Source organism: Paramisgurnus dabryanus, chromosome 2, assembly GCF_030506205.2.
Source record: "Paramisgurnus dabryanus chromosome 2, PD_genome_1.1, whole genome shotgun sequence".
NCBI lineage: Eukaryota > Metazoa > Chordata > Actinopteri > Cypriniformes > Cobitidae > Paramisgurnus > Paramisgurnus dabryanus.
Genome location: NC_133338.1, coordinates 55,734,914 through 55,879,092, shown reverse-complemented (window position 1 = coordinate 55,879,092; position 144,179 = coordinate 55,734,914). Strand labels below are relative to the sequence as shown.

The following is a 144,179-nucleotide window of genomic DNA, read 5'->3' as shown; positions in this document are numbered from 1 at the left end:
ATACCCATTTTTGCTTGTCCAAACAAAAAATTAAGCAAAACATAGACCTGCTTTTTGTTTCTGCTATACTTTGGACCGTAGATGAATAACCTGGGTGAAAAAACTTCTCCCAAGACTGTACACCATTCTTCTAGTTGAGAAATTAGAGGCACAAGCCTCCCACATTGAAGAAATAAATGAAAAACATTTTCGGTCATCCCACAAAAAGGGCATCCCTCTTGTACCTGGGGATCGAGATGTGCTCTGTATCTGTTTGTAGCTATTAACCCATGCACAACTCTCCACTGAAGGTCTCCAGACCTTTTTCCAATGGGAGGCTTGTACAAGGCCCTCCAGCTACCCTTCAGGGAAGAGCCTGATCCAAATAGTTCTTGCCATTTTGACTCTTTGACTCCTCCTAAAGAATGAATGTGTGACACTTTTACACATGTGACGTACAGTGCTTTCTTCTCAGTATTACTGAAAAGGTCCAGTTCAGGAGTCTTGAAGGTCAACAAAGAGCCCTCCTTTTCTTCAAATATGCCCACAGCCGGAGTCATTCTTAGTTCAGGAAAAGTTAAATCCATATCTTCATTAGTTGTTTCCACACTGCATTTAAACACTGTTGGTAGGCTCCCAAAAATTTAATTTAACAGTCTTTGTGCCTGACGAGTTGATCTTATTCCAATCTTGGAGGCTAGCATTTCAGGAGACATCCATCCATCTGAAGTTATTAAATGTCCAATCTTTGTAACTCCTGCAGCCTTTAGAAGATTCCTCATCGATGGTGATTTTAAAATCTCTGAGTCCACAATAGGATTGTGCATTAGGGGTTCCTCCCTTGACCAGAGACCTCCTTCATCTGTTATGTCTCTTGAGATATTAAAAGTCCTCCACGCTTTAAACACTGAGTGATAAAAAGATGTTAGTCCAGTGAAATCAACATTTTGAAGGTCCAGAAGAAACAAGTGTTTATCCAGCCCCATCTCTCCAGCTCTTTTGAGGAGTGCACAAGCTACTCCAGACCAGCTTACATCCTCCCCATAGAGAAAACGTTTTACTGTCTGCGGTCTAAAAGTCTTAATTCGACTTTTTATGTCCACTAGCCCTTGTCCACCTTCTTGTTTGGGCAGAAACAAAGTTGATGCTTTTATCCAGTGGTTACCGGACCAAAAAAAGTCAATTAAGCATTTCTGGATTTTTCCAACCAAATCTTCAGGAGGTTCCAGAATGTTCATTTTGTGCCATAATGTTGAGGCTACAAGGTTGTTGCAGACCAGGACTCTTCCCCTGTAAGATAACTGGGGTAGCAACCAATGCCAACAAGACAACCGAGAACACATCTTCTCCACCAGACCCTCCCAATTCTGTTTCTTGTAATCCTCTCTTCCTAAAAACACCCCCAAATATTTGAAACCAGATTTTCCCCATTTTAAATTACCTGGGAGTAACGGAGTGCTATGGTTTAAACCACACCACAATGCATCACTTTTTGCCCAGTTTACTTTTGCAGATGAGGCTTTACCATAATTTAATAAAATATCTTTTAAAACCTGAACATCTTTACCATTCCTTAAAACAACAGTGATGTCATCAGCGTAAGCTGAAACTTTTACAAAATCATTAAAAATAGCACCTTGTACCTGCAAACCCATTAACCTCTCTCTTAGTTTACATAGAAGAGGTTCCCTTTCAGTCGGTCACTACGACGTCACGTCGTGACCGACGAATTGGGAACTCACTTAGAGAGACCAATCTGCTTCGAATACTACTAAAACGGCAATGAACTTGGCATTAAGATATTTGCATAATGCTGGCGCCGCCCCGCCAGGTGCGTATATAAGCAGCAGGTGCAAATAGGGAAATTAGCTTTTTATCGCTTCGAAAGCCAGCAGTATCTGCTACTGAGAAGCTACTTTACTCTGTTGGGATTTGATTGCTGAAGTTGGTTGGACTAGCAGTACCACAGCGGACGCTTCGCTTATTCCACGGCTCTAAATCTGTTTTTTGTTTCGTGTTTAGTGTGTGCGTTGCCTTCCCTGTGCGCATCATCAACTGAGCATCTGAGTGAATTTCCCTAAAAGAGTGATACGAGAGAGCTTTGTGCCTTGTTAAAGGCAGCCACTCTCTCGTATATCCGGACATCAGCGTCCTTTTCAGGATGGCTTTTCGTCCGTGCGATCTTGGGTGCGGCAAATACATGGGTCCGAAGGACGGTCACGAGCGTTGTCTTTCGTGTTTGGGCATTGAGCACGCAGAGGCAGCGTTCGCTGGGGGTAAGTGTTCTCACTGCGAGAACATGTCCCTTGTGGATTTGCGGAGACGGTTGTCTTTCCTCCGGGAAAAGCGCAACCCTCGTCATGCGAGTGCTGAACGCCGCCACGGTGCGGCTGTGAAGCTCTCAAAGGACGACCTCCGCATCACTGTGCTGAGCCGGTCGGGGGATTCGTCCTCATGCTCTCAGCCTCCTCATCCACAGCCGGTTGATGTGCCTATGGAGACTTCAGCGTTGTGTTCTACGATGTCTCTAGAATCCATTGTGCCTCCCTCCGGGTCCACCGACGCCGCAGCATCCGAGGGTGGGCCTCCCCCCAGACGTGGACCCCGACGCCCTTCCTCCCTCTGGTCGGGTTGGGACGCCGGAGTTCGATCCAGAGATGGTGGCCGTGCTCGCTCGAGCGGCGGAGACCGTAGGGCTAGAGTGGGTTCCCCCCCTCAGCCCGAGCCGTCCCGCCTGGATGATTGGTTCTTTGGAGCTGCCCGGGTGTCACAACCCTCTCCACCGGTGCCTATCTTCCCCAAGGTGCACGAGGAGCTGACTAGAACCTGGAAGTCGCCGTTTTCTACTAGATTACGGCCGTTTCAGCCCTCCCCCCTCACCTCCCTCACCAGCGGAGCCGCTAAGGGTTATACGGGGATCCCTCCTGTGGAGCGCGCGGTCGCGATGCAGCTGTGTCCGGCTAACCCTCCCCTCTCGTGCCTGCAGACAGTCCTCCGGTTTAACGGGCGCTGCCCACCAGGCATGTGGAGAGGCGGCTTCAGCCCTGCACGCAATGGCGTTGCTGCAGGTTCACCAAGCGAAGGCCTTGAGGGATCTGCACGAGGGAGGACACGACTCGCCTGGCCTTTCGGAGCTCCGGGCTGCCACTGATCTGGCTCTTCGCGCTACGAAGGTGACAGCGCAGGCGATTGGTCGTGCCATGTCCACGATGGTGGTCCAGGAACGCCACTTATGGCTATGTCTGGCGGACATGTCGGACGCGGACAAGAACAAGTTCTTAGACGCTCCAGTGTCCCAGGCTGGCCTCTTCGGTGAGTCGGTGGAGTCTTTTGCCCAGCAGTTCTCCGCCGCCCAGAAGCAGACGGAGGCGATCGCTCAGATCATGCCCCGGCGCAAGCGACCTGCATCTCGCCCTCCAGCGCCGGCAGGCCCGTCTGCTCCTCGCCGAGGGCGCCCTGCGGCGGCTGCCTCCACCCCCCCCACTAGAACATCTTCCAGGCCACGGAGGGGGAACAGCCGTCGGCAGCCCGCCCCGCCCGCCCCACCCGCTTCCCGTGGTAAACGGAAATCGAAGCGGCCCTGAGACGGGCGACCTGGATTCGGATGGGATCACTCTACGGGAGACGGTGATGGCATCGCTCCCTCCACCGGTAGAGGGCCGGGTGGAGAATCTTTGGTTTCGTTTTCTTTCTGTTCCGCCGGCTTCTCAGCCGGCACCCACAAAACCACAAAAAGAGTGCATTCCTATTCCTTCTCCAGGTCTTCAGAGGATCGAGAGAGATGTGAGCGGGCATTCACATGCTCTTCCTCCCTCTCCTCTATCGCCAGCGGGTGTCCTGAGGGTCCCAGCTCTCCGCTGAGGAGACGGGACCACCAGCACCCTCATCGGAGTCTGTGCTCTCCGCTGAGGAGACCAGACGACCGTCACCTTTAGCGGGCTCAGGTCAGTGTCACACACACACATACTGTAGATACTTATGCTGTCTCAGCAGACGTACCGGCAGTACCACCTGTCCCGCTCCGCCGCCCCACCGCGGGTACCCCGGTAGTGCCGTTAATTCCCCTCGTACGGTCCCTGGGGGCTTGGCTTCAGCTTCCCAGCCCTTCTCGTTGGGTTTTACGCACTATCCGCCTCGGTTACAAAATACAATTCATCCGGCACACACCCAAATTCTCGGGCATTCGTTTCACCACGGTGAAAGCGTCCGATGCACATGTACTGCGTGCAGAGGTCGAAGTCCTGCTGGCGAAGGACGCGATCGAGCCGATCCCTCCAACCGAGATGAGGTCGGGTTTCTACAGCCCGTACTTTATAGTACCCAAAAAAGGCGGTGGGTTGCGACCGATCTTGGATTTGCGCATTCTGAACAAATCTCTGCAGAGGAGGTCTTTCAGGATGATAACACCGAAGCAAATATTCAATTCAATTCGCCCCCAAGATTGGTTTGCGGCAATATACCTGAAAGACGCGTACGTTCATGTGTCCATTCTCCCTCGTCACAGACCGTTTCTCCGGTTTGCATTCGAGGGACGGGCATACCAGTACAAAGTTTTACCGTTCGGGCTGTCTCTCTCCCCGTGTATTCACGAAAGTAGTGGAGGCGGCGTTAAAACCCCTCAGAGAGAGCGGTGTTCGCATTTTGGCTCACCTCGACGATTGGCTTATAATAGCGCATTCTCGGCGGACGCTTTGCGAACACAGAGATTTAACGCTTCGGCATCTCGCCCGTTTGGGTCTTCGGGTCAACTGGGAGAAGAGCAAACTCTGTCCCACGCAGAGGATCTCTTTTCTCGGGATGGAACTGGACTCGATCGATTTATCGGCGCGTTTGACAGAAGAGCGCGTCCAGTCAATTCTGACTTGCCTCGGTTCATTTCGAGGGAAGAATGCGGTCCCGCTGAAACAATTTCAGAAGCTCCTGGGGCATATGGCAGCAGCAGCGGCTGTGACACCACTCGGGCTGCTCCATATGAGACCGCTTCAGCGTTGGCTTCACGATCGAGTCCCGAGGAGAGCGTGGCGCGCCGGCATCCATCGTGTAGCTATTACACCTGCGTGTCGCCTAACATTCCCCCCGTGGTCGGACCCCGCGTTTCTCAGGTCCGGTGTGTCCATGAGACAGATCGCTCGGCATGCTGTTGTACACACAGATGCGTCCGACACGGGCTGGGGTGCCACGTACGACGAGCTTACAGCTTCAGGGGTGTGGACAGCACCCCAGTTGCACTGGCATATCAATTGCCGAGAGTTGTGGGCAGTATATATGGGACTTGTACGCTTCGCTACGGAGCTGCGAGGGAAGGATGTACTAGTACGCACCAACAACACTGCGACCGTTGCATATATCAACCGTCAAGGCGGTTTGCGGTCCCGTCACCTGTCGCATCTCGCTCGTCATCTCCTCCTTTGGAGTCAGAAGCATCTGAGGTCCCTTCGTGCCATTCACATTCCGGGCTCGCTCAATACAGCAGCGGACGCGCTTTCTCGAGCTGCGCGCCCCGGCGAATGGCGACTCCACCCCCAGACGGTCCAGCTAATTTGGAAGAAGTTCGGTCGTGCGCAGATAGACCTGTTTGCGTCGCCGGACGATACCCACTGTCGCCTATTTTATTCACTAACCGAGGGCAGCCTCGACGTGGATGCATTGGCACACAGCTGGCCTCGGGGGATGTGCAAATACGCATTCCCCCCAGTGAGCTTAATTGCACAGACACTGTGCAAAGTCAGGCAGGACGAGGAGAGCCTTTTACTGATCGCCCCATATTGGACGAGCAGGAATTGGTTTCCAGAACTAATGCTCCTCGCGACAGCCCCTCCCTGGCGGATTCCCCTGAGGAAGGACCTTCTTTCTCAAGGAGGGGGCACATTATGGCACCCGCGCCCCGACCTGTGGGATCTCCATGTGTGGTCGTTGAGCGCGCGCAAGGTTTAGGTGATTTACCACAAGCGGTATCTAACACAATCGACGCGGCACGAGCTCCGTCCACGAGACGGGCTTACGCGTTTAAATGGAACCTTTTCTTCACCTGGTGCTCTTCGCAACGCGAGGACCCCAGAGAATACCCTATTAACATCGTGCTTTTATATCTTCAACATAGGTTAGACGGTAGGCTGTCAACCTCCACCATTAAAGTTGATATCGCCGCTATTTCTGCTCATCACTCACTTATCAACGGCAGATCAGTTGGCCAGCATGATTTGGTTGTTAGATTTCTAAGAGGCGCTCGCAGGCTAAACCCCTCGCGCCCCCCCTCTATTCCTCCCTGGGACCTGTCCATGGTGCTGAAAGCCCTTCAGGGACCTCCGTTCGAGCCTTTGCAGTCTGCGAGTCTGAAGCTTTTATCAATGAAAGCTCTGACCCTGCTAGCATTGGCCTCCGTGAAGAGAGTAGGGGATTTACATGCATTCTCTGTTGACGATTCGTGCCTCCAGTTTGGTCCTGCTGCCTCGAGCGTAACATTGAGGCCCAGACCAGGCTACGTGCCCAAAGTTCCCACCACTCCTTTCAGAGATCAGGTGGTGAGCTTGCAAGCGCTGCCCCCGGAGGAGGCAGACCCAACCATGGCTTTGTTGTGCCCCGTACGCGCACTGCGATTCTACGTGGACCGCACGCAAAGCCTCAGGACCTCAGACCAGCTCTTTGTTTGTTATGGTGGCCAGCAGAAAGGGAAGGCTGTCACCAAGCAGAGGATGTCTCATTGGATAGTTGATACTATCGCCCTGGCTTATAATCTTCAGGGTATTCCTTGCCCCTTTAATTTGAGAGCGCACTCCACACGGAGTGTTGCCTCATCTTGGGCTCTCGCTCGTGGTTCCTCGCTAACAGACATCTGCAGAGCTGCTGGTTGGGCGACACCTAATACGTTCATTAGATTCTACAGTGTTCGTATCGAGCCTGTATCCTCTCGTGTTCTTTCCTCACCAGGGGGAGCACGGAGAGCAGTCTCGCAGGTCGGCTTGCAGCCTCCAACTGATGCTTCATAACTGTGTCAGTATGGAAGGCCTTCAGAACAAAAATGCGTAATGGTTTGAATTGTTCTTCCTCCGCTGTCTTGGCAGCCTTTGTTGCGGAGCATTGGCTGTCAGCCTTTCACTAGCTGTATCCTCACGAACCTACGTGTCTGGCTCGGCCTCCACATTGTGTCCCACCGGGTTCCTTTGTGAGTATTTTCCGTGAGGTTAATCCTACTAGCCCACGTTTCCCTCAGCAGAGCACTGCTTTGCTTACACAGCCACGGCTGTCTTTATTCCTCAACTACGGTTGACTTTCGCCCACCATTAGCCCTTAAGAGGGGCGGTGGCTTCCGCAGCGTTCCTATCCCGCTCAGGTAGGGCGCTTCCCAGTCGCTGGCACTTCTGTGGGGTTAAAGGAACATCTAGTGCCCGGCCTTCTGCCTTAAAACCTATCTCCTCCTCCTTAAGTGGAACCGGAGGGCTTTACGCAGACACTGGAAGAGGTCAGCCCCTAGTGGCGTTTTGGTAGGGATTCCAAATTCGTCGGTCACGACCTGACGTCGTAGTGACCGACTGAAAGGGAACGTCTCGGTTACGGATGTAACCCTCGTTCCCTGAAGGAGGGAACGGAGACGTCACGTCCCGTCACCACAGGTGCTACCACCTGCTGTTACGGCCGGTCACACTTTCCGGCTTTCTCAGCGAAAAAGAAGCTAATTTCCCTATTTGCACCTGCTGCTTATACGCACCTGGCGGGGCGGCGCCAGCATTATGCAAATATCTCAATGCCAAGTTCATTGGCGTTTTAATAGTATTCGAAGCAGATTGGTCTCTCTAAGCGAGTTCCCAATTCGTCGGTCACAACGTGACGTCTCCGTTCCCTCCTTCAGGGAACGAGGGTTACATCCGTAACCGAGACGTTCTATTGCTAAGCTATACAGCTGACCAGAAAGTGGGCATCCTTGTCTGATGCCCCTCTGTACCTTAACAGGGACACTTAAACCTCCTGCTATCTTCACCATACATGTTGCATTGTTATACAACAGCTTTATCATGTTTCCAAATTTCTCACCAAACCCAAAAGCTTCCAAAACTTTAAAAAGATATTGATGATCAACACGATCTTAGGCTTTCTCCTGATCGATTGACAATAGCCCTACATCAATATTATTACACATGGCATAATCAATAACATCACGTTCTAAATGCAAGTTGTCAGCAATACATCTGTCTTTTATACAGTAAGATTGATCTTTGTGTATAATTTTAAACAATATTTTGTTCAATCTGTTTGCAAGGCACTTTGATAAAAGTTTATATTTAGTGCAGAGAATTGCCAAAGGTCTCCAGTTCTTTAACAAGGTAAGATCTCCTTTTTTTGGGAGCAATGTTAAGACAGCCCGTTAAGCAGCTCTTAGGTAGAAGACCAGTACGATTACATTCATCGAGCACCTCAAATAGATCAGTCCCAAATGTTGTCCAGAAATGCTTATAAAATTCACCAGAAAGTCCATCTATGCCTGGGGTATGACCCGACGAAAGACCTGTTAAGGCATTGCTTAATTCCGCAAAAGTTAATCCAGATTCCAATGCATTTTTATCTTCATCATTCAAACAAGAAAGACCTTGTAGGAGATCATTTTGTATCGCAATGTCTATATCCTCAGGCGAGTATAGATGTGAATAGAAATTCACTGCTAACCTACGCATTTCCACAGGATCAGAAGTACATTGTCCATTGTCATTCTTCAGATTATACATTTGATTAACTTTTACACTCTTGTGCTCCAGATTGAAAAAAAAGGAAGTGGGACTGTCCATATCATTTATAGATAAAAATCTATTTCTCACAAGCGCTCCTTTGACCTTTTCATTTAAAATAGAGCTCAATTTCGATTTCTTCTCAAACCACTCATTTACATTGGAAGAGGGATCTCCTATCATGTTTTTTTCAATGGTAAGGATTTCTCTTTCAAGCCATTCTAGAGACTGTTTCCAATAAAAATTGGACTGAGATGTATACTGCTGACAAAACTCTCTTATGTGAGCTTTACCAACTTCCCACCAAAGAATAACATTATCAAATCTTGTTTTTTCTGTTTTCCAAGTCTCCCAAAAATGTTTAAAAGATTCACAAAAAAACTTGTCTTGTAACAATTTGACATTAAAATGCCAGTAAACACTTCTGTTTTTCTTAGAATTCAAAGTACAGTCAACAGTGATTAATTTATGATCAGTAAAAGAAATGGGCACAATAGCAGTATGAATGACTCTACTTTTCATACTACTTGATAAGTACACTCTATCCAGTCGTGCTGCTGAAATCCTCCCATCACTGACCTTTACCCATGTATATTGTTGAACAGAGGGATTATTTTCTCTCCATATATCAGTAAGATTAGAGGTTTTCATAACATTATCAAGTACTATAGATGACTGAAAATGGGGTTCTTCTCCATTTCTATCAAGCAATGCATTGAGTGTACAGTTCCAGTCCCCAGCTAATATAGTAAAACCATTACCTTGCTGTTGTCTTAAAAACCCTTTCAATTTATTAAAAAAAAATATTCTCTCAGCTCCTATATTAGGTGCATATACACTCACAAACGTAAAAACAAGACCATTTAAATCAACCTTAACTGCCAAACATCTTCCTGGTTCAATTTCACTTTTTCTTAAACTTTGGCTTTTATAGAGGGAGAAAAAAGAATAGCAGTTCCTGCACTCAGGTTGGTACCATGTGTGAAAGCACATTCATTACCCCACCACAACCTCCAGTCAACCTCATTATTTGCATCACTATGAGTTTCTTGTAAGAAAATTACATCTAATTTCTTTAACTTTATGAATTCTATCACTGTATCAGCTTTCCTCTTATCCCTCATCCCATTAACATTTAGGGATCCCAAACGTAAAATATCCATAAGAAGGAAAGAGATTAGGAAAAGAACAGTCAGAAAGAGATGTGTATTAGCCATAGTGATTAGCAGTATTTTCCTCTTTTTGGTTTCACTTTCCCTGTCTTAAACTTTTTTCGAATATCTGTTATATGCTTTTTTAACCTAAAACGTTTCTGTTGTGATAGCTCATCATTACTGCAACTTTTCCTTGCCCACATAACAGAAGAGATAAACGTATCCAGATCTGGGAAAAATTCACTCACTTCTGTGCTTCTGCCTTTTGTCTCATCCAGAAAAGCATTAATTTGTTCTACAGTATACAAATCTTCTGTCTCTACTTTTGACATTTCTGACCTTTCAGACCAATGTCCATCATCTTTCATACTATCATCAGTGTACTGAGATAATCCATCCATTTCATCCACAGAGCATTGCTCAGCTATTTGTATAACAGTCTGAGATACAGTTTCATTTTCTTCCTCAACATCATCATTTTCATTAACAATCGCAGAACTGCATCCAGCCTGCTCACTACTCTCAACATCCACACCAGCATCGCTTTCACTCACCTCATTGTGCCCGTAGACCTCCTCTAACGGCCTTTTGTTCGGTTTCTTAGGTACTTGTTTATCCAGTGGTGGTGCTGTATTATCCCCGGTATCACTCGTATCATTTTGTTGAGCTGATTCACTTTCAGTAGCATCGACGGGCAACTGCTGCTCAGCATCCGCTTTTTTATTAGGACAGAAGAAGCGTTTATGGCCTATGTTTCCACATTCAAAACACTTTAGGTTGTCAGTACTTGCATAAAGCATATATGATCCATCTCCATGCCTCACACGGAACGAAATCTCTAATGTGCGCTCCGCTGAAGTCAAAAACATTAACACTTGTCTTCTAAACGACAAAACATGTTTGAGATCAGTGTTTTTACATCCCAAAGGAATATTTCTGACGGGACTTGCGATTTTACCGTATCGGGTTAATTCTTTAACAATCGCGTCGTCAGAGACAAAAGGCGGTACATTGGAAATAGTAACTTTAGTTGCCGGAGCCGCTAAAGGAGTAACGGGCACAAACATTTCCTTAATCCATAGTCCATTCTCAGTCACCTGATTAACTAACTGCTCTGTTTTTAAAAACACAACGACTGCTTTGTTCATTCGCGATGCTGAGAGAATTTTGTCAAAACCTACAAGTTCTCCCACCACCTCGAGAACATCCTCCACGCTCACGCCAAGTTCAGGTACACACCTGCATCCATTACGCAACGACAGAAGCGAGGCTCCCTGTCTAACTTCAGAGGCCATACCGACCCGCGACAAAAGCCGCGAGCGGCTATAAATACTCAATAATTTTAAAACAATTTAGTAAAGATCCAAAAGAGGGGAAAAAGTAAAGGAAACACTTTCAAAAAGTCCAAATGTTCACGCTCACTCTAACCAACACGCTCCACTCGCCCCACTACTACACACGCACACGCACATGCGCAGAGAGAGAGAGAGAGAGAGAGAGAGAGAGAGAGAGAGAGAGAGAGAGAGAGAGAGAGAGAGAGAGAGAGGATTTACAAACCTTTATTTAAAACATCATATAATCAACAATTCACATCATATGAAGAGAGGGAAAAAAATTTATAAAAATTAAAATTAAATTAAATTTCCAACAACAGATTTCCATCAGAAACAACACACAAAACATCATTAACACACCACAAATCATGAAAAACCATCTCATTATTTACAAGACAATAGTATGCAAATTCTATTTTGAGTCTACCTGCTACCAACTTCGTAAACATCACTTCAACATTGATACTATTCAACTGTAACCCTTGATTTTTCCTGGTTTTCCATATTGCCAATTTTGCAGTTCCTATTAAATAATTTAACAGACACATCTTCCTTCTTTCTGAAAACTTGTATTTCACACCCCCTATAAAAACTTGTTCTGAGAATTCCTCCCCAAAAGCTTGAAACAATCTGCTAAGAACATCAAGTAGACCTTCCAATCTTTTACATTTTAAAAACAAATGTTCTAAATTTTCCACTTCACCACAAAACCTACATCCCACCCCTACTGCTGGATTCAGGTGCGCCACATGTTTGTCTGTAGCTATAGCACCATATGAATGATTCTCCATTGAAGATCTGCAGTTCTTTTCTCCACTGGAGGTTTATACAAAGTTCTCCATCTGTCTCTTACAAGAAATTCGGGCTTCAATAGATCTGGCCACCTTGAGTTCTTTTGTCCTCTGAGTGAAACTTGATGCAAAACTTTAACTGCAGTATTATAAATGGCTTTTTTTGATGTTATTTCAAACAAATCCAGCTGTGGAGTTTTAAAAGTCAAAAGGGAACCTTCTAATTCCTCCTCTTGTCTTTCACCGACTGCAGCAGCAACTCTTATTTGTGGAAAATCCAACTCATTGTTTATTTCTGATGAAAAGTCTTGTCCGATATTTTTTCTACAACAACTTGGTAATGCCTGCACAATTTCTTCCACCAGCTTTTCCGTTAGACGCGAGGATTTTAATCCTGTTACCTCTTTCAAAGTTTCAACAGATTTCCATTGTCCATTATTTAAAAGTTGCCCTAGCTTCACAATGCCATGTCTTTGTAAACATGCACGCACGCTTACAGATGACAAAAGTCTTGTCTGAATCATTGGGTTGAAAAACAGGCTTTCTTCTCGTATCCAACTCCCAGATTCACCAAGCTCTCGTTCCACTTTAAAAACAGTTCTCCAATAGTACAAAATTGACCGGTAAAAAGGTGTAATCTCAGACAAATTCACTTTATTCAGTTCCATTAAAAACAAATGTCTATCCAATTTAAGACCACCAGCTTTTTGTAGGATCATTCTTGCAGTCTCAGCCCAAGTTAAGTTCTTATTGTACAGGAATCGCTGTGCTGCTTGTATTCTAAAAGCACAGATCCTACTCCGTACATCGACCAGACCTTGACCTCCCTCGGAAACAGGAAGATAGAGTGCAGCGGCTCTAATCCAGTGTTCCCTTTCAGTCGGTCACTACGACGTCACGTCGTGACCGACGAATTGGGAACTCGCTTAGAGAGACCAATCTGCTTCGTTTACTACAAAAACGCCAATGAACTTGGCATTGAGATATTTGCATAATGCTGGCGCCGCCCCGCCAGGTGCCTTTATAAGCAGCAGGTGCAAATAGGGAAATTAGCTTTTTCGCTTCGAAAGCCGGCTTTATCTGCTACTGAGAAGCTACTCTCTGCTCTTCTGGGAACGGTTGCTGAAGTTGATTGACAAGCAGTACTAACACAGCGGACGCTCGCAGTATTCCACGGCTCTGCATCTTTTTTGTTTTGAGTTTAGTGTGTGCGTTGCCTTCCCTGTGCGCATCATCAGCTGAGCACCCAAAGAGTGATTTCCCTAAAAGAGTGATACGTGAGAGCTCTGTGTCTTTTTAAAGGCAGCCACTCTCTCGTATATGCGGAGATCAGCGTCCTTTACAGGATAGCTTTTCGCCCGTGCGATCTTGGATGCGAGAAGTATAAGGGTTCCAGTGACGGTCACGAGCGCTGTCTTCGTGCTCAGGCATCGAGCACTCCGGGGCTGCGTTCGTGGAGAGTTTCTGTTCTCTCTGTGAGAGCATAACCCTCTTGGATTGCGGAGACGACTGTCGTTTCTACGGGAACGCTGTCCGCGCCTTTGCAGTGCTGACGCCGCCATGGTGCGGCTGTCAAGCGCTCGCAGGGCGCCCTTCGCGTCACTACGCTGAGTAGGATGGAGGATGCGTCCTCCGCCTACCGGCCTTCTCATCCTCAGCCGGTTGAGGCTCCGGTGGAGACTGCAGAGTCGTGTTCTACGATGTCTGCCGAATCCATTGGACCTCCTTCTGGTCCCGTCACTTCTGCAGCATCAGAGGGGTGTCCATTTTTCCTCCGAGGCAGAGTCGTTCCGGAGATGGCGGCCGTGCCCGCGAGCGGCGGAGACGGTAGAGTTGGAAAGGTTAACCCCTTTCCGCCCGAACCGTCCCGCCCACATGATTGGTACTTCGGAGCTGCTCGGGCCTCTCGGTCCTCTCCTCCTGTGCCTATCTTTCCCGCGGCACGAAGAGCTGACGTGATTTGCGGCCGTCCGGCCGTTCAGCTTCACCCCTCACCTCCCTCACCAACGGAGCCGCTAAGGGCGGGGACCCCTTCAGTGGAGCGGGATGCGTTCCTGGAGGGACCACCCAACCCTTTCCTCCCGTGTTTGTAGACAGTCGTCCGGTTACGGACGCTGCCCATCAGGCATGCCGGAGAGGCGGCTTCGGCCCTGCACGCAATAACGTTGCTGCAGGCTCACCAAGGATTTACGAGGGAGCCCGCGACCTTCTGTCGTGCGATGTCCACCACAGTGGTTCAAGATCGCCACCTTTGGCTGTGTCTGGCTGACATGACGGACGCAGACGAGAACAACTTGAATGCTCCTGTCTCACAGACCGGCCTCTTCGGCGAGCCAGGGGAGTCGGACAGCTCCGCTGCGCAGACTGAGGCGATCTCCTAGGTCATGCCCCGGCGGAAGAGAGCTGCCCTTGGTCCACCACGCCGGCTCCTCAGTCTGCCTCTCGCCGTCGGCGTCCTGCGGCGACCACCTCCGTTCCCCTCCTCGGACCCCATCTCGGCAGCGCAGGGGAACCGGTCGTCAGCAGCTCGCCCCGCCCGCTTAGCCGCTTCCCGTGAAATTCGGGAGTTTAAGTGGCCAGTGAAGGGCGACCCGGATTGGCAGAGGATCACTCTTCAGGAGATGGAGCTCCTTCCCCCGATAGAGGGTCGGGTGGAAAATCCTTGGTTTGCATATGTTCCACCGGCTGTTCGGCCGGTACCCACTTAACCACACATAAGAGTGCATTCCTCTTCCCTCTCTAGGTCTCCGGAGGATCGAGAGAGCCGTGAGCGGGTACACACCAGCTCCCCTACCTCTCCTCTATCGCCAACGGGTGACCTGAGGAGTCCGAGCTCTCCGCTGAGGAGACCGGACCACCAGCACCCTCATCGGAGTCTGCGCCCTCCGTAGAGGAGACCAGACGACCGTTACCCTCAGCGGGCTCAGGTCAGTGTCACACACACATACTGTAGATGTTTATGCTGTCACAGCAGACGCACCAGCAGTCCCACCTGTCTCGCTTCGCTGCCCCCCCGCGGGTACTTCGGTAGTGTCGTTATTTCTCCTCGTACGGTGCCTGGGTGCTTGGCTTCAGTTCCCAGCCCGTTTCGTTGGGTTTTACGCACGATCCGCCTCGGTTACGAATCCGGCACTCCCCAAAATTCGGGCTTTCGTTTCACTGTGGTGAAAGCGTCCGATGCACATGTACTGCGTGCAAAAGTCGATATCCTGTTGGCGAAGGATGTTCGAGCCGGTCCCTCTTACCGAGATGATGATGATGGGGTTTTTCCAGCCTTTATCTCATAGTACCCAAAATACGCGGCGGGTTACGATCGATTTGATTTACGCACCGGCTCTACGAAGGTGTTCTTTTTGGATGATAACGCCGAGGCTCGTATTTCAATATTCAGATCGGTTTGCAGCCTTAGACCTGTAAGACGTGTACTTTATGTGTCCATCTCCCCTCGCTTTAGACCGTTTTTTCGCTCTGCGTCGTGGGGTGGGCATATTAATACTAAGTGCACCATTCGAGCTGTCTCTCTCTCTCCGTGTCTCCATAGTCACGGCATTAAAATGTCAGAGAGAGAGCGTTGTTCGCATTCTGCTTTTAGCTACGTCGACTTATAATAGCCCGTTCTTGGCAGACGTGCGCGAACACAGAGAGTTAATGCTTCGGCATCTCGCTCGTTTAAGTCTTCAGGTCGGCTGGGAAAGAGCAACTTTGCCCTGTGCAGAGGATCCTTTTTCTCAGTATGGAAATAAGACTCGATCGACTAATTGGCGTGTTTTACAAGAGCGCGCAACCAGTCAGTTCTGACTTGCCTCGCTTTAATTCGAGGGAAGTACGCGGTCCCTCTGAAACAATTTCAGAAGCTCCTGGACATATGACAGCATGCTGCGGCTGTGACGCCGCCCTAGCTGCTTCATATGAGACCGCTTCAGCGTTGGCTTACGATCGAGTCTCGAGGAGAGCGTGGCACACCGACATACACCGTGTAAACATTGCACCTGCGTGTCATTTCAATTTTTCCCCGTGGTAGACCCGGCATTTCCGATAGAAGATATGCCCCTGAGGGGTCTCCTGGCATTCTGTATATTGCAATGCCCTCAGCACGGGATGATCAGCCACGTATGACGGGCTTGCAGTCTCAGGGGTGTGCATAGCACCCCAACTGCCGCGAGCGGTGCGCTGTATATCTGGGACTTGTACGCTCCGCTATGGAGATGCGAGGGAAGGATGTATTAGCCGACACCAATAATATTGCGACTGTTGCGTTATTTACCGTTAAGGCGGTTTTGCGCTCTCGTCACCTGTCGCATCTCGCTCGTCATCTCCTCCTTTGGAGTCAGAAGCATCTGAGGTCCCTTCGTGCCATTTACATCCCGGGTACGCTCAATACAGCGGCAGACGCGCTTCCCGAGCTGCGCCCCCGGCGAATGGCGACTCCACCCCCAGACGGTCCAGCTAATTTGGAAGAAGTTCGGTTGTGCGTACATAGATCTGTTTGCGTCGCCGGACGATACCCACTGTCGCCTATTTTATTCACTAACCGAGGGCAGCCTCGGCGTGGATGCGTTGGCACACAGCTGGCCGCGGGGGGTGCGTTAATACGCATTCCTTCCAGTGAGCTTTATTGCGCAGACTCTGTGCAAAGTCAGGCAGGACGAGGAGAGCCTTTTATTAGTCGCCCCGTACTGGACTCCAGGAATTGGGTTTCAGAGTTAATGCTCCTCGCGACAGCCCCTCCCTGACGATTTTCCCTGAGGAAAGACCTTCTTTCTCAAGGAAGGGGCACATTATGGCACCCGCGCCCCGACCTGTGGGATTTCCATGTATGGTCGTTGAGCGCGCGCAAGGTTTAGGTGATTTATCGCAAGCGGTATCTAACACCGTCGACGCGGTTCGAGCACCGTCCACAAGACGGGCTTACGCGCTTAAAGAAACCTTTCTCGTCACCCGGTGCTCTTCGCAACGCGAGGACCCCAGAGAATGCCCATTAACATTGTGCTTTTATATCTTTAACATAGGTTAGATGGTAGGCTGTCCCTCCGCCATTAAAGTTGATATCGCCGCTATTTCTGCTCATCACTCTCTTATCAACGGCAGATCAGTTGGCCAGCATGATTTAATTATTACATTTAAGAGGCGCTCGCAGGCTAAACCCCTCGCGCCCTCCCTCTTTCCTCCTGAGACCTGTCCATGGTGCTGAAGCCTTCAGGTCTCCCTTTTGAGCCTTTGCAGTCTACGAGTCTGAGGTTTTTATCAATGAAAACTCTGACCCTGATAGCATTGGCCTCCATGAAGAAGAGTAGGGGATTTACATGCATTCTCTGTTGACGATTCGTGCTTTAGTTTGGTCCTGCTGTCTCACTGAGACCCAGACCAGGCTACGTGCCCAAAGTTCCCACCACTCCCTTCAGAGATAAGGTGGTGAGCTTGCAAGCGCTGCCCCCGGAGGACGCAGACCCAACCATGGCTTTGTTGTGCCCCGTACGCGCACTGCGACTCTACGTGGTTCGCACGCAAAGCCTCAGGACCTCAGACCAGCTCTTTGTTTGTTATGGTGGCCAGCAGAAAGGGAAAGCTGTCACTAAGCAGAGGATGTCTCATTGGATAGTTGATACTATCACCCTGGCTTATAATCTTCAGGGTATTCCTTGCCCCTTTAATTTGAGAGTGCACTCCACACGGAGCGTTGCCTCATCTTGGGCTTTAGCTCGTGGTTCCTCGCTAACAGACATCTGTAGAGCTGCTGGTTGGGCGACACCTAATACGTTCACTAGATTTTACAGTGTTCGTATCGAGCCTGTATCCTCTCGTGTTCTTTCCTCCACCAGGGGGAGCACGGAGAGCAGTCTCGCAGGTCGGCTTGCAGCCTCCAACTGATGCTTCATAACTGTGTCAGTATGGAAGGCCTTCAGAACAAAAATGCGTAATGGTTTGAATTGTTCTTCCTCCGCTGCCTTGGCAGCCTTTGTTGCGGAGCATTGGCTGTCAGCCTTTCACTAGCTGTATCCTCGCGAACCTACGTGTCTGGCTCGGGCTCCACATTGTGTCCCACCGGGTTCCTTTGTGAGTATTTTTCCGTGGGGTTAATCCTACCAGCCCACGTTTCCCTTAGCAGAGCACTGCTTTGCTTACACAGCCACGGCTGTCTTTATTCCTCAACTACGGTTGACTTCGCCCACCATTAGCCCTTAAGACGGGTGGTGGCTTCCGCAGCGTTCCTATCCCGCTCAGGTAGGGCGCTTCCCAGTCGCTGGCACTTCTGTGGGGTTAAAGGAACATCTAGTGCCCGGCCTTCTGCCCTAAAACCTACCTCCTCCTCCTTAAGTGGAACCGGAGGGCTTTTACGCAGTCACTGGAAGAGGTCAGCCCCTAGTGGCGTTTTGATAGGGATTCCCAATTCGTCGGTCACGACGTGACGTCGTAGTGACCGACTGAAAGGGAACGTCTCGGTTACGGATGTAACCCTCGTTCCCTGAAGGAGGGAACGGAGACGTCACGTCCCGTCGCCACAGGTGCTGCCACCTGCTGTTACGACCGGTCACACTTTCTCCCGGCTTTCTCAGCGAAAAGAAGCTAATTTCCCTATTTGCACCTGCTGCTTATAAAGGCACCTGGCGGGGCGGCGCCAGCATTATGCAAATATCTCAATGCCAAGTTCATTGGCGTTTTTGTAGTAAACGAAGCAGATTGGTCTCTCTAAGCGAGTTCCCAATTCGTCGGTCACGACGTGACGTCTCCGTTCCCTCCTTCAGGGAACGAGGGTTACATCCGTAACCGAGACGTTCTCCATTACAAAAAAAACTCCACAAATGTTCTCTGTATTTTGCATATCAAATCTTCAGGTGGTTCCATTACAATGAGTCTATGCCATAACGTTGAGGCAGCCAGATTATTCACCACAAGAACTCTTCCTCTGTAAGACATCAATGGCAATAGCGGTTTCCATTTAAACAATCGGGCAGACACCTTCTCCAGCATTCCCTCCCAATTTTTATTCTGAAATTGTTTACTTCCAAAAAAAACCCTAGCATTTTCATCCCATCTCTTTCCCACAGCAATCCACCTGGTAATTTTGGAGGGTTTTGCCCACTTTTCCACTGCCCAATGATAAGTCCCTCACTTTTTTCCCAATTTAACTTTGCAGATGATGCCTTTTCATAATTCCTCATTGTTTCAGTTAAAATATTAACATCATTTTGATTTGAAATAAAAACATTGACATCATCAGCATAAGCCGATATCGAGATTCCAGGCATGCCATTAATTCCATTAAGGTCCCTTCGAAGTCTGCACAACAGTGGCTCAATGACAAGGCTATATAATTGTCCAGACAGTGGACAGCCTTGCCTAATCCCTTTTAACATTGGTATTGGGGCACTCAACCCTCCACCAGCTTTCACAATCACAAAGACTTCAGAATATAACAACTTAATATATGATATAAAATTCTTCCCAAACCCAAAATTTTTTAAAACCTCAAAAAGATATGTATGATTAACCCTATCAAACGCTTTCTCTTGGTCTAAAGAAAGCACACCCAAGTCAACATTATTAAATTGATTTAAATCAATGACATCTCTTAACAAAAAAAGATTGTCCATAATTGACCTATTAGGAATACAGTATGTTTGATCCTTGTGAACTAATACTTCTAAAATATGTTTCATTCTGTTTGCTAAACATTTTGACAGTATTTTATAGTCTATACACAACAAAGAAACAGGTCTCCAGTTCTTTAGAAGGCACAAATCCCCTTTTTTAGGGAGCAAAGAAAGAACTGCTCTTCGACAACTTACAGGAAGTAGCTTATTCCTTATACTTTCCAATAAAACTTCATACACATCATTTCCTAGTATATTCCAAAATGTCTGATAAAACTCTGCTGGTAACCCATCAATTCCTGGGGAGCGACCGTTTGATAACTGTCTCATCGCATCAGTAACTTCCTTAAAAGTAATTAATCCATCCAAAGACTCTTTCTGTCCATTTGTCAGCTTTGGTAGATCACTCAGCAAATCAGAAACACATTCAAGATCACAAGTCTCAGCATCATATAAATTTGTATAAAAATTAACTGACAGTTTCCTTATTTCTACTGGATCAGAAGTTATGACCCCATCAGGTCGCCGGAGGTGATACATTAGCTTTTGTTGAACACTTTTTTTTTCAAGATTAAAAAAATATGCGGAGGGAGCATCCATATCTTTAATAGAACAAATTCTTGCTCTTATTAATGCTCCTTTCACCTGTTCTTGTAATAATAAACCAAGTTCTCTTTTTTTTCAAATGTTCATTTCGTATATTTCCAACATCATTGTTCATCACAAGAATATTCTCCAAAACATTTATCTCCCTTTGAAGTTTTTGTATCACTGCTTTTACCATAGAAGTGGAATGTGAACTATGATTTTGACAAAATATTCTAATGTTTGCTTTGCCAACCTCCCACCACATGAGCACATTTTCAAAAGAACCCTTTTTTAACTTCCAGTCATTCCAAAAAGATTTAAAATTCTCACAAAATAAAACATCTTGTAATAATTTAGTATTAAAATGCCAAAAATAATTTGGTTTTGAAATTCTTTTCATGTTCAAAGCAAATAAGATCAAGTGATGATCTGAAAAACCGACAGGTAAAATAGAAACAGATGTAATTTTATTGTTCCGTTCTTTACGTATATAAAATCTGTCTAATCTAGCTCCACTAACCCTATTATTAGATACTTTGAGCCATGTATACTGTTTAATTCCTGTGTTTCTTCTTCTCCAAATATCTGTTAACTCAAACTCTTTCAAAATTTTTGACAATACAACACTTGATTCATGGTGAGGTTCTTCTCCATTTCTATCAAAAATAAAATCAATCGTACAATTTCAGTCACCCCCAATGATGGTGCAGACATTATCATCAATTTTCTGGATAGCACTCCTTAACTTAAAAAAGTTACTCACACGCTCATATCCATTATTGGGTGCATATACACTAATCAGAACAAACACAGATCCTTCATATTCTATGTTTAACATCAATATTCTTCCCTTTACAATTTCTTCAATAGCCAAAATATTAACATTCATTTCTTTAGAAAATAAAATAGCAATACCAGCACTTGTATTTGTCCCATGACTTAAAAAGCTTTTTCCTTCCCACCATCTACTAAATTCAAATTCATTATCTGAACTAGTGTGCGTTTCCTGTAAGAAAGCTACATTTATTTTTTGTATACCAAATAACTCTGATATCATTGCTAATTTATTACCATCTCTGCCCCCATTTATATTTAAAGAGCCCACCCTTAACAGCTCCATAGGAGAAAGGGGATAGAAAGAGGACAGAAAAAGAACAAAAAAAGCAAAGAAAAATATTCACCCTGTGTAATTTAAACATTTGATTATTTTTGAGAAGCATTCATTTTATCCTTTCTTAACTTTGTTAGCATCTTCTTCAACCTGAATCTTTTTAGTTTACTTAAAGCATCATAACTAACATTTCTCTGCAATACTTTCACTGTATGAATGAATTTATTTTCATCAGGGAAAAAATCACTGACTTCCATTGTTCTACCAAAGGTCACATCTAGGAAATTGTTTATGTCCTGCAATGTATACATGTCATCTACACTTCCACACTGTGATCCAAAATCAGATATATCAGAGAAAGCATCATCATCTCGCATCTCCAGATCAGCATCAGTACACGTTTCACCAGAATTAGACTTTTCAGTATTTTCACTAGAAGCCCCTTCAACACTAACCGTAGCTATATCATCATTCGTTACACTATCTTCACCCGTTTCAGAAACCTTATGATTCCTACCAGAATCAACCAATTCATGAACGTTCTCAACCTGACTTTCAGTCAGTCCATTACTCTCTATATTTTCCTGAGAACCAGTTTGAGCCTGCACATCCTCAGAAACTAATGTACTACTCTCTCCAATAGCAGAAGTACTAGGTCTCACTTCTACATCACTAGCCTGAGCCTTGTGCGGACATGCGTGCCTTTTATGCCCGATATCTCCGCACTCAAAACATTTCATACTACCAGTGTTCGCGTGAATAAAATACGCTTTTCCTTCGTGCATAACTCTGAAAGAAATGTCCAACTCTGGTTCGTTTAAGAACATAAACACCTGGCGCCTAAAAGACATAACATGCTTTAAGGCCCCGTGTTTACACCCTAGTGGGAATCTCACTTGCCATCTTTCCATATTGCATCAAAACTTTCTCAATTTCATCATTTCGAATGAACGGCGGTACATTAGATATTGTGACTCTAGTCGTCGGAGTAACAAGCGGTGAGATAATAAGAAAATCGCCACTTACCACAATTCCTTCGCTTATTAACTGATAAACTGTATCTTCCTTCTCAAAAAACACCACCACCGCTTTATTCATCCTGGACGCTGTAGTGATATTCTCATACCCAATTTTTTCTCCTATCGCCAGCAACACATCTTCAACAGTGATGCCCTGAGCCGGAACACACCTGATTCCATGGCGGAGCGACACCTGTGGCGCCATCCCCGCGGGGATAGACGCCATCCCGATGCCGCCTCAAACACTAAAAAACGCTCCCCAAAAAAATCAAATGCTAAATAAAAAGAACACACAAACAATCATAAACTTAGAAAACGGAAAAAAAGAGAATATAGAAAAATATAAACGGGAAAAACCCCTGAAATCAAACGTCCTCTCCTCGTGAGCACCCTCACACGCACCCCAAAACTCCCAGCATGCACCGAGAGAGAGAGAGAGAGAGAGAGAGAGAGAGAGAGAGAGAGAGAGAGAGAGAGAGAGAGAGAGAATATAAAATTGACCAAATATGGGCTCTGTGTGTGTTTCCACAAAACTAATGAAAGATGTATTCAAGAGGTATGAAAGAGGTATAATATGGTATACCACAGAGATCAGTTCTAGGCCCTATCATCTTCTCGTTATACATGCTACCTCTAGGAGACGTTATTAGAAAACATAATATCAGCTGTCATTGTTACAGTATGCTGACAATGCCCAGCTTTAAATTTCCTCTAAACCTGTTGAAACCAACCTGTTTTCTAGGCAAGTGGTTTTGAAAGTGGGGTATGGGGATTTATTATATTATATCATGAATATCATAATATAATATAAATTATGTGTATATATATATATATATATATATATATATATATATATATATATATAAAATACCACTCAGAAAAAAGGTTCAAAAGCTGTTGCTGGGACGGTGTCGTTTTATAGGTCTTTAAACTATTTATGTATTCATTCTGAACCATTATTTATAACTGTGAGGTACTTATATGCACTCGTTAAGTAAAGTTGTACTTTTGTTGGGTTTTTTTGGAACCACAAAGCCACAAAAGATCAATCTATGTACCTGTTGAAGGTGTGACATCTGTTGAATTTCCCTTTCGGCAAATGTAACCTAACTTCTTACTGCAGGCCAAACTTTCCCACTTGGATGCTTTACCAGCGTTTAATGCAGCACAGTTAAGGCCCGGCTCCAAAGAGGGATGACCTACAGGAATATAAAGATGACATTCAAACAATAAAAACTTTTACATTTAAACCATTCAGCTGTTTTTCAACTGGATCATGGGTAAAGTTCACTCTGTTTTCTTACAGCAAAATCTCAGTGTTTACAGTATATGGGTCCACACTACAGAGTGATAAAAAGTAACACTGAAGCAGTCTGCGATCTGTGAATTTATACTCATTATCCACTTTTCTTTTTGAAATCTTAAATAGCATTTTTACATCTGGCTGCTATAACTTTGTGTGTTTAAAGCATATTTGATATGGTGAAGAAGAGACCACGTTGCCATCCTATAATGGTGGTTGATACGTCATGTCAAACATGATCATTTACATTTTCTGCAAAGCCACTTACAAATGAGGTAAACAATAGAAGCAAGTAGAGCAACACTAAAAAGCAATACATAAGTGATCATCATCTAGAAAGTGTTTGCTCATTCATTATAAGTATCTTTTTGTCTCAGTAATGTGATACTAGCATGAGATTCAACACTCTCACAGCATTCTAAAGATTTAAAATTAACCATAGTATAATTTAAAGCAACACTATGTAGTTTCCATGTAAAAATTACTTACAGCTCCCCCATGTGGTTGAAAAGCGCAACAGTGCCTGGTATCAGACACTCTTCTGCAGGCAGGGGGAGGGGCGGGGCTGTGTGCTCTACCCTCCACCGCCACTTTCAGAGTGTGCTTGTAGCAGCTAGGAGGCTGCTCAGGTTGCAGCAACAGTACAATTTGTCAAGTTAAAAGTTGTTCTATCACTAAAATAATTTTAGAGACATTATTTAAAGGTAAAAAAACTACATAGTGTTGCTATAAAATCACAAACATCAAGACAAAGAGTATGAATAACAACAATTGTGACAAAGAAAATATAAAAAATCTATAAGATTTTTTCATGTCCCGGTGCATTCTGGGAGTTCTGGATGAGATTTGTAATTATTTGATACCCAGCATCAAGGCCGCCTTAATGCACGGGCTTACCTGGGCTGAAGCCCAGGGGCCTTCCAAGTTCAGGGGCCTCCCAAGTTCAGGGGCCTCCCAAGTTCACGTTCATATTGTTTTGTAACTTGTCAGGTTATCTGTCAATCACTCTAACTGCACATTACATGGCTGCTAATTGGTCCGTGGTAACTTACCGTGAAATAAAATATCAGACGTAACAGATTTTTCTATTCCGCGTAATGTAATTAAGTGCGCGTTGTCAACTTGGCATTCCTGCATGTTAGACTGAGTGTGACAGAGAAACGGGAAATAATCCACCAACAAATTAAAGAGTAATTTCAGAAATTTCATAATAAGCACTGAGGTGCAGGTCTCTCTCTCTTTCGCGCGCACTCGCTCTCTCTGTGCTCGTACAGCTGAGTCTCTGGCATGCAGAAGTCTCTGTGCGCAAGATACTGTGCCGCCAAATAAAGAAAGGAGTTCCCGAACATATTAATACTTATGTATGCATAAATACTAAATACAATGCATACTATATATATCTTCAATAGCCTACAAAATAAATAACTGATTAAAAAACAAGATTCTGTCTATAAAGACTTATCTTTTGTTAACATTAATGCATTTTCACTTATATTTTTAAAACTGTGGTGAGTATTTAGTTAGTGTGCAATTTTCTGCAAATTTGCATATTCCAAAAACTATATAAACATAAAGCTTATAAACATATATACTATCACACATTTTGGTTTTATTTTCACCACAAGTTGCTGTGTGTGGTTGTTAAATAAAGTGTCTTGTGTTTATGCTCAAGTGGGCTCAGTGATATGTTAATAATGATATTATGGTGTTTTCTGGGTCAAAGAGGGAAAACTCACTGTTGTATGTATTGAAATAAACTAATGCATTTTGTGATGTAGATTACCTAGATATTACACTTTTTTTTTTTAAATGAGACTATAAATTGAGGGTATGGGGGGCCTCCAAAACCTCTCAGCCCCAGGGCCTCACATTAGGTTAAGGCGGCCCTGCCCAGCATGCATTGCAGCATGAAGCTTTTCATTTTATTGTCACTATGTTGAGATCCATACTCTGATTCTTAATGTGTGTGTGTCTAAATTAGACAACAGTTAATTTTTAATGGTCAGTGTTTCAAAATCTTTCAGAATGACAAACTGATATGAGAATGCCAGATCTCATACTTCAGTATCACATTATTGAGAAAAAACACTAAAATAATAAATCAGTTTTTTAGATGATGATGTTTAAACATCATATTCTAACCACCACCATAGAATTGCACTACTATCTCTTTTTTGCCACAACAAACATGTTTTAAACGTGCAAAGTTATAGCAGCCAGAACAAAATGAACACGCTAAAAATCAAGAGTACACTTAAAACAAACACTGATCACCATAACGGTGACTTTGGTTTCAAACAGAGATGACGAAAGAGACGATAAAGTCACAGATTGCTTTATAACACTCTGTAGTGTTGACCTATATAAACACCGAGCATTGTTAATTTAACACTGAGAATTTTGCTGATCATTAATGTTTGTTACCTGGAGCCCAGTTGAGGTATCTGAATGGGTTTCCATTACTCCATTGCCATCCACTCTCAAAGTCAACACTGTTGAGTCCGATCCATAAAGCTGAACCCAAGAGATCTGTCAAGCCTGAAATATAAAGTTCATGAAATGCTGCTTTGTTTAGTGGATGAAATTATTTTAGTTTAGGATAATAGTGGGATCTGTGTACCTGATATATAAGACTGTTCATGTAGTTCTGATATACTGAGAAGATCTGCATCTTGTTGTTGGCAGCTGGCTCGAGCTTGATGCCAGGTCAGTGCTGATTGTGTGTTTCTCTGATATAATACACCAGTTACTGGATCACTGTCCCATCCTGAGACGCCTTGAGTCAAACAATAATTCAAATTACTTCACTCTTTCCCCGCCATTGACGAGTTAACTTGTAAAATAAGAGAAAATGCTTCCCTGCCAATGACGAGTATTTCTGGCTTTCCACAATACCGCTATAATCCCAACTATAATACTCTAACCCAACTTATAAAACCAAGAAGTATCGCCCTAGGGCAAACAGCTGTATGTCTGAGAAAGTTTTGAGGATCGCTCTGCATCTGATCTCTATCAAAAGTCCATCACAAAATTGGAATTATCTTAATTTGTTTTTTTTGAAGAAACCTGCCAATATTTGAGAAGTGATAAAAAGAGAACTAATGAAGGTAGGATGAAACTTTTTTTTGTTTGAAAGCAGAAGTCTGCTCTTTCATTTGAAATATTGTATGTTTATATATTTTAAGAAGAACATTTTCTGGAATAAAACTTTTGTGAAAAAAGTTGGAAAAAAAAGTTAAAAGCTTTATGTGCTTTTGCATGCATTTTATCATTATATTTGCTGTATTTTATTTATGGTCTTACGTTTGTCTGGACAGAGGCCCCATTTCTTGTCCGTATCATAATCTGTCTCAGTTGAACACCACAGTTTGCCGTCTGATCTTCCGTCCATGGTGCACTCAGCGTACCACTTGTCATTAAACTTAAAGGGAAACTGACATGGCTTTCCAAATGAATTCCCATCCAGAGTATAAATCTCTACAGGACACAAAATTTGAGGAAAGTGAGAGAAATATCAATGTAGTGAACGAGTGAATCTCCACTGATGGGTTGTAACTCAACACTGGATCAGAAGTTTTTTTTTCTGATGTGGGCAGCAGGGCAATAAACGATGCTAAATATATAATGCAACTATGTATTAACTATAACCTAAAAGTCAAGTAAAAAATAGCACTTTTTACAATGTTTCATTACTTTTTTTTAACCTCAGGGAAAATGTGAAATATATAATTATTGCAAATCTTGCTGTCCTCATTAATTGATTATAATCTAATAAAATGGTAAACTTTTAATGATGAAGTACAAACTTTATCTGGTTCTGTCAGTCAATTGAGAGCTGACGAATTAGTCCTGCACTATCCTGTAATCCTGGTTTTCTCAGGATCTTGGATGGTCATGCTCCACTAAGATCTAGGACTGTTACCTTTGAAAACTTTACTCTGTGATTTACCAATAAACTTTGTGAGCTAAAACGCAAGGGTCGTCACTTGGAGCATCTGTGTTTTAAAACTGGGCTCACAGAACATAAAGACTTGTATGCTGAACACATACAGACTTATAAACTAACTCTTTGTGTAGCAAGAACAGATCACTATGCAAGATCAACCAGCTCTAGTGATTGGAATACAAAAAACTATTTACTGTGATACATGACATCTTAAGACCACCTGATATTTTCCCCTCACATCTATGCTCAATCAATCTCTGAACAAATGCAATTTAGTGTTTTTCGAAGGCTCTCTCGGTAGAGAGTACAGTGACTTGGATCCATGCCTTAGTCACCTCTCGACTAATCTATTGTAATTCATTATTATAAGGGTTTACCTGCGAAGCTTACTTACAATATATAGCTGGTTCAGAACTCAGCTGTATGTATTATACATTACCCCTGTATTAAAAAACTTACATAGGCTCCCAGTTAAATACCATATTGAGTTTAAACTACTTGTCTGACTTTAACACAACATCTTTGAGGTTGCGAGCTGTCAGCCATGCAGCTCCTCCCCTGTGGAATTTGTTACCACTGGATGTGCACCATAGTAAAAATCTTACTATTTTTAAATCCCGCCTTAAGACCTACTTTTCAGGCATGCTTTTATGTGAATGCAATACTGTATTATTTTATTTATGACCTGTATTAATGCATTAATGATTGTAATTGTTGTACTCTTTATTTTATTGTACAGTGTCCTTGAGTGTCTAAAAGGGCACCTATAAATAAAATACATAATAATAACAAATGTTTTTGCATTTACTCAGTTCTTAGTTGCTATCCAAATTTTGTATTTATTACTTAAGATTGTAGATGTACCTTGATATCCATGAGAACACAGATTGTCTGTAGTCCCATAAATCTGCCAGCGACTCCAAGATCCATGTCCCTCAAACAGCATCACACTTGTCTTATCTTGATTATCATAGTAGAGATGTAACGGTTGTCCCTTTAAGCCAAACAAGGTCTCATTTTTGCATTCCCAGGTCTGTAGAGGACTGAGCTCTTTACAGGGCAGAAGGATCACTTTCTCAGAGTCTTTAATGCTTTGAGCTCCCAAACAGAGTTTAAGAGAGACGCTGATAATTCTTGAAGAAGAAACCCATCGGAAACGCTGAGCGTCAGAAGATACATCACACGGTGCCGTCTGTATAACACTGGCATTAATGACATTCACACATCTGTTGTGATCCTCATTGTAGATGAGAAAAGAGCTGTCGTCTAAAGAAAATGTCAAAGAGATTTAATATTACACCAACTACAAAGTTTTTTTTAACTCATTCACTAAACCTGTAGTGCCACTGGCATGCAGAACTCATAAAGCATCTATATTATTTATATCTACTGTATTAAGTTGAGAATGATGCTCAACCTTTAACATCACATCTAGATAGACAGATACATAGACGGATTTTTGTCATTTTTTAATGTTGCTGTAATGAAAAGTGAAATAAATATCTAAGTGTCTATTACATAAAACTAATATCTTACATAAAATAAATGTTGAAAATAAACCAATGTACCTGTTTGACTGGACGGCTGTACTGCAGCATACAAACAAATAAAAACAAACAGTTGAAGACAAAACATCTTCATATCTGAACTTGTGATCCACACATGAAGAAATCCAGCGTGTGTTTGAGGAGTGAGACACTTATATACACTCCTGTTAAAGTTTCTATACAGTCATGTGTTTGAAGGGTTCTGGCTTACAAGTGTCCAAAGTTTCTTCCTTATCTTAGGGACTTATTCCTTTTTCCTTACATGCATCTAAATGCCTTTAGTGGTTTCTCCAAACATGAGATTTAAGTCGATGATTCAGTGGCACAGCCTCTTTTACGCAGTTATTTCAGTAAATTACTAAAATTACTTTGCAATTAAATTAAAAAATGTGCTGTTCACATATGCAACAACATAATTTTTTTACCACTAAGATATCATTCACACTCACTGTAAAGAATATGCAGCATGTTTGTCAAATCAACATTTATTTTTATGTTACCTTAACTTAACAAATTAACAAGTCAATTTTTCAATTTCAAATCGTTTTTTTAAGTTATGTCAAATTTTTACAAGCCAAAACTTAAAATAGCAAGTTGAATTGACTTGCACAACCAAGTTTTTTTACAGTGCATCACGTTTTAGTACAAGTAAGTACAGTAGAAAGAACGGCCAGGTAGGTGCAGGCCTGTCGCAAGGAGGGGTTTTAGGGGGCAGCATCCCCCCTCAATTGTATGGTGATTGGGTGATCTTATTATTTAAGACAAAATATCTGCAAGGTGAATTTGGTTACTTACTTATGCAAGTAGTACAAGCTCTATTTAGCAGTATTTTGTTCAGAGGAACAATACTACTAAACCCTACAATGGTAACTTTATAAAACACATCTTTAGAATATAAATCAGAAAATATATGGCATTATTACACTTAAATATAATAATAAAATAAACTAATAATACTTTAATAAATGATTAATAAAAATATCCTCAAAAAAGCCAAAAAATCATTTAACTCATTCCCCACCAGACTTTTTTTACAAAAAGTATATGTATTTTTACAAGGTTTACAAAATGCCTTCCAGGAATATTCTCTTCTATAAATACATAAAAATACAATATATCAAATGAAAAAACAGGTCAAACGACCCAAGAAAATAAGTCTAGTTTTTAGACCAAAAATATTAAATAAGTGATTTTGTGCATAAAACAAGCAAAACAATCTGCCAATGGGGCAAGCAAAAAAATCTTGAACATTTTTCTTAAAGACTAAATAAAAATAAAACAAATCAAGAAAAATGTGCTTACCCCATTGGCAGATTTTTTTTTTGCTTGTTTTATGCACAAAATCACTTGAATTTGATATTTTTTGTCTAAAAACCAGACTTATTTTCTTGGGTCATTTTGCTCATCAAGGAAAAGCATCTTAATTTAAGAATTAGTACAAATACTTTTACTGAAAACATGACAAAAATACTAAGATTTTTTTTATTATAAATTATAAATATTATAAATATTATAAATTAATATAAATTGTCAACTTAACCTTTCTTCTACATCAAAAAAAATCTTTATTGCCATTTCTCTTTAGTATATGATATCATTTAGTAATTACATTTATTAATTTGGCAGACATTTTTATTAAAAGCAACTTAAGCGAGCATTTAACATTTTAACCAAAGAGCCAAAAGCAAGCAGAGAAACAAAGCTAAGTTTACAAATGGAAATAGAAATGAAGCAATGTGTTTACAGAAACGTCTATGTCAGGGTTTTTCAAACCTGTCCTGGAAGACCACTAGTACTGCACACTTTGCATGTTTCCCTTTTGTGACACACCTCATTCAGTTACCTTACACACCCAGTTCAGTGCTACGTCCGAAACCGCCTAATTCCATACTATATGGTACTCGAAAAGCAGTAGGCGAGGCGAGTAGTATGTCCGCACTGGAATGACATGACGACGACATATGTCACGTGACGTAGCAACATGGCGGATGTAGTACGTCCGAATCTCATTCATACTACCAGGATTCATACTATACAATACCTACTGTTTTAACGGCAAGGTACTTCATCTCATTCACTACCTTCTGTACAGTATGCGGTTTCGGACGCAGCCCAGGTCTTGCACTCTCTACTAATGAGCTGAAGATTTAAACCACGTGTGTCTAATGAGGGGGAAATGCAAATTGTGCATTACTAGTGGTCCTCCAGGACAGGTTTGAAAACCCCTGGTCTATGTAATATACTCAATGTTGTGATTTTGAAAAGTCAGCAAATTTCTTCGAGGAACTTTTTGGTAATACCAACAGCATAATTCTGCACGTGAACAGTTTTGGTTCTTGATTTCTAAAACAAAAAGGAACAGAAACCGATATTTCAAAATCATGTGTTTTTCAGCAATTAATATTGTATTTACTCTAGTTTACTCTTACAATCGCACAAATGCATTTGTGCTTGTTGTACTGTACCTTGATCATTTTTATTTAGCACTGTACAACATGAATGAGAAACAGAGATGTTTTAAAATTACAACTGTTTGATTTTTAAAACAGTCTGTCTGTCCTTGAAATATCACTCTGGAGTGGGATTTGATCTGTTTCCCTGCAGTTAGGATATTTTTATACAAAGTCAAGTATACAATGCATATAAAAAGTCTACACACTCCAGTTCAAATTGCAGGTTTTTGTGATTTAAAAAATGAAACCAAGATGAATCATGCTGGAACCTAACAATAGAAATCATTGTACAATAAAAGTACAATAACCTGATTGCATAATTGTGCACAGCCTTTTATAATTCGGATTGTGGAAGTGTTTAGAATCAACCAATCACATTCAGACTTAAGTTAAGATGTATTTTCTTAATGAGCTAAATGACCTAGGAAAATAAGTTTAGTTTTTATACAAAAAATATAAACTCTAAGTAAATTCGTGCTTAAAGCAAGCAAAAAAATCTGCCAGTGGAATAAGAAAAAGTTTCTTAAAATAAGTTTACTTTTTCCATAAACACTTAATTCAAGAATTTTTTTCTTATTCCATTGGCAGATTTTTTTTTTGCTTGTTTTAAGCACAAATTTGGTTACATTTTATATATTTTTTCTGTCTAAAAACTAGACTTATTTTCTTAGGTCATTTTGCTCATCAAGAAAATAAATCTTAATTTTAGAATTTTTTGATATTTTTTGCTGAAAACAAAACAAAAATACTAAGCAAGAAAGTCATTTTTTGCAGTGTAGTAAACTGTTTTAATAGTACACAGTGGGTGTACTAACCGTTTAGTAGACCATAAAATGGTGAAAAGATTTTGCATGGGTGAACAGGATGTGATCCTGGATCAACACCATTGTAGGTACTGGATCAACATTTTCATTAACCAATCAGATTACAGGATTAGGATTAGGGTGTATGTTAGATTTAGGTTTAGTACTGGGTTAAGGGCTTGTACAAAATTCTTCTCAAACTATTATTTCACACTAATTTGAGGGTTAAAAATGGTTAGGGTTTGAGTTATGGGTAAGTTGTGGTATCTTTGATTTAAATGTTGATCCAGGACCAACAAAAAATTTTGATCCAGAATCACATCTTACTTGGTGACATCTGTAACAAGACAAAAATACTAAGAATTTTTTTTCTTGAAAATCATTTTTTTTGCAGTGAGTGTACACTCACTGTTGATTACATTGTTACACACCTACATTGTTACTGTAAACATCGGTTGTCACAAATGAACCAATTGTACAAGGTCTACAAAGTATCACATGGCGAATTTGTAAAATGAATGTGATGTTGCCGATTGCTGAAACAAAATAAATGGAACTTCATGCTATTGGCAAGAGCATATCATTTTTTCCTGTGTCTGGATGTTGTGTAACCCACGACATTCTGACTGCAGTCACGCCATCTGTTCAGATGGCGTGACTGCAGTGACATACTGCATACTAATCAGTTTTGTGATAACCTAACTATTAGTGACAGTAGTTGGTGTTAAACTGTTAAGGCGTATATATGCAGTAATTATTTTAGTGTGATTTACAAGTTTTTGTTAAATATATTGTTAGGCCCTTAAAGCAGACATATCATGCTTTTAAATCTGTCCTTTTTACATATAAATCATCTATTTGTGGTCTATATAAAGCGAAACTGCAATGCTTGGATCTGAATTCCTCATTATTATAGCCCCACAGGCCCCCTTTCTGATGTGCATCTGGGAGCAACTCGTTTTGGTGCTGTCTTTTTAAATGCACGTCATACCCTGCCCCCTCTCCAGGTTGCAGAGGTGACACTCGGTTAAACCCCACCCCGTTCGGCCATTTTTGTAGTTTTATAGCAGAGAACAAAATGCATTTAAGAGCTAAGAAAGTGGATTTAGCATGATATGTCTCCTTTAATAAAACCCCATGACAATAACAAATTGCAAAAATCACTTAAACAAAGTGTCCAGTGGTCGACCCAGAGTCATGTACATGTTCCCTAAACTTTACAGAACTGATGACCGCATTTCCCCAGCGGAAAGAGGCGATTTACAGCTTTTTTTGACACAGACATCGACTGTACAACATCTGCAACTTCCTGATGGTTGAATGCCAATTGCATCTTCTGGCTGATGCTTATCAAGCATTGGATTTGTATCTGCACTTGAGAAATGAAATCAGATCCACTCTCTAATTCCATCTACATGAAACACACCAATGTTCGCCAGTCAGCGTGTAAATGATAAATGATGCCTACTGATGCTGTTAATTCATCTGTTATGTGTATTATGAAACTTGGTAATTTAGAAGGTTTTATTTTTTCCCTTACATCAATCATAAAAAGGGAAATATGGACACAAGCACAGCATAGAAATAAAGTATATGACATGAATGAACAATTGTAATTTTTATTTAACAGTATTGGACATTTTGAGTATGTTTCCCATGTGAGGCTTCAATAAAAACAGCCATTGGTATTTGCCATTTAAATGTGAAAAAAGTGAATGTGTGAAATGCAATATTCTGCAGTATTGTACAGTAATAAAAGCTTCCCTGAAAAGGCATAACATAAATATATTACAGAACAAGCATTGATGCTTAATAACAAATAAGTAAAAGCTTAACATTTTTTACTTCCGTTTAGGGATGCATAACGATGAATCCCTATTAATTTATAGCAGAACAAAAGTTTTTGTTTATATCATATATATGTGTGTGTGAACTGTGTATAATAATTATGTTTATATAAATATGCACACATGCATGTATAATTGTAAGAAACAATATATGTATATATTAAGAATTTATATATAAATTATACATAAAAATAAAAATGTATATACACACAAGGCCGCGTTATCCTAATGGGCAACATGGGCTGCAGCCCAGGGCCCCGAACACTAGGGGGCCTCCGAGACAATTTTTATTTTGAGTTTTTAAAAACATTTTGATTGACGTAATTCTGCGTAAGTGCTACCTAGAGCAGATGCCCCCAACCACTGGGTCGCAAGAATGTTCTGAAAAAAAAAGTATAATAGCTACGTAATAGCTTATGGGATATTTTGTCCTTAAGAGCCTCCGCGCCAGGCCGCAATTCTTATGGCATCTCTCCTCATCATCTCCTATTTCACTTAAACTTGGGGCTCGAACCCGACCTAAGGTCGAGGCTCGAGCTGCCTTCAAAAACAGCAAGCCAAGTTAGTTTACTGTTAATTAGTATGACTAAATTTACAATGCAGCTGTGCTTATTTAACAGCAGGACCTTCAGCGCACCAGGAAAAATTATAAATGGAGTACTAGATTAAAACCTTGGATACTGTACATAATATATGCAGACAGCATCCAAGACATAATCTATTAAAGACTTCTCCCTGTATTAATTTCGTGTAAGAAGGCTGTGTCTTTATTTCTTGTTTGTGTATGGATCGACTTTTTTCTTAGTTTAACTGTTGGATGGATACATGAATAGACATCTTCTGTGGTAAGTCCTTACATTAAAAAAATGTATATGCAAAAGCGAAGTTGTAAGATAAGGCAACATGCATGTTTATTCTGTTTCATGTTTATTTCGTTTCGTTTTGTATAGCCCTTTTTATTTTTTTATTTCTGCACCCCAGGGCCGTGCAGAGACAATTGGAGGGGCAGGTGCTCAAAGAATAAAAAGGGCACTTTGCTCGCTGATACGCAAGCACACAACTGAAACAAATAATAAAGTAATACAGAATAGAAAGATGATTTTAAGTCTAACGTTTTTCTTTATTTTCCTTGCAAATAGAGTGAGACAGAAAAATCTATATAGACTGAGTTTTATACAGTATCTATATATTTATGCATTTGGCAGCCACTTTTATCCAAAACGACTTACAGTGCATTTCATTTTGTGTTTGTGTGTGTCAACAGTATGCAGTTTTAAAATTATATGATATTATTGCATTGTGACATTAAGATATTATTACGTTTACAGGCTTGTGTTTTTGTTGTCATATTTAAAATATAATTCTATTCTAATCCTGTTCGAAATTTGTATACAAAGAGAGTAGCCTACATATTTTAGTTTTGAATCGTGTTTGTGTTGTGTTTTTGCACACTTTGATGCCTTGATGATGACAGGGCAATAAAATAATGACATTCATCTCTCCTTTCATTCATTTTATGAAGCCTCTAGTACTTTCTTTATTTTCAGGTAAACTAAAACTGGTTGCAAAGCTGGAGAGTTTTTGACTGAGTTAATAATTTAGCACGAGTATGGCTATATTACCCAACATCAGCTCACATTGTCTTTTATCAAAGTCGAGTCCAGGAATCGTAAATTCAATATGATACAAAAATTAAACGAGTTTTTTTACCGTATTAATCGGATCTTGCTCTTCCAACAACCTCCGCGTGACAGGTGGATGACATTAGAACAGCTCGAGAGCAATTTGAAATCAAACTCCTCCGTATGATTTCCCAAATATTTCTCGCGGTACTTTGATGTCATGTGCGTTTCGGTTCTTGCATTGCTGCGTGAAGTTGAGCACACCTAAAAACTCGAGACAGCTACCTGTATGAACTCCCGGCAGAGAACGTCCATGCCTTTGCTTAATCCATTGTTTTTATATGGGAAGAATGTTTTATTTTCAGCGTGAGAAATGCAAGGTGTGGCGAGTAAACTGGCTGAAATGCATGTGTCTCCCGCCGAATGCGTGAGACTTGAGAGCCCTGTTTGCATCTAAAGTTCTAGAGATGTTAATACACACAGACAGCAATAAACAAAAGCTGTGCATGCTCTCCTCACGTTGTTCTTGTAAAATAATAACAATATAACAAGCATCGCTTCGGTTCAATGCCGGCTCGAGGGGAATCCTCCATCTACTGCGCACGGTGTCGTGCACGTGTGGGCATTGTTGACGCTGTGAGCTAGCTAGTGATCGTTCCTAAAGAGATTGTCCAATGAAAGGTCAATACGTCATCATGTGACTAATTTTATTTGCGTCTAAATTATTTTTTATTAATTTTACTAATAGTTAGATTGGGCAGGCCTTCACAAAAGGGCATTTAATTACAAAAAAAATGCCTTGACAAAAAGGGCACTTTGATCATCCAGGGGTAAAGGGGCAGGTGCTTGGGCACCCACCGCCCCCCCCTCTGCACGTGCCTGCTGCACCCGTTGCAACTGCGAGCAGCAGAGCAACCTGCCTTCGCTTTTTAAAAATAGTATGTGTTGATAATAAACGTTTAAACTAACATTGTGATATGCTGAAAATATTTATTTTAAATAGTTGTTATTATAGGCAAGTGAAGTGTTGATTTGAGAGGCTCAATTCATCATACATGTCGTCAACTTGCTGTCGGCCGCTAACCACTTGTTTATCATAAAAACTTTAACAAACAAAAACTGCTCTAAAATGTAAATAAAAAATAAATATAACTATTTTGCCATTTAAAACAAAACTTAACTGCTTTAATTGCTGCAAGAGTACAGCTGTACAAGCTGTGTAAGCAGTTATTTTTTCCTATTTCTGCGGATTTCTTTTGCAAAATCTATGCGGAATTTTGCAGAATTATTTAAAACGTTTTAAAACGATCCGAGAGAATGTGCGCTGTGAATATTACAAAAATAAAATATTTTATAACTATATTATACATTTTATTAAAGGATTACCCTGAATTAAACTAGACCAACATGAACCAACAGATAATGGATAATGTGCTTTCACGACCATAGAGTTTTATATAATACACATATATTACTGTCTACAGTGTAACAGTAAAAAGAAAAGGCTTCTCATAATGAATGTAGCGTATATAGCAAGATAATTTCATCAGTTTAACAACACAATGTATATATATATTTATCTTGTAAACGGATTTGAAATAATAAATAATTGTCGCGTCACGTAGCAAGAGAGACGATAGAGATCTCATTAACTTCTCCGCAGTAAGTTTTATTTCAAATTCAAGTTTTACATATTAAATAGACTATTAAAAAGTTTGTGCTTCTCTCATAAAAACCTCACTGCAGACAGCACAGACTTCTACTCACAATACATACGCGATGCAGTAACTATATCTGCGGACACAGATTCCTAATGGGGAGAATTCAAAAGTTCGGACTCGGGCTGAGAATTCTGGGCTCTACTACTTTTGCATCAACTTGATTTTAATAATTTAATTGAGGAATTATATTTAAAGAAGAACAGACAGAAGCACTTTTAGTTGTGAGTTGCATTTAATAAATGTTATTTTCTGGGCTGTTTCTGATTGTAAAATTATTACTTGATAATATTGTTTAATTTATTTAAATAATTTCAGCCTACTTTTGCGTCAACTTGATTTTAATAATTTAAATGAGGAATTATATTTAAAGAAGAACAGACAGAAGCACTTTTAGTTGTGAGTTGCATTTAATAAATGTTATTTTCTGGGCTGTTTCTGATTGTAAAATTATTACTTGATAATATTGTTTAATTTATTTAAATAATTTCAGCCTACCTTTGCATGATTTAATTGAAGAATTCCCTTTAAAGAAGAGCAGAAAGAAGCACTTTTTGTTGTAAGTTTTATTAAATAAATGTTATTTTCTGGGCTATTTCTGATTGTAAAATTATTTGATAATATTGTTTAATTTATTTAAATAATTTTAGCCATTTTATGTTGTACATACGCTGTAAAAAACACTGGATTTACTAAAAAATATAGACACTAAAAAAAGGGATGCAAAAACGATGCACTAAGTTTTACTAAAAAAATGTACGCAATGGGGCACTTAGTAAATCCAGCCTTTATTTTTTTCAGTGTATATTGGGGGGGGGGGGGCAAACCAGCGTTAGCCCAGGGCCTCACAAAGGCTTAACCCGGCACTGTATACACATGTAAACATTTCTTAAATATATACATGCATGTGTGTGCATTTATCTATACAAAGTCATTATACATAGTTCACACACACATATATGATGTAAACAAAAACTTTTATTCTGATATAGATGAATCACTAACCGTTAGGCATCCCTTTTTCCATTACAAAAACACAACAGGACAGCAGACCTCTCTGTATACCATTACTGTCCAAACGTTTTCTTTAACAGCAACAGCATGTAGTCTATTTAACTGCTACATGCAAATCTGCAAAAACTCATGTGTCAATACAATACATAGAAGCATTGATGCTTATTAACAAATAAGTAAAAGTGTGACATTTCTTACATCAATTACAACAGCCCAACAACAAACATTGATTGGCAACAGCTATCTCATGTTTTAACTCCTTTTTAAGATTCACTTATAAGATTAACATTTATGTGTGAATGAGAAATGATTGATTGTTATTAGAAGAAAGTGAAAAGTAACTTCATCTACACAATATCCATTCATCCATCCATCACCAGACAATACACAGTCAAATTCTGTTTGAAATTCGGGGTATGTGATGTAGGTGCATGGTAATTCAAGTACTGCTCAGGCCCGGCTGCAGGATGAAATGACTAAGGGGGCATGTGAAATTGTTGAGGGGGCTTAACTTTATACCATCAATGATACACTGAGATCTCACTTTGAAAAGACATTTTAAATGCAGCGCTCCATAAAACACTCCATATGCAACTGCACAGCACAGGTAACCAACTCACTAATGATGATAGATCATGAGATATTATTTGATAGACTAGTAAGTGTGTATTAAGGATGTTTAAAATCTCTAACCTGTGGTCAGGACATGAATGGATTAAATCTGCAGATTTGCAAAGGTTTATTTATCTCCACATATAAATAAAAATTAGCAGGGTGACTGTGCAGTATACCACATTATATAGCCTATGTCCTATGTGATTTCCATATTATAAACGAGAGTATTCAACGGCAATAAACGTCTGCAATAAATATCCTAACTACATTATTTCTCAAAACTTTGAAAGAACTTAAAAAAAAAATGTGAAAAAAATTTTGAAAAACAATTTTCAAAGGAACTGTATTATTACAGTTACTCAAAGATGCACAAATTATTCCATATATTAATTCCTGTCTCTGGCCTCGCTCTGTTATGTAATATCTGCCTGACGAACCCATTCTCACCATATGCGCATCTCCGTCTCTCAAACAGGTATCATTATAACCTTTATAATAGACTAAACTGTATAGTTGCTTCCACTCTGTTTTTCTGATATGAATAACACACGTCGGCAAATAATTTTATTTGAAAATTATTTTTATTTATTATTTGCTAAATATTATCTTATTTGAATAGATTTTTATTGCTGCTTCCACAGACATCAGGGTGTATTTTACAAACTATAGGCTATTGTTTTACCAGTGCTTATATGTATTTAAATGTCTGAAATCTAAAATAAACATTATGAGGTTGAACACTGCATAGTGTTGATATATGACAGTGCTGAGCTCGTCCTTCTAGCTCAGCGTCAACCAACGCGAAAGACGTTTGAATCTGGCAGTAATGTCACGTCACTGAACATTCTAAATCCCATAAGGGGATAAGGATAAATTATTATTTAACTTAAACAGATGAAAATTTTATTTGTAACCATGAATATATAAATAAAACAGAGGGGGCAATGCCCCCTTTTGGCCCCTCATGGCGCCGGGCCTGGTACTGCTCCACAAGTATGTGCAACAGGCCTGTGACTTAAACCACACAAATTATTGAGGGATTAGGACATCCGCGACATGCACACTTACGCACAATTTTAAAAAATATAGCAATACCAAACACAAACAATGTAGAACAGCTTGAATACAGCATGTGTCTCCATCAGACAGTAAACGAAGCTCGGGCGCACCAGATAACACGTCAGCAGGTCTACGTCATCAGCGTCACTGCAGTCTCGGGAACGCGGGATTCAAAACAGACTGGAAGAGAAGACAATGCTGAAAAAAATTCAAAACATTTTAACTGACCCACTGATGCCACATAGACCAGGGACGTGCACAGGGGGGTTGCTCAGGTTGCCCGGGCAACTGCCCATATGCCCTTCTCGACTCAAGTTGCCCTTCCGAGGTGGAAGAAATTTTACTTTTACTTCGTTTACATTGTGCAGCGTTCCTTCGTTACTGTATTTTAATTAATTACGAAATTTATATTTTATTTTTAAATTGCTGTCTCGTGTTTCTGAGGCATTTGCGAATTAATGACTCGTTTGAGTCGATTCCTTACAAAGTGTTGCAAATAAATGAGTCTTTTGAATCGATTCTTTACAAAGCAAATGGGCCAAACGTTTTGAATTGGTTCGCGAATCAGTTTGAATGAATTGTTCAGATCGCTGCAAACACGGAATCGTCTGATGCTGTTTTACTCGTAGCCTATGTAGAAACACGCCGAATATAAACAGTTTTGGGTGACGTGGATATGAATTTACCAATCTTTTAACTAAAAGCAAAACTTCACACATGTACCCGCCATTACATACGCGTGACCTGTTCGTCGCGCAGCCTCCAGAAGTCCAGAAGCATTGTAGCACAGATTGAAGAAAATCCATCGATGATTGACGTCTGATTCGATGTATACTGTACTGATGTAAGTGATTCTCACAAAACACACGTGACATGAAAACGTAAGAAAACATGAGTTTTGTCTAAAATCATTTTTATGTAAGTGTAAACTGTCAATGTCCTCAGACCATCTTAGGAGATTCTAACTTTATACATAATGAATGCAAAACTCTTTGTCAGTTTACTTGTCTGATATTTCAGCTATAAGCTACATCATCATTGAGACTAGAGTTAATTTGTTAATTTGAAATGCTTGTCTATTCTGTGTTTGTATTCTTTTTTCTGTACTGTGTATGTTGCAGTTTTACACATAATGTATAAGTGCCCTTCATAAGTATTCTTCTGTTTGCTGTGGAGTCAAGAAATGTCTAAACATTCAAATATAAACATTATACAAAAGTACAGAATCTGTCACATTATTTTTGTTTAATGGGCACTGAGCTGTGTCCTGATTGTTTACACATGAAAAGCATAAAATGTGTAGGATCAGTTTGATTCACTTATGTGCATTTGTGTACAACACACATAAGTCAGCATTTAATGCTGTTGTTCTTTGTTGTTAAAGCATGTATGTGTTGAAACATAAACAAAGATTAATAAAATGTGACATTCTAAACTTCTGACATACTGATATTTATCTTACCAATATCTGGTCTCCACAGCAAAAAGAAAAATGTTGTCTTTACTGTTCTGATACTTATGGAGGGCACTGTATTGTGGGTGGGTGTGCGCGTGCATGTATGTATCTAGATTTATTTTTTCATGAGTAACTAGTAACTCGCAACTTGAGTATTATTTTCATTGCATACTTTTTACTTCTACTTGAGTAATTATTTCTTTACTCACTTGTACTTTTACCTAAGTAAAGTTATTGGCTACTCTTTCCACCTCTGTTAAAATCTTCATAAATCCAGGCTGAGTTTGCCATGTTAGCCTAAATAATCAGACAGATAGCAGCTAACTATCATAGCTTGCAGACAAGCAGCCTAGGCTACTATTTTTTTGGTAGGCATTAGGCAAACATGTTTGGTGATTTTAATATAGACCCGGTTATTCTCAGTCCTTCATATAGGCCGTAAGTTTTTTTTTCGGGGGTAGGGGGGGGTTGGGGGTGCCCTTTTTTTAGGACAGAGCAACTGCCCCTAAAAATTCCTGTGCACGTCCCTGACATAGACTACTTGATGATGTTTTTATTACCTTTCTGGACATGGACAGTATACCGTACATACATTTTCAAAGCTCTCAGACTAAATCTAAAACATCTTAAACTGTGTTTCTGAAGATGAACGGAGGTCTTACGAGTTTGAAACCAAATGAGGGTGAGTCATTAATTACATTATTTTCATTTTTGGATGAACTATCACTTTAACGACTATGTGAAATTGTTAAAAATATTTTATAACTTCCATTTGTAGCGAAAGCCAGGGAGCCGCTAAAGAGCCGTAATACGGCTATAATTAGACAAATATGAACTCATAATTGATGAGATAACTCATCAATGGCGGCGAGAGAGTAAAGTAAGTGATAATGGCTGTCAGCGCTTATTATACGGCTATTTTTGGTAAGCAGCATTTGTTGAAAACTGCACAACATATCTCAGATTGGGTCAGTAAAAATGTAGGCTTATATCTACTGGAGCTTACGCTTTCATGACTTGCCTGGACTGAGTCAGCAGGTGCTGCATCTGAATCAGAAGATTCTCTTTTGTAGTTTCAGTCCTTTTGGTTTTCTTCTGCAAAAATCAGCAGATCAGCAAATAATGGGATTGTACAACCATTGCACACTCTTTCTAACCTCATTGTGGGTTGACATTTACAGTAGTGGATAAATGGATGAGTGGATGTTCAGACAGCTTTGCATACACTGCCTACACTGAAAAAAATGATTATGGCCCCAATTAAATTGAGCATAATTCAATTTAGCTAGTTTTAACTATTTAATTTAAGTTTTTGATTTTAATTAATATATATTAATAGGTTTTAAGCGAATTGCATGTCTTTTAAATCCAAGTCATGTCATTTAATTAAATTCAGTTTTAAAAAAATAGGTTGGTTCTTTGCGCATGCGCGCAAATGCAATTTTTTCCCTGGCGCTACAAGAAGTTTCCAGTCAGGTTTACGGTCGATCTGAAGTTGGGATATTTCAGCCTTGGAGTTTTGCTCAGTCTGTCTATTTTCACAGTAAGTAATATTTCATGTAATACAGCACCTTTTATAACATTGAATATTTTTATAAACTTAAAATACGCCGTTTATAAGAGAGCTCCTCCAGGCCGAGTGCCGGAGGCAATCACAGGCGTTACAATATAATGTAAACAAATACCACACGACTCCGAGAGAGATATCGCTTTTATACAACAGTTCGACGGCACAAGTTTGAAAAACGAAAACTAGAAAACAACAACGGAGTTATTTTAAAAGCCTCTTTCTTTGGGAACTACTTTCTTCCACCACGGATTTGAGGGCGGCCAGTATGACAGGTAACACTCGGCTGCTTTGAATCTCATAATAACTCGATGGACAGAATAGCTGTTTCTTAATATTACCGTTTCTTGGTCATAAGGTGTAGTTTAAAGATTAGTTCAGTCGAGAATATATATGTATAATATTCAAATATGCAGTCGATTAGTAAAGATAGCGCCTGTTTGAACGTTTGCCTTGGAAGCTTCGGTACGTGAGAACTAGAGAGCGGATGTCAGTGTTCACTCGCCCCGCTGACCACCGCCCTATATGGGTTACATCTCTGACAGGGATTCCCTAGCTCTGATGTTGGCCCTGTCGGTTTTTAATGGTCTGAAATTAAATAAAATCAGCAGTATTTGGTGTCATAAAACTATAACTTGTTTCACGAGTTCACACTTACAGATAATTCTGAACAGGGTTATTAATATGCGTATTTGGCGTGCTGTCCGAGGAGAGGGCTCCGAGCTCGTTAATGGCCTGAGCCCGGAGCGCCTCCTGGTGGGGAGAGGGTTCCGGGCTCGGCCTTAGGCCCGAACCCAGAATAATCCCCCCTGTTCTGGTTAGTAAGGTGACTAGGCAAATCGTGCGGAGAAGGGGAGGTGGAGGGATGCTGAAACTATCAAGGAATGAGGGTGAGTTGATTTTCAGTCTATATAGGTTTCTGTTGATGCCGATCAGGTGAAGACCTGATTGCTGATTGTCGACAGCTGGTCATAGTTACAAGGTAATTAGGTTGATTATTTGAACGTGCTCCTCCTGAACTTTGTTAATAAAACATCATTTTATGAGTTCACACTTACAAATAATTCTGAACAGGGTTATTAATATGCGTATTTGGCGTGCTGTCCGAGGAGAGGGCTCCGAGCTCGTTAATGGCCTGAGCCCTGAGCGCCTCCTGGCGGGGAGAGGGTTCCGGGCTCGGCCTTAGGCCCGAACCCAGAATAATCCCCCAAAATATCGCAATACTGGCATCAGACAGCAGCCGGGAACAGTGTAGGTGCCCCCCAAAAAGCGGAATGTGAAATGGGGGTAAACGGGGCTCCTGCGGGAGCAGGGGGAACATCGCTGCTGCGGCAGTGGCGAATTTGTGAAATTTGGGGCTCCTGCAGGAGCAGTACAGACATCACTGCTGCAGGAGTTGAGAAATTGTGAAAATTAGAGCTCCTGCGGGAGCAGAGGAAACATCACTGCTGCGGCAGTGGAGAATTTGTGAAAGGTAGGGCTCCTGCGGGAGCAGTACAGACATCACTGCTGCGGCAGTGGAGAGTTTGTGAAAGGTAGGGCTCCTGCGGGAGCAGTACAGACATCACTGCTGCGGCAGTGGAGGTTAGTGAAAGTGGTGCTCCTGCGGAGCAGAGGAAACAACATTGCTGCGGCAGTGGAGAATTTGTGAAAGGTAGGGCTCCTGCGGGAGCAGTACAGACATCACTGCTGCGGCAGTGGAGAGTTTGTGAAAGGTAGGGCTCCTGCGGGAGCAGTACAGACATCACTGCTGTGGCAGTGGAGGTTAGTGAAAGCGGTGCTCCTGCGGAGCAGAGGAAACAACATTGCTGCGGCGGTGGAGAGACAGGCATCTGCAGGAGGCATGGGAAACATCACTGCTGCGGCAGTGGAAAAGGGCTCCTGCGGGAGCAGAGGGAAACATCACTGCGATGGCAGTGGAGGTTAGTGAAAGCAGGGCTCCTGCGGGAGCAGAGGAAACAACACCGCTGCGGTGTTGGAAAAAAGGCCTCCTGCGGGAGCAGAGGAAACGTCACTGCTGCGGCAGAGGGGAGTAGGGCTTCTGCGGAAGCAGGGGAAACATCACTGCTATTGCAGTGGGGATTAGTAAAAGCAGGGCTCTTGCGTGAGCAGAGAAAATGACACCGCTGCAGCAATGGAAAACAGATCTCCTGCGGGAGATGGTAAAAACACCACTACTGCGGCAGTGGATTTTAGTAAAGAGCTGGCTCCTGCGGGAGCAGAGGGAAAATCAAAGCTGTGGCACTGGAGAGAGTCTTATAGTTTGTCTTGTCCTGGAGCGGGTGGGATCCGCTGATGAAGGTTTGTTGGGTTTTTCTGATGTGGGAACAGTTTGATGTGAGAGCAGAGGAAAACATCACTGCTGTGGCGGTGGAGAAATTGTGGAAGGGAGGTCCTGCGGGAGCAGAGGGAAACCACTTCCATAGTAGTGGAGGTTAGTAGAGTGCAGGGAAAAAAGGGGGGGGGCTCCTGCGGGAGCAGAGGAAACATCACTGCTGCGGCAGTAGATAAAGTCTGATAGTTTATGTGGTCTTGGAGCTGGTGGGATCCACTGATGAAGGTTCGTTGAGCTTCTCTGATGTTGGAGCGATTCAATCGAATGTAGGTTTCGGAGAAGAGGTCTGCTGGGAAGCCAGATAGGAGTAGGATAGATTAAAGGTGTTTTGGAACCGGAAGCATGTAACCAGGCGATTTGAGTCATCTGTGAAGAGTTGGTTTGATGTGGATCAAGCCTGGGAGTCGCTGGAATGTAGATATGCTAGGAGAGTCTGGTATGGTTGAGTTGGTGTTTGGAAGTTGAAGATGTAAATGGAATGGCCTTTTCTCATTTGGTCCGTCTTGCTTTGTTTGATGGAATAAGAAATGGTATCGTTGTCCAGAAGTGATAGATCTGAAACTGTTGGGTGATTATTTGGATTGAAGTTGCAAGTGATGGCCAGAATGAACATTGCGTAGAGTATGAGGGTAGTGTTAGTGGAGTGGAAATCTCGACAAAGGGTGGAGATACATACGGTGAGTATTTCTAAGGTTACTGGGTGTCTTGCCATAGGACGGGTGGGTTCTTTGGATTCCTAACGAGCGTGGATGTCTGGGTGCTAGCTATTACTGGAGAGGGTGAGCCAAAAAAGAAGTTTGTGGAAAATTTTGGATTCCACTTAGGTATCCTTTAATGGAGCTGGCTTTGAGGTTCTTGTGGTGATTGAGGTAGGATATGAATGAGATGGTGAGTAGGGACAAAATCGGGAAAAACAGGTTGTAAGAAGAGTAGAAGGTCTTGAAGCTCTTTCAAGGGGTTGGGTAGGTTTGTAGGATTCTGGGGGATACAGCTTGGAGGATGGTATCTAAAGAGGCATTTGAGGTGGGGGTTTCAAGAGAAGATGCTCTGGTTCCAATTTCTTTGGCTAATTCAGAATTTCAATTTTACTTTAATTGTGACATGCTGATACATGCTTTGGCCTATTCCAATTTTATTTCTAAGAACTATGATTGATGGCAATAGGCTACAAACAAAATCCGCTTCTTTAATAGAACATTATTTATCAATAAATAATTTATTTAATATTGCACTTTCATCCATGTTGAATTAAATGACATGATATTTTATTTGAAAAGATCTCAAATAAAGTGCTCTTAAGTTTAGTCAGGCTCATTGACGTTATTTATCAGCCGCATTAAATGTCCAAATATCAGTTGGACGGCTGTGGTTAGAAGTATAGTTCCTAGTTAGTATAACATGTAGACTTGGGTAGATCATGCTTTTAAACAAATAAGAAAGCAGATTGCAGTGATTTCTATAACCGTAATCTAAATATAAACAAAGTCTGTTTCATGTCTTTTAGGTTGTAAACAGAATTCAATCGATCTGAACAGATTAATTTGTCTTGACATCATTTACTTTATTGTTGAGCCAACATAGTTCAGCGACGGATGTGCGACAAGGTTGCTATGTTTTAGGGAAATAGTCATGACAAGCAAGCTGGCCTCTCCAACTATGCACGGTATGGTGGTTTAGCAGCGCGTTATGCCATTGCTCGGGAAAAGCACCCCTGAGCAGGGTACGTACACGAGCCAGCGGAACAACATCATTGTGTCACCTGCAGATGCGGGGCAGGAATCAATATGGGCTCAGGTTGTGTTCCTTATGTAAAACGATCGTGTTTCCCAGTATGGAATTAAATTAATGTAGCTGTTGGATAACAGGAGCTGCTTCCACTGCCAGTGTGCATGTGGCTTTGAAGTTATTTATTGCGCAACTGGCAACATGATGTAAGTTACAAATTAATGTGTGCTGTGTATGTATGTCATACCGGTTTGATTTACAATTATGAGAAAACAAGGGGGAAAAGGTAGGGGCATCTGGGCATGCGCTGCTAGTGGAGGCAGCCTCGTGCTCGAGCCCGATGGTGGAGCCGCAGGCCACAGACAGGGGAAAGGGTTAGAAATTAGACGGAAAGGTTTGTGAAAGCAGGGCTATAACGCCGCTGGCGAAAACATGCTTGAGCAGGATGGGAAACCTGTATCGCTGGGATGTGTTGCATCGTGCAGTGCATGGCAGGCTGCTTTGCGGCGATCTTCGGAGCGAAAAAAATGATTAAGGCTTGGCGGCAGAATCTTGATCACAACCTGGACAGGCTGAAGGCATGCAGTTGCGGTCTGACGAAACTGCTCTTGTGAGGATGGAAAACCTTTTGGTGAGTAGAGATGTAGCTTTGTGATCTTTCCTTGTTTAGTTTGTGGCTCTGCGGTGGGGTGTGGATTTTGTAGATGGAAGAGTTGGTTGGAGAGAGATGTGAAGATTGTGGAACTTCTTAGAGAAGATGTTGGCGTTGGTTGATGTTTGTCTTAAGTTTAAGCAATGTTCAATTCATGCTGAAACTATCAAGGAATGAGGGTGAGTTGATTTTCAGTCTATACCCTGCTGAAAAAAACAGCATAACAGCAAGACCAGCATATGTTGTGTTTTGGTGCTGGTTTGCTAGTGAACACCAGCTAAACCAGCATCAGCACCAGCATTAGCACCAGCTAAACCAGCACCAAACCAGCATTAGCACCAGCTAAACCAGCACCAAACCAGCATTAGCACCAGCATCCCATGCTGTTCATATCAGCAAGACCAGCATATGTTGTGTTTTGGTGCTGGTATGCTGGTGACCATCCTGACGTCATCAAGAAATGACATTTTATTTGTAACCATGAATATATAAATAAAACAGAGGGGGCAATGCCCCCTTTTGGCCCCTCATGGCGCCGGGCCTGGTACTGCTCCACAAGTATGTGCAACAGGCCTGTGACTTAAACCACACAAATTATTGAGGGATTAGGACATCCGCGACATGCACACTTACGCACAATTTTAAAAAATATAGCAATACCAAACACAAACAATGTAGAACAGCTTGAATACAGCATGTGTCTCCATCAGACAGTAAACGAAGCTCGGGCGCACCAGATAACACGTCAGCAGGTCTACGTCATCAGCGTCACTGCAGTCTCGGGAACGCGGGATTCAAAACAGACTGGAAGAGAAGACAATGCTGAAAAAAATTCAAAACATTTTAACTGACCCACTGATGCCACATAGACCAGGGACGTGCACAGGGGGGTTGCTCAGGTTGCCCGGGCAACTGCCCATATGCCCTTCTCGACTCAAGTTGCCCTTCCGAGGTGGAAGAAATTTTACTTTTACTTCGTTTACATTGTGCAGCGTTCCTTCGTTACTGTATTTTAATTAATTACGAAATTTATATTTTATTTTTAAATTGCTGTCTCGTGTTTCTGAGGCATTTGCGAATTAATGACTCGTTTGAGTCGATTCCTTACAAAGTGTTGCAAATAAATGAGTCTTTTGAATCGATTCTTTACAAAGCAAATGGGCCAAACGTTTTGAATTGGTTCGCGAATCAGTTTGAATGAATTGTTCAGATCGCTGCAAACACGGAATCGTCTGATGCTGTTTTACTCGTAGCCTATGTAGAAACACGCCGAATATAAACAGTTTTGGGTGACGTGGATATGAATTTACCAATCTTTTAACTAAAAGCAAAACTTCACACATGTACCCGCCATTACATACGCGTGACCTGTTCGTCGCGCAGCCTCCAGAAGTCCAGAAGCATTGTAGCACAGATTGAAGAAAATCCATCGATGATTGACGTCTGATTCGCTGTATACTGTACTGATGTAAGTGATTCTCACAAAACACACGTGACATGAAAACGTAAGAAAACATGAGTTTTGTCTAAAATCATTTTTATGTAAGTGTAAACTGTCAATGTCCTCAGACCATCTTAGGAGATTCTAACTTTATACATAATGAATGCAAAACTCTTTGTCAGTTTACTTGTCTGATATTTCAGCTATAAGCTACATCATCATTGAGACTAGAGTTAATTTGTTAATTTGAAATGCTTGTCTATTCTGTGTTTGTATTCTTTTTTCTGTACTGTGTATGTTGCAGTTTTACACATAATGTATAAGTGCCCTTCATAAGTATTCTTCTGTTTGCTGTGGAGTCAAGAAATGTCTAAACATTCAAATATAAACATTATACAAAAGTACAGAATCTGTCACATTATTTTTGTTTAATGGGCACTGAGCTGTGTCCTGATTGTTTACACATGAAAAGCATAAAATGTGTAGGATCAGTTTGATTCACTTATGTGCATTTGTGTACAACACACATAAGTCAGCATTTAATGCTGTTGTTCTTTGTTGTTAAAGCATGTATGTGTTGAAACATAAACAAAGATTAATAAAATGTGACATTCTAAACTTCTGACATACTGATATTTATCTTACCAATATCTGGTCTCCACAGCAAAAAGAAAAATGTTGTCTTTACTGTTCTGATACTTATGGAGGGCACTGTATTGTGGGTGGGTGTGCGCGTGCATGTATGTATCTAGATTTATTTTTTCATGAGTAACTAGTAACTCGCAACTTGAGTATTATTTTCATTGCATACTTTTTACTTCTACTTGAGTAATTATTTCTTTACTCACTTGTACTTTTACTTAAGTAAAGTTATTGGCTACTCTTTCCACCTCTGTTAAAATCTTCATAAATCCAGGCTGAGTTTGCCATGTTAGCCTAAATAATCAGACAGATAGCAGCTAACTATCATAGCTTGCAGACAAGCAGCCTAGGCTACTATTTTTTTGGTAGGCATTAGGCAAACATGTTTGGTGATTTTAATATAGACCCTGTTATTCTCAGTCCTTCATATAGGCCGTAAGTTTTTTTTTCGGGGGTAGGGGGGGGTTGGGGGTGCCCTTTTTTTAGGACAGAGCAACTGCCCCTAAAAATTCCTGTGCACGTCCCTGACATAGACTACTTGATGATGTTTTTATTACCTTTCTGGACATGGACAGTATACCGTACATACATTTTCAAAGCTCTCAGACTAAATCTAAAACATCTTAAACTGTGTTTCTGAAGATGAACGGAGGTCTTACGAGTTTGAAACCAAATGAGGGTGAGTCATTAATTACATTATTTTCATTTTTGGATGAACTATCACTTTAACGACTATGTGAAATTGTTAAAAATATTTTATAACTTCCATTTGTAGCGAAAGCCAGGGAGCCGCTAAAGAGCCGTAATACGGCTATAATTAGACAAATATGAACTCATAATTGATGAGATAACTCATCAATGGCGGCGAGAGAGTAAAGTAAGTGATAATGGCTGTCAGCGCTTATTATACGGCTATTTTTGGTAAGCAGCATTTGTTGAAAACTGCACAACATATCTCAGATTGGGTCAGTAAAAATGTAGGCTTATATCTACTGGAGCTTACGCTTTCATGACTTGCCTGGACTGAGTCAGCAGGTGCTGCATCTGAATCAGAAGATTCTCTTTTGTAGTTTCAGTCCTTTTGGTTTTCTTCTGCAAAAATCAGCAGATCAGCAAATAATGGGATTGTACAACCATTGCACACTCTTTCTAACCTCATTGTGGGTTGACATTTACAGTAGTGGATAAATGGATGAGTGGATGTTCAGACAGCTTTGCATACACTGCCTACACTGAAAAAAATGATTATGGCCCCAATTAAATTGAGCATAATTCAATTTAGCTAGTTTTAACTATTTAATTTAAGTTTTTGATTTTAATTAATATATATTAATAGGTTTTAAGCGAATTGCATGTCTTTTAAATCCAAGTCATGTCATTTAATTAAATTCAGTTTTAAAAAATAGGTTGGTTCTTTGCGCATGCGCGCAAATGCAATTTTTTCCCTGGTGCTACAAGAAGTTTCCAGTCAGGTTTACGGTCGATCTGAAGTTGGGATATTTCAGCCTTGGAGTTTTGCTCAGTCTGTCTATTTTCACAGTAAGTAATATTTCATGTAATACAGCACCTTTTATAACATTGAATATTTTTATAAACTTAAAATACGCCGTTTATAAGAGAGCTCCTCCAGGCCGAGTGCCGGAGGCAATCACAGGCGTTACAATATAATGTAAACAAATACCACACGACTCCGAGAGAGATATCGCTTTTATACAACAGTTCGACGGCACAAGTTTGAAAAACGAAAACTAGAAAACAACAACGGAGTTATTTTAAAAGCCTCTTTCTTTGGGAACTACTTTCTTCCACCACGGATTTGAGGGCGGCCAGTATGACAGGTAACACTCGGCTGCTTTGAATCTCATAATAACTCGATGGACAGAATAGCTGTTTCTTAATATTACCGTTTCTTGGTCATAAGGTGTAGTTTAAAGATTAGTTCAGTCGAGAATATATATGTATAATATTCAAATATGCAGTCGATTAGTAAAGATAGCGCCTGTTTGAACGTTTGCCTTGGAAGCTTCGGTACGTGAGAACTAGAGAGCGGATGTCAGTGTTCACTCGCCCCGCTGACCACCGCCCTATATGGGTTACATCTCTGACAGGGATTCCCTAGCTCTGATGTTGGCCCTGTCGGTTTTTAATGGTCTGAAATTAAATAAAATCAGCAGTATTTGGTGTCATAAAACTATAACTTGTTTCACGAGTTCACACTTACAGATAATTCTGAACAGGGTTATTAATATGCGTATTTGGCGTGCTGTCCGAGGAGAGGGCTCCGAGCTCGTTAATGGCCTGAGCCCGGAGCGCCTCCTGGTGGGGAGAGGGTTCCGGGCTCGGCCTTAGGCCCGAACCCAGAATAATCCCCCCTGTTCTGGTTAGTAAGGTGACTAGGCAAATCGTGCGGAGAAGGGGAGGTGGAGGGATGCTGAAACTATCAAGGAATGAGGGTGAGTTGATTTTCAGTCTATATAGGTTTCTGTTGATGCCGATCAGGTGAAGACCTGATTGCTGATTGTCGACAGCTGGTCATAGTTACAAGGTAATTAGGTTGATTATTTGAACGTGCTCCTCCTGAACTTTGTTAATAAAACATCATTTTATGAGTTCACACTTACAAATAATTCTGAACAGGGTTATTAATATGCGTATTTGGCGTGCTGTCCGAGGAGAGGGCTCCGAGCTCGTTAATGGCCTGAGCCCTGAGCGCCTCCTGGCGGGGAGAGGGTTCCGGGCTCGGCCTTAGGCCCGAACCCAGAATAATCCCCCAAAATATCGCAATACTGGCATCAGACAGCAGCCGGGAACAGTGTAGGTGCCCCCCAAAAAGCGGAATGTGAAATGGGGGTAAACGGGGCTCCTGCGGGAGCAGGGGGAACATCGCTGCTGCGGCAGTGGCGAATTTGTGAAATTTGGGGCTCCTGCAGGAGCAGTACAGACATCACTGCTGCAGGAGTTGAGAAATTGTGAAAATAAGAGCTCCTGCGGGAGCAGAGGAAACATCACTGCTGCGGCAGTGGAGAATTTGTGAAAGGTAGGGCTCCTGCGGGAGCAGTACAGACATCACTGCTGCGGCAGTGGAGAGTTTGTGAAAGGTAGGGCTCCTGCGGGAGCAGTACAGACATCACTGCTGCGGCAGTGGAGAAATTGTGAAATGTAGGGCTCCTGCAGGAGCAGAGGAGACAGTACTGTGATGGCAGTAGAGATTAGTGGAAAGCAGGGCTCTTGCAAGAGCAGAGGAAATGGCACCGCTGTGAAAATAGGGTTCCTGCGAGGGCAGGGGAAACATCACTGCTGCGGCAGTGGAGGAAAATTGTGGAAAGCAGAGCTCCTGCGGGAGCAGAGGAAACATCACTGCTGTGGCAGTGGAGGTTAGTGAAAGCGGTGCTCCTGCGGAGCAGAGGAAACAACATTGCTGCGGCGGTGGAGAGACAGGCATCTGCAGGAGGCATGGGAAACATCACTGCTGCGGCAGTGGAAAAGGGCTCCTGCGGGAGCAGAGGGAAACATCACTGCGATGGCAGTGGAGGTTAGTGAAAGCAGGGCTCCTGCGGGAGCAGAGGAAACAACACCGCTGCGGTGTTGGAAAAAAGGCCTCCTGCGGGAGCAGAGGAAACGTCACTGCTGCGGCAGAGGGGAGTAGGGCTTCTGCGGAAGCAGGGGAAACATCACTGCTATTGCAGTGGGGATTAGTAAAAGCAGGGCTCTTGCGTGAGCAGAGAAAATGACACCGCTGCAGCAATGGAAAACAGATCTCCTGCGGGAGATGGTAAAAACACCACTACTGCGGCAGTGGATTTTAGTAAAGAGCTGGCTCCTGCGGGAGCAGAGGGAAAATCAAAGCTGTGGCACTGGAGAGAGTCTTATAGTTTGTCTTGTCCTGGAGCGGGTGGGATCCGCTGATGAAGGTTTGTTGGGTTTTTCTGATGTGGGAACAGTTTGATGTGAGAGAAATTGTGGAAGGGAGGTCCTGCGGGAGCAGAGGGAAACCACTTCCATAGTAGTGGAGGTTAGTAGAGTGCAGGGAAAAAAGGGGGGGGGCTCCTGCGGGAGCAGAGGAAACATCACTGCTGCGGCAGTAGATAAAGTCTGATAGTTTATGTGGTCTTGGAGCTGGTGGGATCCACTGATGAAGGTTCGTTGAGCTTCTCTGATGTTGGAGCGATTCAATCGAATGTAGGTTTCGGAGAAGAGGTCTGCTGGGAAGCCAGATAGGAGTAGGATAGATTAAAGGTGTTTTGGAACCGGAAGCATGTAACCAGGCGATTTGAGTCATCTGTGAAGAGTTGGTTTGATGTGGATCAAGCCTGGGAGTCGCTGGAATGTAGATATGCTAGGAGAGTCTGGTATGGTTGAGTTGGTGTTTGGAAGTTGAAGATGTAAATGGAATGGCCTTTTCTCATTTGGTCCGTCTTGCTTTGTTTGATGGAATAAGAAATGGTATCGTTGTCCAGAAGTGATAGATCTGAAACTGTTGGGTGATTATTTGGATTGAAGTTGCAAGTGATGGCCAGAATGAACATTGCGTAGAGTATGAGGGTAGTGTTAGTGGAGTGGAAATCTCGACAAAGGGTGGAGATACATACGGTGAGTATTTCTAAGGTTACTGGGTGTCTTGCCATAGGACGGGTGGGTTCTTTGGATTCCTAACGAGCGTGGATGTCTGGGTGCTAGCTATTACTGGAGAGGGTGAGCCAAAAAAGAAGTTTGTGGAAAATTTTGGATTCCACTTAGGTATCCTTTAATGGAGCTGGCTTTGAGGTTCTTGTGGTGATTGAGGTAGGATATGAATGAGATGGTGAGTAGGGACAAAATCGGGAAAAACAGGTTGTAAGAAGAGTAGAAGGTCTTGAAGCTCTTTCAAGGGGTTGGGTAGGTTTGTAGGATTCTGGGGGATACAGCTTGGAGGATGGTATCTAAAGAGGCATTTGAGGTGGGGGTTTCAAGAGAAGATGCTCTGGTTCCAATTTCTTTGGCTAATTCAGAATTTCAATTTTACTTTAATTGTGACATGCTGATACATGCTTTGGCCTATTCCAATTTTATTTCTAAGAACTATGATTGATGGCAATAGGCTACAAACAAAATCCGCTTCTTTAATAGAACATTATTTATCAATAAATAATTTATTTAATATTGCACTTTCATCCATGTTGAATTAAATGACATGATATTTTATTTGAAAAGATCTCAAATAAAGTGCTCTTAAGTTTAGTCAGGCTCATTGACGTTATTTATCAGCCGCATTAAATGTCCAAATATCAGTTGGACGGCTGTGGTTAGAAGTATAGTTCCTAGTTAGTATAACATGTAGACTTGGGTAGATCATGCTTTTAAACAAATAAGAAAGCAGATTGCAGTGATTTCTATAACCGTAATCTAAATATAAACAAAGTCTGTTTCATGTCTTTTAGGTTGTAAACAGAATTCAATCGATCTGAACAGATTAATTTGTCTTGACATCATTTACTTTATTGTTGAGCCAACATAGTTCAGCGACGGATGTGCGACAAGGTTGCTATGTTTTAGGGAAATAGTCATGACAAGCAAGCTGGCCTCTCCAACTATGCACGGTATGGTGGTTTAGCAGCGCGTTATGCCATTGCTCGGGAAAAGCACCCCTGAGCAGGGTACGTACACGAGCCAGCGGAACAACATCATTGTGTCACCTGCAGATGCGGGGCAGGAATCAATATGGGCTCAGGTTGTGTTCCTTATGTAAAACGATCGTGTTTCCCAGTATGGAATTAAATTAATGTAGCTGTTGGATAACAGGAGCTGCTTCCACTGCCAGTGTGCATGTGGCTTTGAAGTTATTTATTGCGCAACTGGCAACATGATGTAAGTTACAAATTAATGTGTGCTGTGTATGTATGTCATACCGGTTTGATTTACAATTATGAGAAAACAAGGGGGAAAAGGTAGGGGCATCTGGGCATGCGCTGCTAGCGGAGGCAGCCTCGTGCTCGAGCCCGATGGTGGAGCCGCAGGCCACAGACAGGGGAAAGGGTTAGAAATTAGACGGAAAGGTTTGTGAAAGCAGGGCTATAACGCCGCTGGCGAAAACATGCTTGAGCAGGATGGGAAACCTGTATCGCTGGGATGTGTTGCATCGTGCAGTGCATGGCAGGCTGCTTTGCGGCGATCTTCGGAGCGAAAAAAATGATTAAGGCTTGGCGGCAGAATCTTGATCACAACCTGGACAGGCTGAAGGCATGCTGTTGCGGTCTGACGAAACTGCTCTTGTGAGGATGGAAAACCTTTTGGTGAGTAGAGATGTAGCTTTGTGATCTTTCCTTGTTTAGTTTGTGGCTCTGCGGTGGGGTGTGGATTTTGTAGATGGAAGAGTTGGTTGGAGAGAGATGTGAAGATTGTGGAACTTCTTAGAGAAGATGTTGGCGTTGGTTGATGTTTGTCTTAAGTTTAAGCAATGTTCAATTCATGCTGAAACTATCAAGGAATGAGGGTGAGTTGATTTTCAGTCTATACCCTGCTGAAAAAAACAGCATAACAGCAAGACCAGCATATGTTGTGTTTTGGTGCTGGTTTGCTAGTGAACACCAGCTAAACCAGCATCAGCACCAGCATTAGCACCAGCTAAACCAGCACCAAACCAGCATTAGCACCAGCTAAACCAGCACCAAACCAGCATTAGCACCAGCATCCCATGCTGTTCATATCAGCAAGACCAGCATATGTTGTGTTTTGGTGCTGGTATGCTGGTGACCATCCTGACGTCATCAAGAAATGACATTGCTACGCATTTATTTTCTAATAACATTCTAAAAAACATTCAAATAAAGTCGTTTGTGTCAACACATTAAAACATGCAAATAAAAAGTTGTTTTTGTGAAGGCATGGCTGATTTATTGCCTTTCATTCACAAGTTAGTAATGTTTGTGGTCACAGTTTCAATCGCGGATCGTAAATGCCAGATACAACTGACCAGTTTTGACTAGTCTACAACTTGAATAAGATTCCTAAAAGACACTGATGCACAATTGCGGATGTGTAAGTATAAAGAATAAATAAACTTGTCTTTTAAACTCATTGGTCTTCCTTAAACAACTACAATATGATTTGCATGCACAATAAATCGTACTAAAACTAAAGCTTTTTAATAAAACAAGTATATCAAGAAACTAATAAAACAAGAAACTTCACATATCAGGCTCGTTCAAATCCTCTGTGATTCACACGCAGTGTCAGCAACTCATCCGTCAGAACCGGCTCAAAAGAACGATTCGTTCAAGAACCTAACATCACTAGTCACTATTGCTTTCCCATTTAATCTTAACGCGATACGAGCACTAGCTTATTATTAGACTTTGTTCTTGTCAGTAGCCTACTATAAAAAAAATTAGTGTCAGAGAGATGTTTTTTGCATGCTGCTTATAAAAATATCAGTGGCGATATCTCATAACGTGTTTTAATATTCACGTCACGATAAATTCGTTATCAAAAGCTGCAATGCTTACCTGTGGTTCCACTGTGTTTTCGCTTTCCCGGAGTTGCTTATACAAACACACACACATATATACAGTGTTGTATAAAGTACTAGAAAGCAATACTTGAGTAAAAGTGCAAGTATTGTATTAGAAACAGACTTGAAAGTTGTCTTTTAAAATATTACTCAAGTAAAAGTCTTAAAGTATCTGATACTGTACTTAAGTATCAAAAATAATTTTCTGATATTTAATGTACTTAAGTATTTGAAGTAAAAGTAAAAAGTTTTTTTTTTAAAGCAAGCGGTTAGAACTTTGATTGTGAACTTTATTGTGGCTTTCTTATAGTGAAGCATATTCAGGGTTCCCATTATCTTCTTAATCTCAATCATCAAATAAAAATCTGTTTTTTCCAGGACTTTTCAGGCACAATTCTCTTAAGTTCAAAGAGCAAACAGCATATTTTTAGAGCTGACATCAAATAAAAAGCAGAAATTTCACTTTTGTATGAACTTCAGGTAAAAATGAAAAATAAATAATAACTTATTTCTTTCAAAACATGAGCATATTTTTGAAAAAAGTGGAGTATCCCTTTAAGTTAGCTGCTCTACTAAGAAAAAATGCCAACTCGTTGTGTGGCAATGAAAGCACTGTGACTTTGATCAACAATGCAAGCGTACATTCACAATGTATAACATTAGCACAACATTTTCATATAACCACTGAGTTTTGAGTTAATTAACATAAAAGGAAATCTCACGTTTGACAAAACGTATGATGCTTTTGAAGACGTGAATACAGTCCTTAACACTTTCTTTCTAACCTGCCACTGATTAACATAGCAGTTTTTAAAAAAATATTTCTCAATCTAACATTAGCCTACCGGAGAGAATATTCGGCCGGCAGTTATGCTATAACATTACCATAAACAGTTAAGCGTGTTTCAGTTGAGAGTTTTCTCTGAATTAAATAAATCCATGGGAAAATCAGCGGTGTAACGTTAACGTTGACGTTTATTAAACATGTGCGCCTGGCCATCACATTAGACAGATAATTATCTGATACGGCTTATGATAACTAATGTTGAATCACATTGACATTGTGGCTTTACTTAATAACTATTATTTTAACGTACCTTGATGTGATTCTTCAGGTTGGACGGAGATTTTTTAAATGACAAATTGTAAGTGATTTTCGGTAGGCATAAGAGGCAATTTATTCGGTAATCGGGAATCTTTAATTCCAATGTACAAAAACATTTCTTACAAATACGGCCACGGGTGTATAACGTTAGCTTTCTCACCCTGTTCATCGTCGGGGTGGTCGATTACGATAACGGGAGGTCCTCCAGTAGTTGCTTTCATTGCAGTTACAGTTGTGCTTCCTTATCCTTTGGCAACACTACGCTAAAATAGAGTGTGCGTGAAATAGAGTGTGCGGAGCGTGAGTAATGCAATCTAGAAGCACTGATTCGCCAAAACCTCCCTTATTGAGGTCGCACACATTTCTTCTGATTTTATTTTGTAGTAACGAGTAACAAATATGCTTAGTGGAAATGTATCAGAGTAAAAGTATACATTTTATCTAGAATGTAGTGGAGTAAAAGTGAAAGTTGACATAAATTTAAATAGCGAAGTAAAGTACAGATACGTGAAATTTCTACTTAAGTACAGTAACAAAGTATTTTTACATCGTTACATTACAACACTGCATATATATACACACACAGTCCCCTTCATAAATATTGGGATATGTTATTATATATGTAAAAATGTATTTCAGGTCCAAATGTAATGGGACAGTTAGCTTAAAAGCTGTTTTATGGACATGAATTGTGTACATGATGTGGGTTCACAGCCACAGCGTCCAAATGCCAAACTTTAACTTCAGACCACAACATGCTTCATTTATGAGGAAATTATTTAACAAATACAAAATTCATACATGTACAGTCACTGACAAAAGTCTTGTCATCCCTTTAGATATTTTTGGTTTTTAAGAGAAAATTCTGATATTTAGCACTTTGAGTCTCGAGACAGAACCTATTGTCAAAATGTTAGTGTCCACCGCTCTAGTTCATCCAAAACAAATCAGAAAAGAGACTCAAAGTGCTAAACACCAGAATTTTCCTTTAAGCAAAATACACACACTTTTGGAGTTTGGTTGAGTCAGTAGGTGCTGCATCTGAATCAGAAGATTTCTCTAGAGGATCCTCTTTTGTAGTTTCAGTCATCTTGCGATAACGTCGCCTGGCCTTCTTCTGCAAAAATCAGCAGATCAGCAAATAATGGGATTGTTCAACCATGGCACACTCTTTCTAACCTCAATGTGGGTTGACATTTACAATAGGGGATAAATGTATGAGTGGATGTCCAGACAGCTATGCATACACTGCCTACATGTATAGTCACTGACAAAAGTCTTGTCATCCCTTTAGATATTTTGATTTTTAGAATAAAATTCTGATGTTTAGCACTTTGAGTCTCAAGACAGGACTTTCTGTCAAAATTCTGGTGTCCACCACTCTAGTTCATCCAAAACAAACCAGAAAAGGGACTCAAAGTGCTAAACACCAGAATTTTCCTTTAAGCAAAATACACACACTTTTGGAGTTTTGTTGAGAAAGTGTGGTACATTTTCATGAAGATATTATGTGTGGCCAGGTAGCAGCTTATGCTTTCGTGAGTTGCCTGGACTGAGTCAGTAGTTGCTGCATCTGAATCAGAAGATTCCTTTAGAGGATCCTCTTTTGTAGTTTCAGTCCTCCTGGTTTTCTTCTGCAAAAATCAGCAGATCAGCAAATAATGGGACTGTACAACTATGGCACACTCTTTCTAACCTCATTGTGGGTTGACATTTACAGTAGTGGATAAATGGATGGGTGGATGTCCAGACAGCTTTGCATACACTGCCAACATTTACAGTCACTGAAAAAAAGTCTTTACATTTACCTGACGCTTTTATCCAAAGCGACTTACAATTGCTATATATGTCAGAGGTTGCACGCCTCTGGCGCAACTAGGGGTTAAGTGTCTTGCTCAGTGACACAACACTCAATCTACTTATCTAAACTGTAAAATAGGTGTTCCTCAGGGATCTATTCTGGGCCCCCTTCTGTTTAGGCTTTATATAAAGGACCTGCCCACTGTTTGTCAATCTGTACATTTACAAATGTATGCAGATGACACAGTCCTCTACATACATGCTAAAAATAAACAATAAGCTGCACACCAATTGAGTGAGGATATGATCAAGGTATCTGTTTGGCTAACTAATTCATGCTTACATCTGAACATAAGTAAAACAGAATGTATGTATTTTACAAAACAAATTACTATGACTTCTGACCCTGAGGTAATTGTTTATCAAGAGATGGTTAGAGTGGTATCTGACTTTAAATATCTGGGAATCATCCTAGATTCACAACTCTCATTTAAAAAGCATGTAAAAAAGTTTGCGAATGTTGTTCAATTTAATCTGGCAAATTTTAAGTAAATAAGACTACATTTACCAATGAAGGCCCCAAAGCTTTTCTTGCAGGCTATGATTATTTCACATTTTTCTTACTGTTTAACTAGTTGGTCGCAAGCAAAAAAAACAACATTGCAACCATAGGAGTCACTTTATAAACAGGCATTAACTCTTTCCCCGCCATTGACGATATATCTCGTCAATTAAGAGAAAACGCTTCCCCGCCAATGACGAGATTTTCCGTCTTTCCGCAATACCGCTATTATCCACCAGGTGGCGCCCTTCCACAACTTTTTAAAACCGGAAGTATTGCTCTATGGCAAGCTGCTGCATGTCCGTGTCTGTTTTAAAGATCGCTCTGAATGGGATCTCTATGAAAAGTCCGTCATAAAAATGGAATTATATCTGCTTTTTGCTCAAAATATGGTGTTTTTGCAAAAACCTACCCATATTCAAAAGCTGATTGCAAAAGAACCACTAAAGGTAGGATGAAACGTTTTTTTTGTTTGAAAGCAGAGGGTCTGTTCTTTCATTTGGTATATTGTATGTTTATATATTTAAAGAAGAACATTTTCTGGAAGGCATTAAACTTTGGTGAAAATGATGAAAAACGCTGGCGCTGGCTGGCAACTTTTTTTAAAAACGCTGGCGGTGAAAGAGTTAAAGACACTGGACCGTAAGGGTAATAGCTATCATCATTGTCACATAATCAAAAAGTACAACATGTTTAGCTTTGAAAACTTCAGACACTCTGCTGATGCCTGTCTTGTTTTTAGGGTACTCCGTGAGCTTGCTCCACCACAACTGTGCCAGTTTATAAAACAGAAAGGTAAGGTTAATAGAATAACTAGAGAAACCACCAGAGGGGACTGCATAGTTCAATATAGACAAAGTAGGATTGGAAATACAGCCTTTTGTGTCAGAGGCACAATTTTTTGGAATAGTCTGCCAAATGAATTAAGGGAGTGTAATAGTCTCTCCACTTTTAAAAATCAACTTAAATTTTGAATTACGGACAATTATAAGTGTAACCATATACCAAATATTTAAGTCCATGAATATTTTTTATTTTATTTTTTTCCTTTTCCTTTCTTGTGTTTCTTTTCTTTCTTTATACCTTATTTACTTTGTACTGTTATTAAGTGGAGGGTAAGATGAGGTGAACAATATAATGTTTGTTTGATTGGTCTGCTGGATTTGTTATATTACTATTGTATTTATTAAATTCATACTGTATTATTATAGATTATTGCTTGTTACGATCTGGCTAGGGACAAGCTTTGCGCTTTTGCTTTTTCGCTTTTATCTTTTGATTCAACTACCAGCAGTTCAGCACAGTGCTCAAACTAAACAATTGGGCACTCACACTAAAACTACAAATTCCTGAAACTATATTTATAGGAATATTCAACAACTTGCTGCTCAAACTGCCACAGACTTTTACAAAAGATTGCAGTTCTCGAAAGAAAGTTACTTGTGGTGCTGCCGACCCTGCCAGAACATACAGCGGAGCTTCATCGTGGTCTTTCTCAACATAAAGCTGGTGAGTCTAAATATGTGTGCAAATACATTGTCATTATTGAGGCAGATATCTTAACATATATTACTTGTGACAATGTTGCAATGTTACAGTAAATGGGTAACAAATAGAAACACATGGTGCCTATAATAATACTTACTGATGGACAGAAGTTACACCTGCCTGCAGTCTCTGATAGGCATGTGCATTTAACACTGACCCACAGAATGACACAAGTGAAGCAGAGACTTTATTAGGTGACACTGAATCACAGACATGGCAGAGTGGTCAGAGATCTCCTATTATCAGTTAGAATCATGTACACAATGAAATAAAATTATAAATATATATTACACTATATATCATATATGATATTTATTTCTTAAACATGCAATTCAGATCCTTAGCCCCCTCTTTACATTTGATCTATAGTTAGTCTTTTTATAATTCACCTTTTTTTCTTTAAAATAGGCCTTTTGCAGCTGCTTTCCAGAGATATAATTTTAAAGCCAAAAGGAAATTGAGATATTTGGTTATATTAGATCAGTGGTGTAGCAAGTCAGTCCCGGGCCCATATGCAAAACAATTACGGGCCCCCTTAAGCCAAAGCCCCCCCCCCAACATTGCCCGTTGGCACTGTTAACTGTGGCGCGCAGGTCAAATATTTTTACTTTACTTTTTTACTTTAAAGGGTAGATTTAAATAAAGAAAGACTAAATGTTAATAAAGTAAAATGAAATTTAAAGAAAAAAACAAATGAACTAACTGTATGCTTTATAAATAAAGAACACTAGGCTATGGCATAATTTTAAAACCAACTTTATACATTTAAATTAACAAACAGTTTAAATAAAATGAATTCCCTTATAGAATAAAACAAACTGTTATTAAAACAATGAATGTGAAATTAATTTTATGTTGGATAGCGTAGGCAAATTAGCACAGCTTCAATAAACAGACCTTTAAAAAGTAAAATCTCAAAATATCATATATCACACTAGATTTTTGATTGATAATACCAGGTTAAAAGGCTAATACATTTTGTTTCTATTATTTTATTAACCACAAATTGAGCCTACTTTCAAATTGAGCCTACATCTTTGCCCATTGTGGGTCCTGATGAATTGGTCAATTCTTTTAATTGTGTTTGTTCAGAGATTTTAGATAACGTTGCACCTTTTAATAAGAGAAGTAAAAAAGTTAAAAAAGAACCGTGGTTAAATGATGTGACGCGGAATCTGAGGCGGATTTGTCGGCATGCAGAGCGTAAGTGGCTGAAAGATAAATTGCAAGTATCTTATGATATTCTTAGAGAGTCTCTATCTAATTATCAAAACGCTGTTAAAGCTGCTAGATCTTCATATTTTGCACGAATTATAGCAAATAATGCACACAATCCAAAGGTATTATTTTCAACCATAGATAAGGTACTGAGGCCATCTTTTAATATTTTCCCGACCCCGTCTAGGGACCTGTGTGACAGATTTTTAAAATATTTTATTGATAAAGTTGCTCTTATCCGATTGAATATTAGGCCTGTTGGTAGTGATATAATTCATAAAATTAAGTCATCTCATTGTTTAAGTAAATTTGATTCGATTACATTACCGCAGTTGGAAAAAATACTCACCTAAAACCGACTTCCTCACTAAATGACGTTCTCCCGTCGCGGTTGTTTAAAGAAGTTGTAGACACTATTGGTTCCAGTGTACTATTGATTATCAATAGTAGTTTATCTCAAGGAATTGTACCAACAGGGTTTAAGCATGCTGTCATTGAACCAGTCTTAAAGAAAATGAGTTTGGACCCACAGGATTTTAAAAATTTTAGACCTATATCTAAATTGCCTTTTATGAATAAGATTTTAGAGAAAGTTGTCCATAATCAACTAACAGATTTTTTGATGGAAAATAATATAATGGATGTTTTTCAGTCTGGATTTAGGACCAAACATAGCACAGAATCAGCTTTATTAAAGGTGACTAAGGATATTTTGTTAGGTATAGACTCTGGAAAAAATGTTGCCTTAATGATGTTGGATTTAAGTGCAGCCTTTGATACCCTGGATCATACAATTCTAATAGAGCGCCTCAGAGATTATGTAGGGATCAATGGCATGGCCCTTAAGTGGTTCTCATCGTATTTGCACGATAGGACATGTTCGGTAAAAATTGGAAACCATGTCTCTGCATCAGCGACAATTTCTTGGGGCGTTCCTCAGGGATCAATTCTTGGTCCGACTTTGTTTTCATTATACATGATACCCCTTGGTTCCATTTTTAAGCAATATAACATCAATTATCACCTGTATGCTGATGATTTACAACTGTATTTTCCATTGGAGTGTGATGGTGGTATATCACTAAGTAAATTTCATAGGTGCTTGACTGAGGTAAAGGGATGGCTAGCAAATAATTTTTTACAATTAAATGATGATAAGACTATTATGTTTGGGAATAAACAGCCTGGGAATAGTTCGGCTGGAAATTGTGGACTATTGACCAATAATATCTTACTGGATCTATCTGCAGCTTTTGACACGGTCAATCACCGCATCCTCCTGTCGACTCTCATGTCTATGGGTGTCACTGACACAGCGCTTCTATGGTTCAAGTCGTACCTCTCAGATAGGTCATTTCGGGTATCCTGGAGAGGTGACGTCTCCGAACCCCAACGTCTAGATACCGGGGTCCCTCAAGGCTCTGTGCTTGGACCGCTGCTCTTTTCGATATACATGACATCCCTGGGCTCTGTCATTCGGAAACATGGCTTTTCCTACCACTGCTATGCAGACGACACTCAACTCCACTTGTCGTTCCACCCTGATGATCCTACGGTTTCTGCCCGCATCTCGGCATGCCTGAGGGACATCTCACTCTGGATGAAGGATCACCATCTCCAGCTTAACCTTGCGAAGACAGAACTGCTTGTCATATCATCCGAACCAAAGATTCAGCACAACTTTTCCATTCAGCTAGGTTCCTCGACCATCACGCCTTCCAAGACGGCCAAAAACCTGGGAGTGGTCATTGATGATCGGCTTAGCTTCACGGAGCATGTTGCCAGCACCGCTCGCTCTTGTAGATTCATCCTCTACAATATTAGGAAAATTAGACCTTTCCTAGATGAGCATGCTACGCAGGTCCTGGTCCAAGCTCTTGTCCTGTCCAGGCTGGACTACTGCAATGCGCTACTGGCAGGACTTCCAGCCTGCACGACCAAACCCTTACAGATGATTCAGAACGCAGCGGCAAGAGTGGTCTTCAATGAGCCAAAGAGGGCGCACGTCACTCCTCTCTTTGTCAAGTTACACTGGCTTCCTATAGCAGCCCGCATCAAATTTAAGGCTCTGCTCCTGGCCTTTAAAACCACCACTGGGTCAGCACCCCCTTACCTTCGCTTGCTTATAGAGCCTTATGTACCCTCTCGATCACTGCGCTCTGCCACCGAGCGACGACTTGTGGTACCATCTCAAAAAGGGAAGAAAACCCTAACGCGTACCTTCTCAGGAACTGTCCCACAACTGTGGAATGATCTGCCGGTCGTGACACGATCAGCTGACACTGTAGCTATCTTTAAGACTCGGCTAAAAACCCATCTCTTCCATCATTACCTAACTTCCTAATTACAGATTTACTATCTTTATTTAGTAACCCTTCTCTTTATCTCTTTCTCTATCTACCTTCCTCTTTATCTAAAAAAAAAACAAAAAAAAAAACTACTAACATACCCTTGGCTATGTATATTGTGTTGGACTTGATGAGACTATTTCCAGTGCACTTATGTATTGCTGTTCTTATGTTGCCATAATTGCTTCTATTGTTTACCTCACTTGTAAGTCGCTTTGGACAAAAGCGTCTGCTAAATGACTAAATGTAAATGTAAATGTATGTAATATGTGTAGCCATGTAAGGAATCTCGGTGTAATTTTTGACTCTGAAATGGCTTTGATCGCCAAGTTAATAGCGTCGTGAAATCATCTTTTTTTCAGTTGAGGAAATTGACCAAATTAAAACCCATCCTTTTATATAATGATTTGGAGATTGTTCTGCATGCCTTTTTATCAACCCGGTTAGATTATTGTAATGCTCTTTATTTAGGCATAAGTGAATCACTGGTTACTCGTCTTCAGTATGTTCAAAATGCTGCAGCGAGATTTTTAACAAATACAAGAAAACGTGATCACATAACACCTGTATTGATAAACCTTCACTGGCTACCGGTTAAATTCAGAATCCAATACAAGGTGTTAACGTTTGTTTTTAAAGCATTACACAATCAAGCTCCTACATACATAAATGATATGTTGATCCCATATCGGTCTCAACGCCAATTACGATCTTCTCAGTATATGCTGCTAACCGTCCCTCGATCTCGATTGAGGCGTAGTGGAGATCGAGCCTTCTCTGTTGCGGCCCCTGCACTTTGGAATGAGTTGCCGCTACCACTGAAATCCCTGCCAAGCATGGAGACTTTTAAAAAGGGTTTGAAGACTTACCTATTTTATAAAGCGTTCGGTATCTGATGGGGTCTGGGAACTGTGAGTGATTATGTGTTTGATTTGTGGTGTCATGTGATGATGTTTTGTTTTGTTGTTTGTTTTTAGTATTATTGGAATTTATGTGTAATTTTAAAGCTGTTTTACACTTATGGACAGCACTTTGGTCCATTTTAATGGTTTTGAAAGTGCTTTATAAATAAAAGTTGAGTTGAGTTGAGACAATGTAGAAACAACTCAGCTTAACCCAAAATATAAGCTAATGCTCTTAAACTCTTAAACTGTGTTTTGGAACCGATATACCCTGAGTAAGCAAGATTGGGGTTGATCAACCCAAAGTTCAGGGTTAATCTGATGGTAAATTAACCCTGCTTTCTGGAATACACCCCAGGCTGGTAGACCAGCTTGACCAGCTAAAACCAGCAGGGAACTTACGTGTTAAAGAACTAAACACATTTATATGCTTTTAGCGTACCGGAACGCTACATTACCCATACACCCTTACGTTTACAAGTTAAAAGCGAATTAGTCGCTTTTGCCGCTGTCAGTCATTGTGGTCTGGACTCGAGAGGTGTGTGTGTGCTTGTGTGTGAAACGCGCAACCATAGCTCCTCGGTTAAAATGAAAAAACAATGAACACTTACAGTAATATGCCCTCCTTCTTTTAGACTCCGAGTAGTAAAAGAACAAGGTCAGAATCAGAGGACTCACTGGCTGACATCCCACCAAGCCAGAATGATAGCTGCAGGTCAGACGCAAGCTTTTTTCAATACCCTTTTGTATGTACTGTACGTGATAATCTCCGCTGTCCCGGCTGTCAGTTTGTTTCCCCTTGACGCAACTTCGGATTTCATCAGATGATGTGCAGAGTAAAACATTCTTGAAATTGTAATATACATTTAGTTTAATTGCTAAACTACAAGTGAACGAAATTTCAATGAATTTGAACGACGCACACGGGAATTTTACCATCCGCAAAATGGAAAACAATGGGACAAAATAAAGTGATGACTTTCTAGTTTCAAATGGCCAGTATTTTGTTATTCTTGAACCCATAGACATGGTCTTGGTGTCATTTTAAAGTTTTTTTCAATCTATTTCTATCTGAACAACTAGTTTTGGCATTTAACCATGCTGAAAATTTTACTCACATATTTACCTTTTGCAAATCCAAAAACGTATAAAAGGATTTATTATTTTTCACAAGGTCGTTGACTGCTGAATATAAAACCCCTTCAATATGAGTCGTCGTCGAATCAGCAAAAAAAACAAACAAAAAAAATTATATAGAGTACCGGCACCTCTTTTGGGTCACTTAAAGCACTGGTGATAACATATATTATATCTAAATCAGGAATCAATTTGATTTTATTTCAATACAACTGTGGTGCGCACAAGCTTTGCTGGATTGTGTAATAAACAAAACGCTATTGGTTCTTCTAAAAGGGGAAATGTGACGTGGAAATGACGTCACTACATCAAATAATTCTGCACGTTCCAAGGCACTTCAGTGGGCCTTTAAAAATGTTTTGGTTAATATTGAAATGAACGTGAACAAAGACTAAAATGCTGTAGAAGTATGGTTAATTTATGTTAACTGATGTAGTTAACTAATGTTAACAAATGGAACCATATTGTAAAGTGTTACCACAAAAAACCTGCACATTAATTCAAAAGAAGAATATAAATGTTTTATTACAAAAAGTAAAAGTTTTTCATTAATGTGTAAAATAGCAGTAAAGTCGTTCATTAAATGTTTTTCTTTTTGTCTGTGTAGCCTATAAAAGAATATGGCGTATAAAAGGTTTTGATGTTTAATTGACATTAATAATATTGATAACAGTATGAAGGGTAGGTGTTCCCCGTAAAACATTTTGGTGCATGACAGCCCCGAGCATAATTATTGTGGTAGTTGCGCATTATATTTAAACTAATGGCTGTGTGTGTTTATGTGTTATTCATATTGATTCTTCAATTTTGGCAGCTGATTCTTTACTATCAAAAACTGCAAGAGGCTCAGGGAGATTATTATAGGATCTGCTGTCAAACCGTCCAATCACACTCCTGGGATTTCTCTTATAGAGCAAAAACCCAGCAAGACCGGCGATAGCGATTATGACAAACACGACCCCTACAGCGATGCCAGCCGATCCATGAGACCTCTTATCTGTCTGAATATCTGCAAAACAACATTAAAGACATATTACTGATAAAAAAACAAATAAATTAACCATATAAAACCATGTATACCCCCCTCCTTAAAAAATGACATATATTTAGCTGTCATGACAAAATAGATACTCATTTCAGTTAATTTGCAGCCTATTACAATAGTATAAAACATGATTTTACTACATCATTGTTGTGTAAACGTGACCGAGATCGAGTTCATCATACCTGAGACTGATAACTTCGCTGTTGTTGGTGTAACTGGAAAATCAAAAACAGTACACATAAATGTAGTGTTGTTTCAAGTAAATAAACATTGACAGAAGATGATAAACATGTTAAATGTGTTAACAGTATAGATGTGTTGTTTCAGTACTGTTAACTCATGAACACTTTTCACATGTTATAAATAAACCCAGCAGATGTAGTTCATCATACCTGAGACTGATGGCTTCTCTGTTGGTGGTATAACTGTTAATAAAGACACATGTAGATATTAACATACAGTAAGGTGATGTGATATTAATGCAGATTATTTGTAAGTGTATTTGTCAGACCTTTAGCAGTCTTGCAGATATAACCTCTCTGATAATCACAGTTGCTGGTGCTCCACATCCCAGTGTCTGACTGAACTTCAACACATTTTTCAGCATCATCCCACATCTCCGGTTTCCAGTTTGTGTAATCCACAACCGTATTATCAATCCACATCCAATCACCTGTCACACACAAACATCAGTTCAATATCTCTGTGATTTTAAATGTGTTGTATTGATTTAGATGAAGGCTCGTTCTAACCCATATGACTGCGGTGAAGTCCAATCCAGACTGACTCGACTTCATCCTGCAGGATCTCCAGGTTTTGTCGGATAAACTGTGATTCTATTGGATCCTCAATACTCACTAAAGATGCACCTGAAATGACAGATAACTCACTGTATCTGCTTTTAAAAACAATCATTCAGCCTTTAAACTAAAGTTCTGAATGTTACAGCTGCCAAAGATGAGAAACAACAAAAACAACAACACAGTAACATTAAAACATTTGTCCATTTATTGCACCATACATTCAGATGTGAGGAGTAAAGTTTGGTCTCAAAATGAGTGAATTCAGTCTGCATTTGTCTGATTTAAGTAAGGAATAATTAAAGATGGGCCATTGAATTAAAAGAAAATAATGCACACCCAAGGTGCAATGCGGCACAACGCGAAGTGGAGTGCCGTTACACCGCGGGTGTGCATTATTTTCAAATAATTCAAAGGACCCACAAACATTGCTCTGGTGCCTATTTTTAAGACATTTGACAAGTTAGTTGTGCGGTTATCAGAAATTAATGCATACCCACTGAACATTTCTCAGCAAATCAGAATACAGCATTCAACAGACCTGTGGTATAAATGTATGTAAATGCTTTTAATATTTAAAAAAAATTGTTTTATAGGTGCCAAAGAATGCAATAGTCTGTTAAATTCTCTGATATCTACACAGAAGGTTTGTGACTTTATTAAGGGCAAAAATGATCCAGAGTCAGTTTTACATGTCCATTAGAACCCTAGGATTTGCCTTTATAATGAAATGGTCTATTTTTACCTTATTTGAAAGGGTCATGAATAATAATGTTGAGCTCTGCTCTGATTGGCTGTTTCTCCTTCAGTAGCTCTGTGTGTGTGTAAACAGATCTTATGTTTGAGTCTGTATCAGTTGAAGATACAGATTTTGAGGAATAATCAATTGTTTGGAGATTGTTAATGGACGTTTCTGAGTGGCAAGTTTGGAGCTTCAAACTGTAACGCCGGTTCCCTTTCAGTCGGTCACTACGACGTCACGTCGTGACCGACGAATTGGGAACTCGGTTAGAGAGACCAATCTGCTTCGTATACTACTAAAATGCCAATGAACTTGTCACTGAGATATTTGCATCATAATGCTGGCGCCGCCCCGCCAGGTGCCTTTAGCAGCAGGTGCAAATATGGAAATTAGCTTTTGCGCTTCGAAAGCCGGCATTATCTGCTACTGAGAAGCTACTTGCTCTTCTGGGAACGGTTGCTGAAGTTGATTGACAAGCAGTACTTACACAGCGGACGCTCGCAGTATTCCACTGCTCTGCATATTTTCTGTTTTGAGTTTAGTGTGTGCGTTGCCTCTCCCTGTGCGCATCATCAGCTGAGCACCTTAAGAGTGATTTCCCTAATAGAGTGATACGTGAGAGCTCTGTGTCTTTTTAAAGACAGCCACTCTCTCGTTTATTCGGAGATCAGCGTCCTTTTCAGGATTGCTTTCGTCCGTGCGATCTTGAATGCGAGAGGTTTAAGGGTTCCAGTGAAGGTCACGAGCGCTGTCCTCGTGCTTAGGCATCAAGCAATCCGAGGCTGCGTTCGTGGAGAGTTTTTGTTCTCTCTGTGAGAGCATTACCCTCTTGGATTGCAGAGACAACTGACGTTTCTACGGGAATGCTGTCCGCGCCTTTGCAGGGCTGACGCCGCCATGGTGCGGCTGTCAAGCGCTCGCAGGATGCTCTCAGGGCTTAAAGTACTTCGGCCGGGGGCCGGATTTCCGGCTTGAGGGCAGGTCTGGCCTCCGGCGCAGGCAAAATTTATTTGTCTGCAAATTAACGTACGGTCAGAAGCACTTTCGGCCGCGAATGCGCTTGAAAAATACGAGCGCGTCACTTTCTATAATAAGCACGCCTACCGCGCGGGTAAATTTGAAAAAACGAGCTGGTAATAAAAAAAAACGGTCCCCTTCAACCTACCACCTTGATTCAAGAGTCACAGCGCCACAAGAACCGACAAGCAGATGACATCAGAGTACCACGAGAAATAAAGCGGAGGAGGTTGGTTTTAAATCGCTCTCGCGGTACTCTGATGTCATCCACTCATGTTTGAGTCTGTATCAGATGAAAATACAGATTTTGAGGAACAACTTATTGTTTGGAGATTGTCAATGGACGTTTCTGAGTGGTATGTTTGTTTTTTCAGTGTGGACCTGCAAAACGCCAAATGCATAAAAATTAATTAATATTGTAATGTCTTAGCATATGTTTTCTAAAATGTTTAAAAATGAACAAATCAGTTGTGCGAAACTACACAGATTTTTTTTTTTTTTGTTATGAAACATGTTCAATGGTTACAGTGCCTCACGGTGGGGTTGAACCCCTGGTTCAGTTTACCCCATCTGGTTCACTTTGCCCCACAGCCACCGTTTTGGGAAACTGCCTAGTTTAGTAATTCAGGCTAATCTTTAGCTAAATCATTCACATTGTTTTATACATTAGCCTATCACCAATATTTATGGTATGAATATTTAGACCTGGATAAATCTACTTTAACATAACAGCCTTTATACCTGGTATGTATAAATTTTACTTTGATAGGATAAAAACTGTTTTTTTTTGTTAAAAAAAATCATACTTTAATCATAACTCTTTAATTTGTCCTTCTCTTTAACATAGCCAAATATAAATTATGGTTTCTACCTGTATTTGTGGTCACACGGCTACAAATCTGTATGGTTGCCTAGATAAAGGGGGTGGGTCAACTTACCCACTGGCTCACTTTGCCCCACTCTCCCCTACTTGGTATTGAGAAACGGGCATTGTTTATCGAAGCCGGAGCGCGAGCTACAAACTACAGAGCGAGTGCGCGGGTGCACAATGGTGAAAGAGCAACACACGATGTAAATAACTATACCAGTGCTCGCAGTACAGACACTTTATATTTTAGCGTACTGCGTACCTTCACTTTCTTTTGCGTGCCACCACTTCTCATGTTGCTGGTACTTTGCCTTAAAGAGTCAAAGGGCGTTTCTATGTGGCGCTGCGCAGACAGTTCGGCAACGAAGACATCAAAGTACCGCGAGAGCAAGTCGAAATGTTACAAATGGTCCGACTTTACCTTTGCTCTCGCGGTACTCTGATGTCATACACCGACCAGTCAGCGCCGCACCATTTAAAGTCGAACACACAAAGCGTCAAGGCAGGGCCGCTGGAAGTCATTTTGAACAGGGGGTGCTGTGAATTTTTTTAACCAAAAACCTATGAGCCTATAGGCCTATTTAAAATACAACAGCTTCTGTTTGCTTCTTCAGAGACAACCCATTGTCGCCTGTTTTATTCATTATCCGAGGGAACACTTGGTGTGAATGCACTGGCACACAGCTGGCCGCGGGGTTTCCCCCCAGTAAGCTTTATTGCACAGACACTGTGCAAGTCAGGGAGGACGAGGAGCGCATTCTATTAGTTGCGCCGTACCGGACAACTAGGAATTGGTTTTACAGAGTTCACTCTCCTCGCGACAGTCCCTCCCTGGCTGATTCCCTGGCACATTATGGCACCCTCGCCCCGATCTGTGGAACCTCCATGTGTGGTCTCTAGACGGGGCGCGGAGGTTTTAGGTGATTTACCCCAGGCGGTATCTAACACCATCACTGTAGCGCGAGCGCCGTCTACGAGGCAGGCGTATACGCTGAAATGGAACCTGTTTGTTGTATGGTGTACTTCTCAACGAGAGGACACCCGGGAATGCTCGATCAGTATTGTGCTTTCATATCTCCAGCACCGCTTGGAGAAGAGGCTGTCACCACTTACCATTAAAGTAGATATCGCGGCAATATCCGCGCATCACGTACCCATAGACGGTAGATCTGTGGGTCAGCACGATCTGGTCATTAGTCATTATCATAAGAGGTGCACGGAGGCTGAATCCTTCGCGCCCTCCCTCTATTCCTCCTTGGGACTTGTCCATGGTGTTCGTGTTGAGCCGGTATCCTCTCGAGTTCTCTCGTCAGATCAGTGAGAACATCGAGGAACTGTGTCGGCTTGGAGCCTTTCTTTTTGGTGCTGCGCAAAAACCGCACCATTATGGAAGGCCATCAAGGCAAAAACGTTACAAAAAATGTTTTTTGTCTTCTCCACCGCTTGGTGGCCGATGTTGCGGAGCATCGGCTGCCAGCCTCTCACTAGATGTATCCTTGACTATCTGGGTGAGGCTAGCGCCCACATTGCGCCCCCTAGTGGTTTCTTTGTGAGTATTTCCATGGAAAGTTTCTGATTTACCATGTTTCCCTTAGCGGAGTTCGTTCTGCGCCTCTCTAGTGTTGCTAAGAGAGTGTATTTTTTATAGACCTCGTGTCTTTTTATCCATCACCTTAGTGGTAGACCCCTAGAGGGTTTTCTTTCCGCAGTGATCTTAGTCCCGCCTGACGAGTTCGCTTCCCAGTTCGCCTAGTCACTATCGTGGGTTAAGGAACAAGTAGTGACCGGCCTCTGCTTCAACCCCATTTCCGTTTCCTTAAAGAGGAGAGTCGGAGGGTTTACGCAGGCACTGGAAGGGTCAGCTTCAGTGGCGCTTTGTTAGGGATTCCCAATTCGTCGGTCACGACGTTACGTCGTAGTGACCAACTGAAAGGGAACGTCTCGGGTTACATATGTAACCCTCGTTCCCTGAAGGAAGGGAACGGAGACGTCACGTCCCGTCGCCACAGTTTGCTGTTCCACTGCTGATATCGGCCGGACCCTTTCCTTCTGTCCAGCTTTCTCAGCAAAAAATAGCTGATTTGATAACTGCACCTGCCGCTCATTAAATACCTGTGCGGCGCCGGAAGATGCAATTATCTGCATGCCAAGTTCATTGGCGTTTTAAAGGTTTCTCGAAGCAGATAGGTCACCCGCGAAGCGGTTCCCAATTTGTCGGTCACGACGTGACGTCTCCGTTCCCTTCCTTCAGGGAACGAGGGTTACATATGTAACTGAGACGTTTACTGACTTTCTGACTAGGATTTGGCATATTAATTAATCAGGGATACATGTTTTTGCTTCAGATGGTTGCTAGCTGAAGTACTGGAGAGAAATGCAGTGTCAGTTGAGGAAAGGGCAAGAATAAAATTTCTGCAACAGCAACAAGCCAAAGCCTACCGAACACAGGCAAACAAAGACAGGAAGTCACGATTATTAGTGCTTTTTACAGACCATGAAAGATTGAGAGTAGTGATCGACATCTTCAGAGGTATTTTAAGAAAGTGTATATCACTAAATGTACATAAATGTAAGAATACTTGGAAGGCACTGAATGAGGATGATTATTCACTTGGAGAATTTTTTTTGTGCTTGTTACATTTTAAGTATTTTATTCTGCATATAACGAATTACAAATGTCCATGAACATCAGTTTTGAGTCATTATATTTTTCTAGTGTAGAATATGTATGTTTATTAACTAATTCTTATTTTATAATGATGTTTAATTAAAATCTCCTCTTTTGTGTACAGGAGTTCTCCCAACATTCCAAAGTTTCCTCAAAAAACTTCAATATGAGAAACCAATGATGCACTTGCTTCACACAGAGATGGTGGCTTTGGTTAGAGAGCTGCTCAGTAAGTTCATGAAGCCTGAGTCCATTGGCCTACAGGTAAGTGCAAAAGACATCCTAAAGGTCGATGTTCATTGCAGAGACTTGCACTTGTCGGACAAAAGGCTCTCTGTTGGACAATTCTGCTTCTCTAAACTGAACAAAGCACGATTGGAGAAAAAGCTATGGGTTCCAAGTATCTGTTCTAGTCTGAGAGAAGGATACATCAGAGCAGCAGCATTTCTGCTAAAAAACCTTCCACTGAATAATAAAATAATCACATCACTGTCAGCACTCAGTCCAGCTTTATTGCAGGAGGACTCAGTTTGCACTGCATTTCTTACATTAAGCAGGGCTTTGCCAAATGTTGTGGCACCAGAAGACCTAGGGAAACTCAATGAGGAAGTACGGGCCTATCAAATTGATGGTGAATTGGTTGTCCGTGCTCATCTATATAAAGATGAGGAAATGAGTTTAGATGTTGGTTGGTGGAGCCCCATTGTGGCGTTGAAAAATTATGAGGGAGATCAGAGATATCCAGTCCTTAACATGCTGGTAAAAGCTTTACTTAGCTTATTTACAGGACCTCTGGTTGAAGGATCTTTCAACCAAATGGATGACATTTTTGAGGTGGATAGATGTTGCATGAATATTGAAACGTATGAGGGCCTGGCAATAGTCAAATCCAGTTTAAAAGCAAGACGGATGACTACTGCAAATATGTCAATAGATCAACCAATGAGGAGAACATGTCTGTTGGCATATCAAACTTATCATACACACCTGAATAGGAAAAAGGAAAGGAATCAGGCAGAGACAATGAAAAAACTGAGTGAAGCAGTCAGAGCCAGCTCTTCTGCACCCAGTGCCAGCTCTTCTGCACCCAGAGCCAGCTCTTCTGCACCCAGTGCCAGCTCTTCTGCACCCAGTGCCAGCTCTTCTGCACCCAGTGCCAGCTCTTCTGCACCCAGTGCCAGCTCTTCTGCACCCAGAGCCAGGTCTTCTGCACCCAGAGCCAGCTCTTCTTCACCCAGAGCCAGCTCTTCTGCACCCAGTGCCAGCTCTTCTGCACCCAGTGCCAGCTCTTCTGCACCCAGTGCCAGCTCTTCTGCACCCAGTGCCAGCTCTTCACTGCAAATTATGAAATATAAGGTAATAAATGCTTGAATTAAGTGTTTTTTATCTTGAATTGAATACATTTTAACTGTCTTAAAACAAGATTTGCAGATGGGACAAACCTTTTAGTCTTATTTCAAGTGCCGTTGCAATGTATTTCTCAATCCAAAGGACAATTTTACTTGTCCCATTAAAAAGTCAAAATACTCAAATCGAGAAAATGTTGCCTAATTCAAGCAATTTTTGACTTATGTTGTGTCACTTTTTGGACTCCTCTGAGTCCAAAGCCAGCTCCTCTGAGTCCAAAGCCAGCTCCTCTGAGTCCAAAGCCAGCTCCTCTGGGTCCAAAGCCAGCTCCTCTGGGTCCAAAGCCAGCTCCTCTGGGTCCAAAGCCAGCTCCTCTGGGTCCAAAGCCAGCTGCTCTGGGTCCAAAGCCAGCTGCTCTGAGTCCAAAGCCAGCTCCTCTGAGTCCAAAGCCAGCTCCTCTGGGTCAAAAGCCAGCTCCTCTGGGTCCAAAGCCAGCTGCTCTGAGTCCAAAGCCAGCTCCTCTGGGTCCAAAGCCAGCTCCTCTGGGTCCAAAGCCAGCTTCTCTGAGTCCAAAGCCAGCTCCTCTGAGTCCAAAGCCAGCTCCTCTGAGTCCAAAGCCAGCTCCTCTGAGTCCAAAGCCAGCTCCTCTGAGTCCAAAGCCAGCTCCTCTGAGTCCAAAGCCAGCTCCTCTGAGTCCAAAGACAGCTCCTCTGAGTCCAAAGCCAGCTCCTCTGAGTCCAAAGCCAGCTCCTCTGAGTCCAAAGCCAGCTCCTCTGAGTCCAAAGCCAGCTCCTCTGAGTCCAAAGCCAGCTCCTCTGAGTCCAAAGCCAGCTCCTCTGAGTCCAAAGCCAGCTCCTCTGGGTCCAAAGCCAGCTCCTCTGGGTCCAAAGCCAGCTCATCTGAGTCCAAAGCCAGCTCCTCTGGGTCCAAAGCCAGCTCCTCTGAGTCCAAAGCCAGCTGCTCTCCACCGAAAGCAGCCATGACCTATTCAACTGAAGTACTTTCTGTTAAAATTTTGAAAAGAAGATGCTTAGATCGCTTAAAAGACTTCATTTACAGCCCAGAAACGCCAAAAAAACAGAAGAAAAGTTCGATTTCGAATGATAAATAGCCTTTTGAGTTGCACTAAGATTGTTATACAGTACAGTATTACGCTACACTAGTTTTCTAAGATATGTGCATTTATTGTTTTGATGCACTTTTGTGTTTTTTATGTTTTCTAATTGATACAAATGCCTATTTAAGTTGGCAAAGTTTTTTGTTTTTGTAAAAGCATCTAAGAATATTTGTACATTTCAGAATGAGCAATGTTGAGTGCACTTTTTGCACTTTTTGCACATTACAAAGAAACCAATGGTGAATGCACTTTGTCATTAACATGTTTCAAAGCTAGCAGTTCAATAAATGTTGGCACAAACTTTCATGTTATGTTATTTTCTTGACACAGTAAGCCTAGTACTGCGTTGAAAAAATGACTGTGCTGTTGCTCATAGAATTGGTTTATAGAAAGAACAGGATTGGTAAAGTCCTGGCTGAGCCACAGAAAGTTCAGGCTCAGGATTTTTTTTCACTTTAAGCCCTGCGCTCTTCGCATCACTACGCTGAGTAGGACGGAGGATGCGTCCTCCACCTACCGGCCTTCTCATCCTCAGCCGGTTGAGGCTCCGCTGGAGACTGCAGAGTCGTGTTCTACGATTTCTGCCGAATCCATTGGACCTCCTTCTGGTCCCGTCACTTCTGCAGCATCAGAGAGGTGTCAATTTTTTCTTTTTCCTCCGAGGCGGAGTCGTCCCGGAGATGGCGGCCGTGCCCGCTCGAGCAGCGGAAACGGTAGAGTTGGAGAGGTTAACCCCTCTCCGCTCGAACCGTACCGCCCACATGATTGGTACTTCGGAGCTGTTCGGGCCTCTCTGTCCTCTCCTCCTGACCCTTTCTTTCCCGACGGCATGAAGAGCTGACGTGATTTGCGGCCGTTCAGCTTTCACCCCTCACCTTCCTCACCAACGGAGCCGCTAAGGGCGGGGACCCCTTCAGTGGAGCGGGGGGTTGCGATGCAGCTGCGTTCCTGGTGGGACCACCCAACCCTTCCCTCCCGTGTTTGTAGACAGTCGTCCGGTTACGGGCGCTGCCCATCAGGCATGCGGAGAGGCGGCTTCAGCCCTGCACGCAATAACGTTGCTGCAGGTTCACCAAGGAATTACGAGGGAGGCCGTGGCCTTCAGTTGTGCGATGTCCACCACAGTGGTTCAAGATCGCCACCTTTGGCTGTGTCTGGCTGACATGACGGACGCAGACGAGAACAACTTCTTGAATGCTCCTGTCTCACAGACCGGCCTCTTCGGCGAGCCTGTGGAGTCATACATTTCCGCTGCGCAGACTGAGGCAATCTCCTAGGTCATGCCCGGCGAAATAGAGCTGCCCTTGGTCCACCACGCAGGCTCCTCAGTCTGCCTCTCGCCGTCGGCGTCCTGCGGCGGCCACCTCCGTTCCCCTTCTCGGACCCCATCTCGGCAGCGCAGGGGAACCGGTCGTCAGCAGCTCGCCCCGCCCGTTTAGCCGCTTCCCGTGAAAATCGGGAGTTTAAGTGGCCAGAGACGGGCGACCCGGATTGGCAGAGGATCACTCTTCAGGAGACGGTGATTCGCTCCTTCCCCCCGGTAGAGGGTCGGGTGGAAAATTCTTGTTTTGCATGTGTTCCATCAGCTGTTCAGCCGGTACCCACTTAACCACACATAAGAGTGCATTCCTCTTCCCTCTCCAGGTCTCCGGAGGATCGAGAGAGCCGTGAGCGGGCACACACACCAGCTCACCCTACCTCTCCTCTATCGTCAGTGGGTGTCCTGAGGAGTCCGAGCTCTCCACTAAGGAGACCGGACCACCAGCACCCTCATCGGAGTCTGCGCTCTCCGCAGAGGAGCCCAGACGACCGTCACCCTCAGCGGGCTCAGGTCAGTGTCACACACACATACTGTAGATGTTTATGCTGTCACAGCAGACGCACCGGCAGTCCCACCTGTCTTCCTTCGCTGCCCCACCGCGGGAACTTCGGTAGTGTCGTTAATTCTCCTCGTACTCGTACACTCTGTTTTTGACAGCATGAAGCAGTCGATCGTGTTTCCCTTCAACAGTTTATGAATTTCATCAATAGAAGAACTTCAGACTAAACGCTAGCATATAGCATTAACTAGCATATAACATTGCTAACCAGACTCACAAAATTATGTACCTATAGTCACGTAATTTTATTATATTGTCACGAATTCCCGTGGTTTTTATGATCGTATCACAAATTTCTGTTTATGTGTCATTGTCATGGATTGGTTACTCAACTGTTTTGTTCTATTTTGAAACCATTTTCGCTTTGGTTTAGGGTCAGATTTGGTGTTTGCGTTAGGATGTCACTTTAAGTACTGGTTTATACTACTTTTTCTGCTTTTTTATATTTTCAAAATTTTAAAACATTGTCCCTTCGCGTTAGGGTTAGAGTTGGGTTTGGTAAGGATGTAATTTTATGTAAATCTAACCCTAAACCGAAGCGACAATGAAATTCGAGACAGTAGGGGAGACCGGGGCTGGTTGTCTCATGGGTTGGTTGTCACACTGCTTATTCCAGACATACTACATGGCGCTGTGGTACAATTTTGATATCAATTTGTTAACCTTTAATAGCTTACTCATTTGCATTTGTAATTTTGCTGAGCAGACACAAAACATTGAGGTTAGGAGACATTTTTTTATTTTTATGGGTCAGAGTAAATTTTTATGTTGGTGTTGTTTTTGTGTTGAGAGTTTGTAGGATATTAATCATTCAAAAACAAAACACTCATTAAAAAGCCAAAAGTAGTAGCTTTATTTTGAGTCATATTTTAGCTATCAAGTTAAAGCCGTCTGGCAGCTAGCTTAGCATGTTTGTCAAGAGGTCAGTTGGGGATGGTTGTCACATAGCTTGCGGGGTTGGTTGTCACATGTGAGTATTGGACATGTAGACCTTTTAAGACTGTTGGTCTGTTTGTTTGTTTTTGTTTGCTGTTAAAATAAAATAAATAAAGCATTAAATAAAGAGGTTTTAACCCTAAAAATTATTTCATTTTATTTCTCAACACAGTAGACAATCCAAGTAACTTATCACCCACTTTAATCCTATTGTTAAAACATAATGGGCATTGATGATTATCTATCATAGCGGTGGTATTCATATTAAAACTTATTTGGCGTTTCTAGCTTAAAAAAACTAAAAAGTTACATATTATCTTTTCAGATCCCCATTTATCACCGAAATCCTATTGAACCATTATAGGGACAACCAACCCCATACCCCGTGACAATCAACCCCATGATTTGACGGTAAATTACTTCCTGTTACAATACATTCTAAAAGTAAAACGTATACACATTTAAAGCCAAGACCCCAAGCTTTCATTTCATATAGGAATTACTGCTGAAAGATTTTTTGAAGATGAGAAATTCATGGATGAGTAAAAATTGTGACAACCAACCCCGGTCTCCCCATCACAAAAAAAGAATAAAAAATTATGTGACTATAGGTTCGTAATTTCGTGTGACTGGGCTGAGCATTAACTAGCATATAGCATTAACTGACATATAGCATTAACTAGCATATTGCATTAACTATCATATAGCATTAACTAGCATAACTGGCATATAGCGCTGACTCAGCAGTCACAAGTTTGTCTTTAGCATTGTAACAACATAGTAATTAATTTAATGTGTAATTTAATGTTGCAGGGCGGCCATCATGACTGTCCAGCAGTCTTTTGTATGCACAAGTTTTATATAAGAAGGAAACAAATGTGTTTGAGGCTTATGATATTTCATTACCATGTTCTGAACTCTTATTAATGATCTGTGTCTAGATAAATACAGTTTTATATTCTAAAACACCTTTAATAATCTCATTGGGAGGAGGATGAAGCGTCTTACCCATTCTTATACATTCTACTGTGGCTTTAGCCCAGTTGTCTCTCGTGGAGGTCATGAACGTATAGCAGTGTCTTCTAAACGGGATCCAACCTTTTCTGTGATCTGATTCGGGGCAGTTACCCGGCAGCTGAGGAGGATCTGTAGGGGCAAAAACTATGGACCGTGTGAGGGGTTAGTATATCAAATCTCTCTTAAACTGAAACTATCAATTAAAACTATGATAAACTGTCATAAACTTAAATATATCACTGAACGATAGCTATGACAAAAGCTGCTTCATATTTAAATATTTCTTATTTAAATATAAATTGAGGCTCTACAGGATTTAAAAACATTTAATCTGAAGGTTTATGTTTAAATGTTTAAAACTTTTACTGTAGACAAAAATATAGTTTATGCCATTAAAGTATCTTTGATTTTGAAATCTTTCAAATGACCAAAAAAGTTTGTGCAAAGTTTATGCTGTTGATGTTTATCTTTTAAAGGACCGGATTATTATAATTGATTATTTGTAAAATACCTGCTGATCTTTTACAGAGGGAATAATATTTGTTGTTACACGCTGCAGTTTTCCAGTCTCCATCCGTGTCAATATAAACACAAGCTAAATTGTTTTTGGGTTCTCCTGTAGCCCATTTACTGTAGCTTAGAAACCAGTTATCCACCCAGCGATAGCGTCCATATGTCTGAAGAAACCACATTACCACACTCATATGTTAGTAAAATCATTTCTGCAGTGTGTATACAGTATATGAAATTACATGAATGTGTTTATTGTGAAGAGAGATGAATTTATTACCAGGTTACTGTTGAGTCCGATCCACAAAGGTTCTTTGAGTTCGTCGACTTGTAGGCTGGTGTACGCCTGACTGATGGAGTTCAGTACACTCGCAAGATCAGCATCATCAGCTTTACACTGTCTTCTCGCTTCATCCCAGCTCATCTTCTCCAGCTGGACCTTATATAAATCATTGCCCAGACTGAAGTATTTATGTGGTACTGCTGTGGTCACGGGAGCAGACAGCTGAGAGTCTAAAATACACACAAAATACTTACAGATTATCTACGGTAAGAGATCAACAAGTGACCCATAAACTCATGGGTTTTCAGTGCGATTGGATTGAGTTAGAGTTACGACATTTATACAGTGATGTCTTGTCTTCATCTAACCTGTGTTCCTCTTGCAGATGAAACCTCTCTTATTTTTACAGTCTTCAACTGTCCACTTACCAGTGGACTTCTCTGGGTGTTTAACCATCATAACACAGTCATAGTTCTACATGGAAAAGAGTTCAGATTATTTGTGACCTGTGACCATAAGGGGGTCATTGTTTACATCATCTGAAAGCTAAATAAATATGCTTGTTTGGAATAAACCCACTTGAATAAATAAACTTTGTTAGGATAGGATAATATTTGATGATAGGAGATACAAAGATTTGAAATCTGGAATCCTTTAAAACTGTCCAGGTCAAGTCTTTAGCTGTCACCACCAGAGGGATCCCCAGAGTTTTAATGCTCATTTCGGACTACACTTCCCATGATTCCACATACCGGGACTGATTACGTGTCCACCTGCATCCAATCATGAACTGCATAAATCCTCCACTTGAACTTGAACTCACTGTGAAGTCTTGATTTGCCACGGCTTTTATTTCTGAGCGTTATCCTGTCTGTTTATCACCTGGTTTTTTACTTTGATCTGTTTACTGATTATTACGACTGTTTTCTGCCTGTCCTGTCTTCACTGCCTGTTATACGACTACGAGTTTGCCTGTCCCTGTCCCCCTGTCACTGCTCTTCAAGGTTTGAGAGGTATTTCCCCCACGGCTAATCCAACTACTGCCGTTTCAGCTTCGACTCCTCTCACTTCAGCCGCCATGACTGCTAATCCCTGCTTAGCTCTCCGGGACAAGTTCAATGGCGATCCCGGAAAATGTAAGGATTTTCTGATGCAATGCTCTCTCTGTGTAACACAACAACAATCTCTCTCTTTCCCAGCGATGCCAGTCGAATAGCATTTGTTTGTTCGTTACTCACCGGTAAGGCTTTAGAATGGGCTACAACGGTTTGGAAGGAAGATGGATCAGTATTTCCCTAATTTCCTTACTCAGTTTTGCAGCATATTTGAGCACACCGCCGGAGGAGAGAGCGCAGAGGAGCGATTATTGAACATATCTCAGGGAAATCGATTGGCAGCTGACTATGCACTGGTTTTCCGTACTCTCGGGGTTCAAGCAGGTTGGGATGAGAAACCACTCAAGCTTATTAACCGCAAGGGACTAAACCGTGAGTTACAATCTGAGCTGGCTTGTCGTGATGAATGAAGACATTTTTCTGAATTCATAGATCTGTCCATTCAAACCTGCTAAGAACCCGTCGCACATCATTACACCCCCCAACGAATGAAAGTACCGAACCCATGCAGCTTGGTTATACCCATCTCACCCCAGAAGAGAGAGAATGCAGACTTCACAACCAACTCTGTTTGTACTGTGGTAAACCCGGACACCTTCTTTCTACCTGTCCAACCATGGTGAGTGCCACATCTTTACCTCTCAATCTCACAATACAGTTCAGATTTCATTACAACTAATAATACAGGGGAGAACGATTGAGGCTCTGGCCCTTATTGAGTCCGGTGCAGCTGGAAATTTAATGTCAGAGAAGTTCGCCAAGCAAAATGAGATTCTGTTAACTAAATGTCTCTCTCATATGGCAGTGGAAGCGATAGACGATCGTCCCTTGGGGGAGGGGAGAATTCAATTCACCACCGATGATATAAGTTTACAGACAGGTTCTGACCATCAGGAACAAATCCGCTTCCACATCATCTCATCCCCTCATCACCCTCTCATTCTGGGTTTACCCTGGCTTCAAATTCACAATCCCATCATCTCTTGGAAGGATCATCAAATTATCTGTTGGGATAGCCCTTGCTCTCTACACTGTCAACCCACCGAGGTACCACTCCAAATTAATTCCACCATTACTACTTCACAGCCCTCTAAAATACCTGGACTTCCTGAGGTATACCACGACCTAGCTGAAGCATTCAGTAAAGCTAAAGCCACCAGTTTACCACCACACCGCCCTAGCGACTGTACCTTTGTTCTCCTTTTCTGCCTTATCCGTCTCATATATCTCATACCAAAGAAATCCTGTAAGAGAAACAAAAAAACAAAATGTAAACACAAATTTTGTACTATAAAACATTTAACTATTCATAGATAAAGTTAAGATTAATAAACCAATGTAGGGTTCATGTATTAAATCATTGAGAAATACTAGTAAGTGACAAACAATGACAAAATATTCATGAAGAACAGGAGTTAAAAACACAGGCACTTAGCAAGAGCATCAAGTCAGCTTAAAGGTGCATTGTGTAACTTTCAAAGGATCTCTTGACAGAAGTGCAATACTGTATAATCGACATAACTATATTATCAGTGGTGTATAAAGACCTTACATAATGAACTATAACATGTTTGTCCTTTGGCGGCTACGGTAGCTTTACGGTGCATTGAGTTCATGAAATGGTAAAACCATAGATATGTAAAAAGGCTAGATGTGTTATGGCGGAGTCCATGGGCGTCGGAAGCAAATGAAAAGTGGGTGGGTCCCCACGACAACCCCCAAACCACCCCCCCCCCCCCCCCCCCCGAAAATACATTTACTGCAATAGATGCAATTTTCATGTTTCCTTTTAATTAGCCTGAACATTTGCGTTTACTAAATAAAAGACAGTATTGCGGTCAGAATTCTGGTAATAGCCCTTTGAATATTTTGCCACTAATTACAGATGTCATATTTAATTTATTTTTTTCTGTGACATTTTTTCTCTACCCTGCTGACAGTAGGCTACAATGTTTATTTTTTTATTTTGAGGAAGTAAGAAAAACGAATGAAGGTAAACTGGTACAATTTTTGTAGACCCTTTTTATTTGATATACCCAATCTCTGTTTCTCTCTCTTAGAGAAATATAAATGTGAGATCCTGGAAATGAGATAAATTTATTTAATGGTATCCGTCGGGAAACAATGCTGTCACAAGTTTGAGCATGTGTACTTCTAAAACACAATCGATTAAACAGAGGTATGACTTTATGAATCAATTACAAATGTACCTCGCAAATAATGTTAATACATGAAGACGTTCATCTCTGTAATAATCGCATGAAAAGTAATTGCAGGCTTCTGTAAAAAAAAAAACTATCAAAATAAACCATTTTACTGCAGTAATAATATTTTAACGAGTAGCATACACTTTTAACGTAGGTTTGAAAGGAACCTGTGTCATTTATCATTAAAAGCATATGCTAAACGTTTCCGTGGCTCCGCGCACAGACGCAATTCATATCTCTCCTCATCTCCTACGTTTTTTCTTCTGTTTCTTGAACTTGGGGCTCGAGTCCGACCTAAGGTTCGAGCTGCCTTTAAGAACAGCAAGCTAAGTTCGTTTACCGTTAATTATTAAGACTCGGCAGGCAAACTCGTGAAATAGTGAAATTAAAATAATTCGCCATAATATGGTTTTACACGTCAATAGAAAATATACTAGAAATAAAGCAGTTATTTATTTTCCTAATGCATGGTTGTTTGACCTTTACTTCCGTTTAACGTTATACATTTCGCAAAGGAGGTTTTTCAGTACTTTGTTCGAACAGCAACTCAGCGACACCTCCCTCCGCAATTTTTTAAAAAAAAGCTGAAACGGGTCCGCGGTGTAAAAAAGCAATGGTTGAGGATCCCTGTTCTATGGAATAGATTTTGATTAACAGCGCCTTGATAAGTGAACAGACAAATGCGCTAAATTAGAGAAAAACTGGGTGGGTCCATTATCATTGGTCTTAAAAAGTGGGTGGGTCCTGTCCCACCCACTTATAATGGTTCCGACGCCCATGGCGGAGTCTAACATCATCACCTGGCGGCCATCTTACCACAGGCAGCTCGCGCACTCGTAGCATTGAGTTTCGATGGTGCAGGTACTTTTAAATGACCATAACTTGCTCACTTTTCTACCAATTTTCAAATGGTTTGGTTTCTTACAAACGTTATTAAGGTGGCTATAATTCTGGATGATTTAACATGTTTCATGGATTTTTTTTAGTATAAATATGCAGTGTCATAGGTACATCTTTGCCATTTATAACAAGTTATGGTCATTTAAAAATACCTGCACCATTAAAACTCAATGCTACGAGTGAGCAAGCTGCCTGTGGTAAAGATGGCCACCAAATGAGGACGTTCCACTCAATTGGCCAGCAGCGCGGGTGAGACATCTAGCCTTTTTTCATATCTATGGGTAAAACATTAACAACTAAGATGAAAACCTACTAACAGAAGTTAAACTGAAACATATTGCCATTAAGAAGAAAATATAATGAGATGCTTATATTAACTGCTGTGATCAAACACAAAGCTTTTAGTGTAAGATTACACAGAAAACTAACCGCTGAAACAAATTCACAACAAACAAAACAAAAGAGAAGCTTTGATGCTTGTACTACATTATTATTATTTGCAATAAACTCATGCACACTTACCACACCATAATAGTCTGCCTGAAACAGAAAAGATCAGAATTGTAGAAACACATTTGTAGTATTCAACATTTAAAGATTCATCGATTCAAAGTTAATAGTCCTCTTATAAAAACTGAACACATGTCTTAGATTAATCGTTAGAAATAATCAGAACCAAAAGTGTTTATTATAAAATGACAAAAACAAAATCTGAATGAAGTCTCTTCTGAAGAAGATATTATACGGATGCACTGAGTTTAAACAAGGACAAAAGTACTAGTCTAGAAAGTCCAAAAGCTGGTTTAACAACAATCATCTTGTTTAAGATGGGCATCCACTACCGTCTTTCTGAGGTCCTGACTTATTTTGTTACATTTTCTGATGATAAATGTTTTTGTTATAAAGAAAGTAAAAGTGGTGTCTCTCAAGCTGAGAGATGCATTGCACCAATAATCTTTCAGTCTTCTCAATTCTTGTCGCATCGTTCATGTCCGGTGGAGACACGGTGTAAGTGCGAATTAATCAAAATGGTCAGTATGAATTCATTTTGACATTTATGAGGCAAGAGACAACATTACCGTCTACAGCTGTGAGAGTCCGCCATATGCTGCTTCTGTATTTATGTAATTCAATGGATTCAGTGATGTGGAATGACAAGTATGCAAACTTCACGCTAGTTGGCTTGTTTGGTTAATTTAGACTATTCAACCTTTCAAGTAAGTTCTGTATGCTATGGCTATCATTTAAATAACTGATAATATTGCTTGAACGTACAGACATCTATTCAGCCTGCTGTTCTGTCTGCTATTGTTCAGTTGAATAACTTGTCTTTCGAAATAAAATGTTTGTTCTTCGGCTTGGATTTTGTGAAAGAATTTTCTAAATGTGACTTATAGTCCACTGTGACTTATGTTATTTTGTCTTAATCACGCATTTTTGAATTATGTGGCTTATATTCCGGTGCGGTTTATAGTCGGGAAAGTATGGTAATAACTTTTTAAGCCAAAAATAAGAAAGTTGGGTAACCAACCCGCAAAGTACCGCGTAATTAAACCGAATTTACAGCGTACCTATTTGTAACAACAGGGTAGGTAATCTGTAGGTATAAGGGAATAATATTTTAAGTTTGGGGTAATAAGGGGGTAAGAATATGAAGAATTATAAATTATTTATACTCTAAGTATTTTATAACAACAGGGTACCTATTGTAATATTACGTGGTATGTATGACTTAGTCAAGTCTATGGGGAAATTATGTTTTATTTATTTTTTATTGTGAATTTTTCATATTGACTACTGAATGTTGTATACAGTCAATGTCTACGAGCCACATCGGCAAATAAATATAACAGCATATCACTTTTATTTTAGTAGCCTATATTACTTGCTTTTAATAACAAAAGTCAAGCTGATTTAATGTGGTTATCTTTTTTTAAGGTAAGTACAATAAAAATAGCAACTTATTCCCTATTTACCAGGAAACTCCTACATTTGCGGACATATTTGAAGTGGTGCTTTGCAATTTATTTACTGTAAACACAAGTATTTTAGCCAAATATAATTTATGCAATGGCAAACCAGAATGAAACAACAGCAGATATCAGCTCCCGCTAAAGCAAAAGACGACTACATGCGTAGACTACTGCGCAGGTGTAGAGCGCGCGGTCGTCTGCAGGAGGTTTGCTGGAACGCGATCCTGAGGTGAAGTTTCTTTAAGAGGTTTTAAAAACGTTCTACACTGTGGAGTACAGCTGCGAGTGATGTTAGCAGGTTCCGCATGCTGGATAAGGTGACTGGTTTTGTTAATACATGACTCACGCATTTCAAACAATGTTTTTCAAGAAAGTTGCTAGCTAACGGTAGCAGGTTAGCTAGCACATAAGTAAGCCTAAAATTTATAAACGTAACTGGCTTAGAAAACTCTGTTTCTGTCAAGGCACAGTAAAGAAACATTTACTGAAGGCTTTCATTTATGTTTTTTATATGTAATGCAGAACAGCATTTGTGAGACGACATCAACTCATCATCCGAGTGGACAAGAACACCAACAGAGGAAGCCAAGCCGCAAAAACAATGAAAAATTGTCATGACTTTTTATTTTAAATAAAAGTTATGTGATAATAAACATTAAGTGTTGGCTTAATTATAGTGTTTTAAAGATGTTTTGAAATAAGTTGTTTTAAAATAAAAATAACAATATTCTGTATGTTTATGGTATTTACCCTATAACATTTATTAACAAGAGGTGAACAAAGCACCACTTTAGTTTACAGCCCGCAAATATGAGAGTTACCTGGTACATACACAGAACAAGCGGGGAATAAGCCCCACTTCAATTTACAGCCCGCAAATATAAGAGTTACCTGGTACATACACAGAACAATCGGGGAATAAGCCCCACTTCAATTTACAGCCCGCAAATATAAGAGTTACCTGGTAACTCCTGTATACATATACAGATCAAAGAGGTACAAGTTGCTATTATCTTTATTGTGTGTTATATTTTATTTGCCGACGTGGCTTGTAGACATCAACTGTAGGCTATACAAAACACTTCATCAGGTAAGTAGCAAATATGAAAAAAAAACCTATTACACATAGACCATATTACCCATAGACGTAAGTCATACATACCACGTAATATTACAATAGGTACCCTGTAGTTATGAAATACTTAGAGAATAATTTTCCATATATTCTTACCCCCTTATTACCCCAAACTTAAAATATTATTCCCTTATAACTACAAGTACGTACTGTAGAGGTACTCTGTTGTTACAAATAGGTACGCTGTAAATTCGGTTTAATTACGCGGTACTTTGCGGGTCGTAAAATAAAGTGTTACCGAAAGTTGTATGTTAACATCAGGCACCCAGCACTCCTTCTGTTGTTACTATTATACACCTAACAACTCCTTGGCATTTTGACTTACAGACACCGCTACTAGCCTACAACACAAGGCACGTCTCTTCTTTCTGCCTCTCGGTTGCGCGCGCAAACAGTGATGACGTCGCCGAGCAACCCATCTATAGAAGATGTGGCTATTTGATTTTTGGTTTTTCTGTGATGTTTGTCCCTCTAGTGTTGGAGTTATGAACAGTGTGACAACTTACCCCACTCTCCCCTACTAAAACTGAACAGGGTTTTATGATAATGATCTATATTGGTGCTAATACTTTTAATATTAACTGTATGCATGTCAAAGCTGTTTTTCATGCATAAACAAGAATCCTGATCAGACGCTTTAACTGTGCAAGATTCAATTCTCGATACTTTGATGATCCATTGAGTTAATAAAATGATACATAAACATTAAAACGAACAACTAAGATCAGAACCTCATAACAGAAGTTAAACTGAAACATGCTCCCAGTAAGAAGAAAATATAATGAGATTATTAAAGGCGCTCTAAGCGAATCTGTGTAACGTCACTTCTTATTGACGTTCGAAGTGTTTTCAAACAAAACGGAGCGTAGCTAACTCCTCCCCTCCGTTCCGTGCTTTCTGAACGAGTCAACCCCAAATCCTAATTGTCGTTTATTGGCTGGAACACTTTGTTATGTTTCGTGGTGGTAGGTTTGACCACTTTGTTTTTGTTTCAGTTTGTTAAGCCTGGGCTGTCTACAGAGACCAGAGGTGGGTAGAGTACCCAAAATCTCTACTAAAGTAAAAGTACAAGTACTTATACAAAAATGTACTCCAGTAAAAGTAAAAGTATCAAATCTAATTATTTACTTGAGTAAGAGTAAAAAAGTATTAGATTAAAAAACTACTCAAGTAGTTAGTTACTCGTTACTTCCGATCTGATAAAGAAGTAGCACAAAATCACTGAATTTCAGACTACTTGGAGGGTTTTCACAAACCTCTCCTTAAAAGTATCATTGTTCTGCTTATATACAAGTAAAGCAGCCTATCTCAGTCCTGCAATGGGTACATTAACTTCACATAACGTGTCATTTGAGAATACACACAAACAGGATGGTTAACTTTGTATTTATTTTCATGTTCACAACACAAACTTGTCAGCATCTGCCTTTAAACATGCAAACAGTAAACAAAAAAGAACGTGTGTGTCTGTTTGTTATCATGTTTTTATATGAATAGGTTATTTTCATTGCCATTAAAGTGCAATTACTGAACATAAACAGGGGCTTATTAAAAATGATCATTTCAGAATTTCATATCGAAACTTATCTGTTTGTGCAAATCAACTCTACATTTATTATAATATATAATACATGTTTCTTTAAAATCAAACTTTATTCTTTTATTTTTATTCATTCATTCTTTAGGAAGGATTTAAATAAAATACAATCCCGTGTGTGAAATGACCATTAATAGTGTTCAAATAGACATTATAATGATACTTACTTCAGGTTGGATCTTAAATTCCTGTACGCTGAGATGTCAGCTCGTTTAGTGAACAAAGCATGCATCGCATTATGAAACTATTCTTTTTGACCTCTTGGAGTGAAAACATAGACCGAACTTGAACCCAGCCATGTATGATCTGCCTCCGATATCTTGCACAACGCATATGCGCCCTCATCGGCTTCTCCTATAATCTACACGCGGTCGCGCTCTAAAGGGTGACGCAGCCTATCTCGGGAAACTTTCGAACACGCCCTATAAAGTAAAAAAATATATATACATTAATTATTACCATTTGAAAGTAGCGCAGTAACGCTGCCAAATGTAGCGAAGTAAAAGTACAGTTTTTCACTAGAAATGTACTTGAGTAAGAGTAAAAAAGTACCCATCCTTAAATGTACTCTAAAAGTACTAGTTACCCCCAAAAAAATTACTCAAGTAAATGTAACAAAGTAAATGTAATTCGTTACTACCCACCTCTGACAGTGTGTTTAGGGGACAGGCAGCTAGAAGATATTGAGGAGATGTTTACTGTATGAAACAAAAAATGTTTTATGGCCAAAACCGCGTGAATTCGCTTAGAGCACCTTTAACTGCTGTGATCAAACCCAAAGCTTTAGTGTAAGATTACACAGAAAACTAACTGCTGAAACAAATACACACCACACAAAAGAGAAGCTTTAATGTTTGTGCTATTACATTATTATTATTATTTGCAATAAACTCTTTCACACTTACGTCATAATAGTCTCTTGACTGTAAATTTGATGAAGGTTGACCTTCAAGCCAGTTTGTGTATCTGACAGCTCGATTGTCGGTCCACAGAAATTTTGCATCTGAGGCAATGTCATTTAAACCGATCCACACGTCATCAACAGCACTTAGCATTAAAGTTGTGAGAAAAACTAAGAAAGCAAACAAAGGGATCTTTTAAATGCAAGGCATATATATATATATATATTTAATATCAGTGAAACTTTTTGTATTTTATTTACAAACCACTCACACTCCAGTTAAAGTACAGCCACTGTCTGTGCTGGTTTAGCACTAAGTCACAAATTTAATTAAAGTTAATGTAATACTTTTAATTGCAAATACGTTAACTAGTTTTCCTAGAGAATACATGTTGAATTCATAAACACCACAATGATATAAGCAGGTTTCATTTCTTATAAATAAATAAATTCAGGTGTAAAGGATGAACATGTAGCCCAGACCAAATTTAGTTAAGATGTGCAAAAGTCAATTTTATGATTTAAAATGTTACAGAAGGTAAAGGGTTAAGAGAAAAAATGTTTGGTTGAAATGTGCTTTGTTTTGGACGGGTTATATGCACTCAAGTTTGTTACTGCCTTGCTTTGACCCAATTTGATTGGTTATTTACCTGGCAATCATTGAAAGTCTGTGTAAAGGGGCGGGGCTTATTGGAAGTGCGCAGTTTTTGCAAGTGTGATGAGCGAGAGAGCCTCGGTACGATAGACGGGAGCTCATATAAAATATGCCAGACTTTTGGGACAACTTACCGTTGTGCTACGTTTGGAACTTGATGTACCCAGTAAAAAGGTATTAAATTGAGTTTTTGAAGTGTTGAGATTGTGTGTTAAATCAATACAGTATGTAATGATAAAGGCTATGCTAAGCGCGATTAGCCTGTTAGCTTATTTATGCCTGTGTGGTTGTAACATATTGTATGTAAGCTTTAACCCTGTATATTAGATGCAATTTATTGAATGTTTTAGTAATTATTGCATCTTACATAGGAAAACGGACAGTTTTTCTCAGTGAAGAAGGCATGATCAGGATAATCTTTCTGATCAATGTGACCAATATCTCATCATCCCATCTGCTGCGTGAGTTTCTTTAAGCTACGAGTTTCTAACTACCTCCGACCAGATTTGTGACCACCCTGTGGATTTGCCAGTCATTATTTTACACATCCAGCACGGTTATTTCATCTTCACAATTGCCACATCGCTGTGCGTGAGTACAATACCTGCACGTGCACTGATTATTTAGTTTTTTTTTTGTTTGCTTTATAAGTGAAGCGGCCAGTTAAGTTTTGTTTTCTCGGCCACACCGTACTCAAGCAACGAACACAGGCCTGCAACGGTGGGGTTATTACAGACTGTGTACGAGTGTGTGTGTGATTGGGCCCTTTTCTTATAATGGTACTTGTGTAAGTGTTTAAATCATTCATATATATAAAGACAGTTATTGGTTAAAAAGAACAGATAATTGGTCTTATTGGATATTGTAAAGGTAACACAGAAAATCTTGATTTAAGAAAATACTTTAAGCCCTAAATGTAAACAAGGTTTACAAAACTTGTATTTTACTTTCATTCACTTTTTATTTTATTGGTAAATACATATCCTGTTTACAAAAAACAATTGAATGTCATATATTTTGTTTATCTTAAGTGTTTTTCAATACATTTATATTTGATACAATTTCTTCATTGTTTCTTGTCCTCAGTAAGTACAAATAATTTACACTAACTGTTGAGGGAACCTAAAGAGTACCCAGGAACCCCTCCCTTGTTATACTAGTTTAATTCTAATTTTGGATAATATAGGAGGTAGGGGTTACATAAAATGGAGGCTCCGCTGGGATGCAAATTCCCTAAATTACAATAGTTTACCCAGTTAAAGCATACATTGAAGTACATAAAATAGCTATGGCTGGCAAAGCAAGTTCCACCTTGGTCCTTGAGCTTCGTAATTGGTGCAGAGGAGAAGGAATTGATTCCGCCAAGGCTATTCTGTTAACCAGAGTGCCAGAAGAAGCAGAGGTAGCATTCATTGAAGAAACTCTGCAGCAGATCAAATCACTTGGCCGAGTGCGAGTGAGAGGAAAAATGTTCAAATCTGATCAAAACTACATGGCTGTGTTAGGTGAATGCCGTGAAACAATAGATGCAGCCATCCTCCCTCCTGATGTTATGCCCTTGGGTGGAGGGGATACGTGGATTATAACAACTGCAGGTGATGAGAGCCATGGTACAGAGAGTTTCGCAGAGAAATTGTCTAGACTATTAAGAGATGAGGGTAAGACAATGGAAGATGCCCAAGCTCTCTTATCTCCTAACTTGGGTTCAGGTAATAGCCCTGAGTCTATAATTAGAGCTGTAGGGGATCTCTTAGAAAAAACAACCAAATCTACCTCGGAAAGCAGTGTTTACCGCCGCCTTAGAACTTTTTCGGGAGTAAGCCCTACTCCTGCTGGAGAAGAAAATCTAGAGAGTTGGAGTGAACAAGCAAGACTGATGGTAGAGGAATGTGACTGTCCTGTCAAAGAAAAGAAGAGGAGAATTGTTGAGAGTTTAAAAGGCCCCGTGCTAGATATCATTCAAGCCGTGAGACTTACCAACTCAAGTGCAAGTCCTATGGAATACATTGAGGCATTGGAAAGTGCATTTGGTACGTCTGAGTCTGGAGAAGACCTGTACTTTGCATTTAGGTTACTGAGACAAAAGCCAGGTGAGCTGTTATCTGCCTTTCTCAGAAGAATAGAGAAATCGCTTACTAAACTTGTACAGAAAGGAGGTCTTGAGCATGAGTTAGCGGATAGAGCTAGAGTAGAACAGCTTATTCGTGGTGCAACAGAGTCTGATTTGATGCTGCTGCAGTTGAGATTAAGAGAAAGGAAAAGTAGTCCTCCCAATTTTTTGCAGCTTTTGGGGGAAATTAGAGAGGAGGAGGAACATGAAGCTGCAAGGCATAAATTATCAGCACGGCGATCACATGTCAAAACAGTGCAAGTTGATACCACCACAGGCGATGAACCATCTGAAATATCCAGACTACAGGCCGAATTAAAAGAGGTGAAGTTAATGGTGACCCATTTAACTTCAGCAGAGCTCTCTTCACCCACTGCTTTAGTTAATAGTGCTAGAGTGGCAAAGAAATCATCCAAAGCAGAACAAAACAGTGAAGTGGAGGCTTTACGGAAACAGGTTCAAGATTTAAAGATTCAGCTAAATGCTGTGTTGGTAAAACAACCTAATACACAAGAAGTGTCTCAGACAACATCTAAAGAAGTTTCAAGTACTTCCTCCAAAACAGTAAGACGTTCATCTTCTCAAGAGAGTGATACTTTTTTCTGCTACCGATGCGGTGAAGATGGGCATATTGCCACTAAATGCATATCTCCTGAGAATTCCAACAAAGTAATTCAGAAATTACTACAAGCTTTGCGGAGAACTAAAGAAGCAAGAAAAGTATCACCTCAGGGTAATGTTACAGAACACTGCAATGTGAGAACAAGCACTGTTGAACCAGTGAAACCAAATTTGCATATTCCAAAAGGATTGGTGGGCCCTTCGTCTACTATAGATGTTAAAGTATGCGGCCATTCTTGCAAAGCCTTATTGGATACTGGCTCACAGGTCACAATAATATTTGAAAGTTGGCACTCAAAATACCTGTCAAACGTCCCCATTCAGCCTGTCACTGGTCTTGCGATATGGGGTTTGAGTGAAGCAAGCTATCCATACAAAGGATACATCGTAGTTGACCTTGAATTCTCAGAGAAATTGGGTGTTTCTGGATCTCTGTCTGTTCTTGTCTTGGTATGTCCAGAGCCTCATAGCCCTGATCACGTTCCGATTATAATTGGAACCAATGCCAATCTGTTCAAACGCCTAGCTGACCTTTGTACTACACAATCAAGTGATGCCTCAGTGTCGTCTCTTCGGATACAGCCGCTGATCTTACAGGCTCAACAGCAGAAACAAAAGGCTGAAATGATCAAATGGACAGATGAGTCCATTGGACAAGTGAAATGGTTGGGTCCTGGTTCATTAAATATTGATCCCAGAAAGGAATGCTTAGCTTCCTGTAAAGTAGAGCAACAACGTTCGGTTTCCAGAGAAATTTTGTTAGTTGAAACACCTACTTCTCTTACTCTTCCAGCTGGAGTATTGTTACCGTCGTTTGTGCTACCTGCCTCACAGATGGATGTAAATGGGCTTCCTGTTCTGTTGCAAAATGACACTTTAAAACCCGTCTCACTTCCTGAGGGCACCGTTCTTGCACATATCTATGCTACTGATATTGTGACTGTTGTCCAGCAGTCTGATACTCAACCTGATGCTCTTGATCCCAGCCTCTTTAGCTTTGGTGAGTCACCCATGTCAGAAAGCTGGAAGAAAAGATTGAGTCAAAAGCTTGCTAAGAAGCGCAATGTTTTCTCTCTTAATGAGTGGGATGTAGGTTTAGCTAAGGGAGTAGAACACCATATCCGACTCAGTGACCCTCGTCCATTCAGAGAGCGATCACGCCGCTTGGCACCAGCTGACATTGATGATGTCCGTCGGCATCTCCAAGAATTACTAGCAGCTGGTATAATCAAAGAGTCACGCAGTCCATATGCCTCTCCTATTGTCATCGCAAGGAAGAAAAATGGCAGTGTCAGAATGTGTGTTGATTATCGCACTCTTAACAACCGCACAATACCTGACCAGTACACCATGTCACGCATAGACGATGCGTTGGACTGCTTATCAGGAAGCAAATGGTTTTCCGTCCTTGACCTTTGAAGCGGATACTACCAGATAGAAATGGCTGAAGAAGACAAGGAAAAGACAGCTTTCATATGTCCCCTTGGATTTTTCCAATTCCAACGAATGCCACAGGGAATCACTGGGGCCCCTGCGACATTTCAACGTCTTATGGAGAAGGCTGTGGGTGATATGAATCTTCTTCAAGTCGTGGTCTATCTGGATGACATGGAAGAACATGAAGAACGCCTTTTAAAGGTGCTGGATAGGCTAGAGGAGGTTGGTTTGAAGATATCCATCGATAAATGTCAGTTCTGCCAACCCAAAGTCAAGTACGTTGGGCACATTGTGTCAGAAGCGGGCATAGCCACAGATCCTAAGAAAGTGGAAGTAGTGAAACAATGGAAACAGCCCACTGCTCTTAAAGCATTAAGATCCTTTCTTGGATTTTGTGGATATTATCGCAGATTCATTGCCAATTATTCCTCAATAGTACGACCTTTAACTGAGCTTACTAAAGGTTATCTTCCTACTCAAAGTTAAAGGAAACAGGCCAACAAAGGGTCTGATGGCTACTTTAAAGAGAAGGAACCTTTTGGAGAAAGGTGGGATCAGAGCTGCACAGAGGCCTTTAACAAAATTCTACACTGTCTTACAAATGCCCCAGTTCTTGCTTTTGCAGACCCCACAAAACCATATATTCTCCATGTAGATGCAAGCATGAATGGTTTGGGGGCCGTGTTAAATCAGGAGTACCCAGAGGGTCTGAGACCTGTGGCTTTTGCGAGTCGTAAACTCAGTGCATCTGAACAGCGTTATCCGGTCCATCAGTTGGAATTCTTGGCTTTAAAATGGGCCATAGTGGATAAGTTCCACGACTATTTGTATGGAGCCAGATTCACAGTCAGAACGGATAATAATCCTTTGACCTACGTGCTTACGACGGCTAAGCTTAATGCCACAGGACATCGTTGGCTTGCAGCCCTTGCCACCTATAATTTCAACATTCAATACCGACCTGGAAAACACAACATTGACGCTGATCTTCTGTCTCGAAACTGTTCTACCGACTCCTCAAACAACTGGGAAGAGATTCCATTGACATGCATTAAAGCAATTTGCTCTCAAGCCACTTTGTCAGAGTTGATGGAAATGCCCACTAGACTAGTAGATCAACTAGGAGCTTCTGCTGCTATTATTCCTGATGCTTACGCATTTCCTACTTGTGTAGAGCAGAGTTCCTTAAAACCTTTGACACCCCAACAGTTGAAACAGGCTCAAGAAAATGATCCTGTCATTAGTGTTGTGAAAAAGGGAATTGAGACCGGCAGAGTGATGACTTCAAATAAAGGAGATAGTCCTGCAATATCACTCTTTCAACGTGAAAGTGCAAAATTGGTGATACTAAATGGATTACTTCACAGAGTAACCCAGAGACCCTCTGGTAAGGAGATCAAGCAATTAGTGTTACCTGAGAAATACAGACATCTAGTGTTAAGGTCTCTTCATGATGAATCAGGGCATCTTGGCGTTGAGAGAACTACTGAACTAATTAAGGACAGGTTCTTTTGGCCCAAAATGAATTCTGAAATTGAAACCTACATCAAAAATTGTGGACGATGTATTTCTAGGAAGTCATTACCTCAAAAGGCAGCTCCACTTCACCAAATCTTGTGATTGGCCCCTTAGACCTTGTATGCATAGACTTCCTATCCCTAGAATCAGATTCTAGAGGGATCTCTAACATTCTTGTCATAACTGATCATTTCACGCGGTACGCCCAGGCGTTCCCAACAAAAGACCAAAAAGCCCTTACTGTAGCCAAGGTATTGTGTGAAAGATACTTTGTACATTATGGCTTACCAGCCAGAATACACTCGGACCAGGGAACTGATTTCGAGAGTAAATTGATCAAAGAGCTTCTGTCCATGTTGGGGATAAGAAAGTCAAGAACAACTCCCTATCATCCCCAGGGAGATCCCCAACCTAAACGCTTTAATCGTACTCTCTTATCAATGCTTGGAACTCTTGACTCTGCAAAGAAACAGAAATGGAGTCAATACATTAGTCATTTAGTGCACGCATATAACTGCACAAAAAATGACGCTACTGGATACTCGCCTTACTATTTAATGTTTGGTAGAGAGGCTCGGTTGCCAGTAGATGTTTGCTTCAGTACATCTTCTGATGGTGAAAATGAGGTCCATTACCAGCAATACATCTCTGAAATGAGAGCACAATTGAGAAAAGCCTACCAACTGGCTTCAGATGCAGCAAACAAGAGTCATCTTAAAAACAAAGCCCGGTATGATCATAGGATCCGCAACCAACCTTTGGAAGAAGGTGACAGAGTACTTCTACGAAATGTTGGACTTACCGGACGACACAAACTCCAAGATCGATGGAAACCTGTACCTTACAAAGTTCTTGAAAAACTGCCCAACTTACCCGTATATCGTGTAAAGCCTGAGAGAGGTGTCGGTATAGTAAAAACAGTACATCGAAATCTCCTGTTGCCAATTGGGTATTTGGTTAGAATGTCTGACTCCCTTGAGAATGAAAGATTATATGAGCGACCAGTCACAAGAGCTCAAGCTGCAGAAAATCAGAGACAAAAGAGAACTGATAAGCCTGAATTTCAGCAAAGTCAAATGCACACAGAAAGTTCAGAGTCTGAGGATGAATATATTGCCCCTCCACGTCAGTTCAGTAGAGAGGAACTCGTGAAACAAATGAAAGACATGTCAAATCCCTCTGAGAACGTTGTAAGTGATGATGAAGTGATCATTGAAGGAGAGGAACAACTTAATACTCAGACCAATGATGAGATGGAAAAAACAAGTCCCATGGAGGATTCTGAAGTTGAAGTTCCAGATCAAATTCCTGATACTGTGGTGGACACAGATTTAGAAGGGGGAGACGTCCCTACTTCTGATATATCTCTGGGAGATGATGAAGCTTTAAGTTCACGTCCTTCCAAAAGACAAGTGAAACCAGTCATTCGTCTGAGTTACGATGAACCTGGCCAACCTTCAAATAGACCATTCACTATCATTCATAGAGGAATAATGATTCAATTCAGTGATTATTCTGGCAACACCTCAATGTTAGGTTAATTCTAAACATGGCCTTTATAAGATATTTTTGTTTTATTTTGTTTGGAGAGTTCACATCCATTCTAGTAATACATTTAGAATTTCTAGCATGAAACAGTAGTCAGATGGGGACATCATGACTTTTAGAAGGGGGAGGGTATAGCCCAGACCAAATTTAGTTAAGATGTGCAAAAGTCAATTTTATGATTTAAAATGTTACAGAAGGTATAGGGTTAAGAGAAAAAATGTTTGGTTGAAATGTGCTTTGTTTTGGACGGGTTATATGCACTCAAGTTTGTTACTGCCTTGCTTTGACCCAATTTGATTGGTTATTTACCTGGCAATCATTGAAAGTCTGTGTAAAAGGGGCGGGGCTTATTGGAAGTGCACAGTTTTTGCAAGTGTGATGAGCGAGAGAGCCTCGGTACCATAGACGGGAGCTCATATAAAATATGCCAGACTTTTGGGACAACTTACTGTTGTGCTACGTTTGGAACTTGATGTACCCAGTAAAAAGGTATTAAATAGAGTTTTTGAAGTGTTGAGATTGCTGTGTTAAATCAATACAGTATGTAATGATAAAGGCTATGCTAAGCGCGATTAGCCTGTTAGCTTATTTATGCCTGTGTGGTTGTAACATATTGTATGTAAGCTTTAACCTTGTATATTAGATGCAATTTATTGAATGTTTTAGTAATTATTGCATCTTACATAGGAAAACTGACAGTTTTTCTCAGTGAAGAAGGCATGATCAGGATAATCTTTCTGATCAATGTGACCAATATCTCATCATCCCATCTGCTGCGTGAGTTTCTTTAAGCTACGAGTTTCTAACTACCTCCGACCAGATTTGTGACCACCCTGTGGATTTGCCAGTCATTATTTTACACATCCAGCACGGTTATTTCATCTTCACAATTGCCACATCGCTGTGCGTGAGTACAATACCTGCACGTGCACTGATTATTTAGTTTTTTTTTTGTTTGCTTTATAAGTGAAGCGGCCAGTTAAGTTTTGTTTTCTCGGCCACTCCGTACTCAAGCAACGAACACAGGCCTGCAACGGTGGGGTTATTACAGACTGTGTACGAGTGTGTGTGTGATTGGGCCCTTTTCTTATAATGGTACTTGTGTAAGTGTTTAAATCATTCATATATATATAAAGACAGTTATTGGTTAAAAAGAACAGATAATTGGTCTTATTGGATATTGTAAAGGTAACACAGAAAATCTTGATTTAAGAAAATACTTTAAGCCCTAAATGTAAACAAGGTTTACAAAACTTGTATTTTACTTTCATTCACTTTTTATTTTATTGGTAAATACATATCCTGTTTACAAAAAACAATTGAATGTCATATATTTTGTTTATCTTAAGTGTTTTTCAATACATTTATATTTGATACAATTTCTTCATTGTTTCTTGTCCTCAGTAAGTACAAATAATTTACACTAACTGTTGAGGGAACCTAAAGAGTACCCAGGAACCCCTCCCTTGTTATACTAGTTTAATTCTAATTTTGGATAATATAGGAGGTAGGGGTTACAACAGATAACAGCATTAGTGTCATACTCACATTGCTCTGTGTGACTCCGAACGGACACCAGATTGCCTCCATTTGAAATGCAGTGATCTCGTGATTTATGCCATGACATCTTATTATCGAAAAACTTGTAACACTATTTGGAAACACAAACAATCAGAAATAAAGTGCGCAGCTGTGATTAACAAAGTTTCTTTGTCAGGGAATAAGCAGAATTTCTTTTAATGCATTACATTTTTGTTGACTTTTGATTTCATCTAATATATTTTCACATTTTTTGTGCTGATTTCCAGAAAGGATGGAGGATGGATTAAATATTGAGAAAAATGGAGACTTGTTTCTTATATTTATGTTGTCATTATTGCAATAAAGCAATCGATCATGTTAGTCACCAAACAACTGGTATTTATTATTAAATGTTGTTATTGGTGATATACTGTACCATCCTGGATAGGTTAAGTAAAACTAAGACTTACAGATATTTTTATTCATGTGTTTTTTCATGTTTCAAAAACAAATTTAGGCATATCTTGAACATGATAACAGCACAGTAAATTATTTAATTAAATTCATCTGATAACTTTTTTATTTAGACAAGATAATAAGCCGTAAGGTGTCTGCAGACTAAAAAACGTCTTACACATCATACTTGCATTTTATTTGTCATTTGATCATCAGGAGAGAAGTACGCATGTAAACATGTGAATCATATTATTTTCTTAATCTGATGTAAAAAAACCTCATGCACATGCACAGAACAATTGTGCTTAAGTCTTTTATTTCCCTCTTATTTACGTATCACATGATTCTTAGCACAGAAACATGCAAGAGCAAGGCAATGGCAAAATGCATTAAAGGTGCCATTTGTAATAATTGAGGTTAATGATTTTTTAAAAATAGCTACACGCATCAAAAGAATGAGAAGAAATAAGGGCAAAGATGTCATTAAAAAAAATGACAAGGTATAGTGCTGCAGAAATATCAATCTAAATTAGCATGCTAAATTACTAGCTACAGCCCGACTGGTGTTGTAATACCAGTTTCGACCATGGGAGGCGGTATGCGGGCCACGCACATAACCGCCAGCCAAACTGCAATACACGAATAAGTCGCATGTGTGGGAGTACAGCCCTCTACTACTACCGCTGTATTCGAAAACTAAGGCAGCTGACTTGTTGACTTAAGAGGCATGAAGGCAGCTCAGAGAAATGCAATTCGGACAGCCATGGATTCGGACATGCCTTGATGCCTTCCTGCCTTGCAATAGGGGTTTCGGACGTATTTCAGTTCAGGGAAGAGAGCGGAAGAATGGCTAAAGCAAGAGACATTTACCACTACCACAAACATTCGCTGCAGGGAAAAAACGCGCTCGGAATCACAAATAAAATATGATAAATAAAGTAACCGAACCAGAGTAAATACTGGCACTGCTTTTCATCGCTGGAGACAACTAATGGACATGAAAGAAATGAGGTTCGACTCCGAAATGACAACATTTCTTTTCGATTGGTAAGTAAGATGCTGTTAGTATTTCGCTAGAAGTTCACTTATAATAGGCATTGCGATAACCTATGCTCAGCTTGTACATGAACTACGGCTTTGTGCAGTAAATGTGGCTCCATCTGAAAGCAGCTGATGGCGATTCACTTTTAATCAAGAAACCGGCTTCACTGACGAGAAGCGCAATGACTATCGCATGCAAATTATCGCGCATCCTTAGCTGTTAGCGTTTAATAGTTAGCTCTACCCACGGATCCGATCCGGTTTTCACCCGTTATCTACCAAGCTGATGCTAAAATGTAACATTAGCTAAGAAACTTGCAATGTCTTCGATGATAATGAACACCAATGGACGCACGAAACGTAGCGGAAAACATTGCAATTTTAATGAGACCGAATGTTTTTTTTGTGACTAATGATAACTTAGTTGCTAATGTAAATCAAACTTGATATATGCTGCTAAATTTGCAGCTGCTTAATTAAAATAGACCAACTCACTTTCTGGAGGTATACTGCCCCCGTCTGTTTGGAGTGTGGAGTATGAATTGATTTTTTTTTGGGCGGACATTTAAAATGGTCCCTTAATGGGGTCACGCGCTGTACATTCTGCAGCATTCATGTCTTTCATAACATTGCATAAAGCAATAAAATAGCGTTGTGCGTTTCGAAAAGTGTTTTCTTTGCCTATATCTGAAAACTTCTTAAGAACAACTTTCTCCAACTTATCGTTGACTTGGTTTATTTATCCAGAAATAAAGCGTGAACCTGATGAGCGATGCTGTGTGCAGCGTAGCGTTTCCAAGTCCTCTGCTTTTTGATGACATTTTAAACTGTTTCCGCAGGTTAATTTTTTTATGTGTTAAAGATCAAAGGATTTGGTTCATTAGTTATTGGTATTTATGCTCTCAATAGTGTCTGGGATGCTTTTGGGTTCGTTTTGAATGTCCATTGGCATGATTTTGATACACAGATCTGGCAACCCTGGCTGTGCGCTTGTGCAGACGTTTGGTTTGGATTAGATAGATTGTACATGTTAACAAATATTTTAATCAGATTGCAATGTTTAGGGTGCATGTAAACTGTACCGTCATAACCTGCAATCGGATAAAATTCAGTTGTATTGACAAAATTGTGTGCATGTAAACATAGCTAATGTGTTGCTTTCTGTCAGTGCAAGAATTTGATGTCCTGGTTGTAGTGGAAAACCAAGGGATCCCTATAGCTTGTTTTTTATGAATTTATGGCATCTCTTAATGCTTGTGGGGGTCCTTAAATTCAAACATTGGTTTTAAGCAAATGTATTTGGACAGTAATGGTTCTTACTTTTCCTCTGAACAGAGTCCATTCAGGAGCGCAGCTGCCCGCTGATACAGTGGTTGGAGACACGGTGGTGTTGACAAAATCAGCACTTCTTTTACAGATCGAGGGTAACGAATGACCACAATTAATATCATTCCAGAATCCTACAGAAACACATACATGTCATCCAACAGATCATGTGTACCTATAACAAGCTTCTGAAATATTAAACCTAATGGTAAATATTATTTATTAATGCAAATGAGAAAACTTCCTCCAAGGTCAGATCCAACACTTTATTTAATCTAAATCAACATCTTATAATCTAGATGTGATGTCTGTGGAGCAGGACTGAATAGCTGCCTCAGCATTAGTTGATGTTTTTCTTCATCTATTTGCTATATCATATACAGCTGTAATGAGAAGTTCTTACCTGAGCTTTTCAAAACGGTCACACAGTTCTCATCATTGTTGAAGAAATTTGGTTCATTTCGTTCCCACGCAGTGTATACAACAGGTGAACCGTCCACCCAACTACTCACACAAACACACACGTACACACAATGAAATTAAATTTTTGCCCTGCAAATTAAATGGACGGTCACTGTTACCCAATAACTAATATTATCACCAGAATAGCTTTTTCTCATCATAAAGATTTTAAACTCTCCCCATAATCTCAGGTCATACTCTTTCCCAATCACAGTACCCACACTTCTATTCTCTGGGATGCTTTATTCTGATTAGTCAGTGGAGACATGTTTGTTATTTACAGATATCAATAATAAAACAAACCTCATCCGGGTAAAGAGAGTCATCTTGACAAATGCAGTTTAATACTTTGAAATAATCCATTTAAAATAAATATAAATAATTAATCAAATATATGAGTTTTTTATTTATAGGTTTTTAGCTTTTCTTACAACTGTCCAGATATCATGTACACTCACTTAAAGGATTATTAGGAACACCATACTAATACTGTGTTTGATGCCTATTCACCTTCAGAACTGCCTTAATTCTACATGGCATTGATTCAACAAGGTGCTGAAAGCATTCTTAAAAATTTTTGGCCCATATTGATAGGATAGCATCTTGGAGTTGATGGAGATTTGTGGGATGCACATCCAGGGGACGAAGCTCCCGTTCCACCACATCCCAAAGATGCTCTATTGGGTTAAGATCTGGTGACTGTGGGGGCCATTTTAGTACAGTGAACTCATTGTCATGTTCAAGAAACCAATTAAAAATGATTCGAGCTTTGTGACATGGTGCATTATCCTGCTGGAAGAAGCCATCAGAGGATGAGTACATGGTGCTCACAAAGGGATGGACATGGTCAGAAACAATGCTCAGGTAGGCCGTGGCATTTAAACGATGCACTAAGGGGCCTAAAGTGTGCCTAGAAAGCATCCCCACACAATTACACCACCACTACCAGCCTACACAGTGGTAACAAGGCATGATGGATCCATGTTCTCATTCTGTTTACGCCAAATTCTGACTCTACCATCTGAATGTCTCAACAGAAATCGAGACTCATCAGACCAGGCAACATTTTTCCAGTCTTCAACTGTCCAATTTTGGTGAGCTCCTGCAAATTGTAGCCTCTTTTTTCTATTTGTAGTGGAGATGAGTGGTACCCGGTGGGGTCTTCTGCTGTTGTAGCCCATCCGCCTCAAGGTTGTGCGTGTTGTGGCTTCACAAATGCTTTGCTGCATACCTCGGTTGTAACGAGTGGTTATTTCAGTCAAAGTTGCTCTTCTATCAGCTTGAATCAGTCGGCCCATTCTCATCTGACCTCTAGCATCAACAAGGCATTTTCACCCACAGGACTGCAGCATACTGGATGTTTTTCTCTTTTCACATTCTTTGCAAACCCTAGAAATGGTTGTACCGTACGTGAAAATTTCAGTAACTGAGCAGATTGTAAAATACTCAGACCGGCCCGTCTGGCTCCAACAACCATGCCACGCTCAAAATTGCTTAAATCACCTTTCTTTCCCATTCTGACATTTAGTTTGGAGTTCAGGAGATTGCCTTGACCAGGACCACACCCCTAAATGCATTGAAGCAACTGTCATGTGATTGGTTGATTAGATAATTGCATTAATAAGAAATTAAACAGTTAATGCTAATAATCCTTTTGGGGAGTTTCCAGATGATTATCGTTGCAAATAAATCCCTTAAATATGATCAACCTGTTGTGTTTTTTCCTGTGATAACAACTGGCTTTGCTGTAAATTATCTTTTACTTATTATAAAGTTCAAATGGTTTACTTATTTGGTTTTAGTTTAGCATCCACCCTGTGTTGAAATCTTTCATACTCACCTAAATGATTTGTCCAACTCTACAGTCATCCCGATGTAATACTGATTTTCTGATCTTTCATTTCTAGATATCTATAAAACAGCATCAGTTTAGTCCTACTCATATGCTTGTGAATAAAACACTTCAGTGTTTATCTCTCCTCTGAACTATAGACTGTGTCTTCAGTCTACTGAGCGGTGAGCCCAGACTGACAAAAGAATCACAAACTTTTTTAACATAAGTAGCTATTTCTGTTTTCGTAAAAGAATCAGGTCTTATCAGCACTTCCATATTAAAAACATATGCTGACCGCATGAATAAACAGTCTGGTATAAGAAGGACATCATGCAAATCCATTAATTCATAAATCAAGCATCTGGAATTGATTTTAAGTGTGGCATTGCGTTTGGAAGCTTTGGCTGTGATCCCACATCTTTCGTTCAGGGAGATCTCCATGCAAGTGATACAGACCATATTTAGGTTATAAAGACACAACCAAATCTGTCAATTAAACAAGATTAATATTAGTAAATGCCAGATCAACAATTTGGTACATTCTGAGAAAACAAAACACACTGGTGAGGTCAGTAACAACAACAACAAAATCCTGAACTTCCATATACTGTAAGATAACAATGGTGGGTGATTGGATTATCCTCTCCATGATAAAGAAAAACCCCTTTGGGTTTTTGAAACCTTAATATGGTCTGAATCACTTGATGGAGATCTCCCTGAACCACATGATGTGGGTTCACAGCCACAGCTTCCAAATGCAATGCCACACTTTAAATCAACTCCAGACATTTAACATCCTTCATTCATTAGGAAATTATCCTTACTGTACCCTTACTGTTGGACTCTTTAAAAATAGGGAGTTACATATTAAACAACTGTAATTCATAAACCCTTTATTCAATATGAATGCGAATACTCTAAGAGTGTACATATTTATTAGACTGTACAAAATGTACTTTTGTTTTATATTTGCTGATATGATCTTTGTCTGCCTTGTACTTGCATTACACTATGATGTCATCAACCAGCATCAATTTTTCTTAAAAGCATTTAGCAGCAGAGTGTCAGTAAAACTGGAAAGCATTGTCACTATTTTATTTTACCTGTTTAAATAAAAACCTCCTCTCAGTCTGATCATTAATGACAACAAGATCAGCATGATTCTTCTTACAGAAGGCACGAGCATCTTCCATAGTGTGAAGATCAAGATTAATGAAATACTGAATGCCATTGTACTGAATCCAGCCATCAGACGTCTTGTTATATTCTAGTGGGAGGAAAAAGACAGACATCTTCATTTGTGTGATTTATAGTGGCAAAACATTTCTGAAATGTTTATTATGAAAGCCAGGAAGATCGGCATAATTTGTGCAGTTAGGGGTTGCCATAAAAGCTGATAGAAATACAGTAAATCTCTACAAAATATTAGTTTTAACCATAATCTACACACAAGAGCTGAATGTGTATGTAATAATATTTTCATAAAACTAAAACAATACTGAATGCATGTACAGTAATAGTTTTATATGTTTATTATGGTTTATTCGTTGTGTGTGTTGAATGAGAAAGATGCCGCTGACTGTTGGACGTAAAGCTTGATGTGTCGCCATAAAAACTCAAACAAGTCGATTAAAAATTGAGGGACAGTTGTGACCTCGCCAAGAAGGTTAAAAACACAAAGTCTTGGTTTATTCCATATAGACGGTTTCATCGGACACACGTGATACACATCTGGATCCGAACTTTACTTCCGGTTTCGTTTTGTTAATGGTCTGAGTAGTTGCTAAACTGATCTCTTGAACAAATGCCTCGTCGAAAATAACAAATGTTTTGGTTTCCTGTTGTTTTGCTTGTTATATAAATAAACTACGTTTAAAGAACTTTGTTGTTATTTATTCTTAGCGGAGTTTACCGGAAGTTACGTACGGACCGCGACAGCCGCTTGTTTATGTTGTTACTGCTGAAACGATCTATACAAACACTTGACTGATACTGGTATGCCTCTGTGATTTTATATTTGCTCATTAAAGTCCCATCACCCCGAGCAACAACATGAATTTATTAAATATATCTTCATATGATATCAGGCCACTTCTTAATTTCATTAAGAATCAAGTACATGGCAGGTTTAGTAAATAACCAATTTATGGAACCAATTATTAATAAAAAATAATAATATTGATCAGTGGCAGTTCTAGCCATTAAGAAATACAGTTTTTTAGAATCCATTAAGAGTCTAATAAACAAATGTTAAATAACAAGAAATCGTGCCAGATGCACTAAAAATGTTGAGTATAGAACTGTATTTCTCAATCAGTGAGGCGTGCTGAATTAAAGGCTTTTTCAAGAAAAAGAGATAAAGAGCATCAATTGGGTACTCTCAAGTAAAATATACATAAATGGAAAAAAATCTGCATGAATAAACTGTCAGGATCCTGCCATGGAGTCTTGTTTTATATTTATGTTTTATCATGATGGCAGGGTTCTGACAGCCTCATGTTCTATGTGGAAGCTCATGGCCTTGTATATTGGGTCATGTGCCTCTGGTGTCTCGTTTCTAGTCCCCGCCCCCTTGTTCTCCCTGTTAATTATTCATTATTAGTTATTCCCCTCACCTGTGTTACCCTTGTTATCTTGTTTAGTTTTCCCCTATTTAATCTCCTCTTGTCTTGTGCTGGTTCATTGTGTACTGACGTGTTGTATTGTGTAGAGTTTGTGTTTGATTTCAGTATTAGTTTAATATCCAAGTCTAGTCGATAATGTTATGTCAGTGTTTTGTATATCATGTTTAATGTTGTGTTGCCCCCACGTGGGCATTTGTTTTCTGTGGTTTTGTTAATAAATGTTCATGGTTCACTTCCCGGACATCATCTGCGCATGGGTTCTCTTGTTCTCTGTCTCACTTCCTCACATAAACAATAAAACGCTTTCACTCTCTCTTATATTGTCTTTCTAAACCCTGGTGGCAGTCGTAATGAAGTTTCAGTTTGATGGAAATCTTGATTTCTCACGTCATGAACCCTTTAACAACTCGACCATACAGCCAAATATGATTCTTCTGTGTTTATTTTTAAGAGTGCTGCTTAAAGTTTGCGCACTGATGATTTAAAAAGCATAATCTTTAAAAGATTCATAAGTTTGAACATGTTTGAACATGAAATTGCAAGCTTGAACTGCTTGGATGTTTTTTTAGTTCTTAAGTAAATTGTTAGATTAGGTAATATGGACAATGTTTAGATTAAAGATGTATCACTCCATATTACAGAAACTCACATAAAAACATGAATCTACTAGAGAGCTATATATGTATAGATCTAAAGTCAAACAACATAAGAAACAGATGAATGCTGTTGTATAACACATACACAAGTGATTCCTTACCTTGAATGACTGATGTCGGTGGGGATTTTGGAGTAATGCCTGTAAAGAAAAAAAAAAAATCAGCATACAGCACAGCCTCGAGTACTTTATTGCTTTTATAAAACCGGTACCACACCATACCAGTTTTCAAGCAAAAATATGTATCCAGGGGTACAAACTCATCAGGGGTGAAAAAAGTGATGAAGACACAAGCGTTCATATATATATATATATATATATATATATATATATATATATATATATATATATACATACATATATATATACATACATATATATATATATACATACATATATATATATATATATATATATATATATATATATATATATATATATATATATATATACATATATATACATACATACATACATACATACATACATACATATATATATATATATATATATATATATATATATATATATATATATATATATATATATATATATACACATATACATACATGACATACATACATACATATTATAATTTGTAATTTATTTATTGTAAATCTTATTCATTTTAGCATTTAAATTTGATTTTAGCATTTTAATTTAAATCAAATTTGAAACTGTTAGCATTAGTTAATGCAACATCAATTACTAACACCAATTACTGTAATGACATAAACAAGAATTAATTAATGCTTATATACAATATAATGTTCATTTTTCGTTCATAATGCACTTACTAATGTGAACAAATACAACCTTTTTGTAAAGTGTTACAGAAATGTGCATTTTTATTATTATTTAGTAGTACAGATAAACAAATAATTTCGGGTTTTTTCTGTTCCACAGTCATAGCTCTAATACAGAATATGAACCCTAAACGAGCTACTCGAATCAAACTCGTGTACAATTCGACGTACAAATGTTATTAAAGGTAGAAAAGTGATTTAGGTAAGAGCAGTGAGAGATTTTCTCTCAATACTGTTTGATTAACACGAGTGACAGACAGGAGCAAAATTAGGTAACTTCCCCTTTAAGACCGAAGTCCGACTCCGGCTCTAAATATACTGTTACACATGTGTTTTCTCTTTTAGCTGTTTACTTTTTCTTAAGCCCTGAATTGCCGTGTTTATGAGGACACTTGCGAAAACCGGGAATTTTGATGCATGTGTGTATTAAAGGCTAACTGTGCATTCAGATTGCCACCGGCGAGAGCGTCAATAAAAGCTCTGGCTGCCCTGACAACGACGCTAAAGAAAAGTTGTAGTGGACGCTCTGACGCTCGAATGCATTCTCTGAACTCCTCTCAGGCGGAGGTTTCTGCCTTCCGATTAGTTGCCGGTGAACATTTCCGCCTTCCGATTGGTTGCCGCCACCCGCGTCATATCTCATTACCATAAAGTTGAGCTGATTTTAACTCTCCTCGACGCTCACGCTGTTCATGACGCGCCGCTGCTCGCCGCCGGCTCTCATTGAAAATGAATGACTTCCGGTCACTTTGACACTCTCGCCGGTGGCGGTTTGAATGCACAGTAATACAGCGGCAAAATACTCACAAGCTTAATGAGAAGCGGATACGCGGCTTCCATGCTCTTCTCAAACAGAAACAGGTATATATCACATATAGCACTGTTGTTTGTGTTTCAACGGCTTAAAATCACTTAATTTAAAAATGCCGTGTACAAATGTTAAGCTTTTATGACCACGCGCACAGCAACGTGACGTGGGCGCGTAACCTTGAATGAGAAAATACTACGAGTTAAGTGTGTGCGCTCAATCTGCAGACTGCTTAAACTTCTGCAGCAAATGAGGTGACTATGAATTGTAAAACATAACCCGCCAAACTGACATCATTACCACAATAGCTGGACATGATTTTCATAATTTCATTTACTGCTACCCTGTCGCAGACCCCCTCACCCCTCATTTTTAAAAACTCATCGGATCTAGACGAATCACAAGAATGACCTATTTTGGATCAAAAACGTTTGCACCCCTGCGTATCAACGCAACTTTTATTAAGTAAAATCACTAAAAGTCAGGCCCGGGGTGGGTAATCGGGAGAACCGGGAGAATTCCCGGTGGGCTGCTTCACTTTTGGGCCGGTCGAGTTTTTTTTTTTTTTTTACTTTGTCACGTTAGTGAGTCTATCTTCTCTTAAATGACACTTCACACGTTTCGCATTGACACTGCAGCGCGCAGCCTCTGCATGGGTTGTACCATGTGAGGGAGTTTTCCTCTCCCCTCCCATAGAGTTGGTTCGGTCCATAGCAAGAAAACTTTTCTCCGGTAGGCTGGGCCGGCCCTACCGTAACAATACGCGTCTGAGAGGAGGAGGGCGTAAAAAACAGGTTGAAGAAAAAATCCATTGGAGGAGGATATTGACAAATGTGTCAAACTTACAGATTTATTTTCAAGAGGACAAACAAAAGTGACAACAGGTAACTTAAAGAGAAATAAGCCTAGTAATGATTAGCATTAGCAACGTAATTATTCGGCTAATACCGTTGTCAAACTATTTACAAACCAAAACATTTTTGTGTATACATGGCGATTCATAGACTTTGCAAATATTATGCAAGCAGCTTCTGAGCAGTCCCCCGCTGAAAATGAGGAGGTCATGAGTTAAAAATATGAATTAAAGTTATTTAACCCTCAGGTTGTGTTCAGAACCCTATAACACCTTTTGTTTTCCCAGTCAAAAATGACCAGCCTAAAAAAGCTTATAAATCACTTGTTATGCTATTTAACCAATATTGTATTCAATATTTTTGTCAAATTGTTTTCTTTTTTTAATTAGGACTTTTATATTTCCATTTGCATTAATCATCCGCCTCATAGCATTAGCAATGCTAATAATTTATCAACCTTTCCTTGTGGAATACACTCTAAAAAGGGCTGGGTTATTTATATATTTTATATATTGGACAGAACACGCTGCTGGGTTAAAATTGACCCAGTGCTGGGTTGTTTAAACCCACCTGTTGGGTTATTATCATCCATGGTTGTACAACAACAATCCAACTTTGGGTTATTTTTAACCCAGCACGGGGTAATTTTTAACCCAGCATGTGTTCTGTCCAATATTTACCCATTATGGGTAAAAAGTAACCCAGCCTTTTTTAGAGTGTAGAGGAATATTTTTGTTAACTTCTTATCTTAAGTGAAATACTTTTACCTTATTTGTTGAACCATGATATTAATAAAAACTAGTAAGAGCTGAACTGTTGCTTTATTTATCCAATTTGAAAAAAATGCTAGTTTGGAATAACACTATGGAAAAAGTGGGCCGGTCTTGGGCCTGAAACTCCCGGGCTGAAAAGTGGCCCCACTCCGGCCCTGCTAAAAGTCTTCCATCTGTTGGAAAAATTAGTCCCTGAACGACTGTGAACAGAAACGCCCCATTCAGACGGCCAGTGACAAGCAGTAGCAGAGCGACGCGATCTCATTTATTTCAGTGAAAGCTTGGCAACTTGACTGATTTTCAAGAGCGACCGTTGGGAGTGAAGCAATGGAGTTCATGTCATCCTTCTAGTGTCAGTTACTGGAGTAGATGGTACTCTGTTTATGACAACCAGATTTAGAAATGCCTCATTGAAAGAGACGGGTGACACACAGCGAGAAGTCGCTGGTGGTCTGAATGAGGCTTAACAGAGTGTTTCACATAATGTTTACATTGTGTGATGTGTACACAAAATCACCAGGAGCAGCGGTCACAGCTGTGTTTTATCATCAATAAACCACAGCTGTTGACCAATCAGAATTAAGGACTGAAACTAACGGTTTTATAATAGAAGATTAGCCTACACTGTAAAAATTATTTGCTGCCTTAAAATTTTATTTCAGTTTTAGATTTACTAGTCATTTATTATTTATCTTGATTAGAGATGAGTTTCTATAAATGATAAAATGTAGTTGAAAGAAGACTTGTAAATCTGAGTTGATTCAACTAAAACATTTAAGGCAGCAAAGCATTTTTTACAGTGTACAAACTTCAAAATGTTGCGGCTGACCAATCAGATTTACAAATTCCAGAGAGCCATGTAATAAATCTACTATATATATATATATCAAAACATTCATTCACTAACACCATTTTTGTTTACTCTGTACTGGATATTCGTGCTTATGTCTGCATGTGTACCTATTGGAATCTGACAGACCCAGTTTAAATAAGCATCACAATCTTGATCATTCCACTTGTTGCCAGAATAATAGCCATATTCAGCACAGTTCTCATTATTGTTGTAGTTGTTTGGTTCACCGGAGGCCCAGTTCTGATAATCGGACTAAAACAGAAATAAACACACAATCACTGACAGAAGAACATGATAAAATGTAAAATAATATTAAAAGGAAAAGCCTCAATGAATCAACACCAATAGACAGAGAGTAATGAGAAATCACTCACAGGAGTTTGATCTGACCACACAAAACCAGAATTACTGTCCAATGAAGTGAAGCCAATCCACAACGGGTCTTTGGTTAAATACCTTGAAAAAATGTGACAAAAGTAAAATTTATGTCTGTAATTATTTTCTTGTTTGCCACATAGGCGCTGATTTCTTTCGGCACAACGTCACACAACCCTAAGGTTGCTTAACAATGGCAGACGCTACTGGAGCGCCCACCAGGCTCTGGAAAGGAGGAAAGTGGCATGGGCGCATTTTCCACAGAGTTTCCTTTCGACGGAACTTAACGCAGCATCATGAAACAAAACTTTAGGGAGAACAGCGTGAAGCGTTTGTGCATCTGAATCTTATAGGCTGCGAGGGATGATGTCACGAGCACAACAGACCCCGGAATGCATAAAAGGAAGACGCAAACAGCACACTACAGCTTCTGTTATTCAACAAAGTCCTGTTTGTGATATTGTCTCTTAAAATGTTGCTATCAGTCTGTGTATTATTCGGAAGCTAGTTTAAAATAGTTTAATGGCTTGTGAGCAGTTCAAGTGGTGTGTTGTTCCCTGTTCTCGTTTCATTATGGAGCGGTACGAACTGCGGCTTCTTCTGCCCCGACCGGGAGCCCTATGCAACACTCTAGTTCTGAGGAGTTGGATGTTGTAAGTGTACACGAATCACACACAAAATGACATGCACACATAGGGAATGAATGGAGGTAGTCAACCGGGCTGTTGAGAAATTAAATATTGAATGGCCGACTGAGAAAATGGTCTAAATCTTCAGGCAAATTAGATTACACTAAATAAAAATGGGTGCAGCCTTAGCCTTAAAAGACCTTTCTCTACCCATGTTAACACAAGCACATCATCTGGCTTCTTTAAAATTCAGGCATACAAAAAGAATGGGTATGGAGAAATGCCTCGGGTAGAAAATACACTGGCCTACCTATTTGTTTCCCGAAACGACATCATCTTATCAACCGCCGCCGACATTACACACTAAACCATGTCACACTACATAAAATTTATTGGGAGAGGGATATGTAGCAGCAGGTCGGACTGCATCCTATGGGTATCATTCAGGCATACCAGGCTGACCTGCTGGAAAAAATTTAAAGGGGCCATGTCACAGGACTTTTTTAAGATGTAAAATAAATCTTTAGTGTCCCCAGAGTACACATGTAAGTTTTAGCTCAAAATACCATATAGATAATTTATTATAACATGTTAAAATTGACACATTGTAGGGGTGACCTGCTGTTTTGGGTGTGTCCTTTAAAATGCAAATGAGCTGATGAAATTCAAACACTGATCACAAAGATGGTGGTTTGTTGAAATTGAAACTCAATTGTGCTGTGAATTATTTTCTTTTTCTCTCTGCACTAAATGGCTGTGCCGTGGTTGGATGGTGCAGATTAAGGGGTGGTATTATTATAAAAAGATCCCCTTCTGACATCACAAGGAGAGCCAAATTTCAATTATTTATTTTTTCACTTGCTTGCAGGGAATGGTTTACCAAAACTAAGTAACTGGATTGTTTTTACATTTTCTAGGTTGATAAAATGGACTGGGAACCCAATTATAGCACTTAGACATGGAAAAAGTAATGCCATGGCCCCTTTAAGTAGGCAAGCCGGTGGACATAGAGTTATTAAACAAGATCAGATGGATGGCAGATCTCTCCCTCTGAGTTACCAAAGAAACAGCGCAAGCTATTGGCCGTTCTATGTCTGATATGGTAGCCACAAAAAGGCATTTATGGCTACATTTATGCGCTATTAAAGAGAAGAGTAAAAATGTGCATTTATATGTCCCTTATCACATCCACCTGTCTGTGCTGTTGTAGACAGTTTTTTTTTTGGTTGTTTTTGGAAAAACAAGCGGCAACTTTAAAAAAAAATGTATACCCCGCCGCTCACTCCATCAGAAGGCTGCGGTAACAGAGCAGCCTCAGCCTTCTCATTTCGTCATACAGACAACAACAAAAACAAAGTGTTGCTTCTCAAGCCCCTCTTTAGAGAGCTTGGGGCCCCTGACAGCAGTAACAAAATAAAAAGAGTCAGTATCTGCTCTCCTGGAGAGCCCTGCAGGGAATTACTGCATTAACCCCACCATTTATAATGCCTTGGGGCATGCTAATTTCCGATTTGTGGGTTCGTCAGTCTCATGCATAAAGGCTTTAAAACTGAGGAATCAGCTGAAAAACACAGTAATAAAAACAAGTCGTTCATGCCCTGCCGATAAGTTGTTTCAGGGCAACGAACTTGCATATGTCACATCCCCGAACCCAGCCTCAAGAGGCTGGTTACTTTATCACATTTTCTCCATGAAAACATTTTCCCCTTGCCTGTTCACAAAATGTATGGATTTAGCCCTTGCTCCACTGAGACACACTTCACTATGTTCAGGGTTACGCGCAATGCCTTCATTCCCTGTCTACAAGGAAGAAACTGTGATCTTTTTGTCGCCCAGGGCAATGCGTATTCCAAGATATGCAGACTGCAGGGAATGCAGACTCCACCCTGAGGTGGTGGAGAATATTTTTTGTCCAAAAATGGTCTAACGGACCTATTTGCATGTCGGGAAAAAAACCATTTGATCTTTATTGTTCTCCCTGACACCTTCAGCCCCATTATGGCTGGATGCTTTGGTACAGATGTGGCTAAGGCAACACCTATACACTTTCTTCCTCAATTGTTTTGCCCCCTGGGGCCCCGAGTTTGGTTTTCAGACTTCTTAGCTCTCCTAGGATGTCATCCATGGAAGGTTCCTCTGAGGAGGCACTTTCTGATTCTGGCTGGAGGTGCCATATTGCAGAGAATATGGAAATTGTTGGTTTGGCCCCTGTATGGGATCAGTTTGTGAATCAGTGTCTCTCAACTGAGGTTGTTGAGACCGTGCTTAAGGTTAAAGCTCCCTCCCCCAGTAAACTGTGTACATTAAAGTGGAGAGTTTTCAATTCATGTGTAGTGAAATGCATATTGACCCAGTTAATTGCCCAGTTGCTTCAGTTCTGAAATTTCTACAAGATCGTTTTTCCTCAGGTCTTGCGGTCTCTACGGTAGGAGTATATACTGCAACCTTAGATGTTTTTCACTCCCTTCGTATTGAGGGTTCTTTAGGGAGTCATTCCTTACTTACTATCTTCCAGTGTGGTACAATGAGGATGAGGCCTCCTTCTCAGTGAGAGTTCCAATATGGGGCTTTACTGTATTTTTAGAAGGAATTGTGGCACCCTTTAAACCGATTGAGTTTTATACAGACAAACTTCTGTTGCTAAATTATCATTTCTTTGGGCCATCATCTCTCTGAGGAGAGTAGGTAAGCTTTATGCATTCTGCTTCTCTTATGTCTGGAGTTCTCTCTAGGGAGAATTAATGCATACATAAAATATATAAAATATAATATAAAAAATTATAATATATAAATATAATATAAATATAAAGCCATTCTATACCCAAGACCAGGTTATATACCTAAGTCATGTGGCCAGTGGCCAATTCTTCTGGCTTTTTATCCTCCTCACGAGTGGGTGGATCAAAAAGATAATTCTTATTATGCCCTGTTAGGGTATTAGAAAAGTATGTGAGAACATCTTTTCTATGAAGAAGATCTGATAATTTTTTGTTTATCTGTATCAAGGATCATCCCTCCTCCAAGCAGACCATCAGTAAATGAATTGTGGAAGCGCTTTTGTTAGCTTATGAGGTGCACAGATGGCCTTCGCCTCTGCTAGTCAGAGCACATTCTTCTAGGATTATGGCATCTTCTCAGGCCCTTCTATCTGGGCCCTCCATGCAATATGTGTGCGATGTTGCAGGGTAAACAACCCAACATACTTTTATAAGGGTCCTATAGTTTGGACCTCTCATCCTTACCTGATAAGGACCTGTGCATGAAACTTTTCACAACAGGACAGACACAACTCTTCCCCAAGGAATTCATTCAGGGATACAAAGACATTTGTACCCCAAAGTGTCATTTCATGATGCAGCATTGAGTTCCCTCAAAAGGGAATGTCTCAGTTACGTCAGCTACCTTTGTTCCCTGAGATAGGGAATGAAATGCTGGGTCTCATATCCATAACTCCATGTGCCTGTAGCACTCAATTTACTTTTTCAGAAGCTGTAGGGCGCCGTTTGCGCTTCCCTTTTATCCCTTTCGAGTTCCGTCGCACTCGTGACATCATCACTCGCTGCCTATAAGACGGAGACTAGTTTCACAAGTTTTTTTCAAATGTGCGAACACTGCACGCCGTTCTCCCGATGGTGTCATTACATGACGCAGCATCTCATTCCCTATCTCAGGGAACAGAGGATACCGTCGTAACAGAGATTTTTTCCTTTCAGCAAAAAATATGTTTCCTTGCCAAAAACATGTTTTAAATATATGGCAAATACTTAAATATATGCAAAAATATTTTGTAGAGAGTGAAGCTTAATTAAATAGATTTAGTTTTAACCTTCATATAATAACTCATATTTTAAAATGTATTTTATGGGCAACAAATACATTTCTAATTTTACAAATCAATATGGCAAAAAATATATTTTTGTCCTGGCCAAAATATTAAGTTTGTATAAAATGTATAGAGTATAACTATAAAATGTATAAATATGTATAAATTATAAAATTAAAGATATATTTTTGCTGTTATGTTTACAGGTTTGTAAAACACAAGGTTTTTCTTCCAATGTGACATGAATATGAATGCTTTAAATATTTATTTTTATAGAGCACCTATTGTCCGATTCACATTTTTACATTTCCTTTAGTGTGTAAGTATTTATTAGTTCATGTTAATGATATGCAAAAGGTACAAACCCCAAAGTAAACAATGACTGCAAGTTATCGTCTCCAACATAAATCTCTTTTCTTGGACTACAACAAACACACGGATTGTAGGCAACAGTTTACTTCCTGGGATTGGTGATGAAGTAAAGACTGACATTGTCATAATTCATCCCGCTTCTGACTCACAGCCTGTAAGTAACTTCTGTTAGCATTGCATTGTGAGCAAATCTTTCAAACAGGGTAATGAGCATCACATTTCCTGCTGACGTCAGAGGTATTCAGACCAATCACACCGTACAGATAAGCTGGCCAATCTGGGACACAGATCTTTTTAAATCTGTGCGTTTCACGAAGAGATTAAAATCTTGAGCTCCAAAAATGTACAGTATGTGGAAAATAATGTTTTTTTTTTACCATAAACCACGCAAACACATTGTACTAAACCAAATACACAAAATAACGTGTTTTTTTTACCAATGAAATAGGTGCACTTTAAAATATTCAGGATATACAAAAAAAAGGTGAAAAAAATGTTTATTTATTTCAGCACATATATTTTTGGTATAATCTGAAATATATTTGAAATTATATTTGAAAATATATTTTTTGCCGTATGGGTTAGATGTGAAATGTCAACCGCCCTTTTTTCAGCTTATTCATCAAATCATTCTAGATATTACAACTCACAAGATCCACCAATCAGACGAGATCCCCTTGCTGAGGCAGTTTTTATGTCTAACTCATGAAATGATAAAAAACTTTATTTAACCCTTCTTGCATCACCGTACAAACTAATAATAATGATAATAAATAATATATTCTGTGTGTTAGAACATGTTAGAACTTACGGTAACTTTTTCATTTCATCTTCTGAATGAAAGCTCGCTAAATCACCACCAACAGCTCGACAGAAGTCACGCGCTTCAAACCAAGTCTTTTTCTCATTCTTCTGCTTTCTGTAGACCTAAGAAATACATACAGTATGAAAACTGTGATTATCCTGAACAAAATTTAGCTGCACAGCTCAGTGTTTCAGGAGAATTGTTTGTCTTCACATTTACCTGAACACAACTGCCTGGATCTTTTTTAATCCAATTATCCGGGCACCTGAGAGGTCGTGTGGTCGGAGGCTCTCGGGTTGTAGTGACTCCTTCTGCCATTTTCTTACAGATGTATTTCTGTTTAGTGTTACAGGCCAATACATCCCATAATCCTGCTGAAGTTCCTGTTAACATTGCCACACAACCTCGGTGCTTATCTGAATGTGAAAATTCAAAGACGTGAGAAGTTAAACTCTTGTAGATTTGACTTTGATTGATGTCACACAGAACGAACACAATGAAACTCATCAACATACCTGGCATGCCTACATTAAAGTGTGTAAACTTGACTTTATCACCATTGATCCACTGGAATTGCTCAGTCTGATGAGTATTAGACAAACCAATCCAGAAATATTTCTCAGGTCGAAGACCAACCAGACTGATGAGAAACGCATTCTCATATCTAATAGCAAAGATACCACATTGTATTATTCATCTTACTGTAATTTAGTAAAGTATTACTAAATATCATCTACTCACCTGCTGCCAACATCAACAAGGTTAGCTGCGGTCTGCTCACACGTCAGTTTGGCATCATCAAAAGTTTTGGTTTCCATGGCAACGCTATAACAGTAATAGCCAAACCTAAACCAACCCTGTGAAAAGACATTCCCAATATCACCAAATGTCCCTTATATATATATATAATTTCATCTATATATTTACACAACACTGACAGTAATACACAACAACACAACTCTGTCAACTTCTCATGACCACATAACAGACAGAAAACACGCAGAAACTGTAAAAATATATTAACAAATAGACTGAAGATCCATTTATGATACATGTCATATAACTGATTTTACTTGGCTTTGATTTGTAATTTGTCAGTGTGTTTATTGAATGACTTTATTGTGTTTATTAGTTGATCTTTATTATTAAATGTTTGTTTAAGTAAAATAAAGAGTATGAGGTGATGCAGACTCACAGCTGGACATCCAGGACTGATGACCTCTGGAGATCCTTCAGGTTTAATGGAAGCTTTCTTCTTACAGATGTAACCATGAGCTGACTCACACAGATGATCTGACCACTTCCCCTCCTATTACACAAATGTAAAGCATCACTAATGAAGAATTATGACCCTTAAACAACCAGAAAGAAACTATAGTGGGAACGAGGAGCATAAAGATAATAAAAACTACCCACCTGTCCTCTGATAAGAACACAATCCTCCATTCGATTTGTGACGTGTGAAGGTTCTCCTACAAACCATTTAGTGAAGGTGACGTGCGATCTATCTGACCACTCAAACAGATTCTGAATCCTTTGATCATTAAGACCAATCCAGAGCTCATCAGTCGACACTACACAACAACACTTAATTTTATATCACCAACTGATATTAAATTATTAGAGGTGCAACAATAACAATGATGTTTGATATTCAAACAAACAGTCAATGATCACTTTATTTGTATGTTGCCAAACAGGCGCCATTTAAGCCTATGTGCTTTATCGTCAAGGTCACCCCCATATTGGACCTTGCAAGAACGATCTAGAAACAAACCGAAGTAAACAGAAAAGCTGTGGCATTTCTAAAAAGCACACTAATATTCATATTTCATGTTATATCAAGCACTGGATAGAAATATTAATGTTATAGAATTTTCTAACAAAAACATCTCAGTTCCACCGTTGTGTTTTAGGACAGTCCTGTCCTGTCCAATATGGTGCCAAAAGTGGCTTAAGGGACAGGTAATTGCGTCAAATTTACTTTCCATGCTCAGCTGTTCACATTTATATTGTTTTATATATTTCTTTTGTCAGACAAAGAACGTGTAGGTTTTTGTGTGTGTTACAAATGTAATTTAGTTGTACAGACATACTGTATCCAGTCTGTGATATGATGAAACTGTGTTCTTCTATGTTGTGAATGCTGGCCAGATCTGATCTTTCTTTGTGACACTCGGCCAAAGCATCACTCCACGTCTTATTTGTGCGCTGCAGATAATAACAGTGACCGGCGTACGGCACCCACGCCACTGGACAGAAGTTAGGCAGATCTACACCTGAGAGAGAGAGCGAGAGAGAGAGAGAGAGAGAGAGAGAGAGAGAGAGAGACAGTACTTTTATTTTACCTCTCATCTGCCTCCATAAATGTACATTTGTATACTTCATATGTTTATATTTCAAAGTCAACTTTATATTGTAAATATCCTCTGATTCTATTTTATTTTGCAGTAGTACTTCATCGATCACCCAGCACCTTAGCTTAATTGCACCTTAATGTTTGTTAATATTGTGTTATTGTATGTTTCTTGTTTTATGTATAATGCTTTGGCAATATTGTAAGTGACACAATCATGCCAATAAAGTTCTTTAAATTGAAATTGAAATTGAAATTGAGAGAGAGAGAGAGAGAGAGAGAGAGAGAGAGAGAGAGAGAAACATATAACATTAACTGAATATGGGCTGTGTGTGTTCCCACAAAACTAATAAATAGGGGTGACCCCGAATAGTCGAAGATTCGATGCATCGATAGGAGAAGCCTGATTCGACTACCAATCTCATAGTCGAATCGTCGCAGATGTGTTATGAAATGAGGATCATTCAATTTTGGCCGTATATGGGTGCACACATTATCTGATTTCACATATAACAGCTTTCTCAAAATATATTAATATACTGCATATTATGATAATGCTGCAAATAATATGTGAAGTAGCAGCTTTCAATAAATATTTTTAAAATGCGTTAATAAATCCAACAACCCCTGTGTCCGGGCTTCACGTCCATAAGAGGTCTCTATGTTAATAAAGCCTTGCCTCTTTGTTTCGACATTTAAAAGACAAAGCTGGCAAATTCAACTATGACTTTCGTTCTTTTAATAATTTCTATATTTTATTTTATATCACTTTGGGTTATCTGATTTAACTATTTGGCTTGTGTTTTGTTTCCGTGCACTTGAGGCATTTTGCATATTTGTTCTGCACTTTGTTACTTCTGACCTTATTTTATTTAAAAAAAATTTATTTATTATAAACGTAAATTCCGATCTAATTTAAGTCTGTAAATTTTGAATAGCTTTTAGTTGTATCAATGTTGCATACTGCGTGCTGGCCATGCTTGCGTATGTAATTTAGCCGAACGGGCTAGGTGCTCTGCGTCTCATATTTAGGAGTTCATCAAACTAAACATTAAAAAACTGATGTTTTTCGACGAGTATAAGTTTTTAAAATGTATTTAAAACAGAGTGGTTATATTGTCTATCTTAAAGTTAAACTACAAAACAGGTAAGCCATTTTTTTTTTCGGTGATGAAACGGAAACTAGTATCTGCACCGAACCTATTTCTGCCTGACACGAATGTCTTTCTTGTGATTTAATATTATGGTCAGTCGGTGTTCACTTTCAAATGATAGCAAAGAGATTCCTGAAATAAATAATATCATCCGGTCTTTCTGTATCTAAAGTGAATACAGAGATGATCAAAGTCAAAGCAAGCAAGCAGGTATTTCTGTGCTAAATAATAACGCGTAGTGTCTATAAAATCATTAATTTCAGTGTTTTTCTTGTTATAAATTAAAGTTTAATGAATTGTATATAAAGATTAGTTTTTATCATTTACAGTCACAATCACAAATTATTTGTCTTTTCTAATTTGTCGGGTTTTTTTTGGTCATGACTGCTTTGACGCGCTATCTCCAAATTAAATGAAAACACTTAATTGTAGCCGGAGTTTCCAAGGCAGGATCACCTTTGCTATTTTTTAGGTTTAGTTATCAAAATGTATTTTTGTGTGTTTTTCTTTAGATCGTGGCTTTAAAATGTTATGATGAATAATTAAACAAATGTTGCCTTACATTTTACCTTAAAATATATATATATAAATGCATCGTCAGTTTTGTCTTCGTTTATTACTTGAAAGACAGTGTTGGTCACATCAGACAGTTGTTTATGTGTGCTGCTTGTGAAAGAAAATAAAAGTTACCAATTTGTACCTGGTCTGGCCCCCTCCAAACCCATGAACACAAACATAGATGATTCGACTATCGGTCGACTATGGAAAGATTCGAAGATTCTGATTTGAATATGTAAATCCTTAGTCGAGGACACCCCTACTAATAAAAGAGGTATTATATGGTGTACTACAGGGATCAGTTCTAGGCCCTATCCTCTTCTGGTTATTGCATCTACATTTAGTTATTTAGCAGACGCTTTTTTCCAAAGTGAGTTACAAATGTAACAATAGAAGCAATTACAGCAACACAAGAACCGCAATACATCAAGGCTACGACATTAAACATAGCCAAGGTTTTTTTGACAGAGAATGTAGAGATAAGACTAGAAAAAAGAAACGATAACAGCAAGTGAGGTGTTGGCAGAATTTTTTTGTAGTATTTTTGTCTTGTTTTCTATAAAAATATCTAAACATTCTTAAAATAAGATGCTTTTTCTTGATGAGCAAAACAATCCAAGAAAATAAGTCTAGTTTTTAAACCAAAAATATCAAATTTAAGTGATTTTGTGCATAAAACAAGCAAAAAAATCTGCCAATGGGGTAAGCTAATTTTTCTTGATTTTTTCTTAAATTTAGTGTTTAAGAAAATGTTTCTAGATTTTTTTTGCTTACCCAATTGGCAGATTTTTTTTGCTTGTTTTATGCACAAAATCACTTAAATTTGATATTTTTGGTCTAAAAACTAGACTTATTTTCCTGGGTCATTTTTCTCATCAGGAAAAAGCATCTTAATTTAAAGGACAAGTTGGGTATTTTAGACTTAAATACCTGTTTTCAGATTGTTTATGGTGAAATAGAATGGTTTTGACTGAAATTTCGACATTTGCGGCTGCCCTGAGAATTTTTGCGTGTTTGTGTTTCACCTCACACCTCTACAATGGGTTTAATGGTGCACTGGAACAATCCTTCCTAAAATGCATTAAACTTTTGTTTACAAAGACGTGAAACTCACAGAGTGGTCAGGGGTGTTCACTGATATGCTCACACAAAAATCGCTCCAAAAGACGCATTCCAACAGGTTTTATCATAGTTTTTACCAACTCCATTGACTTGTATTAGATGTCCTGTGAGGTACGGTATTACTCCGCGCCGAGAACTTTGTTTCTATTCTTGCAATTGGCAAAGGCGGATTAGCGCCACCACCTGGCCTGGAGTGTTTATTATTCAAGCTCTAAGCGGAAGAATGTACGGGTGTGAGGCGTTTGGAAAAATAGGTCCACAAGTTAACAACGAATGCTAAAACAGCTGAACTTGTCCTTTAAGAATTTTTTTATATTTTTACTGAAAGCAAGACAAAAATACTAAGTAAGAAAGTTTTTAATTTTTTGAAGTGTAAGCAATTGAAGGTAAGGGGGTGCTGACCCAATGGTGATTTTAAAGGCCAGGAGCAGAGGTTTGAATTTGATGCGAACTGCTATAGGAAGCCAGTGTAAACTGACAAAGAGAGGAGTGACATGCGCCCTCTTTGGTTGTACATGCTTTCTCAAGGAGACATTATTAGGAAACATAATATCAGCTTTCATTGTTATGCTGACAATGTCCAGCTTTAAATTTCCTCTGAACCTCTCGAAACCAACTCCTTTTCTAGGCCAGGGGTTCTCAAAGTGGGGTCCGCTAGTGGGGACCCCTAGTTGTCCGTGATCCATACCCAGGGTGTTCGCAAGATAAATTGCTATAAATAATACAATTGTGCTGTATTATTAAATAGGGCTTTAAAAAGTGCTAAATTAAAAGTTCTTCACAGCAATGTCGGTAACGCTTTAGATTACAGCCTGGAAAGTACTGGGTAAGTACAGCGAATTTACAGCGTATGTTTCTGTAATTATAGTTTACTTATGAAGTACGTACGTGTAATTATAAGGGAACAATTTATAATATTTGGGGAATAAAGGGGTAACAACCAGGAAAAATACAAATAATATATGCAGTAAAGTACTGCGTAAGTACAGCGAATTTATAGCATACATTTCTGTAATTATAGTGTACTTATACAGTAAATACATGTAATTTTAAGGGAACAATTAATAATATTTTCGTAACAAAGGGGTAACAAGTGCCACTTTAATTTACAGCCCGCAGATGTTGTATTTACTCTTTAACTACGTGAAACAAGAGGGTAACAAGTGCCACTTTAATTTACAGCCCGCAGATGTTGTATTTACTCTGTAACTACGTGAAACAAGGGGGTAACAAGTGCCACTTTAATTTACAGCCCGCAGATTCTGTACTTACTTTGTAACTACGTGAAACAAGGGGGTAAAACATTTCGACTTAGACTGTAACAACACAAAACAGTAACTACAGAAAATACACTCTTAGAAAGGATGTGTTAATTTTTTACACATCTTTGTGTGTTACGTTTTTAACACATTATGTGTAATTTTAACACATTATATATCATTTTGTGTTGATTTTGTGTTAAAATATAACACAAGTTGTGTTAAAATATAACACAAGTTGTGTTAAAATATAACACAAGTTGTGTTAAAATATAACACAAAATGTGTTGTTTCCATAATAACACAGAGATGGGTGGATTTTGGGACAACGCATTTAGTGTGTCGTCCCAGAATCAACACTAATGTGTTGTTTTTAACACATTTGTTCTAAGAGTGTAGCTCTAGTTTTGCTTGCTTTGTTTTCACCAAAGTTGCCTTGCCTATTTTTAATTTTGCTTGATGACCCAACAAATTCCTGTACTCTTTTTCTTTCTTAAGGTATGTAACCTTTATTGAAAATTCTAAATAAATTGTATCGTACTAATAAATAGCATAAACACATTAACTGAATTTTAAGTTTTGTTTAGTAATCAAAAATACTTACTGCATATATTATTTGTATTTTTCCTGGTTGTTACCCCTTTGTTCCCCAACTATTATAAATTGTTCCCTTGTAATTACACATACGTACTTCATAAGTATACTATAATTACAGAAACATACGCTGTAAATTCGCTGTACTTACGCAGTACTTCACTGCATATATTATTTGTATTTTTCCTGGTTGTTACCCCTTTATTCCCCAAATATTATAAATTGTTCCCTTATAATTACACGTACGTACTTCATAAGTAAACTATAATTACAGAAACATACGCTGTAAATTCGCTGTACTTACGTAGTACTTTCCGGGCTGTAATCTAAAGCGTTACCGCAATGTCATACAGAGGTATTCAACAGGTGGGCCGCAGTCTGGACACAGACTGTGAGATACAAACAACCATTTAAAAAATTTCCTTTTTTTGAGTTTGAAATGAGTAGCATGCCAAAAACAACGGTCAATCGCGCGTTCAGCAATTATCTTTTGATTTAATATATTTGTATATAGTCCCAAACGAGCTTCATTTAGGAAACCTGAAATTGTGTGTGCCTGTTGTTTCTCTCTTGCCCTACATTAAGAGCTGCAGATGACGTGCTTATTTTATCAACAGTTAAAATAGTATTAATCAGCATGTGCAAGTTAAGTTAACGACCCAAGAAAATAAGTCTTGTTTTTAGATGAAAAATATAAAATTGAAGTGATTTTGTGCATAAAAAAATCTGCCAATGGGGTATAGATTTAATATTTTTGGACTAAAAACTAGACTTATGTTCTTAGGTTGTTTTCCTCATCAAGAAAATACATCTTAATTTAAGAATTTTTAGATATTTTTACTGAAAACAAGACAAAATACTAAGTAAATTCTTTCTTGAAAGTAATTTTTTCCAGTGTTGTATCATTGTTTGTATGGCTCTCTAGCAGCAGCAAGTGACTTGTTATGCAGATAAGTTGCAGACGTTGTATTCCTTGGTTGTATTCCTTAACACCTTCTGAGTGAAACAAACAGCAGTGTGTCAGGTTTGTGTACGCTTCCAGGCGGACTTCCACATGGCGTTTGTATTTTTGTGTGCGGCTCTTCATCCTCAACCCATCCCTAGGAAGCTTTTTTCTTCTTGTTACATTGGCAGGTGTCATTTTAGTGAAATGTTACAGATATACTGCCGTCTGCTATACCGGAGTTGAATGTAGCAAACATCAAATACACTAATGTGGGATTTATTATAGAAAGACTAAAAATACGGGAGAAATACAGGAAATTGTTTAGACGGGAAGATGGCGGGGATTAATGGTAAAATACGGGAGAAATCCCGGGAAAACAAAGGGTTGACAGGTATGAATATTTATGGCTATGAGAATGTGGTGAAAAGATTAAAAAAAACTAAAAACAAGATAATATGATATGTGGGGAAAATATGAGTATTACCAGCGAGGCTGAGCATTATAAACATAAGTTATTTGGTGAACGTAAAGCATTTGTAATAATAAATATAATTCATGTAATGGGTGTGTGTGTGTGTGTGTGTGTGTGTGTGTATGTTCATGTTTATTACATCATAGTTTGGAATACATAGCAAAGAGTTGTCTTATGACTCAAACTAAAATCCACTTTTGCTTTGTGTGTTTTTTCCTTATGATAAATAGGCTTTCAGCTGACACAGATGAGGACTGGAATCTGGAGTCTATTCATAAGCGACCACATTCAAAATAACAAGTATTTTGTTATAGACCTTAGGGTTTAAGAGCTGCAGACGTTTTAGTTTGGGTTTGTCGTTTTTCAGAAAATGCTCAAAAATAGGGATGCCAGCATAACAGGCTAATGACATCTATACATATATAATATAATACCATTCAGAAAAAAGGTTCAAAAGCTGTTATTGTCTTTATGGTGTCTTTATGGAACCATGCAGCCACAAATGGTTAATCTATGTACCTGTTGAAGGTGTGATATCTGTTGAATTTCCCTTGCGGCAAATGTAACCTAACTTCTTACTGCAGGCCAGACTTTCCCATTTGGATGCTTTACCAGCGTTTAATGCAGCACAGTTAAGGCCCGGCTCCAGAGAGGGATTACCTACAGGAATATAAGATGACATCCAAACAATAAAAACACTGCTCTTAAATACCTCTCAGATCTATTACAGCCATCCAGCCATCTATTACATCCAGATCACTTAGGTCTGCTGGGCAACTGCTTTTAGTTTCCCCCAATGCAAGATTAAAGAGCAGAGGTGGCTGTGCCTTTGCAGTAGCAGCCCCGAAACTCTGGAATAATTTACCTTCGTACATTAGGCAGGCACCTTCACTTGCTGTTTTTAAATCTCATTTAAAAACATATTTGTATAGTGCAGCATATAAAGCAGTATCAGAGTTACCTGTTAGGAGTTCTTTTTAAGTGTGTGTTACTGATTATTATTGTTTTTATTGCATATTTTATTGTGTTTTTATTTTATTTTATTTTTATTTTATTTTATTCTTTTTATTTAATTCTGTTTATTTTATACTGTATGTACAGCACTTTGGTGAACACCTGCTGTTTTAAAAAGGTGCTCTATAAATAAACTTTGATTTGATTTGAAAACATTTACATCTAAACCATTGATCTGCTTTTCAACTGGGATCATGAATAATATTCACTGTGTTTCCTTACAGAAAAATCCCAAGTGTTAAATTAACACTGCTTTGTGTTTATATGGGTCCACACTACATAGTGTTAAAAAGTAACACTGAAGCAGAGTTAAAGGGACATTTTCCAACTCTCCTAGAGTTAAAAATGTGAATATTATGCAACGCTTGAAAATAGTCCCCTGCTATTGAAAGTTACCAAGGGAACTATTTTCGGGCAGTGCATAATATCACTACACCTGCTACAGCCATGTTATAGGAGCAAAGTCCATTATTATTAATCCAGAATGGGAGTATAGTTCCTAGCAATATCGACCTAGGAAATCACAACTTTTAATTTTCTGTCGGTCTTAGTACACAAACTACATAAGAATCAAGTTTTAAATAGGAAAAATATCTAAAGTCTTTGGTTATTTTTTAGCGTGATGCTTATGGTTTAATCAGATTCAATGGATTATGCTAAGCTTTGCTAAAAGTGCTACCGCTAGACCCGGTGATCCAAAACGGTAAAAATCAAATGTTTGGGGAGCTGGTAAATTTTCAAAATAAGTGGAATGTCCCTTTAAAAGCTGCAATTTGTGACTTTATCCTCTCTATCAAAATATCTGTTTAATACTTACTTGTAGATATATTTATTAACTTAGGTTTAGATGTTGGCTTTGTTTTATTTAAAGTCGTCATTGTGGTGATCAGTGTTTGTGTTAGTTGGACTCTTGATTTTAGCTTATTTGTTTTTTTTCTGGCTGCTATAACATTTTGTGTTTAGAGCATATGTGTTATGGCGAAGAAGAGACCATGTTGCAGTTCTATTATGGTGATTGATACATAATGTCAAACATCATCATCTATAAAGTGTTTGCTCACTCATCAGAAGTATCTTTCTCTCTCAGTAATGTGATACTACAGTATGAGATCCAGCACTCTCATAGCAGTTTGTCATTCTAAAGATTTTGAAAGAATGTATATTTAAATATTAACCATGGTGTAATTTAAAGACACAAACAGCAAGACAAGTATGAAACACAACAATGGTAACAAAGAAAACTGTCAAAATGTTCATTATTTACGTATTTATGCCGCAGTGCATTCTGGGAGTTTTGGATGAGATTTGTAATTTGTTGATATCCAGCATGCATTTCAGCATGAAGCTTTTCATTTTATTGTCACCATTATTAACATCCATACTCTGATTCTTAATGTGTGTGTGTCTAAATTAGACAACATTAAATTTTTTACTCTCCGTGTTTCAAAATTTTCCAGAATGCCAAACTGATATAAGAGTGCCAGATCTCATACTTTAGTATCACATTATTGACAAAAAAATATTCTTTTTTTTGTCGCAACAAACATGTATTAAACACACAAAGTTATAGCAGCCAGAAAAAAAATAAACAAGCTAATAATAAAGAGTCCAACTAACACAAACACTGATCACCATAATGGTTACTTGACATAAAACAAAGCCAACATCTAAACCTAAGTTCATAAATAACTCTTATTGTAAAATGCAATTTTAGGTTTCAAACAGAGATGGCAATAGAGACGATAACGTCACAGATTGCTTTATAACACTCTGTAGTGTGGACCTATATAAAAAATGAGCATTGTTAATTTAACACTGGGGATTTTGCCGTGTCATGAATGTTTGTTACCAGGAGCCCAGTTGAGATATCTGAATGGGTTTCCATTACTCCATTGCCATCCACTGTCAAAGTCAAGACTGTTGAGACCGATCCATAAAGCTGAACCCAAGAGATCTGTCAAGCCTGAAATATAAAATTCATGAAATGCTGTTTTGTTAAGTGAATGAAATCATTTAAGTTGAGGACAATAGTGGGATCTGTGTACCTGATATATAAGACTGTTCATGTAGTTCTGATATACTGAGAAGATCTGCACCTTGTTGTTGGCAGCTGGCTCGAGCTTGATGCCAGGTCAGTGCTGATTGTGTGTTTCTCTGATATAATACACCAGTTACTGGATCACTGTCCCATCCTGAGACGCCTATTGAGTCAAACAATAATTCAAATTATAATCAGCTTTAAAAGCTTCACGTGCTTTTGCATGCATTTTATCGTTATATTTGCTGTATTTTATTTATGGTCTTACGTTTGGCTGGACAGAGGCCCCATTTCTTGTCTGTATCATAATCTGTCTCAGTTGAACACCACAGTTTGCCGTCTGATCTTCCCTCCATGATGCACTCAGCGTACCACTTGTCATTAAACTTAAAGGGAAACTGACATGGCTTTCCGAATGAATTCCCATCCAGAGTATAAATCTCTACAGGACACAAAATTAGAGGAAACTGAGAGAAATAATGATGAAGGAAACAAATGAATCTCCATTTATGGGTTGTGACTCTGATTGTTTTTTTCTGATGTGGGCAGCAGGGCAACAAACAATGCTAAATATATAATGCAACTATGTATTTACTATAACCTAAAAGTAAAGTAAAAAAATAAATGTATAGCACTTTTTACGTTTCATTACTTTAAATAAACCTCAGGGAAACTATTAAATATATAGCATATACAGTGCACGGCATAAATGAGTACACCCCCTTTGAAAATTAAGATTTTTCTCAATTTGTTAGTAAATATGAGACCAATTTGCTTTCTTTTTACAAAACAGTTTTATTAAGCATTTATTTTTATTAACAGAAGAGTAAAAGTCACTGACCATCTTGAGGACACAAAAAAATAACTAATTTAAATCAAATGGGGTGATGCAAAAATGAGTACTCCCTGATGAATATGTTAGCAAAAAAAAATTATAAAGTGTAATTAACAGGAATTCACTAGGAAATGATGAATATAATGAATCATCACTGCAGGTGGCCTCAGGATAACTGGCAATTGAGGGTATTTAAGAGAGAAAATCCAATCTCATGTAATGGTGGCAGAATAGACCCACATGGTAAAGAAATGTCTCAAAACATGAGAAATAAAAGAATTTGTTTCAAGATAATTAGTTAAGCATTGCTAATAAGTTTGAATACTGTCACCAAAGGGATCCAAAAATTAAAAAAGGATGGCTTTGTGAGAAGCTCTCTGTGATGTCCAAGACGTTTACTGAAGTTAACACCTCGTCAAGAGTGTTTTGTGATGAGAGATATTGAAAAAAAATCATCATGCAAGTTCAGCACAGTTGGCTAAATCATAAGAAAGTCAAGTTGGGTTGTTTCCTGTGACACCACACGATGGAGGTATAGTGCAAAGGAGAGGCATGCATGGCTGTTATTCATAGAGGAAGCCACTGGTAAAGCCAATGCACAAAAAGCCTTTTGCTAGAGCTCATATTTAGAAAGGTAAAGACTATTGGGTCTCTAGCTCTCTATACTTTGGAGTAATGAGACAAAGATTAATCTTTGTGGCTCTGAGGTGTTCCAAACTTCATGGTGTTGCAAAGGTGAGGAGTACAATAAGAAAATGCATGGTACATAAAGTAAAGCATGGTGGTGGCAGTGCTCTTCTGTGGGCTTGCATGAGTGCTGCAGGTGTTGGAGAGTTGGATTTTATAGATGGCATCATGAATACACAGATGTACTGTGAAATATTTAAAGAGAAGATGCTACCATCACTCTGTGCCCTTGTTTAATGGGCAATCTTTTAACATGATTGCAACCCAAAACACACATCTAAGGTCACTAATTCATTTTAGAAGAAGCACAGGGTAAAAGTGATCCAGACCTCAATCCAGGTTGAGGTGTGGGGAGTTTTAAAAAGACAATCAGAACGTCATTTTCCATTCAGGATCTGAAAGAGGTTATTGTTCAAGAATGGAGAATTAAAGATGTAACTGTATTTTGTCAACTTCAATGTCTAGGAGAATTAGTGCCAAATATACCAAATATTTGATTGCTTTTTTTAAAGAATCTTTGTAGGGTGTACTCATTTTTGCATCACCTTATTTGATTTAAATGTGTTGTTTTTCATATCCTTAAGGTGGTAAGTGACTTTCACTCTTATGTTAAGGAACATAAATGTTTTATAAAACTGGTGTGTAAAAATACAGCAAATTGGTCTCATATTTACCAACAAATGTAGAAAAATCTTAATTTTCAAAGGGGGTGTACTCATTTATGCTGTGCACTGTATATATTATTATTGCAAATGTTACTGTCCTCATAAATAAATTATAATCTAATAAAATGGTATGTACTTTTTCATTGGCTACCAAACATTTTGTCAAGTAATATGATAAATATAAAACATCATATTAAACTTGACATGCCTTTTAATGTCATTTACATGAAAATTACATAAGAAAAAATCTACATGATCTCACAAAATTCCGTGAAATAGTCAGGCATTATTTTGCTCAGTTTTGCGTGACATTGTCACCTATTTCCATCATATTACGTGCCCCTGACACGACTTTCTTTTCCGTGACAGTTTCACGTATTGGTTACTGTGTGCAGTGGAGTCAGTATTTGTATCTGTATTTGTATCTGTAACCATCTCAAAATTATTTGTATCTGTATTTGTATTCGGATGGAACCGAAAGTGGGCGGGTCTTAAACCGGAAGTTTGTCATATTACATGAAAATGGCATTTTAAAAGAATTTTTGCTTTATTATAATTATAACTTAAATAACTGTAAATATTTATTTAAAAATAATATTACAAAATTGGAATCAAAAAGACAAATAATTTGATTCTCTCTTTGATTAATAATAGGCATGGAAAACAAACTTCTCATTTTCAAAGCCTCATATAGCTTGTGCCTATGTGCGTTGAACTTGAGAGCGCATCACCTTTAAGCGTTACAAATGTGACCCATTCTGTCTAAATGAGTGGGAGGGTTTCAGAAAAAATACAGTAAGTAGCTTACATTAATCCCTCGTCTAGCGATTCAAATACTCTAGTAATTAAACATCTAAAAAATGATCGTTATTTCTACGTTTTCTGAGAGTAAAATGATTCACCTTCATGTCTGACATCTTGGTTTCGGTTTAAAAACATGCAGGAATTTGAAAATAAAATGCAGGACTTGCTTGATGTTTAAAGAGTTTTTAAGAGAGATAAATTCGGGACTGATTTATGTTAAAAAGTTATTAAGATCGACAAGACTCGCGCTGACTGACAGATCCGAAACGCAACGCATAGACAAGCAAGTACATGCACTGACAGAATAGTTCAAAAACATCTGTTTTGACAAGAATTTATGAAGGCATAATAAGCATTAAAACAAACTTGCTGAGCTCATTATTAACTATGTCCATACCTCGTTTGCGCGAACAGAACGAATTGTTTAAAAAAAACTTTCTCATTAATCTTCATCTAAATTAATAAATAATCAGATATTCGTTTAAAATTTCAAATAATGCTCTATTATTTAAAAAACAGTTTTGACTTAGTTCAAAACAAGCAAACATGATTTTAAACAATAAGGTAATTAGAAAGATTTAATTCAAATGTTTCAATTATTTACTTAATTTATTTTTATGTTAATTGCAATTTATGTCATAGTATTCTTCTGTTTAAATTTTGCTTTTAAAATGTTTTTATATTTTTTATATCTATTTACTTATTTATTTTATATTCACCTAGATTGACAATGAAGCGCTTTAACTTGAAGTAATTAAAAGATCATCTGTGACCGAAGTCACGGAGACACAGAGTTATTAACGAATATTTTATTATCAGAGTGCAGCATTTTATCAAGGTTCTCTGGTCTTGTGTAATTAAATAGAATAAAAAAACTAAAAGGGTCATTTTTTTCAGTTGGGTTAAAAGAAGTTTGAAATTAGCAGCGTTTTTAAACTAATTACAAAACAGCTGGCGTTTCTAAATAAGGGATGCGCAGAAAATGACATTCCGTGTCATTTTATAGATTGCACTCATTCACTTCACACACATATTATACGTGCTTTAAGGGGTTTATAATTTAGCGCTGTTCCAGTAAACACATGATTATGTCTGGCCGAATATTTTTTCTGTTATTCGGATGAATTCGTTATTCGTTTTGAAGCCATTATCCGTGCCCTTCCAAATAACGTATTCGGCTTCGGGCACATCCCTATTGGTTACTCAACTGTTTTTCCTATTTTTAAACAATTGTCGCTGCGGTTTGGGGTTAGATTTGCTGTTTGCGTTAGGATGTCACTTAATGTATTGGTTTATAAAAAAAAATTTTATACTTCCTAAACCATCGTCGCCTGACGTCAAGGTTAGAGTTGGGTTTGGGTAAGGATGTCATTTTATGTAACAGAAAGTTGTTCTAACCCCAAACCGAAGCGACAATTGTAAGAAAATAGGAAAAACAGTTGAGTAACCAATATGTGAAACTGTCACGGAAAAGAAAGTTGTGTCAGGGGCACGTAATATGGTGGAAATACGTGACAATGTCACGCAAAACTGAGCAAAATAATGCGTGACTATTTCACGTATTTTGTGAGATCAGGCTGGAAAAAATACATGAGGGCAGGACTTTAATTAAGCAATATCGCTCGAGTAGGAGTGTGATATAGCTCTATATCATCACGGCTGTGATTAGGCCAGACGGCCCAGTCCCGGAGTCAATCACAGCCGTGATGATATAGAGCTATATCACACGACCCCGAGAGCGATATTGCTTTTATACAACAGTTCGATGGCACACGTTTGAAAAACGAAAACTAGAAAACAACAAAGGAGTTATTTTAAAAGCCTAAAGGTACTTGAGGCAAGTGCTGTATCGTGAATAAGTAATGGCTGTTAGGCACGATGCGAAGTGGATACAGCACAGCCTCTCGTACCTTATTGCTTACGGATGTACCTTGATATCCATGAGAACACAGATTGTCTGTAGTCCCATAAATCTGCCAGCGACTCCAAGATCCGTTTCCCTTATACAGCATCATATTTGTCTCTTCTTTATTGCCGTAGTTCAGATGTAACGGTTGTCCCTTTAAGCCAAACAAGGTCTCATTCTTACATTCCCAGGTCTGGAGAGGACTGAGCTCTTTACAGGGCAGAAGGATAATTTTCACCCAGTCTTTAACGCTTTGAGCTCCCAAACAGAGTTTAAGAGAGACGCTGATAATTCTTGAAGAAGAAACCCATCGGAAACGCTGAGCGTCAGAAGATACATCACACGGTGCCGTCTGTATAACACTGGCATTAATAACATTCACACATCTGTTGTGATCCTCATTGTAGATGAGAAAAGAGCTGGAGTCTAAAGAAAAATAGATATCAGACAATGTCAAAGATATTTAATTACACTGACCAAGTCATTCGCTAAACCTGGAGTGCCACTGACATGCAGAACTCATGAAGCATCTATATTATTTATATCTACTGTATTTAGTTGAGAATGATGCTCAACCTCTAACACCACATCTAGATACATAGACAGATATTTGTCATTTTTTAATGTTACTGTAATAAAAAGTGAAATAAATTGAAGATATTAAATATTTAAGTGTCCATTACATAAAAGTAATATCTTACATGAAAAAATGTTGAAAAATAAACCAATGTACCTGTTTGACTGGATGGCTGTACTGCAGCATACAAACAAATCAAAACAAACAGTTGAAGACCAAACATCTTCATATCTGAACTTGTGATCCACACATAAAGAAATCCAGCGTGTGTTTGGGAAGTAAGAGACTTATAAACACTCTTGTTAAAGTTTCTATATGGTCATGTGGTTAAAGTGGTTCTGGTTTAAGAGTATGTCCAAAGTTTCTTCCTCATTTTAAAATCTTAGTGAGTTTTCCATTTTTCCTTCTATTAATTGATATACTGGTTTCTCCAAACAAAAGATTTAAGTAGATGATTAAGTGTCACAAAAGTTATTTCTAGAAAAATTCCCAGAATTACTTTTCCAGTAAATTCAATAATGTGCCGTTAACACACATAACGTGACATTTTTTTACAAGTACGATATCATTCACACACACTGCAAAGAATACACAGCATTTTTGTCAAATCAACATTTATTTTTATAATTCTTTAACTAAGTTAATATATTTCAAATAGTTTAAGTTATGAAAATAGAATCAAAAATGGCTACATGCCAACGCGTTTCAACTAAACAGTTTTCATCAGGGCAGGATGTTTTGTTGAAACGCGTTGGCATGTAGCCAAAAACTGCTCTGATGAAAACTGTTTCGTTGAAACGCGTTGGCATGTAGCCATTTTTGATTAAAGGCTTTTATATATTTATCAGGAGTGCCTCATTTTTCTATTTTCTTAATGTTATTATAGGCCCTTTTTTGAAGAGCAACCTGGATTGTTTATACAGTTTTTATATATTTTTTGACCCAGAGAAGCATTCCTTATCATTTTTTTTAAGTTATGTTAATTTTTTACAAGCCAAAACTTAGCTTAAATTGACTTGCAAAACCAAGTTATTTTACTACATGCTACATTTTTAACAGTGCCTCAGAACCTTTTGGTACCAGTAAACTCTGTCAGAAAGCTTCATAAGGGTGGTGGACATTAGGGGGCAGCCCCCCCCCTAATTGTACGGTGATTGGGCTATCTTATTATTTAATACAAAATATCTGCTAGGTGAATTTGGTTACTTTCTTATACCAGTAGTATTTTGCTCACAGAAACAAACTTACTAATCTACAAGCAGAGATGGGACCAAGTCACACATGTGCAAGTCTCAAGTAAGTCTTAAGTCTGAACCTTCAAGTCTCAAGTAAGTCCCAAGTATTTTTTTTTCTTGGGCAAGTCAAGTCAAGTCGAGTCACAGGCTATGTCAAGTCAAGTCCTGTAGTAGGTCAAGTCAAGTCCAAGTCAAGTCACCTTATTATTGTAATTTTACCTGCAGAATCTGGTCTTAATAAAGTGAAAAGACAAAATAGACAGTAAGTAACTATCAGTAAATTACAATAATTTGGATTTGCATTGTAAATACTCATGTTCAGTAATACATCATGGAATCAAACAAAATTGTAATCTCTTCCGTTTGCGCGCCTACATTTGAAATAACGAACTTGAGCGTGCAAAAGACGCGATATGTAAACCGGCACTAACATTGTAGAATCCAGTCATTTTTCTGTGTGTGTGTGTGTTCAAGTGGCAAACTTAGAAAAAGTAGCCAAGTCTCGTACCACTCAGATCAAGGGAAGTATTAAAAATAATAATAAATTTGCCCACATTTGTTCCCAACACGGTATGATGAGGGTTAATGGCTACTTTAGCTATTATTACATTAGCTAACTACCAACTAACCAGATATTAACAAATTTACAAGCACTTACTGGGCAGAATGGCTCTTTAAATGAAAGACGAAATTGGAGGTTGTCGTCTGGCTGCCCGTGATTTTAAAGTTGCATGTCTTGCAACGCACTATTCGTCTATCTTGTTGAAGCCGAAAGCGATAACCCTACGTACCCCTCCGGCTGTCATGTTGATATCTGATCTAAGTGGGCGTGGTGTGCGGAGAGGGCATGACTGATGATAGTGTCGTGATTCAGTCATGACAACGCCATTCTAAGCCTGTGCTCCAGCTGGGTCAACTTTATTTTATTTTTTTAAATATGTATATATTTTATATTCAAACTGAAAACATGATGTGATTAACACTCAAGTCATTCAAGTCATCGTGTCTCAAGTCAAGTCAAGTCCCGAGTCTTTATCTTCCAAGTCCGAGTCAAGTCTCAAGTATTTTATTTTTTGTCAAGTCAAGTCACAAGTCATAAAAATAGCGCCTCAAGTCGACTAGAGTCCAAGTCACCAAGTCACAAGTCCCCATGTCTGTCTACAAGTACAATAAAGTTACAATGGTAACTTTAAATAACACATCTTTAGAATATAAAACAAAACATGTACGGCAACACTAAAACATAATCTTATAAAACAATTATACTTTAATAAATGATTATTAAAACCATCCATCAAACCCTTTTATAGATTCATCTCATTATTTATTTATACAACAGCAATAATAAGTCTCAAGCAGCATACCTTTTAATATTTTTACTTTTAGACATAGCTCTGTGTATTTAAATTAGATTATGTATTTTGAATAATTATGAATATGCAGTTTAGCTGTAGTATGATATATTTGAAAATAATAAATATTTGCAAATAATGCGCACACGAAGAGTTAATGCAGCCACGAGTCAGTTATTCCGCTTATAGGCCTACCACACAATAAGACATTGTTCAGATGTTTATTTTAAGACATTTGACAGGTTTTTCTTCCTTAAAATCCTATTGTGAGTAGGGCTATTTTCTTTTTTTCAGCATCTCATCTAAAGCCTGTATTTTAGTTATATTATTTTTTCTTCATTATTATTTAATACTTTTATTTCCAGTATTTGTAAAATGTGTTCAAGTTTTATGTTGTTGGTTTATTGTATTAATTTTCTTTTTCTCTTAAGAATTATTGTATTCATTATTTTATATAGATTGCTTTTGCAACCACACATATATTTATGTTATATTTGTTTTCGTTGAAATTAAATAAAATTAAATCTGTTATTTTAGTTAAACTTGACGTATTATTATGGAACTGTAATGCGGTCGACAGAGCTGGAACTACTTCATAGAAGTGCAATGATTAAATATTAATGCACAGTGAATGTTCTCAGCCAATGAAAATGAAGCACTAAACAGCTCCAAGGGATAAAGTGTGTGTGTGTGTGTGGGGGGGGGGGGGTAACAATTAATCATGACACGTGCTAAAAATACATATCCCATATTGGTTCTGATTGGTAAAGGCGATATTATGGACAAGTCTTTCATGTACTCTTAAAAGTCATGCAGTGTGAAAGCCCCTGTCACTGATCCATCATGCAGTGTCAAAACAGCAGCGACTGAACGCTACCCCAGATAGTCACGCAATGTGAAAAAATCTGTGACCAAACTACTTTGAAATTCTTGCAGTCTGAACTCAGCTTAACACAGATTTAGACAGATTTGTAAACAATATTTAAGAGCAATAGGCCTTTTGTGTACATAGAAGAAATATGAGTATGATATGAATATCCTTGAGTTCAGCTCATGAAAAATGGGTGCAAAAACAAAAGTGTTGCATTTATAATTTAGTTTAATGTTTATCCACCACCAGCACATACAGATTGTCAGAAATTACCAACATTTTTTTTACTTTCCTTTACAGCCAGTAGACTTTCATATGCTGTCCACTTTTATAAAACAAAGATGAAATGAGCAGTTTATAGATTATAAATGAATTTGCAGTCATATACTCTATGTAATATACTCTATGATGCGATTATGATAAGTCAGCAAATTTCTTCAAATAACTATTAAAGAACTTCTTGGTATGACCAACAGCATAATTCTGCACATGATCAGTTTTTGTTCTTGATTTCTTGGTAAAACAAAGAGGAACCGAAATAGATAAACAAAACATTTCAAAATAGTGAGTTTCTCAACAATTAATAAGAAATTATCAAATAAACTTTACAGAGCATTAAAGAGCAACTATGGTCCGATTCATGATTTTACATTTCCTTTGGTGTGTAAGTGTGTAAGATTAGTACATGTTAATGATAAGCATAAGGTACAAACTTCAAAGTAAACGATGATGCGAGTTATCGTCTCCAGCGTAAATCTCTTTTCTTGGACTACAACAAACACACAGATTGTAGGCAACAGTCTGGGATTGGTGATGTAGTAAAGACCAACATTATCATAATTCCTCCCGCTTTGGACTCACAGCCTGTATGTTAACTCTAATCTTTCAAACATGGTACGAGCGTCAAGTTTCAGAGGTATTCAGGCCAATCACAAAGTACAGATTAGCTGGCCAATCAGGGACACAGAGCTTTTCAAATCGATGAGTTTTGTACAAAACCAATGCATATGTGGAAAGCGGTATATCTGGAGCTACAAAATAAAGTTTTAGCAATGAAATAGCTGCACTTTAATGCTTATAGCAGCGCAACCCAGTATCATGCCAAGTATCGTGGTCTACTACAGGATCATGTTAGTGTCACGGTTTGCCTTCTCTAGACTCAAGGCATGAAAATGACATGCATTTATGAGGATGATAAACTATAGGGGGCGGTGTGTCAGCAGCGATCACTCTATATTGTCAATTGGTTCTGCCTTGTATGTTTAGATGAGCAGATTTACAATTAAACATAAGCATTCACTTAAATCCAACATGATCTCACAAAATTCCGTGAAATAGTCACGCATTATTTTGCTCAGTTTTGCATGACATTGTCACGTATTTCCACCTTATTACGTGCCCCTGACACGACTTTCTTTTCCGTGACAGTTTCACGTATTGGTTACTCAGCTGTTTTTCCTATTTTAAAAAAATTGTCGCTTCGGTTTGGGGTTAGATTTGCTGTTTGCGTTAGGATGTCACTTAATGTATTGGTTTATAAAAAAAAATTGTATGCTTCTTAAACCATCGTCGCCTGACGTTGGGGTTAGAGTTGGGTTTGGGTAAGGATGTCATTTTATGTAACAGAAAGTTGTTCTAACCCCAAACCGAAGCGACAATTGTAAGAAAATAGGAAAAACAGTTGAGTAACCAATACGTGAAACTGTCACGGAAAAGAAAGTCGTGTCAGGGGCCCGTAATATGGTGGAAATACGTGACAATGTCACACAAAACTGAGCAAAATAATGCATGGCTATTTCATGTAATTTTGTGAGATCAGGCTGCTTAAATCTGGTATTTTTCAATTTAAACCCTATTTCACGCAATACATTCCATGCTTGATTAATAAAACTACTGGTTTAAAAACACTAGAACATCTGTTTAGCAACATATTATAATAAGCTGTCACTGCAGCTTTTAAATTAATTTGCTGATTATCAAACAGCCATCCAACAATGTTACTGACCTTACTTAGTACTGACTTCTTTGTGGCCTCCATGGTAAGGTTATATTGCCAACGTTACAACAAGGACCTAACATAAACACAGGATTTACTCAATTTTAAAAACGTTAATCACTCAATTTTCAAGTTACCCAGGAAAGTCCGGTGAATACAGTTTCTCTTGTTGGAGTTGTTGGCATTGAGGAAATGATTGCCCCCTATTGTCATTCCCTTTAGTAACCTTCAATAGCAGGGAACTATTTTTGAGCCCTGCGTGTTCCGGGTCGGCAAGCTCCACGGGAATGTTTCTGGACGGTAAACCGCGATGAGAAAGTTTCTGGTCGGCAAGAGTCGACTGCGAGAGTGAAAAATGAAAAATAAAAGTACAAAAACCTGATTGCATAATTGTAAATTATAATATAATATTTTATAATAGGGATTGTGAAAGAGTTCAGAATCAACCAGTCACTGTCAGACTTAAGCTAAATATGAATTAGTAAATACCTGTCATCAAGTGTGACTGGTCCTAAAGGTTTTTTTCTAAAATCAGTTTGGTAATATCCAAGTGAAAAAGTCGTGGGCTGCAGAGGGCTTACTCAGCAAGTATGGAATCACATTGTTGAAAAATATCAGTCATCAGAGGATTACAAAATATTTCCAAGACACTGAATATACCATGAAATACTGTAAAGACAATAATCAACAAGTGAAGATAATGGCACAGCACTGACATTAGTAAAATTGATGAGTAGACCAGGACAAAACTGGTAAGGAAGCCTGCCAAGAGGCCTACAGCAACAGAATTGCAACAATATCTGGCAAGGACTGGTTGCCCCCTAAATGTGACAAAAATATCCCCAAATATCACAATTCTTCTTGTTTGGGCTATAAGCCTTTTATAACACAAAAACCCATCCAAGCTAATATTGAATGGATGCATACTCTGGCCTACACTATCTGTTGCAAATCAGCTGTTCCAAAAGATAGTTTACAAGAGAGACTACTACACCAGACTATGTGCAAGATGAGAGAATAGTTGTATAATTTGAATGTGTGAACAGACTAAATAAAAAGTGTACTCACAATTTATAATTAGTTGTCTATTCCTATAGTCTGTGAGCCAGTAGGCCTATTTTCTGAAAAATCTGACCCTATTTGAGGCTTTAATTTCACGATGATCCTTGCTCTAAGAAGTCAAGTATCAGAAATTAAGTGACAATGTGAAAATACTACTAGCCCATTTTGTGGTGATCTACTTGCAAGACTATTCCCATGCTGTTTATAACAAAGGGCATTTATCTATTGCTGGGACCCTTTAAAAAAAATGGGGGCAAAATTTAGAGTATAACCACCTTTCCAGGCACCACTACACCACTGAGGAGGCACGTGCCCCATGGGATCCAAGTTGAGCCAAGTGGATTTGGCATGAAACTCAATTAAGCATCTTTTTTATCTGTTATCATGAGCAAAATATGATCAGTTCTTCACTTGTTTTGCTGTTTTAATCACATACTTTTTTCTGCCTGCAATGTAATATTTATTAATTATAAAAACTCAGATGCAACAGCACTGGCGCCATCATTGTGCACAGTCGCAGATTAACTGATGATAGTTCAAAGTCCATTTCTTATGTTTATATCTAGATTCATCACT

At 39.5% G+C, this 144,179-nt stretch overlaps 2 protein-coding genes and 1 long non-coding RNA gene across 3 annotated transcripts in view; 1 reads left to right on the top strand and 2 right to left on the bottom strand.

The window, feature by feature from the left end:
• LOC135743924 (macrophage mannose receptor 1-like) overlaps positions 1–29,331 on the bottom strand; it is a 105,003-nt gene extending 75,672 nt beyond the window's left edge. The window contains exons 1-6 of the mRNA XM_065261829.2: positions 29,103–29,331; positions 28,399–28,800; positions 26,892–27,065; positions 26,209–26,364; positions 26,013–26,126; positions 23,344–23,484 (exon numbers count right to left, since the gene is read on the bottom strand). Of these exons, the coding sequence (XP_065117901.1) occupies positions 23,344–23,484; positions 26,013–26,126; positions 26,209–26,364; positions 26,892–27,065; positions 28,399–28,800; positions 29,103–29,175 (1,060 nt within the window). The 5' untranslated portion in view covers positions 29,176–29,331. The remainder of the gene's footprint in view (positions 1–23,343; positions 23,485–26,012; positions 26,127–26,208; positions 26,365–26,891; positions 27,066–28,398; positions 28,801–29,102) is intronic.
• Positions 29,332–68,643: 39,312 nt separating this feature from the next.
• Positions 68,644–137,393, bottom strand: LOC135743920 (macrophage mannose receptor 1-like). Its single transcript, XM_065261824.1, has 33 exons — positions 137,244–137,393; positions 136,535–136,936; positions 131,882–132,055; positions 131,621–131,776; positions 131,425–131,538; positions 129,081–129,221; positions 122,197–122,379; positions 121,517–121,674; positions 121,296–121,409; positions 120,842–120,957; positions 120,616–120,764; positions 120,320–120,516; positions 120,107–120,222; positions 114,471–114,552; positions 114,204–114,348; positions 110,105–110,143; positions 107,827–107,990; positions 106,730–106,800; positions 104,831–104,931; positions 104,422–104,561; positions 101,632–101,734; positions 92,199–92,365; positions 87,111–87,128; positions 84,672–84,725; positions 82,735–82,840; positions 82,364–82,596; positions 82,085–82,250; positions 81,565–81,717; positions 69,934–70,050; positions 69,693–69,854; positions 69,574–69,606; positions 69,364–69,396; positions 68,644–69,145 (listed from the first exon to the last, which is right to left on the bottom strand). The coding sequence occupies exons 1-33, from the start codon at positions 137,314–137,316 to the stop codon at positions 68,925–68,927; spliced, it is 4,401 nt and encodes a 1,466-aa protein (XP_065117896.1). The 5' UTR covers positions 137,317–137,393; the 3' UTR covers positions 68,644–68,924.
• Positions 88,211–89,342, top strand: LOC141281475 (uncharacterized). Its single transcript, XR_012335810.1, has 2 exons — positions 88,211–88,878; positions 89,084–89,342. It is a non-coding gene; the product is annotated as an uncharacterized lncRNA (long non-coding RNA).
• Positions 137,394–144,179: the final 6,786 nt, after the last annotated feature.

What these genes read in the sequence shown, in the direction of transcription:
- LOC135743920 (XM_065261824.1), bottom strand. Translation starts at nt 137,316, where the DNA reads ATGAAGATGTTTGGTCTTCAACTGTTTGTTTTGATTTGTTTGTATGCT. An exon ending in GGACTCTGTTCAGAGGAAAA is followed by an intron (nt 101,735 to 104,421) that starts GTAAGAACCATT and finishes GTTTCCAAATAG; the next exon opens with TGTTACAAGTTTTTCGATAA. An exon ending in TCGGACTCAACAGTAACCTG is followed by an intron (nt 82,251 to 82,363) that starts GTAATAAATTCA and finishes TGGTTTCTTCAG; the next exon opens with ACATATGGACGCTATCGCTG.